The sequence below is a fragment of the Oncorhynchus mykiss genome, chromosome 15, assembly GCF_013265735.2.
Source record: "Oncorhynchus mykiss isolate Arlee chromosome 15, USDA_OmykA_1.1, whole genome shotgun sequence".
In the NCBI taxonomy this organism is placed as follows: Eukaryota; Metazoa; Chordata; class Actinopteri; order Salmoniformes; family Salmonidae; genus Oncorhynchus; species Oncorhynchus mykiss.
The window spans coordinates 40,565,308-40,709,486 of NC_048579.1; the positions used below are offsets into that span (position 1 = coordinate 40,565,308).

The 144,179-nt window shown below is 41.7% G+C and overlaps 1 protein-coding gene across 2 annotated transcripts; it reads right to left on the minus strand.

The window, feature by feature from the left end:
- Positions 1-56,334: 56,334 nt before the first annotated feature.
- Positions 56,335-112,270, minus strand: irs1 (insulin receptor substrate 1). Of its 2 annotated transcripts, XM_036944355.1 has the most exons (3): positions 108,347-112,270; positions 59,206-59,267; positions 56,335-59,008 (listed from the first exon to the last, which is right to left on the minus strand). In XM_036944355.1, the coding sequence occupies exons 1-3, from the start codon at positions 111,537-111,539 to the stop codon at positions 58,949-58,951; spliced, it is 3,315 nt and encodes a 1,104-aa protein (XP_036800250.1). In that variant the 5' UTR covers positions 111,540-112,270; the 3' UTR covers positions 56,335-58,948. The 2 variants fall into 2 exon arrangements, with proteins under 2 accessions (XP_036800250.1, XP_021418863.2); XM_021563188.2 differs by lacking the exon at positions 59,206-59,267 and having other exon boundaries at positions 108,347-112,269.
- Positions 112,271-144,179: the final 31,909 nt, after the last annotated feature.

Below are 144,179 nucleotides of genomic sequence, written 5' to 3' on the forward strand. Positions count from 1 at the left end.
TTGACAGCTGCCTCTGATTGAGAACCATACCAGGCCAAACACAGAAATAGAAAATCATAGACAAACTAACATAGACAACCCAACCAACTCACGCCCTGACCATACTAAAACAAAAGACAAAACAAAGGAACTAAGGTCAGAACATGACAAGGACTGTCAATCCGGGAAATTGCTTGCATGAGTTACTTGATGTGGAATAGAGTAGTACTGTGTACCTCCCATAGTCTGTTCTGGACTTGGGACTGTGAAGAGAAATCGGTGGTATGTCTGGTGGGATACACATGTGTGTCTGAGCTGTGTGCCTTTAGTTCAAACAGACAGCTCAGTGCATTCAAGATGTCGATACCTCTCACAAATACAAGTAGCAATGACATTCATCTCTCCTCTTTGACATGCATATTATTAATGTGAGCTCGATGTGTACTAAGGGTCAGCCGTGCTGCCCTGTTCTGAGCCAATTGCAATTTTCCTAAGTCTCCTCTTTGTGGCACCTGACCACACGACTGAACAGTAGTTCAAGTGCGACAAAACTAGGGCCTGCCTTGTTGATAGCGCTGTTGAGAAGGCAAAACAGCGCTTTATTATAGACAGACTTCTCCCCATCTTAGCTACTGTTGTATCAATATGTTTTGATCATGACAGTTTACAATCCAAGCAGTTTAGTCACCTCAACTTGCTAAATTTCCACATTATTCATTATAGGATTTAGTTAAGGTTTAGGGTTTAGTGAATTATTTGTCACAAAAATAAAATAATTGTTGGAATTTTTAGGACTAACTTATTCCTTGCCACCCATTCTGAAACTAACTTCAGTTCTTTGTTAAATATTGCAGTAATTTATGTCACTGTAGTAGCTGACGTGTATAGTGTTGAGTGATCCGCATACATAGACACACTGGCCTTACTCAAAGCCAGTGGCATGTTGTCAGTAAAATTTGAAAAAATTAAGGGTCCTAGCTCTGGGGAATTCCTGATTCTACCTGGATTATGTTGGAAAGGCACTTCAATTATGAGAGACAAAATGAGAAAAAAAAATCCAGAAAATCACATTGTAGGATTTTTTATGAATTTATTTGCAAATTATGGTGGAAAATAAGTATTTGGTCACCTACAAACAAGCAAGATTTCTGGCTCTCACAGACCTGTAACTTCTTTAAGAGGCTCCTCTGTCCTCCACTCGTTACCTGTATTAATGGCACCTGTTTGAACTTGTTATCAGTATAAAAGACACCTGTCCACAACCTCAAACAGTCACACTCCAAACTCCACTATGGCCAAGACCAAAGAGCTATCAAAGGACACCAGAAACAAAATTGTAGACCTGCACCAGGGTGGGAAGACTGAATCTGCAATAGGTAAGCAGCTTGGTTTGAAGAAATCAACTGTGGGAGCAATTATTAGGAAATGGAAAACATACAAGACCACTGATAATCTCCCTCGATCTGGGGCTCCACGCAAGATCTCACCCCGGGGGGTCAAAATGACCACAAGAATGGTGAGCAAAAATCCCAGAACCACACAGGGGGACCTAGTGAATGACCTGCAGAGAGCTGGGACCAAAGTAACAAAGCCATCAGTAACACACTACGCCGCCAGGGACTCAAATCCTGCAGTGCCAGACGTGTCCCCCTGCTTAAGCCAGTACATGTCAAGGCCCGTCTGAAGTTTGCTAGAGAGCATTTGGATGATCCAGAAGAAGATTGGGAGAATGTCATATGGTCAGATGAAACCAAAATATATATTTTGGGTAAAAACTCAACTCGTCGTGTTTGGAGGACAAAGAATGCTGAGTTGCATGCAAATAACACCATGCCTACTGTAAACCATGGGGGTGGAAACATCATGCTTTGGGGCTGTTTTTCTGCAAAGGGACCAGGACAACTTATCCGTGTAAAGGAAAGCGTGAATGGGGCCATGTATCGTGAGATTTTGAGTGAAAACCTCCTTCCATCAGCAAGGGCATTGAAGATGAAACGTGGCTGGGTCTTTCAGCATGACAATGATCCCAAACACACCGCCCGGGCAACGAAGGAGTGGCTTCGTAAGAAGCATTTCAAGGTCCTGGAGTGGCCTAGCCAGTCTCCAGATCTCAACCCCATAGAAAATCTTTGGAGAGAGTTGAAAGTCCGTGTTGCCCAGCAACAGTCCCAAAACATCACTGCTCTAGAGGAGATCTGCATGGACAAATGGGCCAAAATACCAGCAACGGTGTGTGAAAACCTTGTGAAGACTTACAGAAAACGTTTGACCTCTGTCATTGCCAACAAAGGGTATATAACAATGTATTGAGAAACTTTTGGTTATTGACCAAATACTTATTTTCCACCATAATTTGCAAATAAATTCATTAAAACTCCTACAATGTGATTTTCTCAATTTTTTTTTTCATTTTGTCTGTCATACTTGAAGTGTACCTATGATGAAAATTACAGACCTCTCTCATCTTTTTAAGTGGGATAACTTGCACAATTGGTGGCTGACTAGATACAAATTCATGATAATGCCACAGCAGTACTACTTTAACTAACAATGTAGTGTTACAGTGATTGCTAACTAACTGTATACCATTTCAGCTCCCGCTAATCAATGTAGCTAACTGTGGCGCAAAACAACGTATTTGTCGTTATTTAGCCATCACAAATCTCTTTACTAGCAAGTGCGATGCTGGCTCCATAAGTGCAAGGTGTTTCCAGCAATGTTTACTTTTTGATGTTCTATGATGTCTCCTGTTTCCAAGCGTACAGTTTAGAGACATATCAAGCTTCAAATTATGGGCAATGCAGTACTTTTCCTAGTCTCTTTCTATCCCCACCCACGCTTCAAACACACACACACACATAATTTAGGCATGTAAATCTCTCATGGCTCAAAGTGGAGGAGAGATTGACTTCATCACTACTTGTTTTTGTAAGTAGTGTTGACATGCTGAATGCACCAAGGTGTCTGTTTAAACTACTTGCACACAGCTGGACACCTATGATCGAACACCCTTTGAAGAGACACACACACAGATACACATAAGACACGCACTCTACACACACGTACACATGGACTTTGTATTGTAGATATGTGATGGTAGAGCAGTGGCCTGAGGGAACACACTTAATATGTTGTGAAAAGTGTTCTGAAATATGTAATGCAATATTTAAAACTGTATATAACTGCCTTAATGTTGCTGGACTCCAGGAAGAGTAGCTGCTGCCTTGCGGGATATTCAAGGCTCTATTCAATCACATTCGCTTTAGCCTACATCCGCATAGTGGTTGTTTTGGGGTATCGGAGGTGGAAGTGCATTGGAGTTGTCAAATCCACAAGCAACTCCTGGCATTATACCTAAAGCGGACATTGGCTGCACGCTGTCACATTAAGATAAATCCCATGCAGCCTTGTTTACAAGTTCAAGCACTGGAATGTGAGATGTTATTTACACCTCTATTAGACTGAAACAAATTCTCATTATTTAGTTAAGTATCTTTCAATTTGAGCTTCATTATTTCTATATAGCCTACACTTTCTCGTTCTGAATTTCTAACACTGTAACGATTGTCGTTGGTGGAAGAAGGTGAGGACCAAGGTGCAGCGTGGTACGCGTTCGGCATTTATTTATATATAACTGAACAAAATACAAAGTAACAAAAGGCACAACCAAAACAGCTCCGTCAGGTGCAAAACACACTAAACAGAAAATAACTACCCACAACCCATAGTGGGAAAACAGGCTGCCTAAGTATGGTTCTCAATCAGAGACAACGACAGACAGCTGTCCCTGATTGAGAACCATACCGGCCAAAAACAAAGAAATACAAAAACATAGAAAAAAATAACAGAACGCCTACCTTAGTCACACCCTGGCCTAATCAAAATAGAGAATAAAAGCCTCTATGGCCAGGCCGTGACAAACACGAATAGGAAGGTGTGGCTTCCTGACAATGATGAAGAGCATCTGCACACCGATTTGCTAGATCCAACACAGTTACACCTTCAGTTAGTGCTTGATCTGATTGAATCTAGCCCTCAATATAGCAGAGCACATGGTGAGGTCCAGCTAAGCAGGCTGTCTCTCTCTCTGCTGCCCTGTCTTTGTTGTCCTTCAGATTAATGATATGTATTCAATTTGAGATTATCCTCAAGGGTGTGGATTGTCTGTTTATTTAAGTTTGTATGTGTGGGTCTGTTTTTGTGTGTTGTTATTTGAGTGAAAAGAGGGGAGAGAGAAAAAAATCGAAGTATATATGAGTAAATCCAGCTGTCTCTGTGTGTATATGTATTTGTATTTATTAAGGATCCCCATTAGCTGCTGCCAAGGTAACATCCAAATGTTATACAATTAAATATACTACATGACATTACATTTCATAACACTTTCACAACACATTAAGTGTGTACCCTCAGGCCACTACTCTACTACCACATATCTACAATACAAAATCCATGTTTAAGTGTGTGTATAGTTCATGTGTTATCAGGTGTATGCGTGTGTCTGTGCCTGTGCCTGTGTGTGTCTCTTCACAGTCCCCGCTGTTCCATAAGGTGTATTTGTTTCTATTTTTAAAAATCTGATTCTACTACTTGCATCAGTTGCCTGATGTGGCATAGAGTTCCATGTAGCCATGACTCTATGTAGTACTGTGCGCCTCCCATAGTCTGTTCTGCACTTTAGGATTGTGAAAAGACTTCTGGTATGTGTGTGCGCATGTGTGTGTGTGTGGGTTGGTTGGTTCTTCTATTCTTGTGGGAACTTAAAATCCCTAAAAGTCCCCACAAGGATAGCAAAGTCGTAAAACAAGGAAAATTCACCCCTGTGGGGATATTTACTACGTCGCCATTAGGGTAACGGCTATTTTAAGTTTAAGGATTAGGTTTAGGGTTAGGGTTACAATTAGGCTTAGGGTTACAATTAGTTTTAGGGTAAGGGTAAAGGGTTAGTTGTTAGGTTTAGGGTTAGGAGTTAGGTTTTGGGTTAGGGTTTTGAATGGACATTTATTTTAGGTCCCCACGAGAATAGAAGAACATAATGTGAATATGGACGTGTTTAACTATTCTTGTGGGGACCAGAAATACTTGGGGACATTTTGTTAGTCCCCACGAGGTCAAATGCTATTTCTAGGGGGTTTAGGGTTAAGGTTAGAATTAGTATTAGGGTTAGAATTCCTTTATGGGTTAGGGTTAGTAGCTAGGGTTAGTTTTAGGGTCAGGGTTAGGTGCTAGGGTTAGGCTTAGATTTTTGTGTTAAGGTTAGGGTAAGAGTATGGGTTAGGGTTAGGTTTTGGGGTAAGGGAAATAAGATTTTGAATGGGACTGAATTGTGTGTCACCACAAGGTTAGCTGTACAAGACTGTGTGTGTGTGTCTGTGTGTGTGTCTGTCTGTCTGTCTGTTTGTCTGTGTGTGTGTGAGAGGAAGTGGCTCCACTTGGAGGTCAGGGAAGGTAGGCTGGCTGTGCTGTTGGTATGGGGGTTGCCCTGGAAACGGGAGTGGAATGTTGAGACCTGTTGTTCCTGGTGGGTACAACACAGAGAGCGGGGCTTGTGGGAAATCTGCAGTACAGAGGGGCTCAGGATGGGGGCCAGGAACGACACGTCTGGCGGTCGTCTTGGTAACAAGGCCCACTACCCTGACCGGCCAGTTGGTCGGAGTGTATGGCGTGACATACACACACACACATACACACACACACACACACACACACAGTCAAAATCAGACTCTCAACTACACCAACAAGTTAAACACACGAGAACTCCCTTAGACATTGACTGATATTCACACAACCAAACAGTTTACTATATATTAAAAAGAGAAAACACATTTATACTCCAATTGCTATCACACCCCCATACATGCTCAAATTTAATCCATACAATGAGTTTCACTTAAACTTTGCACAATTTCATTGCTTATAAATTCATGTCACATACTGTCCTATATATTTTCCCCTTTGGTGTTCAAGCCCTTTTTGTGTGCAATTTGTAGTTAAAATTTGGTTTTCAGTGAAGCATTTTGTGTGTCTTAACTAAGGGGAAGATCAGAGGCGACAATCGGGTAAAAAAAAAGGGATCAGATACAAAGAGAGCGAGATTAATGAGAATCCTCGCTGAGGAAAACTTTGGGCTTTTAAATTAGGGCTATTTTCTGTTGTCCCGATGCCGGAGTTACGAATACAGACAATTGTAAAATTGGTCTATTTGCGGAGATTCTCAGTCAGTTCCATAGTGTTGTTGGTATAGTGGTGAGTGTAGCAGTCTTACAAACTGCAGTCCAGGGTTTGGTTCCCAGCCGAGGCGTTAACTAAAAAAATCTTATTTTTTGGTTGTAATTAAACTAATTGTATTGCAGAGAAAGTTATAGTCACTAGTACTGGTATAAGATATAAACTGAACGTTTTACAATAGTTTGTTTGGTTCAAATTGAAAGACTAATTCATTCAACTTAAAATAAGGACGGAGCGAATTTTGAGGTAAGACGATGTCATTTCACTAAATGATCTGTTTGAATAATGTATTGGGAATAGAGTCGTAATTAAAATGCTAAATCAAAGACGAGACAGTTACTTAAATCAAATTAATTCTAAATAATAACGAAGAGACAATTACGATAGATTTGTGCCCATCGAAATGTTCTTATAAATGTAGCGAATTGAGAGATGAGAGATGTTGATTGATGTTGTAAATTCTAATTCAAGATTCAACAGATGTGATTAGGTTTGGTTTATCTGTCTGTTGCTGCAGACAGCCAACAATTATTTACAATTCATTGAAAGTCGTTGCGGCTCGGCTCTAGGTTGAGCGCTTGTTGCTGACATCACTCGCAAGGCACTTTTGTCGCCACGGAAATGACTGGGGGTAAAAGAGAAAATTGTTTGTGTTATTTAGAAGGAAAATGTGTGCATTATTGTTTCGAGTCACTTTTCAGAAGTTGATAAAAAAAAATCCAAATACACTTTTAAAAAGTAGTTGTAAGTCGTCAGGGTAGTCAGGAAAGATGCTAAAAACTAGCAGCAGATTTGCTAGGTGGGCATCATTGATTTGTGGCATTTATTTGGACTGTTTATTTGGCTATGAGAAAGGGAGATCTGAATGTCTGAATTGTAAAACATAGTGATAATGGATTCTGATGGTTATTGATTCCTGGTTTGATTGTTTGAGTAACACCAGTGAATTTGAGCACTGTTTCCATTATGTGGAACAATGTTAGGGTATTAATGTTGAAAAGCAACCTCTATAGTAAAAAACAATTGCATATGTTTTGGGAAATTAGCTAGGTTGAATTTGGTTATTTGAGCTTTTCCCCTGATACAGTGTACATCTGTAACAGGGGCAAGTTGTTTATTGAGGAACATGCAGACTGTGTTTTGTTTTATTGAGATGTAAACATGAGTCTCATGGTAATATTGTCATCTGAAAGCATTATGATAGGGAGTTTTTGTATAGTTTGTTTTTTGCAATTAAAAGTGTTTTGTTTATTTGGTTACTGTTTGTTTATTTTAGGAGTTGATTTAACTTAATTAAACATTGTATTCTGGTGTGTTTAAGTAGGATTCATTCTTCCGGGATGGATGGAAGTTATCAAAAATATGTAAATTGAAGGAGCCATGGGAGAATACGTTTACATTTTTATTAAATATCTGGGATTAAATTACTGATTTCTTACACTGAGAAATGTAAGACATTTGCGACAGAGGGAAAAAGTAATACATTAGATAATAATGTTATCAGGTTAATTGTATCTAAGGGTAGCATGATCATTTAAGTATACATATACATATACATATGATTAATGATTTAAGTATACATATACATATGATTAATAATTTTTTTATTTTAAGGATAAAGGGTTCTTTAGTATGTCTAATGTGGTATGGAACATGACTATAAAAGGGTGGTATGACCTTTGACCTTATCATATCTCTTGGAGTCTTATCAGCCTCAGGGGAGAGCCATTTGTATAATGAATTTGTGGTCATTTGGGTTACTAGTTTTAAGGTAAATTAATTATAATGGAGTTTTAGTTTGGGGTTAGAATTATTGTTTGAACCACTGATGAGAAAGTGGTTCAGGATTAGCATTAGCTGTGAATTTTTTGAATTGGCTATTATTGATTTGATATTACAACATAAAAAAAATCCTATTTATCATTGAGAATAAATAGGGAAAAATAAGATACATTGAGGTTTGGATAGGAGATATATTAAGCCAATAGGGCAGGAAATTACATAGAAAAATACGTTTCAGTTCTTAGGGGTGACAAATTACTGTAGATAAGGTATTCCACACTATGCAACATATATTAAATTATTGATGAAACTGATTTTAAGGTTAATTAACCTTTCTGATCTCCCCATCCCGGATCCGGGATCGTGAATACAGACTCAAGCTCATTACCATAACGCAACGTTAACTATTCATGAAAATCGCAAATGAAATGAAATAAATATGCTAGCTCTCAAGCTTAGCCTTTTGTTAACAACACTGTCATCTCAGATTTTCAAAATATGCTTCTCAACCATTGCAAAACAAGCATTTGTGTAACAGTATTGATGGCTAACGTAGCATCTAGCATTAGCATTCAGCTGTCAACATTTACACAAAAAAACAGAAAAGCATTCAAATCAAATAATTTACCTTTGAAGAACTTCAGATGTTTTCAATGAGGAGACTCTCAGATAGCAAATGTTCAGTTTTTCCTGAAAGATTATTTGTTTAGGACAAATCGCTCCGTTTTCTGCGTCACGTTTAGCTATGAAAAAACTCCTGTATCCAGGATTGTGTAAATCTATCAGCAAGCTCATTAGCATAACACAACGTTAACTATTTATGAAAATCGCAAATGAAATGAAATAAATATGCCATCTCTCAAGCTTAGCCTTTTGTAAACAACACTGTCATCTCAGATTTTCAAAATATGCTTCTCAACCATAGGAAAACAATAATTTGTGTAAAAGTAGCTAGCTAGCGTTGGCATTTCGCGTTAGCATTTAGCGTTAGCATTAGCGTTAGCATCCAGCACGCAACATTAACAAAAACATAAAAGCCTTCAAATAAAATCATTTACCTTTGAAGAACTTCTGATGTTTTCAATGAGGATACTCTCAGTTAGATAGCAGATGCTCAGTTTTTCCAAAAAGAATCCTTGTGTATTAGAAATAGCTCCGTTTTATACATCACATTTGGCTACCAAAAAAAATCCGAAAATTCAGTCCTCAAAACGCAAACTTTTTTCCAAATTAACTCCATAATATCGACTGAAAACATGGCAAACGTTGTTTAGAATCAATCATCAAGGTGTTTTTCACATATCTCTTCATTGATACATCGTTCTTGGACACATGCTTTCTCCCCTGAATCAAATGGTAAAGTAGAAGCAGCTGGCAATTGCGCACCGAATTCGACGCAGGACACCAGGCGGACACTTGGAAAATGTAGTCTCTTATGGTCAATCTTCCAATGATATGCCTACAAATACGTCACAATGCTGCTAAGACCTTGGGCGAACGACAGAAAGTGTAGGCTCATTCGTTGCGCAATCACAGCCATATAAGGAGAGAATGGAAAACAGAGCTTCAGAAATTCTGCTAATTCCTGGGTGATGCATCATCTTGGTTTCGCCTGTAGAATGAGTTCTGGGGCACTTACAGACAAAATCTTTGCAGATTCTGAAACTTCAGTGTTTTCTTTCCAAAACTGTCAAGAATATGCATAGTCGAGCATCTTTTCGTGACAAAATATCGCGCTTAAAACGGGAACGTTTTTTATCCAAAAATGAAATAGCGCCCCTAGAGCTCTAACAGGTTAATGTTATTGTCAGATAAGATACTGTGGATCCCTGAAGGAAAGAGCTTATTCGTGTAGGAAGGATTTGATATGGTTAGCATTTGTTTTGGCTTTGTTTGATTATTAAGAGTTTTTTTTATTAAAATAGTGTTACATTTAACAGGAATATATGACATCTGTGATGATTTAGGATTATTGTTAGGATCAAGATAGATTGATAAAGGAAATGTAAGGACTAAAGAGATTGATAAAATCAATGATTTTAGATAAAGTCAAACAGTGAGACGTTTAGTGGTATTTAAGAGATAGGAGGGAAAAGGGTTACTGTTTAAATCGATAAATATACATTTAAGAAAATATATAAGTAGCACAGATACTTCTTAAAGTAGATAAGACACTTGACAGAGAATTGGTACAGGATTGACATGAATGGACCCAAGGACATGTGGAAAATGAAAGGGGCGCTCCTACACGATGATGTCAGACATAAGGATAATTTACTAATCTTACCTGAGTCATTGTTTAGAGTAGGCAAGGTTGTTACCTGGGCAGAGCCAGGTATCAAAGGGCGGATGGATAAATTGTGTTCTAGTATAGGATGTGACCTACTGGATAATAAACTAATACAAAAAATTGCTAACAAGTAGTTAAAGATATAATCAGATAGAACAAATGAGAAACTGTTAACCAAACCTGTATGTCCAAGATTTTATGCACTACAGGTGAATTACAGGTGAAGTCACTCAATCCAGCCTGTTGGGGGGACCATACCAAGGACTCCTGGTGACAGCTAGCTGAAAGAGCTACCCGGAGTCATATCACACTGTGGGAGGGTAAGACACCCTGACACTGTCGAACAATAACAGTGTTTGAAAGGAAAACTGGAATTAACATAATTCTGGGGGCCATCTCTCGAATGAAGATTTCCTGTGAAAGTGTGTCTGGCTCTTGCTGATGATGTGTTCTCTAGGAGAGGATGGGGCTTTATAGGTGGGCTGTCCATCCTGAGCTGTCTGGTTGTGGGACCTTATTCCTGATACACCATGAACACAGAGAGTTAAACAATGAGGATTTAGTATTAACCAAGCATAAGAGATCACTTGATCTGGATAAACAGGAAGTGAGAGTGGGATTGGGAAGGATGTCTCAGTGGAGTTCTATGTAGACCAAATGGGGCCTCTGACTCCTTGGCAGTGCAGGATTAAGAGCAGCTATTATGGAAGACATCTATGCAAATCCCTGTGTAATTCATGGAAACAGGTTATAGCTCACATCATGTGAGAGGGCTACATAAATCTACATACCCAGTATGGAAGAAGATGGAATGTAGTGAAAGTAAGGGTTTCAGTTGATAATCTAGTGCATTCTGGGTAGAAAAAGTTAGAGCAGATAATTGCTCTATAGTCAGCAGAATACAAGCAGAGTCCCCCTGACAAAGCAGATACTGACTGTGGAGTTGTCCAGAGCCAAGAGCCGGTGTGGATAGTTCAGATGAAAGATTTTAAGGAAAGGGAAACTGGTTATGAGGATTCTAACCTCTGGTTAGAGTGGATTCAATATACGGCCAGATCAATAGCTAAAGAAGAATGCTATGTTTGTGCCGCAGCAAACCTCAGTTGACAACCATCCCTTTTCCATTAAATGGAATTATTCACCTAAGGGAATGGCCTGTATGGCAAAGCTATTCATGGAAGCAGGAAAGCCAGATAATAACAGTTGTATGGATTTGCACTACTTATATCCACATGTTCCTCTGAAATCTAAGTTTCCTCCTTTCACAGAGGCAAGGGGAGACTGTTTACTGTTTGATTCAGTATAGTACTTCTGGGAAATATGTGGGGGAAATCAGTACCTGCAATAGGACAGATAATGTTACTTCTGATGCGGCAAATGAGTGATTTGGCAGGCTGGTTCAGATCTGGGGATTTCAGTAAGATAAGGAGGCCCAGGGCTCGCATCTGGTGGTGGTTGTGGGGGGGAATGACGTTATGGCCTAGTATTACCGGCTAATTGGACAGGGGTATGTGTACTGGTACTTTTGAGAATGCCTTTTATACTCATTCAACACCATGACATGATGTTGACTAAACGGGAGAAAATAAGTACTCCGTCTGGGTCTTTTGATGATAGGGTTTGTATTAATAACATTGTGGTTCCACGGGGGCAGATGAGATCAAAGCTATAAATTATATCCTGGCAGGATTAGAGTCAAGTATTTTTTGGTGGTCCACTCTCAATGAGAATGTGGATTGGATCAATTATATCTATTAAAAATCCACAGCGCTTCACCAATTATATCAGAGATGTAATGAATGGCTTGGCAGAATAGAATAGTCTTGGATATGTTTGCTGGCTGAAAAGGGTGGGAGTGTATGGAGGTAGTTTGGACCCCGATAAAACAGCTCCGGATGGATCAGTGACCAAGGCCTTGGCTGGTTTACACACCCTAGCTCACGAGTTGGCAGTGAACTCAGGGGTGGATACTTCTCTGACTAATTGGGTTGACAGTGTGTTTGGAAGATGTTATGATTACTGTGTTATGGGCTACCTTCACCTGTGTGACTGTGTTAGTTTTGTGCGGATGTGTTTTGATTGCGTGTATGAAAGTTATCATTTCCAGGACTCTGGAGAAATTAATGACACTTCAGATGGTGATATATGGACCAATCCTAAGCTCTGACCAGTGGAATGCAAAATACATGGCTCCGGACGTAATAGAAGAATCCGGATCTTTTCACTCGCGAGGAGACCATAATTGATGTTTAGGGAATTTAGATGTTTTCTTGTTTCAATGTATAGACTGTTTTTTTCATGAAGATTGTAACGGAAAATCCTGATAAGTAGAGTTAAGATTCTGATGTAGGTTAGAACAGTCATTGAAGTTGATTGTGTGTACATGTACATGTATGGGGTTGTCTTCTTCTAGTATATCATTGATATTTACATGTGGTGTATGATGGTATGAGTTGTTAAGTCATTTTTAGGGTGGATTGTTGGGAAAATTATGATTAAATGACTGAACAAATCATTTTAAATGGAACTGTAACTAAGTAAACTTATACTCTGTTTTATTATATCTGATTAGCAATATGAGTTCACAAGAAGGGATTGGGAGACACGGACAAGGAGTAATTAAAGTTAATGAACACCATTCCAACTAGGAAGAAACAAATGGGTTGTGGATTAAGTAAACAGATAAGGTAGTTAACCTATGGTTGAACCGACGAAACTGAGCTCTGGGGTGTTTTAGATAAGGAAGTGAGTGCATTCGTAGGTTTTCTGTTAATTAGAACTGTCAGCTAAGTGGTGATCGATAATGTTGAGGGGTCAAAAAGTTAATTCAGTTGTGTTGTGTGTCCTGTGTATGTGCCGGGGGGGTCAGAATGAACTCAGAATGAATCTTTAAAGTTCCCTTTGACCCGGTCTGGAGGAGGAGATTCATTTTAGGAGCAATGAAATGACGTCATGTTATTGTATATAAACTGTTGCTCGTGGGAACGTGGCAGCGTGATCCAAGAATAAATGATGTTACCTATTATTGAAATGGCTGGTCTCCGTCTATTTTATGCAAACAAGAATCTTACAAATTCTCATAAAATAGATTAAGGGTTTTCAATGAATGAAAACACATTGGCAAAATTAAATTACAGTAACAGTGTCTTAGTACTTTGGCATGATTTTCTATGGTTTGCTGTGCAACTCCCTCCTTTTGTGTTTTCTTTTTTTGAATTTTACCCCTTTTTCTCCCCAATTTCGTGGTATCCAATTGTTTTTAGTAGCTACTATCTTGTCTCATCGCTACAACTCCCGTACGGGCTCGGGAGAGACGAAGGTTGAAAGTCATGTGTCCTCCGATACACAATCCAACCAAGCCGCACTGCTTTTTAACACAGCGCCATCCAACCCGGAATCCAGCCGCACCAATGTGTCGGAGGAAACACCGTGCACCTGGCCCCCTTGGTTAGCGCGCACTGCACCCGGCCCGCCACAGGAGTCGCTGGTGCGCGATGAGACAACAATAACCCTACCGGCCAAGCCCTCCCTAACCCGGACGACGCTAGGCAAATTGTGCGTCGCCCCACAGATCTCCCAGTCTGCACCACCCGGGAGGCTCCTTTAATGTTTTCTAATTGATTGATTATAGACTCCACCCTTTTGGCTGGTCTCCATGGGGTATAAGAATTGCTCAGGGCTGCTACACCTGGGCCTAATTGAGTAATGAGCTACATGCACCGCATAGAAAGGAGTTTACAGCTCACTTCAGGGCCTGAAAAGCGCTTTGCCTGGAACCGTATGCCCAGCAGGAAAGCAACGGGGGTTGAGCTGAGTACCGCCACGACAAGAGTAGGACAGTTGATTTGGGGGTTAATTTTTCTGTGTGTGGCCACTGCTCATGCTCTCAAAATGTTGGAGCCTGGAGAAGACACGTTTTTGAGGTGAGCAGGATGATTATGAGATGGGGTTAGGTCTGGATGCCACCGGGCCGAAAGAAAAGTTGGAAGAAGAGGAGTATTGGGACAGGGACACAGAAAGGTGGATTTCTGAGGAGGAATGGAGGGGGGAAAAACAGTAAGAAGAGAATGCGGAAAGCAGAGGCTGGATTTGAATTTGAGGAAGATGGAGATTGATGTCAAGTGCAAACAGAGTGAGCCGTGCGCCAGACCAAGTTCTGGAATTGAAATGGAAGTGAATTAGGGCGGGTTAAGTGAGTTGGAAGGTGTGGTGAAGACCTCGGAACCTCAGCCTGGCACCAATGGACATGATAAAGAAAAATCTGGTCTAGTATGAGTGACATTTTTGGATGACGTGGATCCTTGCCTTTTGGTGGTTCCTTTTGTGGTTTCAGGGTGGGTGAGAAAGGAGTTGGGCGCAGTTGAATCGGTAAAGGTAAGCTGTATTGGACTTGTGACATTTGTTTTGTGTTTCTTCTGACAAGAGAGAGTGGGCACTCCACGTCACGCAACTTGGGAAGTGGAGGTGGAGCAATTGAAGTTGAAGATTCCTGGTGTTTGTGATGCACAATGACCGTTTGGTGTGCGACGCAGACCTAGTGGTGAGCGTGGTGAAACGGGAGTCAGTCTTTTTGAGTCAGTGTCTACCCGGCTAAATCATGTTAGGATATACTGTATCAGTTATCCTGTCAGAGCTTTTATGCCAAATTCACTGCTCTGTTTCCGGTGCAGCGTCTATGGTCATGTCGCAGCAGTTTGTAGGAGGGAGATTCCAAGATTTGGGAATTGTATAGGGGAGGCATGGGATAGAATATGTTATTTCGGTAGATAAAGTTGTGTCAACTGTAGGGGATTGGAGGTGTCCGGTGGGGATTGGAGGTGTCCAGTGAAAGACAGAGGTTGAGGTGGCTAGAGTCAGAGTAGTGCAGAAGGTGGTGTCGTGTGCTTTGGCAGTGAGGATAGTAGAGGATGGGTCAACGGTGAAGGATCTTGAAAAGATACCTGTGAGTAGTAGATCTGTGCCAGCACAGGGGGATAGAACAGCGAGAGATATACAGCACCAGTCAAAAGTTTGGACACACCTGCTCATTCCAGGATGTTTCTTTATTTTTACTATTTTCTACATCATAGAATAGTAGCGAAGACATCAAAACTATGAAGTAACACATATGGAATCATGTAGTAACCAAAGAATGCCAATCATGTAGTAACCAATCAAAATATAGTTTTGAATCTTCAAAGTCACCCTTTGCCTTGATGACAGCTTAGCATACTCTTGGCATTCTCTCAACCAGCTTCATGAGGTAGTCACCTGGAATGTATTTCAATTAACAGGTGTGCCTTGTTAAAAGTTAATTTGCAGAATTTCTTTCCTTCTTAATTTCTCTAGGGTAGGGGGCAGCATTTGGAATTTTGGATGAAAAGCGTGCCCAAATTAAACTGCCTTCTACTCAGGCCCAGAATATAGGATATGCATATAATTAGTAGATTTGGATAGAAAACACTAAAGTTTCTAAAACTGTTAAAATAATGTCTGAGTATAACAGAAAGGATTTGGCCGGCGAACACCTGAGAAAATTCCATTCAGGAAGTAGGATTTTTTTGTTGTTGTAGTTTTCTATTCAATGCCATTCATTGACTTAGAAAAATGAGGGAGTAAGAGCAGTCTGAATGAGTGGACCCTGCCGTGTCACAGAGCTTTTTCATGTGCGTGACCGAGAGAGTGCCTTTCTTGCTTACCTTTTTATATTGACGACGTTATTGTCCGGTTGAAATATTATCGATTATTTAGGCTAAAAACAACCTGAGGGTTGAATATAAACATTGTTTGACATGTTTCTATGAACTTTATAGATACAATTATTTTTTTTGTCTGCCTGTTGTGACTGCGTTTGAGCCTGTGGATTACTGAAAACCTGCGTTTTGTTTGCGTTTTCGGATATAAAGAGACTTTATCGAACAAAAGGAACATTTATTGAATAAATGCATGTCTTCTGAGTGCAACCATATGAAGATCATCAAAGGTAAGTGATTCCTTTTATCTCTATTTCTGACTTGTGTAACTCTTCTACTTGGCTGGTTACTGTTTGTAATGATTTGTCTGCTGGGCTATGTTATCAAATAATTGTAAGGTATGCTTTCGCCGTAAAGCTTTTTTAAAATCTGACACCGTGGTTGGATTCACAAGAAGTTATTCTTTAAACCCATGTAAAATAGTATCTTTTCTGAATTTTTATAGTGAGTATTTCTGTATTTGAATTTGGCGCTCTGCAATCTCACTGGATGTTGGCCAGGTGGGACGCTAGCTTCCCACATACCCTAGAGAGGTTAATGCATTTGAGCCAATCAGTTGTGTTGTGACAAGGTAGGGGTGGTATACAGGAGATAGCCCTATTTGGTAAAATACCAAGTCCATATTATTGCAAGAACAGCTCAAATAAGCAAAGAGAAATTCACAATCATTACTTTAAGACATGAAGGTCTTTGAAAGTTCTTCATGTGCAGTCGCAAAAATCATCAAGCGCTATGATGAAACTGGGGACCTGTCGCGCCCTGACCAGAGAGCCTTTTATTCTCTATGTTGGTTAGGTCAGGGTGTGACTAGGGTGGGTTATCTAGGTTGTTTTATGTCTATGTTGGCCTGGTATGGTTCCCAATTAGAGGCGGCTGTTTATCGTTGTCTCTGATTGGGGATCATATTTAGGCAGCAATTTCCCCACTGGGTTTTTGTGGGATCTTGTTTTTGAGTTGGTGCACCTCTTATGTTACGGTTCATTGTTTGTTCCCTTTTGTTTTTTTGTAAGTTTCACAAATAAAGATGTGGAACTCAGAGGACGCTGCGCCTTGGTCCATCTGTACACACAACCGTTACAGGATCACCACAGGAAAGGAAGACCCAGAGTTACCTCTGCTGCAGAGAATAAGTTAATCAGAGTTAACTGCTACTCAGATTGAAGCTCACATAAATGCTTCATAGTGTTCAAGTAGAAGAGGAGACTGCGTGAATCAGGCCTTCATGTTCGAATTTTTGCAATGAATAATGAATAGTAAGAGACTTGCTTGTACCAATAAAAATTAACAATGGACATTAGATCGGTGGAAATCTGTCCTGTCTGATGAGTCCAAATTTGTGATTTTTGGCTCCAACCGCCGTGTCTTTGTGAGACGCGGAGTAGGTGAACGGATGATCTCCGCATGTGGTGTTCCCACTGTGAAGCATGGAGGAGGAGGTGTGGGGGTGCTTTGTTGGTGACACTGTCTATGATTTATTTAGAATTCAAAGCACGCTTAACCAGCATGGCTACCACAGCATTCTGCAGTGAAACGTCATGTCATTTGGTTTGTGTTTAGTGGGACTATAATTAGTTTTTCAACACGACAATCACCCAACACACCTCCAGGCTGTGTAAAGGCTGTTTGGCCAAAAAGGAGAGTGATGGAGTGCTGCATCAGATGATCTGACCTCCACAATCACACAACCTCAACCCAATTGGGAAAGAGTGAAAGAAAAGCAGTTAACAAGTGCTCCGCATATGTGGGATCTCTTTCAAGACTGTTGGAAAAGCAGTCCAGGTGAACCTGGTTGAGAGAATGCCAACAGGTTGCAAAGCCATCATCAAGGCAAAGAGTGGATATTTTGAAGATTCTAAAATATATTTTGATTAGTTTAACACTTTTTGGTTACTACATGATTCCATATGTGTTATTTCATAGTTTTGATGTATTCACTAGTATTCTACAATGTAGAAAAGAGTAAAAATAAAGAAAAACCCTTGGTATGTCCACACTACTGTATACTTCAATAAGGTTGGCTTCATAGCAATGGTTATCAACTGTACTACAGAAATGGAATGTAAATAACAACAAATAGGTTCTGCAGAGAAGTATTTGGGTATAAGAGATTTAACTTCAGAAGAGTTACAGGATGTTCTGAGTGGCGGTGTCACGTGTTTCTGAGAAAGTGATACAGGCATTGGCACACTGCATTTCGATGCATGCCTCAGTTCCGGTATCAAACCTAACATCACAAGGAACCAACCTGAAGCCAAAGAAGGCGCTATGTCAACAGTGTTCTCTAATCGCCAGATAAGGGACGGTTGACTCCTTAGCATTGAATGAGTGTGGTTGATTCATAATTTCAGTACGCTCCCTCCTTCCCTGTGCTTTCTTCTCACCTCTGTGTAGCCAGCCAAAAAGATCATCAAGGACAACAACCACCCGAGCCACTGCGTGTCTACCCCACTATCATCCAGAAGGCAAGGTCAGTAGAGCTGCATCAAAGCTGGGACTGAGAAACTGAAAAACAGCTTCTATCTCAAGGGCATCAGAATGTTAAACAACCATCACTAACATAGAGGCTGCTGCCAACATACAGACTCAAATCACTGGCCACTTTAATAAATGGATTTAATAAAAATATCACTAGTCACTTTAAATAATGCCACTTTAATAATGTTTACATATCCTACATTACTCATCTCATATGGTATAAAATACAGTATATAAACATCTATTGCATCTTGCCTATGCCGCACGGCCATTGAAAATCCATATATTTATATATTCTTATTCCATCCCCTTACATTATGTGTATAAGGTAGTCATTGTGAATTTGTTAGATTACTTGTCGGAACTAGAAGCACAAACAGATCGCTACTTCCGCGTGAACTTGCTTACCAAGTGTATGTGACAATACGATTTGATTTGGATTTGAATGTGAATGGTGTAAACCCTGAGAGTGATCATGCATTCTTTTCTATGTTACATGTTTGCATTTAGATTTTCCACTCTGCGTATTTACCTAGATTTAATCATGTGATGAATGTTATCAATCTATACATGAGCCTATGTCCTTGCCCTTGATGGCACTAATGGTTTAATCAACCCACACGTTTGTCAATTTTATTTATGCACTTCATTGCATATATTTTCAAATGTGTTGTTATCTAGCCGTTTTATAACCCTGAGATTTAGACATTTAAAAACATTAAACTTTCAATCTTGTCTGTGTGATGGCCTGGGATGTAGAAGCCTGTTCGCGACATACACTCACGGCACATTGTACCCCCTTCATGGTCCCTCTGTCTCTCTATGATAACCTACGTTCACTGTTTCCACATCACTTCAGTCCCGCAAAATGGCTCTTCCCACGCTGCCACTTTCGCCCTCTTCCTCTCCACACACGTTCTCTCTCTGAATTAATTAGCACAGTCCAGGACAGAGCACCCAGCTCAGCAGGTCATGCAGAAAAGAGCAGGCCAAACATTGCTAACCAGGCTGACAGTTGTACTAACTTCAATGAACGTTTATTCCTTATTTTACCAGGTGAGTTGGCTGAGAATACATTCTCATTTACAACAATGATCTAGGGAAAGGTACAAAACATATTAAAATACATAGTTAACATACAAAGTATATAAGCAAACAAACACAAAAAAATGTAAAAATTAAAACAAGATCAAGCATAGAATCATTAAAAAACACATTCTTGCTTAAGGTCCTCACACAGCCATCTGAACTGCCTCAGAGGCACCAATTGAGACAAATGTGAAACCAGTCACATGGCAGTAGGTTATAAATGCCATTTTTCAGAATTATTATTGTATGCTCTCATTTGTCTGGATGAAATTTGGAGATCCAAGCTATAGGCTTCCATAGGGACGAACCTGCCGAGTTGATGTATGTGCTTTAGAATATTTTAATTATATGCCCAGGCTTTACCTAGTTTTATTTGGCAATTAGTATCATATGAAATATTAGCCACTATCAGGAGCCACCATAAGTAATACCCACAAACATTTATAACTGTCACTTTAGTATTAGTTTCATTCAATTTGTAGCCAAGATTTTGTATCATTACATTCTGTTTAACTTTCTTTCCTTTGTCACGTACGTACGTGTAGTTGTTCCTGAGGGTTACTAGCATTAGTGGATCATATTAGGCTTTCATTCTGCAATAATTTGGGACACGTAGCCTATTTGAATCATTATGGAACTGAGACCACAAGTAGCAGTTTAAACCAAGAGACGATTGTTCAATCCATATTGTACACTTTTTTCCACCTTCCGAAATGTAATGAAATTAACTTGAATATGGCAACTTTCAGGATGACTTTGCAGTGGTGGTTAGGTGAAAGGGCCTGAAGAAGCTGCGACCTGGGCATTACTTTCCTGCCTTTGACGATCTGCTCCGCCTGGCAAATAGCTTAGCCCCACTGGAAGTGGACTGTCCGCCCCCAGGAGCCGGCTCTGGTCCTTGAAACCCCGATGCCAGGCAAGTGATCGCCAACGTCAAACAGCAGGTCGACAACAACAGTCCCTCTACCCATGTCCACCTATCTATTCTGCCTTCAGCTGGCAGCCAGACAGTGCCCCCTGTCCCCAACAGAGGACTACCTCATCACCGGACTTTCCCAACTTTGGACCACCAAGTTAGGATCGAGGGAATGATGAAGGAAGCAAAGTACCAAGATGAAAACCTGCTCAGGACCTCAGACTGGAGTGTAGTTTCACCTTCCAACAAGACAATGACTCTAAGCACACAACCAAGACAATGCTGGCGTGGCTTTGGGACAAATCTCTGAACGTCCTTGAGTGCAACAAGAGCCTGGACTTAATCCTGATCGTACATCTGTGGAGAGACCTGAAAATAGCTGTGCAGCTACGTACCCCATCCAACTTGTTAGAACTTGAGAGGATCGGTAGAGAGGAATGGGAGAAACTCTCCAAAAACAGGTTTACCAAGCTTGTAGCGTCATACCCAAGAAGACTCAAGGCAGTTTTCACTGCCATAAGTGCTTCAACAATGTACTGAGTAAAAGGTCTGAATACTTATGTAAAATATTTTTATTTCGGTTAAATGTTTTTATAAATTTCCTAAAATTCAAAATTAAAACAGTTTTTGCTTTGTCATTATGGGGTATTGTGTGTAGATTGATGAGGAGAAAAAACTATTCAAACCATTTTAGAATAAGGCTGTGACGTAACAAATGTGTTAAAAGTCAAGGGTTCTGAATACTTTCCGAATGATTCTCTACACTATTTGCTTGTTTTGTCACAATCTGAAATTAGGCAAATCATTAGCATTTTTCCAACCAGGAAATGGTTGAGCGAAATCTGCATAGTGCATCTTTTAAGTCAACATTGAATGACTGTAATTGAAACTGTACATCCTACGGACTTTGTTTGACGTCAGTCTTCATTGAGATTACCTGTGCTGGGGGACATCTGCAAGATGGTGCTGGCAGGCTTTAATAATAAATTAATGTCAAATCAATTGCACTAAGTTGTTGTCCTTTTTGTTTGCTGTCACAGTTTCCCATAAGGTGTACAAAATTACCAAACTAAATTTGTAACTAGTACTTAAGTAGTTTTCTGACCGGATACTTTTTTACTCTTACTTGAGTAGTTAACTAAATTACAATCTTAATCTTATTTAAATACATATTTTCAGGACTCTACCCACCTCTGCAAGTTGTACATAGCCTTACTATAAAATGTGGGTGAGCATCCTCACTGGAGCATCCTCACTACATCATTCTACAGTAGGCCTACATCTTTCAATCAACTGATAGCCCAAGTCAGTTCATCAATTTAGCCAGGGAAACACAAACAGTAGATTATTGGTTTTCACACCTTCATTATGTGACTATTGACAGGCTAACATGTACAGAATGTAGCCTATTGGAATATAATTAAATAACAAGGGGCCTATTGCAACCATCGATGGCACTAGATCATCGCAAACTGATGTCTCGTTAAACCATCAAGATGAACTAAAATCACCAGCACAGCTGATCTCAATTGCAACCATTCTTGATCACATCATTACCAATTCCCTAAAAAATGACGTTGATGTTACTTTAGTCAGAGATCTGTAATTAATGACGAGATGCTCATGTCTCCGCCCGAACAATGGCAGGCGACAAGCTTTGGTCTGCATATTAAGCCCATAGAAACGCATTGGGTAAATTCTGCATTTATTTGGGCGCTCTTGCTACGTCACTTCCTCTCTGACTTAATCCTGCTTGCAACCAAATTCTTTCAAGATATGTTCGTCTTCTGGTTGGTATTGTCATGGGAACAACTTATTCCTTTTTGACCAGAGTAAGGTCAATTTATCTATTTCACACGCATTCTGTACAACAGAAATAGAGTATTTCCTTGTTTTACCACGGCCAATCTACCGTGGCAATTTGTATGAATGGAAACTAATGTAGGCATTCTGTTATTTTATTTGTTTACTATACAGTGGGGAGAACAAGTATTTGATACACTGCCGATTTTTCTACAAAGCATGTAGGAGGTCTGTAAATGTTTTATCATAGGTACACTTCAACTGTGAGAGCCGAAATCTAAAACGAAAATCCAGAAAATCACCTTGTATGATTTTCAAGTAATTAATTTGCATTTTATTGCATGACATAAGTATTTGATACATCAGAAAAGCAGAATTTAAAATTTGGTACAGAAACCTTTGTTTGCAATTACAGAGATCATATGTTTCCTGTAGTTCTTGACCAGGTTTGCACACACTGCAGCAGGGATTTTGGCCCACTCCTCCATACAGACCTTCTCCAGATCCTTCAGGTTTCGGGGCTGTCGCTGGGCAATACGGACTTTCAGCTCCCTCCCAATATGTTCTGTTGGGTTCAGGTCTGGAGACTGACTTCTTACGGAGCCACTTCTTAGTTGTGGAGGTGCAGAAAGAAAAATGTTGCCCGCTCGACAGAGTATCGACCAGTATATCGGTCCACTAATATTAGTAAAGGCCCAGTGCACTATTTTTGTGAGAGAAAAAATAAATAAATCTAAACACACGCATATGTGTGTTTGTGTGTGTACCAGTCAAACGTTTGGACACACCTACTCATTCGAGGGTTTTTCTTTATTTTTACTATTTTCAATTTCTGCGTCTGGTAACTCTAATGAACTGATCCTCTGCAGCAGCAGAGGTGACTCTGGGTCTGCCTTTCCTGTGGCAGTTCTCATGAGTGCCAGTTTCATCATAGAGCTTGAAGGTTTTTGCGACTGCACTTGAATAAACTTTCAAAGTTCATGAAATGTTCTGGATTGTCTGACCTTCATGTCTTAAAGTAATGATGGACTGTCATTTCTCTTTTGCTTATTTGAGCTGTTCAGATAATTTTGTTTCATAATGGTCCAAGAGTTGACAAGAGTGTGCAAAGCTGTCATTGAGACAAAGGGTGTCTACTTTAAAGAATCTCAAATATAAAATATATTTGGATTTGTTTAACCTGTTTGGGGTAAGGGGCAGCATTTTCACTTTTGGATAAATAGCGTGCCCAAACTGAACTGCCTCCTACTCTGTCCCAGATCTTAATACATGCATATTATTATTAGTATTGGAAAGAAAACACTGAAGTTTCTAAAACTGTTTGAATCATGTCTGTGAGTATAACATAACTTATTTACCAGGCGAAACCCAGAGGAGTCACTGTCTTTTCAATATATTTTCATGGGGAATCTAGAATGCTAATTGACTTTCCTAGCAGTTCCTAGTAAGTGCAAAACAGGGTGAATGCAGGTGGTCCGGGTAGCCATTTCATTAGTTATTTACCAGCCTTGTTTAACAGTCTTATGGTTTTGGGGTAGAAGCTGTTCAGGGTCCTGTTGGTTCCAGACTTGGTGCACTGGTACCTCTTGCCATGCCGTAGAAGAGAGAACAGTCTTGCCATGCCGTAGAAGAGAGAACAGGCAAGAAGGCTTGCTGTGTCTGTCAGCGTAGTGTCCAGAGCATGGAGGCGCTACCAGGAGACAGGCCAGTACATCAGGAGATGTGGAGGAGGCCGTAGGAGGGCAACAAACCAGCAGCAGGACCGCTACCTCCGCCTTTGTGCAATGAGGAGCAGGAGGAGCACTGCCAGAGCCCTGCAAAATGACCTCCAGCAGGCCACAAATGTGCATGTGTCTGCTCAAACGGTCAGAAACAGACTCCATGAGGGTGATATGAGGGCCCGACGTCCACAGGTGGGGGTTGTGCTTACAGCCCAACACCGTGCAGGACGTTTGGCATTTGCCAGACAACACCAAGCTTGGCAAATTCGCCACTGGCGCCCTGTGCTCTTCACAGATGAAAGCAGGCTCACACTGAGCACATGTGACAGATGTGACAGAGTCTGGAGACGCCGTGGAGAATGTTCTGCTGCCTGCAACATCCTCCAGCATGACCGGTTTGACGGTGGGTCAGTCATGGTGTGGGGTGGCATTTTTTGGGGGGGCCGCACAGCCCTCCATGTGCTCGCCAGAGGTAACTTGACTGCCATTAGGTACCGAGATGAGATCCTCAGACCCCTTTGTGAGACCATATGCTGGTGCAGTTGGCCCTGGGTTCCTCCTAATGCAAGACAATGCTAGACCTCATGTGGCTGGAGTGTGTCAGCAGTTCCTGCAAGAGGAAGGCATTGATGCTATGGACTGGCCCGCCCGTTCCCCAGACCTGAATCCAATTGAGCACATCTGGGACATCATATCTCGCTCCATCCACCAACGCCACGTTGCACCACAGACTGTCCGGGAGTTGGAGGATGCTTTAGTCCAGGTCCGGGAGGAGATCCCTCAGGAGACCATCCGCCACCTCATCAGGAGCATGCCCAGGCGTTGTAGGAAGGTCATGCAGGCACGTGGAGGCCAGACACACTACTGAGCCTCATTTTGACTTGTTTTAAGGACATTACATCAAAGTTGGATCAGCCTGTAGTGTGGTTTTCCACTTTAATTTTGAGTGTGACTCCAAATCCAGACCTCCATGGGTTGATACATTTGATTTCCATAGATAATTTTTGTGTGATTTTGTTGTCAGCACATTCAACTATCTAAAGAAAAAAGTATTTAATAAGAATATTTCATTCATTCAGATCTAGGATGTGTTATTTTAGTGTTCCCTTTATTTTTTTGAGCAGTGTATATATTGTGTATATTTATATTGTATTATACATGGCACATTTGGGAAAAAGAGACCTAGGTCTCAATATGTCTTCCCTGTTAAAATAAAGGTTAAATAAAACAAATTTAAACTCCATGTCTTAAACACCACATACCAGGAATAGTGAGGGAATGTCACTTGAACCGTGTGGTGGATGGAAGGAAGAAGGGAAGCTTATCTGTGTTATTGCTATTTGATGGAGTTTATCCCGACACATGTAAAGCTGGGTAATATGAGATACGCGGTGAGAGCTTTTGTGAACAGGCTGTTGCAATGTCTTAATTGTTTGGCCACGTGGCAAGTGTGTGCAGACTGAATAAATATGACGTTGAAGAGTCAGTAGATACACAGTGCTGCAATTGTTCATGAGTTCCAAGAGTGCAGTGAAGGAGGTCAAAGCAGCAAGAATCAGGGCTGTCCCTGATGGAGAAAGGAGAAGATGGAGGGAAGTCAGAGAAGAGAAAATAGAGAAAAAGAGGGCGGACAAGATAAAGATTTCAGAAGGAAAGTGCCTCAAATGTCCAAAGCTTTGAAACTTGCCACTCGCCTCTCTGCATAAAGCAGAAGCCAGAAGTGTTATTTAGCTGAGATGAGCCAGATAAAACACCACACTCTTATAAAATAGTGTTCCAAAGGGGTTCTTTAGAAGTTCCCATAGGAGAACACTTTTTGGTTCCAGGTATAAACCTTTTGGGTTCCAGGTAGAACCCTCTGTGGAATGGTTCTATACTGAACAAAAATATAAACACAACATGTCTTTACAGGTCCCATGTTTCATGAGCTGAAATAAAATATCCTAGAAATGTTCCATATGCACAAAAGCTTATTTCTTTAAAATTCTGTGCACAAATTTGTTTACATCCCCGTTAGTGAGCATTTATCTTTTGCCAAGATAACCCATCCACCTGACAGGTGTGGCATATCAAGATGCTGTGTAAACGGCATGATCATTACACAGGTGCACCTTGTGCAGTTGTGACGTACAACACAATGCCACAGATGTCTCATGTTTTGTGTGCAATTGACATACTGACTGCAGGAATGTCCACCAGAGCTTTGGCCACAGAATGTAATGTTAATTTATTTTCCTCCAGCTTTTGGAGGCAGCCTCACAACCGCAGACCACATGTAACCACGCCACCCTAGGACCTCCACATCCAGCTTCCTCCCCTGGAGGCCAAAATAGTTTTAGAGAATTTGGTAGGCGGTCGAACCGGCCTCACAACCACAGACCAAGTGTAACCACACCAGCCCAGGACCTTCACATCCGGCTTCCTCACCTGCGGGATCGTCTGAGACCAGCCAACCAGACAGCTGATGAAACTGAGGGATATTTTTGTCTGTAATAAAGCCCCTTTGTCATGTGAAATCCATAGATTAGGGCCTAATACATTTAAAAAAATAATAATGATTGCCTTATGTGAACTGTAACTCAGTTAAATCTTAGAAATTGTTGCATGTTATGTTGTATTTTTGTTCAGTATACATTTTACCTGGAACCCATTAAGGTCCTTCAAAGGGCTCTCCTTGGGGACAGCTGAAGAACCGTTTTAGGTTCTAGATAGCATGTTTTTTTCTAACAGTGTACAACACAGCATTATCTGAGGCAACTATGAATTGACTGATAAGAAAATTACCACAGAAAGCTAAACTCACTATATTGTAGTCTGCTAGAAGTGATATCATACAGTCTTGAATGACAGACTGTTAGCTAGCTAGCTAGTGAATAGCTGGATCTAGGTTCCAAGATTGTATTTGGTATTTGAGCTCAAACCTGTACAATTTCTGGGTTTATGTGCAAATATTTAGCATATTAATTATTTAGTAATATCTAGCCTCATATACTCTAGTACAGTGGTTCCCAAACTAAGTCGGGACCCACTTGTGGGTCACGGCAGGGGTCCAGGTCGGTTGCGGGATACATTTTTTGGTGTATATTTCTAATTTTTTTCCATATGGAAAAAATGCTTTCAGTGTAAACTTAAATGACTAAAACTAAATAGAAAGTATGTAGAAAAGATAATGGACCAATACATTTTTTAATAGTGGCCTATAATCTTTGAGAATTTACAATCACCAAAATAAAAGCCATGGAAATCAGGCTCCATTGATTTTGATATAATGTTTAAGCATAAGAACACTGAATTAGCCATGTCAAAATGTGTGCATTTGCTGGAAATTTGCTTAAAAACTGCAAAATTGTCTCTCAGCTTTATGACAACAATGTATTGAATTTCAGAAATATTCCTTTAAAACTGCAACATTTTCTTTCAGCTCCTTGGCAAAATGTGTACAATTGCAAGAAATGTGCCTGGACAGAATATCTTGCCCAGGGCCTTTTGATCCAGAAAAAAGCCTTGCATTGTCACAAATATATTCATAATTATACAGTACATTCCTTGTAAGAAGCCATACACAAATCTACATCCAGTTAAGTTTTTTGAAGAAGAGGTTATTATTAATAAAACATTTACCGCTCAACCCTTTTGGTTTGCAACTCAAAAGACACCTCAATTGGTGGGTCACGGAGCAAAAACGCTTGGGAACCCCTGCTCTAGTTTGAACAAGAAAAGTGAGGTGGATTTGAGAGCGCTGTGATTATTTATAAATGTGTGTGTGTGAAATATGGGGGTAAGCAGGAAGGGGCTTGTTGGGCTTCATGGATTTCCTGAATGCTGTACAGATGGACGGGAGTGGTGGCAGGATGTATCCTGCGCTGGCTGGTGTGGGGACCTCCTCAATCTTCTGGCCATGCTGCTGCCAAAGCAAAAACGACCCGCAGGCTTCCCTCTCAGGCACAGGACTCATCCACCGCACTGTGGCATAATGCTACTGTTGGATGTGTGGGGGTTGGAGGAGACTCTCCTGTGACACGAGTCTGTTTGTGGAGAGTGCCTTGACACTATTGCTGCTGCTCACTGTAAGATTGCTTGCTACATTTAAAATGGTGTCTACTTATTTGTGTGTTTGTTTGTTTACTTGTTTATTCATTTGTTCATTCATTCATCATTCATCCTATCCCAATGCTGTGTTCACTGTTAGCCTTTCATGTCTGGTCTGTTTGTGCTTTAGCCAACTGCATTTGCTCATGGTCATGCCAGTTATGACAATGTATGGCATTACAACAGTTGAAATAGTGCCTTGAGTGGCTACATTACTAACAGTATTGGGCCAGGCTAGTAGTCAATGTACACCGTTCATTGTACTGTTCTTTCAAGGTTTGCCATGTGGACGGCTGAGGTTTAGCTGAAACAGTTTAGGCTAGTAGTCTATCGGTATGGACCCTGGTGACCTCTGACCTGACTTCCACTGTGCTTTTCGGTACAGTGATTTAATTGGTATAGCCCAGTGGTAACAGACCCAATTAAAGACTTCTCTGTTGAGTGTCAACGAACATCATCGGATAGCTAACGAGTTTAGCAAAGAAGTTTAACATGCTCATTGGTCAAATGCTATAGTTGCTATGTTGCAATGTTTCAACAGGTCTCATCTGCAACCTATGGAACTAGCTTCTCTGTTTGTGGAATAGTGTTCTTTACAATCGCCCCAGTCATGCTTTCGAAAGCAGAACCTATACCATGTGCATCAAGGATGTACGCGATAACTCAATGTCTTACATGCTAACTCAATCACCACAACCAATAGGGCCAGAAGTTTTTCCTGGCCAGGTCATGTGTGCAGGAAACATTTCTGGCCCTAACCACAACTGACCTTTTCACTCCAACTCAATGTCCCATGCACTCATGGGAATCTTAGTGATTGTCTGTTTCCTTGTCTGACTAACTCTAACTGCAGATCATTGGGTTCAGTCAGTCTGTCTGTGGCTCATAGCACTCTCTCTCTCTCTCCATTTTCATATTTTAAGAGGGAGTAAAATCCATCAGGCACAGCTGTGGGGATGACCTCATGTGACCAACAAACACAACTCAGACAGACATTGGAGCGCAGGCCTTCCCAATCAGATTGAGAAAAAACGAAGAAATAATACATGTCCTTAGGCTGATGGACCATTCTTGATACACACGGATGAACTGTTGAGCGAGAAAAACCCAGCGACGTTGCAGTTCTTGAGACACTCAAACCTTCTGCGCCTGGCACCTACTACCATACCTTGTTTAAAGGCACTTCAATATTTTGTCTTGTCCATTCACCCTCTGAATGGCACACATACACATCTCAATTGTTTCAAGGCTTAAAAATCTAAACTGTCTACTAGTATTTCCTCCCAGGTGCTCAAATTCACAGAAGGTCAGAGGTCATATGAAGAAAGAAAGGAACCAAAAGTTGTCATTCAGTTTAAATTAGGACCCATGTTACTATACTCCCTATTCTTTTGTCATCTTCACCTTCCTTCTCCCCTGTCCAGTCACCTTTTAATATCTCTGTGTGTGTGTTTACCTCAGTCCCCAGTCAAGCGCACACTAATCTACTGTATACTGAATCACCTGAATGCTTCCAAGCTCAAGAACATCCCTAGCTAATCTGAATCACTCTCACCCAAAGTGAATTAGCTCCAATAGTCCTCCGCACTGCTCCACTTTCTGATGGATGCCCCATGACTGGCTGGCTGCTGATATTTTTGGATTGTTTGTACCAGAACAACCTTTATCAAAAACTGTCTCTGTTCTGTCACAGCTAAATATAGGTATTGGAGCCTCTTCAGAGATCAGGTCAGAACAGCACACCAGAGGAACTTCAGGACTTCAGAGACCCCTTAAAACCACGTGGAAAACTCATCAGGGGTGGAAGAAGCCTGCATCAAACTACACTGAACAAACAAATAAATGCAACATGCAGCAATTTCAAAGAATTTACTGAGTTACAGTTCATAAAAGGAAATCATTCAATTAAATCAATTCATTAGGCCCTAATCTATGGATTTCACATGACTGGGAACACAGATATACATCTGCTGGTCACAGACACCTTAAAAAAAGGTAGGGGCGTCGACCAGAAATCCAGTCAGTATCTGGTGTGACCACCATTTGCTTCATGCAGCGCGACAGATCTCCTTCACGTAAAGTTGATCAGGCTGTTGATTGTGTCCTGTGGAATGTTGTCCCAATCCTCTTCAATGGCTGGGCTAAGTTGCTGCATTTTGGCGGGAACTGGAACACGCTGTCGTACACGTCAATCCAGAGCATCCCAAACATGCTCAATGGGTGACATGTCTGGTGAGTATGCAGGCCATGGAAGAACGGGTACATTTTCAGCTTCCAGGAATTGTTTACAGATCATTATGAAATGGGCCTACGCATTATCATGCTGAAACATGATGTGATGGCGGCAGATAAATGGCACGACAATGGGCCTAAGGATTACAACGTGGCATCTCTGTGCATTTAAATTGCCATCGATGAAATGCAATTGTGTTTGTTGTCCATAGCTTATGCATGCCTATGCCATAACCCTACCGCCACCATGGGTAACTTTGTTCATAACGTTGACATCAGCAAACAGTTGAAACCGGGATTCATCTGCGAAGAGCACACTTCTCCAGCTTGCATTTGCCCACTGAAATTTGTTACGATGCCGAACTGCAGTCAGTCATGATAAGGATGGTAAGGATGACGAGCACGCAGATGAGCTTCCATGAGATGGTTTCTGACATATTGTCACGCCCTCATCTGTTTTACCTGTCCTTGTGCTTGTCTTCACCCCCTCCAGGTGTCGCTTATTATCCCTGGTGTATTTATTCCTGCGTTTCATGTCTCTCTGGGCCAGTTCGTCTTGTTTGGCAAATCAACCAGAGGTTTGGTGTCTCAGCTCCTGCTTTTCCCAGTCTCTTTTCTCGCCCTCCTGGTTTTGACCCTTGCCTGTCCTGACCACACTGCCTGCACCTGACCTCGAGCCTGCCTATCGCCTGGTACTCTTTGGAATCTTACCTGGTTTATGAACTCTCGCTGACCTGACCTGCCTTTTGCCTATCCCTTTTGTTATAATAAATATCGGAGCTCAACCATCTGCCTCCTGTGTCTGCATTTGGGTCTCGCCTTGTGCCCTTATACATATAGTGCAGAAATTCTTCGGTTGTGCAAACCCACAGTTTCATTAGCTGTCCAGGTGGCTGGTCTCAGACGATGCCGCAGGTGAAGAAGCCGGATTTTGATGTCCTGGGCTGGCGTGACTACACGTTGTGCAGTTGTGAGGCCGGTTGGGCATACTGCCAAATTCTCTAAAACAACATTATGGTAGAGAAAACAACAAGAGGCTGGGTTTCTGTACAGCACTTTGATATATCAGCTGATGTTAGAAGGGCTATATAAATACATTTGATTTGATTACATTCTCTGGCAATAGCTCTGGTGGACATTCCTGCAGTCAGCATGCCAATTGCATGCTCCCTCAAAACTTCAGACATCTGTGGCATTGTGTTGTGTTACAAAACTGAACATTTTAGAGTGGCCTTTTATTGTCTCCAGCACAAGGTGGACCTGTGTAATGATTATGCTGTTTAATCAGCTTTACGATATGCCACACCTGTCAGGTGGATGTATTATCCTAGCAAAAGAGAAATGCATTAACATAACATTTTAGATTACTCCCTGCACCACACACACAGCTCTCAGCCCCAAGTCAGATAAGGAAACATCTGCTCTGCATTACCCACCAGACTACAGAGGGCCCCTTGACTCCCGCAAAACCCTTCTCCTCTCTCTCTTTGTCCTTACTCTCCTCCTCCTTTCCATCCTCTCCTATTTTCTTCTTTCACTCTCATTCATGTCGCTCTCCATCTTCTCCTGCCATACCAATGGCTCCACTGTGTACTGTCAGGTGCGTGAATGAGGACCCAAAAGCGAATTAACAAACAGAGTTTCTTTAATGACGAAACACATGTAGGCTCAGATGGACAGGCAGATTCCGACAGGACAGGACAAGGCCAGATGAACTGGCAGATTCCGACAGGACAGGACAAGGTAGCAGCAAACACGACGATAGTCTGGTTCAGGCATGAGAAACACAAACGAGAATCCGACAAAGACAGGAGCAGGAACAGAGAGAGATATAGAGACCTAATCAGAGGGAAAAAGGGAACAGGTGGGAAAAGGGGTGAACGAGGTAGTTAGAGGAGACAAGGAACAGCTGGGGGAAGGAGGGTAAGAAAAGGTAACCTAATACAACCAGCAGAGGGAGACAGGGTGAAGAGAATGGACAGAAACAAGACACAACATGACAATACATGACAGTACCCCCCCACTCACCGAGCGCCTCCTGGCGCACTCGAGGAGGAAACCTGGTGGCAACGGAGGAAATCATCGATCAGCGAACGGTCCAGCACGTCCCGAGAGGGAACCCAACTCCTCTCCTCAGGACCGTACCCCTCCCAATCCACTAGGTACTGATGACCACGGCCCCGAGGACGCATGTCCAAAATCTTACGGACCCTGTAGATAGGTGCGCCCTCGACAAGGATGGGGGGGGGGGGGAAGACGAGCGGGGGCGCGAAGAACGGGCTTAACACAGGAGACATGGAAGACCGGGTGGACGCGACGAAGATATCGCGGAAGAAGAAGTCGCACTGCGACAGGATTAATGATCTGAGAAATACGGAACGGACCAATGAACCGCGGGGTCAACTTGCGAGAAGCTGTCTTAAGGGGAAGGTTCTGAGTGGAGAGCCAAACTCTCTGACCGCGACAATATCTAGGACTCTTAGTTCTACGCTTATTAGCGGCTCTCACAGTCTGCCCCCTATAACGGCAAAGTGCAGACCTGACCCTCTTCCAGGTGCGCTCGCAACATTGGACAAAAGCCTGAGCGGAGGGGACGCTGGACTCGGCGAACTGAGACGAGAACAGCGGAGGCTGGTACCCGAGGCTACTCTGAAAAGGAGATAGCCCGGTCGCAGACGAAGGAAGCGAGTTGTGGGCGTATTCTGCCCAGGGGAGCTGTTCTGACCAAGACGCAGGGTTACGAAAAGAAAGACTGCGTAAGATGCGACCAATAGTCTGATTGGCCCGTTCTGCTTGACCGTTAGACTGGGGGTGAAAGCCGGAAGAGAGACTGACGGAAGCCCCAATCAAACGGCAAAACTCCCTCCAAAATTGAGACGTGAATTGCGGACCCCTGTCCGAAACGACGTCTGACGGAAGGCCATGAATTCTGAAAACATTCTCGATGATGATTTGTGCCGTCTCTTTAGCAGAAGGAAGCTTAGCAAGGGGAATAAAATGAGCCGCCTTAGAGAACCTATCGACAACCGTAAGAATAACAGTCTTCCCCGCTGACGAAGGCAGTCCGGTGATAAAATCTAAGGCGATGTGAGACCACGGTCGAGAGGGAATGGGATGCGGCCTGAGACGGCCGGCAGGAGGGGAGTTACCGGACTTGGTCTGCGCGCAGACCGAACAAGCAGCCACGAAACGACGCGTGTCATGCTCCCGGGTGGGCCACCAAAAACGCTGGCGAATGGAAGCAAGCGTACCCCGAACGCCAGGGTGGCCGGCTAACTTGGCAGAGTGAGCCCACTGAAGAACGGCCAGACGAGTAGGAACGGGAACGAAAAGAAGGTTCCTAGGACAAGCGCGCGGCGACGGAGTGTGAGTGAGTGCTTGCTTTACCTGCCTCTCAATTCCCCAGACAGTCAACCCGACAACACGCCCCTCAGGGAGAATCCCCTCGGGGTCAGTGGAGGCTACTGAAGAACTGAAGAGACGAGATAAAGCATCAGGCTTGGTGTTCTTAGAGCCCGGACGATAAGAAATCACGAACTCGAAACGAGCGAAAAACAGCGCCCAACGAGCCTGACGCGCATTAAGTCGTTTGGCAGAACGGATGTACTCAAGGTTCCTATGGTCAGTCCAAACGACAAAAGGAACGGTCGCCCCCTCCAACCACTGTCGCCATTCGCCTAGGGCTAAGCGGATGGCGTGCAGTTCGCGGTTTCCCACATCATAGTTACGTTCCGACGGCGACAGGCGATGAGAAAAATACGCGCAAGGGTGGACCTTGTCGTCAGAGAGGGAGCGCTGAGAAAGAATAGCTCCCACGCCCACATCTGACGCGTCAACCTCGACAACGAACTGTCTAGAGACGTCAGGTGTAACAAGGATAGGTGCGGAAGTAAAACGATTCTTGAGGAGATCGAAAGCTCCCTGGGCGGAAACGGACCACTTAAAGCACGTCTTGACAGAAGTAAGGGCTTTGAGAGGAGCTGCCACCTGACCGAAATTACGGATGAAACGACGATAGAAGTTCGCGAAGCCGAGAAAGCGCTGCAGCTCGACGCGTGACTTAGGGACGGGCCAATCAATGACAGCTTGGACCTTAGCGGGATCCATCTTAATGCCTTCAGCGGAAATAACAGAACCGAGAAATGTGACGGAGGAGGCATGAAAAGTGCACTTCTCAGCCTTCACAAAAAGACAATTCTCTAAAAGGCGCTGGAGGACACGTCGAACGTGCTGAACATGAATCTGGAGTGACGGTGAAAAAATCAGGATATCGTCAAGGTAAACGAAAACAAAGATGTTCAGCATGTCTCTCAGGACGTCATTGACTAATGCCTGAAAGACAGCTGGAGCGTTAGCGAGGCCGAAAGGAAGAACCCGGTATTCAAAGTGCCCTAACGGAGTGTTAAATGCCGTCTTCCACTCGTCCCCCTCCCTGATGCGCACGAGATGGTAAGCGTTACGAAGGTCCAACTTAGTGAAAAACCTGGCTCCCTGCAGGATCTCGAAGGCTGAAGACATAAGAGGAAGCGGATAACGATTCTTCACTGTTATGTCATTCAGCCCTCGATAATCTATGCAGGGACGCAGAGACCCGTCCTTCTTCTTGACAAAAAAAAACCCCGCTCCGGCGGGAGAGGAGGAGGGGACTATGGTACCGGCGTCAAGAGCTACAGACAAATAATCTTCGAGAGCCTTACGTTCGGGAGCCGACAGAGAGTATAGTCTACCCCGGGGGGGAGTGGTTCCCGGAAGGAGATCAATACTACAATCATACGACCGGTGTGGAGGAAGAGAGGTGGCCCTGGACCGACTGAACACCGTGCGCAGATTGTGATATTCCTCCGGCACCCCTGTCAAATCACCAGGCTCCTCCTGTGAAGAAGAGACAGAGGAAACAGGAGGGATAGCAGACATTAAACATTTCACATGACAAGAGACGTTCCAGGAGAGGATAGAATTACTAGACCAATTAATAGAAGGATTATGACAAACTAGCCAGGGATGGCCCAAAACAACAGGTGTAAAAGGTGAACGAAAAATCAAAAAAGAAATGGTTTCGCTATGATTACCAGAGACAGTGAGGGTTAAAGGTAGCGTCTCACGCTGAATCCTGGGGAGAGGACTACCATCCAAAGCGAACAAGGCCGTGGGCTCCCTTAACTGTCTGAGAGGAATGTCATGTTCCCGAGCCCAGGTCTCGTCCATAAAACAGCCCTCCGCCCCAGAGTCTATCAAGGCACTGCAGGAAGCTGACGAACCGGTCCAGCGTAGATGGACCGACAAGGTAGTGCAGGATCTTGAAGGAGAGACAGGAGTAGTAGCGCTCACCAGTAGCCCTCCGCTTACTGATGAGCTCTGGCTTTTACTGGACATGAAGTGACAAAATGACCAGCGGAACCGCAATAGAGACAGAGGCGGTTGGTGATTCTCCGTTCCCTCTCTTTAGTCGAGATGCGGATACCTCCCAGCTGCATAACCTCAGCACCCGAGCCGGCAGAGGAAGATGGTAGTGATGCGGAGAGGGGGGCAACGGAGAACGCAAGCTCCTTTCCACGAGCTCGGTGACGAAGATCAACCCGTCGCTCTATGCGAATAGCGAGTTCAATCAAGGAATCCACGCTGGAAGGAACCTCCCGGGAGAGAATCTCATCCTTTACCTCCGCGCGGAGACCCTCCAGAAAACGAGCGAGCAAAGCCGGCTCGTTCCAGTCACTGGAGGCAGCAAGAGTGCGAAACTCAATAGAGTAGTCTGTTATGGATCGATTACCTTGACATAGGGAAGACAGGACCCTGGAAGCTTCCTCCCCAAAAACAGATCGATCAAAAACCCGTATCATCTCCTCCTTAAAGTCCTGATACTGGTTAGTACACTCAGCCCTTGCCTCCCAGATTGCCGTGCCCCACTCACGAGCCCGTCCAGTAAGGAGAGATATGACGTAGGCGATACGAGCAGTGCTCCTGGAGTAAGTGTTGGGCTGGAGAGAAAACACAATATCACACTGGGTGAGGAACGAGCAGCATTCAGTGGGCTCCCCAGAGTAACACGGCGGGTTATTGATTCTGGGCTCCGGAGATTCGAAAGCCCTGGAAGTGGCCGGTGGATTAAGGCGGAGATGGTGAACCTGTTCTGTGAGGTTGGAGACTTGGGCGGCCAGGGTCTCAACGGCATGTCGAGCAGCAGACAATTCCTGCTCGTGTCTGCCTAGCATCGCTCCCTGGATCTCGACGGCTGAGTGGAGAGGATCCGAAGTCGCTGGGTCCATTCTTGGTCGGATTCTTCTGTCAGGTGCGTGAATGAGGACCCAAAAGCGAATTAACAAACAGAGTTTCTTTAATGACGAAACACATGTAGGCTCAGATGGACAGGCAGATTCCGACAGGACAGGACAAGGCCAGATGAACTGGCAGATTCCGACAGGACAGGACAAGGTAGCAGCAAACACGACGATAGTCTGGTTCAGGCATGAGAAACACAAACGAGAATCCGACAAAGACAGGAGCAGGAACAGAGAGAGATATAGAGACCTAATCAGAGGGAAAAAGGGAACAGGTGGGAAAAGGGGTGAACGAGGTAGTTAGAGGAGACAAGGAACAGCTGGGGGAAGGAGGGTAAGAAAAGGTAACCTAATACAACCAGCAGAGGGAGACAGGGTGAAGAGAAAGGACAGAAACAAGACACAACATGACAATACATGACAGTGTACGATCCCAACCTGGTCTCAGAGCATTTTAGATGGTTATGTGTATAAATCTGAGACACATTTAGTATATATAACATTTCGTATAGTATGTATTAATTTGTGGATGTCCATCACCCATTTCTTATGATATGTTCCGACTTAGAATTTGTATTATATGTTATGAATTTGCAAAACATACTACATGTTAAGAATTTACAAACGTATGATATGTTATGAATCTAGCTAGGTGGCTACTGTTAGCTAGCTGGCTAATGTTATCTAGGCAAGGGGTTAGGGTTAAGTTTATGTTTAAGTTTAGGAGTTAGGTTAAAGGGTGAAGGTTAGGGTTAGCTAAAAGGGTTAAGATTAGGGTTAAGGGAAGGGTTAGCTGGAAGAGTTATGTTAAGTTAAGTATACTGAACAAAAAAATAAAAACAACATGCAACAATTTCAACGATCTTACTGAGTTAAAGTTTGTATAAGGAAATCAGTCATTTGAAATAAATTGAAATTCATGAATTAAAAACTGGGCAGGAGCGCAGCTCTGGTAGGGCTTAGAACCAACCACTTGGGAGCATGGTCCACCCACTGGGGAGCAAGGCCCAGCCAATCAGAATGTTCCAAAAGCTGGAGGCAGCCTCACAACGTTGGAGACAGCTTATGGTAGAGAAATGAACATTAATTTCTCTGGCAACAGCTCTGGTGAACATTCCTGCAGTCAGCATGCCAATTGCACACTCCCTCAAAACTTGAGACATCTGTGGCATTGTGTTGTGTGACACAACTCAACATTTTAGAGTGGCCTTTTATTGTCCCCAGCAAAAGGTGCACCCATGTAATGATCATGCTGTTTAATCAGCTTCTTGATATGACCTGTCAGGTGTATGGATTATCTTGGCAAATGAGAATGGGGGATGCAAATACATTTGTACACAACTTTTGAGATAAATAAGCTTTTTGGGTGTATGGGAACTTTATGGAATCTTTTATTTCACCTCATGAAACATGGGACCAAAACTTTACATGTTGCGTTTATATTTGTTATCAGTATAGTTGCAAAGTAGTTAAAAAGTAGTAAGTATTTCAAATGAGCTAATTTGCTAATGTTGTCCGTGATGAGATTCAAACTCACAACCTTTGGGTTGCTAGACGTTCGTGTTATACATCAACCCAACCACCTGACTTTCACTTTTGCCTTAAGTAACAATCTGTTTTATGTAACCATACCAAATTTAACATATCATACTTATTTGAGTGTCCCAGATTTACATTTACTATGTTACGTTTAGTCTATGAGACCCTCCATCAAGGTTAATTAGTGTAGGAGTGGAGCTTCGTACCTGGCCCGACCCCTCCTGCCCAACCCTGTGGTGCTGATGGTAGTTGTGTGGCCCAGTCTCGCTACCCCTGCCCACGCCAGAGTTCTTCCCACTCCTCACCATCTGCGGAGCTCTGCTCTCTGTTACACGCCTGGAAAAGTCATTCTCAATGTCTGGCACAGCCTGTTGATTTCTCCAAATGCAGATATTATAGCATACATGCAAGGCTTGTACCTCACCTAGGTACTTGTAGATACCTAAATACTTTGTGTGGAAGAGTGATCACTAAGGGATACCTGTTACTAGTCTAGATATTCTGCAGGCACCTTTCAGTATGTTGATGACAATGGAACAGACATGATTCACAAATCGAGACTATTCTAACGGAAACCACCAAGACGGCATGACCCTAATGCAAAAGATCACCATGTTTACGACGGTCATGTTCATTAGGGCATGCAAAGGAATGTTTTGTTAAAGGTCTTTCTGACACCTCATGGGCCAGTGAGAATGTCCTTATTACTCCAATTGGATAGAAAGAAACATTGTTTGCCTACATGTACACATGTACAGTATTTCCATTGTAGGCCTACGCATTCATTTCTATTCATTACACTCAACATTGTAGCTGTATCTGCAAATATTTGTCTTACTTTTTACCTCTGCGCTGTTGGGAATGGGCTCGTAAGTAAGCATTTCACTGTAAAGTCTAAACCTGTTGTATTTGGCGCATGTGTCCAATAAAATTTGATCTGCTAAATCTTATCCTGCGCTCCGTGGCAGGTAGCCTAGCGGTTAAGAGAGTAACCGAAAAGTCGATGGTTGGAATCGCAGAGCCAGCAATGTGGGAAAATCTGCTGTTCTGCCCTTGAACAAGGAAGTTAACTGCTCCCCGATGATGTCGATTAAGACAGCCCCCACACCTCTCTGAATCAGAGGAAAACACGTGTGACCCGATTTAGGAAATGAGGCGTATGTCGCAAGTCACGACTTCACAGGAAAGCCGTTTGAACGTAATTCTTATTTTTTTTAAGCAAAATGTGTTTTTTTTGGGGCTGAAATGCCTTCTTGAACTTGTAAACTTTCATGTGCCTTAATAACAAACTTTTATGCCATCTGTAAATATGAATAAAGTTATAAATTACGAGCCTATTTGGTTTAGCCAAAGAAAAAGTCAGGAATCTTCCAACAAGCCGTGATTGGCAGAGATAATGAGTGGGTTGGACATGCCGAGAGATGAGTTTCAGATTGGTCTGAGGTGTAGCATCTTGTGTCGATAAATGAGCTGCTCGTTAGGTATAGATAATAATTTCTGCTGCAGTTTTTTCGGAAGATATAATGATAGCCATGTAGAACAGGAAATTTAACCTGATTCAGGAAACTAGGTGTATGTCGCAAGTCACAACTTCACAGAAGAGCCGTTTGAACGTAAAAAATATTTTATCAAAATGCGTTTTTTGGCAGAAATGCCTTTTCGAACATGTGAACTTTCATGTGCCTTAATAACAAATTTGTATGCAGTCTGTAAATACTAATAACATTTATAATAATTACGATCCTTGTTGGTTAAGCCACAGAAAAAGCCAGCAACCTTCCCACTAGCCATGATTGGCTGAGATAATGAGTGGGCTGGACATGCCGAGAGACGAATTCGAATTGGTCTGCCATATTGAAGGCTGCTGTCTATTTGAGCTCGTCAGTCTGATGTTGGTAATCCTGTCGAACACAGCTTTAAAAAAAAAAAACATTATGTAGTGGAGCTGCAAAAGTGCTGTTCTCCACTTTCTAGAGGATCAAATTTTGAAATCAGTGGAATTTGAGTATGATAGCTAAAGAGATGGAGATTACCTCCGGATTACATCTTCAAACTAAGGGCAACTGTAGTATGGCACTCCTGACAGTGAGATGCGTCCATCATGCATGATGATGATGTATAAAGGTAAGATAGTTAGCTAGCTACATTTTCAGATATTACACGTTTCTAATTTTGACAAAGTGGTTTCATTTCAAGCTAAAGTGTACTGTTAGCTAGCTAGCTAACGTTAGCTGGCAGGCTCCCTAGCTGACGTTATTATTTGTTTCCCAGAGCCGTTAGCTTTTCTAGTTAGAGCCTAATGTTAGCTAGCTAACATTGGACCTGGTTGGTTAGCTCCATAGAACTGGCATTGCTGGCACTTTGTTAATTGTTGTTTAACTAGCTAATGTTAGCTGTCTGGCTTGTTAGCTAACATATTTTTTTACGTAGCTAGGTTCATTGTTTAGCTAACTACACTACCGTTCAAAAGTTTGGGGTCAGAATCCTGGAGTCGCCTCTTCACTGTTGACATTGAGACTGGTGTTTTGCGGGTACTATTTAATAAAGCTGCCAGTTGAGGACTTGTGAGGCGTCTGTTTCTCAAACTAGACACTCTAATGTACTTGTCCTCTAACTCAGTTGTGCACCGCTGCTTCCCACTCCTCTTTCTATTCTGGTTAGAGACAGTTTGCGCTGTTCTGTGAAGGGAGTAGTACACAGCGTTGTGCGAGATCTTCAGTTTCTTGCAAATTTCTCACATGGAAAAGCCTTCATTTCTCATAACAAGAATAGACTGACGGGTTTCAGAGGAAAGTTATTTTGTTTCTTGCCATTTTGAGCCAATAATCGAACCCACAAATGCTGATGCTCCAGATACTCAACTAGTTTAAAGAAGGCCAGTTGTATTGCTTTCTTTAAAATGATCAACTTGGATTAGCTGACACAACGTGCCATTGGAACACAAGGGTGATGGTTGCTGATAATGGGCTTCTGTACGCCTATGTAGATATTACATAAAAAGTCTGCCGTTTCCAGGTACAAGAGTCATTTACAATGTCTACACTGTATTTCTGATCAATTTTGTGTTATTTTAATGGACAAAATGTGCTTTTCTTTCAAAAACAAGGACATTTCTAAGTGACCCCAAACTTTGGAACAGAAGTGTATATCTCTTAAGCTAAAGTGTACTGTTAGCTAGCTAGCTAACGTTAGCTGGCTGGCTCCCTAGTGGACATCATTATTTGTTTTCCCAGAGCTGTTTGCTTTCTAGTTAGAGCCTAATGTTGGCATTGTTGGCACTTTGTTAAATGTTGTTTAACTAGCTAGCGTCAGCTGGCAGGCTTGTTAGCTAACGTTACGTGATGTGTGTACAATACCCGTTGAATATGGCCGGTCTCAGTAAACGTCTGCAAAAAAGCGTAATGAAATTGTTGCCAGCCGAGCTGGATAGGCTGTTTTCATGTCATCCAGACGTAAACAAATCATCGGTCAGAGCGTCAAGTGTGCGCTCCGAGAGTGAAACGAATGGGTGTTGACAAAGAAGAGCTCTCACTAGATACCAAAACGTTCAAAGGCGATTTTCTCAAAAGTGAGTTTACAAGTTGATCAGCTTTCAAACCAGAATTACTTTCTCATTGTTCATCAAATGCAGTGTATGATATACCATTTTGTAGCTCTGAGTCTCTACTTTTATCCAATGTAAAAAACACCATTTCACATTATGCTATATGAGACCGAATCCAGGTGGTGAGTCACAAATATGTTACTCCCAATAACATTGTTGCCCTGAATTTAAAAGGGGCTTTCGACAAAGGTCAGTGGAATAAGTTGTGATGGACTACTTTCTGGAGGACAATCGTGCCATGCTGACTCTCTCTGACTCTGAAAATGATTCAGACGATGAGGAAATCCCTGATTTAGGTAAAAACATTTTCATTGAAGACGACATTGTAGATCAACCTATGTTTATGAAGTGTGTGTAATGTTGGTGATGTTTTCTCAGTATGCCATTTCAAATTGCTAGTTATAGCCTAATGTTAGCTAGCTAACTAGCTAACATTTCATCTATTTGGTTAATTTTAGCTAGCAATGACAATCGGTTTGTGTTGCTAGTAACGTAACTATGGATTGGGATTTTAGTTTTTTTAGCAAGCTAACTAACATTAACATGACAAACTAAACTAAACAAAAGACCCCAAGTTAAAGCTTGCTGTTAGCTAGCTAACATTAGCTGAGGTTAGATGGCTGGCTTGCTAGTGTCATATATACATATATTCATACACATAGCTCATGTATTATACAGCGCCAAACTAATCCGCTTGACTCAAGTCATTGCACACACCCCTGTCCAAACAGGAAGCACCCTACCCCCAGCCATAAACTGACAGTTTCAGTTCCCCTTATCTCACGACTCCTGGACACACACACTCTACCCCCCTCTACTGGTCGTGTGCCAAGAGCAGAGGACTCTGCTGTGCACCATTGGGGCTCCTGCTCTGGCTGGAGCAGGCCCGCCTCCAACTCTTCGGGACCAGTCAGAAGACCACCACGACAAGACTCCACCTACATTATTCTATGTATATAATCTGCTACAACCTTTGTTTAGGTCCCTTTTTCAGCCAACTCCTTTTGAGCTATATGAAGCAGGTCCGTGCACGTTAAACTGCTAGGACAAGATATCTTTGACCTGAATAAACTGCCTTTTTGCTATACTTGATTCCACTCTGTCCAGCGTCCATGATTTGGTCTCACTCTCCTGTAAGTTAATCATCAACAAAACTTGGTAGCAGAGGATGGTTATTCCTGAATTCGATCTATGATAAGTTGGTGTGAGAGGCGAGACAAATCAGCGGCTCAAAATCAGACGGAAGAGTGATCGGTAGTACAGGAAACCATCAACCATTCGTCTTGCCTCAGGAAACCTGATCAGAGCGCTCTACTCAAAAGGTAAGCAGAGCCTGTTAAATCGAAATCTGCATATTGTATTATAGTCTAAACCAAATTTTGATCAGAAAGTACTGAGCGTGAGTATGAATCGTTGCCAAATTATTTTTACATAAGAACCTAAGGCATTGATCAAAGAGATCTTGTTTTGCTTGTTTTTATTTTTTATTAATTGGCCTATACTGAGTTATTTTAATAGGAATGTGTGAATTTTGATTGACCAATGTGTTAAATTCCTTCGGGACCCCATTTGTTCTGAAATCTGCATAGAAAACTGTCCTAATTATATATATATTGGGTTGTGTATAGAGGTGACGTTAAATAGTGGCTGTGTTTTAACATGTAAAGGACACAATTATGGAGGTTGGAAATTCAATGTGAATTTCGTACGAATGAATGTAGTATTGAGAAAATATATGAACCAGGTTTGACGTTCCACGATCTTGAGACCGGGGAAATTAAATTGAAAGAAACGTTTGTTGCGGAGTAACCGCCGTGGCTGTGTTACGTAACTGGGTTTTTATGTACTCGCACTACTAGTCTAGCCAACTAGTAGTCGAAACACTGTGCCGCTTTGATTGACAGCCACCGGGCTATACACTGATTTTCAGTTTCCCAATTCTGCTGGTATTGCCTAAAGTGTTAAAATTGTTCTGACAATTGTTATAGAATCGCCTGAATTTTCTGATATATTGTTCCAGAAGGTGATTGCTGAATTATTTGGAGAAAGTATTTAAATAATTTGCTGAACAATTTTTTAGTTTTCTATTTTTAATTGATATTTCCTAAAGTATTAGAATTATTCTGACAATTGTTATAGAACCGCTTGAATTTGCTAACATATTGTTCCAAGAGGTGATTGCTGAATTATTTTTAGAAAGTATTTAAATAAATCGCTGAACGATTTTTGGTTTTTCTAAATTCTATCGGTATTTCCTAAAGAGATAGAATTACTCTGACATTTGTGCTAGAACCGCCTAAATTCACTAATATACTAATCCAAAAGGAAATCGCCGAATCATTTCTAGAGAATACCTACAGTGCCTTGCGAAAGTATTCGGCCCCCTTGAACTTTGCGACCTTTTGCCACATTTCAGGCTTCAAACATAAAGATATAAAACTGTATTTTTTTGTGAACAGCAGTTTTCAGTTCTTTCCACAGATTCTCGATTGGATTCAGGTCTGGACTTTGACTTGGCCATTCTAACACCTGGATATGTTTATTTTTGAACCATTCCATTGTAGATTTTGCTTTATGTTTTGGATCATTGTCTTGTTGGAAGACAAATCTCCATCCCAGTCTCAGGTCTTTTGCAGACTCCATCAGGTTTTCTTCCAGAATGGTCCTGTATTTGGCTCCATCCATCTTCCCATCAATTTTAACCATCTTCCCTGTCCCTGCAGAAGAAAAGCAGGCCCAAACCATGATGCTGCCACCACCATGTTTGACAGTGAGCATGGTGTGTTCAGCTGTGTTGCTTTTACGCCAAACATAACGTTTTGCATTGTTGCCAAAAAGTTCAATTTTGGTTTCATCTGACCAGAGCACCTTCTTCCACATGTTTGGTGTGTCTCCCAGGTGGCTTGTGGCAAACTTTAAACAACACTTTTTATGGATATCTTTAAGAAATTGATTTCTTGCCACTCTTCCATAAAGGCCAGATTTGTGCAATATACGACTGATTGTCCTATGGACAGAGTCTCCCACCTCAGCTGTAGATCTCTGCAGTTCATCCAGAGTGATCATGGGCCTCTTGGCTGCATCTCTGATCAGTCTTCTCCTTGTATGAGCTGAAAGTTTAGAGGGACGGCCAGGTCTTGGTAGATTTGCAGTGGTCTGATACTCCTTCCATTTCAATATTATCGCTTGCACAGTGCTCCTTGGGATGTTTAAAGCTTGGGAAATCTTTTTGTATCCAAATCCGGCTTTAAACTTCTTCACAACAGTATCTCGGACCTGCCTGGTGTGTTCCTTGTTCTTCATGATGCTCTCTGCGCTTTTAACGGACCTCTGAGAATATCACAGTGCAGGTGCATTTATACGGAGACTTGATTACAACAGGTGGATTGTATTTATCATCATTAGTCATTTAGGTCAACATTGGATCATTCAGAGATCCTCACTGAACTTCTGGAGAGAGTTTGCTGCACTGAAAGTAAAGGGGCTGAATAATTTTGCACGCCCAATTTTTTCAGTTTTTGATTTGTTAAAAAAGTTTGAAATATCCAATAAATGTCGTTCCACTTCATGATTGTGTCCCACTTGTTGTTGATTCTTCACAAAAAAAGACAGTTTTCTATCTTTATGTTTGAAGCCTGAAATGTGGCAAAAGGTCGCAAAGTTCAAGGGGGCCGAATACTTTCGCAAGGCACTGTAAATAAATCGCTGAACAAATTCAAATAAAATACCGGAGAAACACACACGTAACTGCCACCACATTACTGATAAAATCTTTGTGTGCGAGGGTGTGGGCGCATGAGATAAGTCTGAGCCAGCACCTCAGTACATCCCTGGTCTCGATCAAGGACGGGCTACGTGTACAAAGATAGAAATAAACACCACATAGTAAGGCCTGAATATACCTAGATAACGCATTATACACATTATCAGACGAATTAGATAAAATATCTGCAGCCACCACCCCAATACCCTCCCCCACAGCAGTTTATTCTGCAACAGCAACAGCCACAATGGGCTCAACGGGGCACCTATACCGGTCCACCCAGAGGGGTGTGCTACAACTGTGGAACTCCTGGCCATTATTCACGGGATTGTCAACAGCCACTCTCCACTCAGCAATGCCTATGGAGAGGTAGGGGACGTGGAAGAGAAAGTGGGGGACACCCATCCCTGCAACACCCTCAACCAGGACCCAGTCACCTGCAGCAGTCAGCACCTGCATACAAACACACCTACTCACATGCAACAGCAGCAGGGAGGATACAGCCAACCGCAGTTCCAGGGAATGGCTGGGGACACCATGCCCTGGCCATGAAGATGCCCACCACCTGCGGCAGGAGGGGGAGCCGACATTTTCAACTACACACTGAACCAACTATGATATGTGAAGTTGAGGGTGTTCCCCATCAGTTCCTGGTAGACACAGGATGCACCTATTCTACTATCAAGTTCCCTCAAATGCTGTCATCTGATTCCATATCGGTGGTAGGGGTCACGGGATCACCTGAGGCTCAAAGCCGCACTATCCCTTTAACATTCTCCTGGGAGAAATCTCAGTTGAAACACCAGATCCTGTACTGTCCAAAATGCCCGATCAACCTACTAGGACGGGACCTCTTATGCAAAATGGGGTGCACCATATATCTTACTGAAAGTGGAGTGGAAGTATCCACCAACCCTCCCTCTTCAACACCTGAAGTAAGAATTATGATGATGCCACTCCTGCCGACGCCCACGCTGTCTGAAACCCAAGAAGTGTATTGGCTAAAATACCTACCCACAGGGCCTGCCACCCCTCATATCCAGTTTAAGTTCAACCAACTGAAAGCTCAAATCTACACTCTGCACCCGTATAAGACTCCCCAAGCTGAGACACTGATGACTGCCCCTACACTGAAGACTGGGACGAAAACATGATGCACCTGACCCCACCTATCAGGTGTTGTACCATTGTTTGTGGCCCAGAGGGGGTGGCAGCACCGATCATCCTACAACCAAGGAACCTCCATGCACCCCTGGCCTGGACGGCTGAAACCTCAACAGCTTTTGCACTCCTGAAAACAGATCTATCAGCGGCAGCAGTGCTGATTGCACCTGACTACAACATTAAGTTCCATTTGGATGTTTCTGAAAAGGAAGGATTCACCTCGTCTGTCCTATTCCAGAAACAAGAGGGGGAGAGAAGGGTCTTGATGTACCACTCCTCTAAACTTGACCACATTGAGGTAGGACAGACATGTTCCAGATACGTACCTGCATTCTCCACCACGTGTGGCAAACCTTTCTTGACCCTTTATCTGTGTGTCGGCTCCACCTTCTGAGGGTTCCCCTTGCTTCTGGGACTTGTAGTTTTGGTGGTCTGCCATTTTGTGATCTGTAGTTCTCACAGGCGTGGCCATTTTAGTGATCGGGCAGAGCCCGTTTATTAGTTCTGCTCTCACATATCTGCCATTTATCACTCGACCCCCTTCTTTGCCACAATACATATATTCATACACATAGCTCATGTATTATACAGCGCCAAACTAATCCGCTTGACTCAAGTCATTGCACGCACCCCTGTCCAAACAGGAAGCACCCTACCCCCAGCCATAAACTGCCAGTTTCAGTTCCCCTTATCTCACGACTCCTGGACACACACACTCTACCCCCCTCTACTGGTCGTGTGCCAAGAGCAGAGGACTCTGCTGTGCACCATTGGGGCTCCTGCTCTGGCTGGAGCAGGCCCGCCTCCAATTCTTCGGGACCAGTCAGAAGACCACCACGACAAGACTCCACCTACATTATTCTATGTATATAATCTGCTACAACCTTTGTTTAGGTCCCTTTTTCAGCTAACTCCTTTTGAACTATATGAATCAGGTCCGTGCACGTTAAACTGCTAGGGCAAGATATCTTTGACCTGAATAAACTGCCTTTTTGCTATACTTGATTCCACTCTGTCCAGCGTCCATGATTTGGTCTCACTCTCCTGTAAGTTAATCATCAACACTAGCTAACATTAACTTACATGTATGAAGTGTGTGTAATGTTAGTGATGTTTTCTCAGAATGCCATTTCACATTGCTAGTTATAGCCTAATGTTAGCTAGCTAACGTGGAACCTATTTGGTTAATTTTAGCTAGCTAAGTCACAATTGGTTTGTATTGCTAGTTAACGCTTGCTGTTAGCTAGCCAGCTGACGTTAGAACTGTGTGTAGTGATGATCTATTATATAATAATGCTAAAATATTGGAGTCTGGAAAGTGTCTTTCAGCATCAGTAGAACATGTCTGATTCTCCTCCACCAGTCATACAAGGAGAATGGTCTAATGCCTCCCATCAAAATGAGAGCTGGCCCAACACAGGTTACACCTGAAGCATGAGGACTTCAGCAAGTGGTGAACTTCATCAACAACTAGGCAGAGGATAATGCAATAGTATTACCAGGACGCCACCCAAAACACAAACACTTTGGTGGAAAGCTGCTGCCATCCCATGTGACAAAAACAGCAGTGTGACATCTCTACAAGGAATCGATGACAACAGTTGGTATGTAAAGCAGAAACACATTTAGATTATTTGACCTCCAACATGATTGGCACTACTTTTATTGATCACACATCCCATAGCTGGTTGGACTGGAGGATGGTACGTTGCTGGTGGAAAGCTATAGCTGGCAACAACACCTGACTCCGTACTTCAGGCCGCTGCCACAGATCAAGCAGTAGCAGCACTTCAAGTGAATATCATTTTCATTGCATTGTATGAGGTTATTCTTCTTTTCTAAACTTAGGAGGTGAATTGATGAGGTGCAAGGTTGAAATGTTTTTTTTTTTTTGTTATTTCCTGTTTTACAGCTTCAATGCTATGGAGCCTGGTGTTGTTATCACCAAGTAGCATTCGGACTCAGTCGGGACCAGGTTTCAGCTGCTGCGCAGCGCTGACATCCTTCCTTCCATAGATGGTCTGCCTGTACAAGCACCACCTGGACTGGACAAAGCTAGACAAACGTATCTTTTTGAGATGATCAGGGAGTTTTGCGACGAAGTGACTATGGACATCACATGCCCTGCACCAAAAACAAGGGCAGGACAGAAACAGGCTCTCAGAATATAGATTACCTTGTTCATGCGTGGTTCGGCAGGAACAGTCATCAGCACTATCTACAGTGCCTCTATTAAAATGAATCTCTCCTAACACACACTCCATTCCTTGCTGCTACTATTTTTTTCTATCCTGCTGCTCAGCCACTTACCCCCTTACCCCTGATTGTATGCATATAAAACTACCTTGTCTATCACTACTGTCTGTGTACATACTGTATATTATTTTATTTATATTGATTTGCTGTCGTAACATGATTTTGTGACGTACCATAAAAATATCATGTGACCGTATCAAGTGTCCACCGCATGCATCTGTTTATGTACTGTACATGTGCACCTCACTCAGGATTAAACTCAGGTTGCATGGCCTTAACTTATGAATACTATGTGATAAGTGCGTGTGTAATAGTATATAAAGTATGCTAATGTACTGGTGTGAAGGCATTTGGGCTGTGTAAAGTACTTTAGTAAAATTACTTTAGAGTACTAATTAAGTATTTTTGGGGGGGTATCTGTACATTACTTTACTATTTATAGTTTTGGCTACTTTTACTTCAATACATTTCAAAAGAAAATAATGTACTTTTTACTCCATACATTTTCCCTGACACCCAAAAGTACTCATTACAATTGGGCTGTCTGGTTCAATATAAGCAATTTGAAATGATTTATACTTTTACTTTGATAGTTAAGTACATTTTAGCAATTCCATTTACTTTTGATACTTAAGTATTTTTAAAACCAAATACTTTTAGACTTTCACTCAAGTATTTTACTGGGTGACATTTACTTGAGTCATATTCTATTAAGGTATCTTTACATTTAACTCAAGTATGACAATTTAGTATTTTTTCCACCACTAGATGTGGCTGGTGATAATAGCATTTATTTCACATGACCCATCAATTTAGACAAGTGTGGCTGGTTAAGTGTCATCTAATATTTCTAAAATATTTTTTATCCGGACACTTTCTGTTTACCTGGGACTTTTCCTTATTGTAGGCTACTACCACTTTTAGTCTTATTCTTTACTACACTACTCACTGTTTAGCACATGACATCACATGTGATTCCTTAAAGAGATGGGTGGGGCTGGCTTAAGAGGGTGTGAACAATGCTGTGTGGGTGTAGACAAAGTAGAGCTCTCCAGTAGGTACCAAAACATTCAAAGGCCCTTTTCTCAAAAATGAGTATACCAGTTTAGCATTTTTCAAAGCAGAATCACTTTCCCATTGTTCCTCAAAAATGCAGTGTATGATTTACCATTTTGTAGTTCTGAGTCTCTACTTTTTACCAATGTAAAAAACCCCATTTCAAATTTTGCTACATAAGACCGATTTGAGCCGGTCAGTCACTTTTCAGTTGAATGCATTCAGTTGTGCAACTGACAAGGTACCCACTTTCTCATATTAGCGGGGTACCATGAGGTGAAGACATGGCCATTGCCTATAGAATTAGAATATCCATTCTAGTAATTCAAATTCTACGGTCTAATTCTTAACCCCTGCCTACTACACTAGCACCTTGTGACACCTCTCTGGGGCACCGTGAGGATGAATGGCGCATGGCCTGTGGACTCCAGCTGGTTAAGTGAATTAGAAAGGGGGGATGCCAGGTCAGGACACTGTCCCCAGATAGCTACCTCAGGACAGGAGGCAGGCCAGGACTGCTCCACAAGACTGCTCCTAGACACTGATCTCTGGTCAGTTTAGTGTTTTCCTCCTAAACGGAAAACTGATCCTAGATTTGTATTGGGAGGCCACTACCATTCCATTGTAAAACTGTCAACGATTTAGAATTCTATTTCTACGAATGCCACGGCCAAACCATTTGGACTACAACCTGTCAGACTTTTATTTTCCGTAAATAGTTCCATGAATAATAACATAAAACCAGAAAGACTGTCCTGTTAATTACCTGGCTTGTTCATGTATTTAATTGAAACATTATTAATCCAGGTTAATCTCCTTGAGATAAAAGCCAGAGAGAACAAAATAAAATAACTCAAAAGGCAAACCATGACAAAGCAAATCAGTGTTTTGTGTTTCACAGTCTGGGTGTTTCTATGTTTTCTTGTTGCATACTTCATTAACCTTCCTTAAAAAACCATAAGCCTACAATTTCCGTGCCGCCACAGAAATCTAATTAGCACAATAACACAATTCCCATCAAAACCCCATCTATTTAAACTAGAGATATATATTTTCTTATATGGGCAATCCACCACATCCTCCGAAATCGCCCTTCCGCATCAGCGGTGAAAGGTGGCAGAGCTAGAGAGGTGTTTGTCAGATCATGAGACATCCCGAAAACTGGTCTTCTCATAAAAATGTCTAGTGTCCAAACAGTTTAGCCTAAAAATGATTATGATCACTCTATTGCAAGATGAGACTCTCTTGAACACAATGGCACCCACAAGCCTCACAATACTCATCTGAAGTCAGTACAGCCTATTTGGCCAACTTCTGTCTGTAGCGTCCGGACGGTTTGGGCGACACACTAATATGACCCCTCTGTGGACAGCTGAGAAGCTCACAAACACAAGGTACCAGTTAACCATTTTTAATTGGTACAGTGCATTTGAAAACCCTTGATTTTTTTCACATTTTGTTAGGTTACTGCCTTATTTCCCTCATCAATCTACACACAATACCCCATAATGACAAAGCAAAAACAGGGTTTTAGAAATATTGCAAATGTATACAAATAAAAAACGGAAATATCACTGGCTGGGCCACTCAAAGAAATTCAGAGACGTGTCCCTAAGTCACTCCTGCGTTGTCTTGTCTGTGAGCTTAAGGTCGTTGTCCTGATGAAAGGTGAACCGTCGCACCAGTCTGAGCGCTCTGGAGCAGGTTTTCATCAAGGATCTCTCTGTACTCTGCTCCATTCATCTTTCCCTCGATCCTGACAAGTCTCCCAGTCCCTGCCTCTGAAAAACATCCCCACAGCATGATGCTGCCACCACCATGCTTCATCGTATGGATGGTAACAGGTTTCCTCCAGACGTGACGCTTGGCATTCAGGCCAAAGAGTTCAGTCTTGGTTTTATCAGACCAGAGAATCTTGTTTCTCATGGTTAGAGAGTCCTTTAGGTGCCTTTTGGCAAACTCTAAGTGGGCTGTCATGTGCCTTCAAACCAGGTACTGCAGTGATGCCTCTCGCACTGAGATGCAGTGTCTTAGACTACTAGGGATCCCCACTTGTGTTCTTGGTCACCTCCCTGACCAATACCCTTTCCCCCCGATTGCTCAGTTTGGCAGGGCGGCTCGCTCTAGGAAGAGTATTGGTGGCACCAAACTTCTTCCATTTAAGAATGATAGAATCCACTGTGTTCTTGGGGACATTGATTGCTGCAGACATTTTTTAGTACCCTTCCCCAGATCTATGCCTCGACACAATCCTGTCTCGGAACTCTACGGACAATTCCTTTGACCTCATGGCTTTGGTTTTTGCTCTGACATGCACTTCCAACTGTGGAACCTTATATAGACAGGTGTGTCCCTTCCCAAATCATGTCCAATCAATTGAATTTACCACACGTGGACTCCAATCAAGTTGTAGAAACATCTCAAGGATGATGAATGGAAACAGTATGCACCTATGCTCAATTTTCAAGTCTCAGAGGAAAGCGTTTGAATACTTACGTAAATAAGGTATTCGTTTTTTTATTTGTTATACATTTGCAAACATTCCTAAAAACTAGTTTTCACTTCGTCATTATGGGGTATTGTGTGTAGATTGTTGAGGGGAAAAAATTATTTTGTCCATTTTAGAATAAGGCTGTAACGTAACAAATTGTGGAAGGGGTCTGAATACTTTACGAATGCACTGTATGGAGATAGTTTAGTGCCTAAAATAAGAGGATAAATACATATGCTTTCTTATCTTCCTTATATCTCTCAGATACACTTCAGAACATTTTTATTTTAGTTGGACCATCTATATTGTTCCATATCGTGAATCTGTTAAGCAATGCATTTCTATTGACTTATAGCAGTAATGCCAAATTCAATGTTTCATCCAATAATTGCTTCATATATTTTTTTGATACCTTAATGGATCTTAAATTGCAAAATCAAAAAGCTAAATGATCCTTGGTATGACCATCTTAAAACAATTATGTATGTTAGCTTAGAATTCAATTCAATTAGCAGGTGCCTTGTTAAATTTTGTGGAATTTCTTTCCTTCTTAATGCGTTTGAGCCAATCAGTTGTGTTATGACATGGTAGGGGTGGTATACAGAAGATAGCCCAATTTGGTAAAAGTCAAAGTCCATATTAAGGCAAGAACTGCTCAAAAAAGCAAAGAGAAATTACAGTCCATCATTACTTTAAGACATGAAGGTCAGTCAATCCGGAAAATTTCTAGAACTTTGAAAGTTTCTTCAAGTGCAGTCGCAAAAACCATCAAGCGCTATGATGATACTGGCTCTCATGAGGACCACCACGGTGTGTTTGTGATATGCAGAGTAGGTGAACATATTATCTCCGCAAGGACTGGGCGATATGTTGATATATATCGTGTGACGATAGAAAAACATATATCGTTTCATATTATGCTCTATCATTTATTTAGTTGTGTCGCAAATCACACTGTTTACGGCAATATGTTTTTGTCAATTGGACGACGCTTTGCATTCTGTGTGGAAGGAAATCTGCAACAGAAACAAACATGGATGAGAGTGAACGTGACACAGAGCATGGAGACACGGAGCTCGTACCTTAAAGAGGGGCTACTTCAGTCGCATGGCCGTGGTTTGGGTATGAAAAAAGTCTGACAAGGACCAGAAAACCGTCCCCTGCAAAATATGCTGCAGGCCAGTCCCGACAACAGGCTCAAACACCACTAACCTCTTTTACCACCTATGCAAGAATCATGTGAAACAGTACGGAGAGTCTATGCATGAGATCCAAAAAAGTACAGTCGAGTGCTCAAAACAAAGTTGTAAGAGGCTTTTGCCCACGGCACACCATATGGCAAAGAATCACGAAGATGGAAGGAGATAACAACTGCCGTTAGAACTTACATCTGCAAATACATTGCCCATTGACACGGTCGAGAAACGGGGGTTTCGTGAGTTGGTGCTAACACTCAATCCAAGGTACAAAATGCAAATTGATATGTGACACGTATTAATGCCAAAATAACATGCAAAACAGGCAAGCCACTAAAAATATATATAGATATATTTTAGGCCTATATTTATCTTGTTTGCAATTATAGTTGAAGTGTTTTCTATTTACCTTTTTAGATTTCATACATTCATATTTTATTACATGCCTAATTGAACATTTCCACAAAAGTTCTAAATAAAAGGAAAAATAATCAAATATGAGTAAGTACCTTTTATTTGTTGAGAATAATTCAAAATCGAATAAGAAATAGGCCTTTACATGTCGTCATTTTATATAAACTATTTATTCATTGAATTTACAGAAAATGTGCTATATTTTGATATGTCTCATTTTCGGGATATGAGATTTTGGCCATATCGCCCAGCCCTAATCTCTGCATGTGTGGTTCCCACCGTGAAGCATGGAGGAAGAGGTGTGATGGTGCTTTGCTAGTGACACTGTCAGTGATTTATTTAGAATTCAAGGCACACTTAACCAGCATGGCTACCACAGCATTCTGCAGCAATAAGCCATCCCATCTGGTTTGTGCTTAGTGGGACTATCATTTGTTTTCAAAAGAACAATGACCCAAAACACACCTCCAGGCTGTGTAAGGGCTATTTGCCTAAGGAGAGTGATGGAGTGCTGCATCAGATGACAAGGCCTCCACAATCACCCAACCTTAACCCAATTGAGATGAGTTGGACCGCAGAGTGAAGGAAAAGCAGAAAACAAGTGCTCAGCACATGTGGAAACTTCTTCAAGACTGTTGGAAAAGCATTCCTCATGACGCTGGATGACAGAATCTCAAATATAAAATATAATTTGATTTGTTGAACACTTATTTGGTTACTACATGATTCCATGTGTTATCCGTGTGTTATTTCATAGTTGTGATGTCTTCACTATTATTCTACAATGTAGAAAATAGTAATAAATAAGGAGTGTGTCCTTTTGGTACTACAGTTGAAGACGGAAGTTTACATACACCTTAGTCAAATACATTTAAACTCAGTTTTTCCACAATTCCTGACATTTAAACCAAGTAAACACTCCCTGTCTTAGGTCAGTTAGGATCACCAATTTATTTAAAGAATGCGAAATGTCAGAATAATAGTAGAGAGAATGATTGATTTCAGCTTTTATTTCTTTCATCACATTCCCAGTGAGTCAGAAGTTTACATACACTCAATTAGTATTTAGTAGCACTGCCTTTATTAAATTGTTTAACTTGTGTCAAACGTTTTGGCTAGCCTTCCACAATCTTCCCACAATAAGTTGGATGAATTTTGTCCCATTCCTCCTGACAGAGCTGGTGTAACTGAGTCATGTTTGTAGGCCTCCTTGTTCGCACATGCTTTTTCAGTTCTGCTCACAAATTGTCTATAGGATTAAGGTCAGGGCTTTGTGATGGCCACTCCAATACCTTGACTTTGTTGTCCTTAAGCCATTTTGTCACAATTTTGGAAGTATGCTTGGGGCCAATGTCCATTTGGAATGTCCTTTTTTCTGGCGGTATTGGAGCAGTGGCTTCTTCCTTGCTGAGCGGCCTTTCAGGTTATGTCGATATAGGACTCATTTGACTGTGGATATAGATACTTTTGTACCTGTTTCCTCCAGCATATTCACAAGGTCCTTTGCTGCTGTTCTGGGATTGATTTGCACTTTTTGCACCAAAGTACGTTCATGTCTAGGAGACAGAACGTGTCTCCTTCCTGAGCGGTATGACGTTTGCGTGGTCCCATGGTGTTTATACTTGCGTACTATTGTTTGTACAGATGAACTAGGTACCTTCAGGCGTTTGGAAATTGCTCCCAAGGATGATCCAGACTTCTGGTCTACAATTTCTTTTGATTTTCCCATGATGTCAAGCAGAGGTAGTGAGTTTAAAGGTAGGCCTTGAAATACATCCACAAGTACACCTCCAATTGACTCAAATGATGTCAATTCGCCTATCAGAAGCTTCTAAAGCCATGACATAATTTTCTGGACATTTCCAAGCTGTTTAAAGGTAATCAACTTAGTGTATGTAAACTTCTGAGCCACTGGAATTGTGATACAGTGAATTTTAAGTGAAATAATCTGTCTGTAAAGAATTGTTGGAAAAATGGCCTGTGTCATGCACAAAGTTGATGTCCTAACCGACTTGCCAAAACTATTGTTTGTTAACAAGAGATTTGTGGAGTGGTTGAAAAACGAGTTATAATGACTCCAACCTACACTCCAAGTGTATGTAAACTTCCGACTTCAACTGTATATGTGGTTATTATACTTACTTTAGTTAAATGCCCTGATTGTAAGGTAATAAAGGTAATAAAGTCTGCTAAATGACTTAATGCCATCAAATGAATAAAGACACCGTTGTACAAGAAAATATAAAAATATCTACTTTATTACGGAGGTTCCAGAAAGTTTCTTACCCTACTATACTACTACTACTTTACATGTATAACGTTATTGTTACAATACAATTTTATAAATATTTTGGTACCCTTCCCCATATCTTTGCCTCAACACAATCCTGTCTTGGTGCTCAACGAGCTCAACTGTGGAACCTTATATAGAGAGGTGTGTGCCTTTCCAAATCATGTCCAATCAATTGAATTTACCAAAAGTGGACTCCAATCAAGTTGTAGAAACATCTTAGACCATGTCATCATACAATACTAGAACTACTTTACATAGTATATGCTATTGTTAAATCTCATTAAGGGTAACTGTCTATTTTCAGTCATTGATAAGGTTGGATAGCCTTGCATTAGGGAGGACTGAGGAATGAGGGCTGAGGTAATAGAACTGACAAGGATTTTTTTTTTAACACACACCACCTAAGTTCCTACCTAGCAACAGAGATGTATTGGCTGTCTAGATCTGCAAAGAGGAGACTCCGCCTAATAGGAGGATATAAATACTTGTGCTGGTAGAAACATGTCTTTTCAGCTGTTTGACCCAGTGGGTGAATAAACTTGGCTTGAGCTTTGAGTAGTTTTTTGTTTTTTTCACTCTGTCAGAACCTAGCAAAGGGCACGGGGTATATGAGAATATGAGAATGCAAAGCCCCAAGCTATAGTATATTGGTGCTCTTGCTATCCTTGTCATTCTTTAATGCATTTATTTACTCATCTGCTAATTTGTACATCCCATTCATGCGTTTATTAATTCATTAATTCTTCAATTGTTCAGTTGATAGTTCTTATAACATTCACTCATGTTGTTCACCACATTGACGTTATATTCAGTCGTTCCAACCCATACATTTATTATTTCTATTATCTGTTGTCTTACAATACATTATTTACAGTGGAAGACAGGGTTGGTGGAGAGGTTTGAGGTTCATCTTGTCTTGCTGTTTCTCATTATGTGCAATAGAGCACAATTTGTTTTCTACAGTGTGTTTCGGAATTACACCGTACTGAATATGCCCATAAGTAGCATTCAGGTGAAGTTCGGTGGCCGCAGGAAACGCAACCTATTAGATTACAGATAGAACCAACTGCAGCAAATCCAGTTAGAAAAATACACAATTGCAGCCTACAGGATTACAGAGCAACACAGCTGTAGCCTATAGTGTTAGAGAAACAGAGGAGTATAACACTCTCAGGAACAGGCCCATTGGGATGGTGCTGGTGTGTTTGGAGGAGTGGGGTTCTTGTTTAACATGGGTAGTACCTAGAATCCACTTAACAACATTCAAAATGTTCAACAAAAGAACAAAAACCCATGAGGTGGACAGGAATATATAGTATCATATGTAAGAAGCAGATTTCCCATTAATAAGGGATACAAAAATATTGGACATGTTTCAGTTTAAATTCAAAATGCAACGATATAAACCTTGTTAAATAATCTTGACTTTTAAAACAATTGACATTATATATTCAATAATTTACAGAGATGGTTTGTCAAAGTCGTCAGCAGCAAGAATGACAGAAAATATGCCCTTTTTTTGTGTGAACCTATTACAGTCCATGTTTTTCTGCAAAAATAAAATGCTAAATAAAATGAAAACGTCGCAAACAACTTTACTGGCTTCCAAGCCTTTACAGAGGTGCCTCTATGGAAGAGACTGTTACAATGTAGCCCTAAGAGTGGATATGATTTGCTCCAACCACATATACTTGGTGACAATGCTGTACCAGTGACAACTTTCAGTTGTCACAAATTAGAAATGTTAGAAATCCACAGCAACATAGCGTTTCTCTGCCATTAGATCTGTGAAAGCCATTACGGGTTTCAGCTAGACAGTGTCAGTATTAGTACCAACAGCTCAGATATGGGACTATTCCTGCCTGACTGGATGTTTAGATGATACAACACTATTGACATTGTGTCTATATATCATGTACCACATTATTTAAGAGGATCCTCTAGAGAACCTATTTACAAACTACTAGAATGAAGCACAATTTGTTGCTGACAGGGACATGGAAGGACCCAGTAGCATGTAACAGAAGACAAAGTTCAAGTAACACTAGTGACTACTGTAGCCATTTGGAGGCTTGGTATGATGCTGTGGGAGCATCTGAGTTGTGTGGTGGGGACACTGGCCTGGAAGCCAAACTGGCCAAAATGTAAATGACCGTAACAAGAAACAAAAGCAACAAAAAGCAAAAAAGTGAAGAAAATTTAAATATGACGTGGGGGACTGGGCAGGTTTGAGACTAGGCAGTCCTCGCCGCTTTGTTGCCTGAGGAAGTGGTGCGGTGAGGCTGAGTACCGTTGAGTAGTACCATACCGGTGCTAAGAGGAGGACCTGGGTTACAGCATCAACACTGCAGGTCCGGGTTGTGAGGTCCAGATTATGGATTGTGAGGTTTGGTTTACAATGTCCAAGCTGTGAAGTCTGGATTGCAAAATCCAGACGAAGAAGTAAGGATTGTGAAATCCAGATTATGAGGTCTGGATTGTAAAGTCCAGTAATAGTTTTGTCCAGTCAGGTTTGCGGGGCCTGACTGGTGAGGTCTGGTTGTGAATCTGCGAGGTCCATTCTATGATGTCTGTTCTATGACAAGGAAGTCTAAATTCACTGGAGAGCACCCATCTTCATTCTGTTAGAGAAAAAAAAGAGACATTTTAGAAAAGAGATAACAGATTCCACCTGAAAGACAACAATACAAAGCCATGTTTATTGTGTGTGAGTGAGTGAGTGAGAGAGAGGGGGGGGGGGGGGGGGGGGGGGAATCAGCTCATCTTGCACACCCGAGCCCATGAGGAGGGTGATCGGAGTTAGGGTTCATGGACTTACCAGGAACAGTGTGCACCCAGACAGTCTCTCTCCCTCCCTCAACTTTCCTGGGCTGTCTGGGTCTAAGAGGAAAGGGTTGACAAATCAGCTTCACCGTTTCCCTGGCAACTAGCAGTAGCACACAGGAGGGTATGGGGTGGGGGTGCTAGATTTGGGTGACCAAACCAATTTGGCGTATAGGGGTAGGCATCTCCCTGCAACCTTCTCATATGCATCTCGCACTCAACCCCCCCACACAAAGCACCCCTAAACTGTGTGTTTGTGTGTGACAGGGCTGTAGGAATGTCCTGTTCCTAGTCCTTCCCTCTAGTCTATCTGATCCAGTTTATATATATATATATATATATATATATATATATATATATATATATATATATATATATATATATATATATATATATATATATATATATATATATGAATGAATGAGGGAGCGAGAGAGAAAGGAAGATGGCTGCAGGCAATGACGTCCTTGTCTGTCTAGAGATGTGATTACACCATCAGACTGACTGGGGACATCCAGCATCAGCAGCCCCATCTCTCTCTCTCACACACACACACACACACACACACACACACACCTGCCAGCTATACCAAATCACTTCCACTAATGTCCACCTATCATGGCCATTATCAGAAATTACAACTTGCACACACACCTCTGGCCTGGGTTCTAGAGCTATGGGCTGCTACAGTAGGTTGGTTCGCTACTTCCCCTTGCCATGCTGCTGCCCCCTCTCTTCATCCTCTCCCTCTACTCGGTGCTGAGGGGCTCATCTCATCTTTCAATGCATATTTTTCTGACAGCTGATAGCTTTCCTAGAATCCAGGTCAGGTGCATGCAGGGAGAACGAGAGGGTATGAGATTGACACACTGAGTGTCTGTCACACAGCTAGCTACAGGTTCCCAGTCACAACCAATGGACTGTGGACGTTAGTGTTGTACACTGATTAAGATCACCTGCTCTTTCCATGACAGACTGACCAGGTGAATCCAGGGGAAAGCTATAATCCATTATTGATGTCACCTGTTAAATCTACTTCAAATCAGTGTAGACGAAGAGGAGCCGACAGGTTAAAGGATTTTTAAGTCTTGAGACACGGATTGTGTGTGTGCCATTCAGAGGGTTAATTAAGTATCTTTGAACGGGGTATGGTAGTACTGTAGGTGCCAAGCGCACCAGTTTGTGTCAAAATGCAACGGTGCTGGGTTTTTCACACAACAGTTTCCTGTGTGTATCAAGAATGGTCCACCACCCAAGGGACATCCAGCCAACTTGACACAACCGTGGCAAGCATTGGAGTCAACATGGGCCAGCATCCCTATAGAACGCTTTCGGCACCTTGAAGGCCCGGGGGGGGGGGGGGGTGCGCAACTCAATATTAGGAAGGTGTTCTTAAGGTTTTGTACACTCAGTGTATGTTTGGACCTCCAGGGGTAGTACACCCCAATCTATTACAGAATGTAATATAATAGCCTGTAATGTGTCTACACTTGGTCTAGGTCGGGAATCATCACCTATAGGGCCAGAAATTTGTAAACTGCAAATTTACCACAATAAATCCAAATGGATATAATATTTTACCAAAACAGAATCATTTCAAACCTTGCTAACATTTGTATACGATATACATACATATGTATATATACATACATACTGTATATTTCTCTCTTATAAGTGTGAATACTTTGGAACAGATTTCCAAAAATAAAATCACTTGGAGCTGATTTGCTGGTGTTTTTACAGTCTTAAGTCATTCCCCTTTTGTGTCGAATTGCCGCCAGTTGGGGAACCCTGGTCTAGGTGCTCTGGGATATAGGCTAGTTTGTCATCTGACTGTGAAATCTGATTGCAGATATCGGTGTCAATTGACAAGTGTGCGAGGATATAGGCCAAATGTTTATAAATATTGTGGCTGAAACATGCTGTGGAAAGGGATGTGGACTCAGCAGGAGCTGGAGAGAGGTGGGTTTGGGCCTCTGTGCAAAGCTGTAGGAAAAGAGGGCTTCGGTCCTCACCTCAGAGCTAGAGGAGTGATGTGGGTCCCATCTTGGAGGAGAATGAAAACATCCTCACTTAGGGTACAGCCACATTTTTACTCTATGCAAGTACACAAGAACGCAATTAGGTACGCAAAATGATGATCCTGCGTACTTGCATCAAGCTACAAATTGCTGGGCTGCACACATTCGTATGTTTTTGCTTTAGAACGGCTAATTTGCATAGCTTGTGTCGCTCTCAGAGCACAGCTCAACACTCACGTTTTTACAGATCCAAAATGTTTCGGTCTTACTCCTCTTTACTTATAAAACCAAAATGTTATAGTAAATTGCAGAGAATAAAATAAGCCACAAGTCTATGTAAGCACATACAGTTGAAGTCGGAAGTTTACATACACCTTGCCAAATAAACTGAGTTTAAATGTTTCACAATTCCTGACATTTAATCCTAGTAAAACTTCCCTGTCTTAGGTCAGTTAGGATCACATTATTTTAAGAATGTGAAATGTCAGAATAATAGTAGAGAGAATTATTTATTTCAGCTTTTATTTCTTCCATCACATTCCCCAGTGGGTCAGAAATGTACATATACTCAATTAGTATTCGTTAGCATTGCCTTTAAATTGTTTAACATGTGTCAAACGTTTTGTGTAGCCTTCCACAAGCTTCCCACAATAAATTGGGTGAATTTTGGCCCATTCCTCCTGACAGGGCTGGTGTAACCGAGTCAGGTTTGTAGGCCTCCTTGTTCGCACATGCTTTTCCAGTTCTGCCCACAAATTGTCTATAGGATTGAGGTCAGGGCTTTGTGATGGCACACAAAAACCTTGCCACAACTTTGGAATTATGCTTGGGGTCATTGTCCATTTGGAAGACCCATTTGCGACCAAGCATTAACTTCCTGACTGATGTCTTGAGATGTTGCTTCAATATATCCACATACTTTTCCTGTCTCATGATGCCATCTATTTTGTGAAGTGCACCAGTCCCTCCAGAAGCAAAGCACCCCCACAACATGCTGCTACCCCCATGCTTCACGTTTGGGATGGTGTTCTTCGGCTTGCAAGCTTCCCCCTTTTTCCTCCAAACATAACGATGGTCATTATGGCCAAACAGTTCTATTTTTGTTTCATCAGACATTTCTCCAAAAAGTACAATCTTTGTCCCCATGTGCAGTTGCAAACGGTAGTCTGGCTTTTTTACGGCGGTTTTGGAGCAGTCGCTTCTTCCTTGCTTAGCGGCCTGTCAGGTTATGACAATATATGACTCGTTTTACTGTGGATATAGATACTTTTGTACCGGTTTCCTCCAGCATCTTCACAAGGTTGTTTGCTGTTGTTCTGAGATTGATTTAAACTTTTCACACCAAAGTGTATTCATCTCTAGGACAGAACGCGTCTCCTTCCTGTGCGGTATGACAGCTTTGTGGTCCCAAGGTGTTTATACTTGCGTACTATTGTTTCTACAGATGAACATGGTACCTTCAGGCATTTGGAAATTGCTCCCAAGGATGAAACAGACTTGTAGAGGTCTAAATTTTTTTGCTGAGGTCTTGGCTGATTTCTTTTGATTTTCCCATGATGTAAAGCAAAGAGGCACTGAGTTTAAAGGTAGGCCTTGAAATATATATCCACAGGTACACCTCCAATTGACTCAAATTATGTCAATTAGCCTATCAGAAGCTTCTAAAGCCATGACATTTTCTGGAATTTCCCAAGCTGTTTAAAGGCACAGTCAACTTAGTGTATGTAAACTTATGACTGGAAGTTTACTGGAATTGTGATACAGTGAAATATAAGTGAAATAATCTGTTGCAAAAAATTATTTATGTCATGCACAAAGCATATGTTCTAACCGACTTGCCAAAACTATAGTTTGTTAACAAGACATTTTTGGAGTGGTTGAAAAATAAATTTGAATGACTCCAACCTAAGTGTATGTAAGCTTCCAACTTCAACCGAAGACGGCATTCAATTGCTCGCCAGGCGCTTTCGTCAGTGTGAGGAAGAGATGGTATATAGCTGCTTCTATCACTGCTGTAGTTTTCCAGATGGGAGTGTGTGGTCCCCTATGGGCCCCTTTATCCACTAACAAGCATTCCACTGCTGCTTCCTCTATCACCTATACAGTCGTGGCCAAAAGTTATGAGAATGACACAAATATTAATTTTCACCAAGTCTGCTGCCTCAGTTTGTGTGATGGTAATTTGCATACACTCCAGAATGTTATGAAGAGTGATCAGATGAATTGCAATTAATTGAAAATGATCTGAATCCCCAAAAAACATTTCCACTGCATTTCAGCCCTGCCACAAAAGGACCAGCTGACATCATGACATTGATTCTCTCGTTAACACAGGTGTGAGTGTTAACGAGGACAAGGCTGGAGATCACTCTGTCATGCTGACTGAGTTCAAATAACAGACTGGAAGCTTCAAAAGGAGGGAGGTGCTTGGAATCAATGTTCTTCCTCTGTCAACCATGGTTACCTGCAAGGAAACACATGCCGTCATCATTGCTTTGCACAAAAGACTTCACAGGCAAGGATATTGCTGACAGTAAGATTGCACCTAAATCAACCATTTATCGGATCATCAAGAACTTCAAGGGGGGCGCTTCAATTGTTGTGAAGAAGATTTCAGGGCGCCCAAGAAGGTCCAGCAAGCTCCAGGACCGTCTCCTAAAGTTGATTCAGCTGCGGGATAGGGGCACCACCGGTACAGAACTTGCTCAGGAATGGCAGCAGGCAAGTGTGAGTGCATTTGCACACACAGTGAGGTGAAGACTTTGGAGGATGGCCTGGTGTCAAGAAGGGCAGCAAGGAAGCCACTTCTCTCCAGTAAAAACATCAGGGAAAGACTGATATTCTGCAAAAAGTACAGGGATTGGACTGCTGAGGACTGGGGTAACGTCATTTTCTCTGATGAATCCGCTTTCCGATTGTTTGGGGCATCCGGGAAAAAAGCTTGTCCGGAGAAGACAAGGCGAGGGCTACCATCAGTCCTGTGTCATGCCAACAGTAAAGCATCCTGAGACCATTCATGTGTGGGGTTGGTTCTCAGTCAAGGGAGTGGGCTCACTCACAAACATAGCCATGAATAAAGAATGGTACCAACACATCCTCAGAGAGCAACTTCTCCCAACCATACAGGAACAGTTTGGTGACAAACAATGCCTTTACCAGCATGATGAGCATGATGGAGCACCTTGCCATAAGGCAAAAGTGATAACTAAGTGGCTCGGGAAACAAAACATCAATATTTTGGGTCCATGGCCAGGAAACTCCCCAGACATTAATCCCATTGAGAACTTGTGGTCAATATTCAGGAAGCAGGTGGACAAACAAAGCCCCACAACTTCTGACAAACTCCAAGCATTGATTATGCAAGAATGGGCTGCCATCAGTCAGGTGGCCCAGAATTTAATTGACAGCATGCCAGGGCGGATTGCAGAGGTCTTGAAAAAGAAGGGTAAACACTGCAAATATTAACTCTTTGCATCAACTTCATGTAATTGTCAATAAAAACCTTTGACACTTATGAAATACTTGTAATTATACTTCAGTATTCCACAGTAACATCTCACAAAAATATCTAAAGACACTGAAACAGCAAACTTTGTGGAAATTAATATTTGTGTCGTTCTCAAAACTTTTGTCTAGTTTAACATTGATGTGTAAGACCGATGTCAAAGCTGATGTGCATACCTATATAGCGTAGGTAGATGACGTAACGACGCCACGATAAATACTGTGCTACACGTGCAACACAGCATTCCTAACCTAGCCCACAATGTCTGCTGTGTGGATTTTGAAGTTTAAAAAAAGGCCATATGCAACGTTTGTGCTACCTATTATTTCCCGAGGGGAGAAAGTGAAATCTTTCAATATCACAAACCTAATTACTAATTTGAAAGTGCATCACCCCCAGACGTTCAGCGACTACTGAGAACAAAAGCAGAAAAAAATTAAGCACACACTTTCAACAACTAAACAATTTCAAGTCGAGCAGTCATTTGAAAGTCAACTCAAAAGGTGAAATCCATTAACACCAAGATAATGGAAATCATTGCCCTTGACAATCAACTGTTCTCTATTGTGGACGATGTTGGCTTTCGCCGACTGGTCGGGCACCTCGAGCCCCAGTACACACTACCAAGTAGGCTCTATTTTTCAGATGTTGGCCTACCAGAGTTACACAGTATTGTTGAAAACGCACATCCATGAGCTACTTGCTATGGGCGTCACTGCTATTAGCTTCACGACTGACATTTGGACCAGCGATGTCAGCCCCATGAGCATGCCGAGTCTGACAGCACAGTGGGTCGATGCGGATTTCGTACTGAGGAAAGACGTATTGAAAGCTCAAGAATGTGCTGGTTCTCATACCGCTACTGCCATTTAAAATGGCATTTGAAAATATGTTTGTCAACAAACTCCTAGCTCCATTTTAACAATGGAATCGAGAAATAAGCTCATCAACTGAGTCTGCAGCAGACGTGATACCCTCTGTCATGGCATTGAAACACCTGCTCAACAAAACTGCCGACAGACTGTGGGGTTAAAACTTGCAAAAGTACTCTACTAGGGGCCATGAACAAGCGATTCGGAGGCATTCTCTGAGCCAATTAACTGTGTCGCCACCACGCTCGATGTTAGGTACAAGGACCGCTACTTCAATGCAGACAAGAAACCGTGTTTACTTGAAATGTTAGACACAGCTGGACAAGATGGAAACGGACACAGTAACAGTGTGCACCGACGAAGAGGACCCACGAAAGAAGAGGCCACGAACAGACAGAGCTGAAACGTCACTGCTTGACATGTATGATGAAATCCTGGTTGAGAATTAAATGACTGAACAAATGAACAACGAAACAGCACAGCAAGCAAGTGAAATAAATATGTTTTGATGATGTTTTACTGGTAATGGGGACATGCCAACAAAATAACGTTTTGGTCAGTGTGTACTAGAATGTTTAAAAGGCAGCAATTTTTAATATTGTTTTTTTGGCAAGAAAAATATTGGATATTGCTATCGGCCAAAAATGTCATATCGGTGCATCCCTAGTTGCTATATTTGTTTTTTGAAACCATGTTTGCTGTTCACTTGCGCTATATGAGATGGAAGGTAGTTCCATGCAATCATGGCTCTGTATAATACTGTACATTTCCTTGAATTTCTTCTAGACCTGGGGACTGTGAAAAGACCCTGGTGCCATGTCTGGTAGGGTAAGTGTGTGTGTCAGTTCTGTGCGTAAGTTGACAATGCAACAAATTTGGAATTTCAAGAACAAGAACAAGAACAAGAAGTGATGCAGTCTGTCTTTCATGAGAGACTGGCATGCATAGTATTGATATTAGCCCTCAGATTACAATGAAGACCAAAAACAGGCCACTATGTTCTGGGCCAGTTGCAGTTTAACTAGGTCCTTTTTTGCAGCACATAAGCATATGACTGGACAATAATCATTATTGGAAAAAAACTAGAGCCTGCAGGACTTGCTTTGTGGAGTGTGGTGTCAAAAACCCAGAGCATCTCTTTATCACAGACAGACCTCTCATCTTTACAACCATTGAATCTATATGTTTTGACCACAACAGTTAACAATCTAAAGTAACACCAAGTCATTTAGTTTCCTCAACATGTTCAACAGTCACACCACTAATTACCAGATTCAGCTGAGGTCTATAGAACTTAGGGAATAATTTACCAAATACAATGCGCTTAGTTTTAGAAATGTTCAGGACTAGTTTATTACTGGCCACCCATTCTAAAACTAACTGCAACTCTTTGTTAACGGTTTCAGTGACTTCACACTTATATTGGTTGCTGAAGCGCGTAGCTTTGAATCAGCAGCATACATGGACACACAGGTTTGTTTAATGACAGATCATTGGGGCGGCAGGTAGCCTAGTGGTTAGAGCATTGGATTTGTAACCGAATGTTCGATAAAGTCTCTGGTTATATCCAAAAACCTCAGTTTTCTTTGTGCGTTTTCTTCGGTAATCCACAGGCTCAAACGCAGTCACAACAGGCAGACAAAAAATCCAAATTGTATCCGTAAAGTTTACAGAAACATGTCAAACTATGTTTACATTCCATCCTCAGGTTGTTTTTAGCCTAAATAATCGATAATATTTCAACTGGACGATAACGTAGTCAACATAAAAGGTAAACAAGAAAGGCACTCTCGGTCGCGCGCATGAAAAAGCTCTGTGACACGGCAGGGTCCACTCATTCAGACTGCTCTTACTCCCTAATTTTTCAGAATACAAGCCTGAAACAATTTATAAAGACTGTTGACATCTAATGGAAGGCATAGGAACTGCAATTTGAGTCCTAAGTCAATGGATACTGTATGGATTTCTCTCAGGTTTTCTCAGTTCTGTTATACTCACAGACATTATTTTAACAGTTGTGGAAACTTTAGAGTGTTTTCTATCCAAATCTACTAATTATATGCATATCCTATCTTCTGGGCCTGAGTAGAAGGCAGTTTAATTTGGGCATGCTTTTTATCCAAAATTCCAAATGCTGCCCCCTACCCTAGAGAAGTTCCATTTATGCGTGCATAACTCAGGTCTAAATCGACCCCTATCACTAGCTATGTTACCAATAACGTATCCTGTGATTTTATGTTGACATTTAGAAAGATTGCATAGAAACTATACAGTGGCAAGAAAAAGTATGCGAACCCTTAGGAAATACCTGGATTTCTGCATAAATTGGTCATAAAATTTGATCTGATCTTCATCTAGGTCACAACAATAGACAAACACAGTCTGCTTAAACTAATAACACACACAATTATATGTTTTCATGTCTTTATTGAACACACCATGCAAATATTCACAGTGCAGGGTGGAAAAGTATGTTAACACTTGGATTTAATAACTGGTTGACCCTCCAATAACCTCAACCAAACCTTTTCTGCACAACAGTCAGGAGGAATTTGGACCATTCCTCTTTACAAAACTGTTTCAGTTCAGAAATATTCTTGGGATGTCTGGTGTGAACTGCTCTCTTGAGGTCATGCCACAGCATCTCAAATCGGGTTGAGGTCAGGACTATTTTCTTCTGTTGAATCCATTCTGTTGATTTACTTCTGTGTTTTGGGTCATTGTCCTGTAGCGTCACCCAACTTCTGTTGAGCATCAATTGGCAGACAGATAGCCTAACATTCTCTTGCAAAATGTCTTGATGAACTTGGGAATTAATTTTTCCATCGATGATAGCAAGCTGTCCAGTTCCTGAGGCAGCAAAGCAGCTCTAAACCATGATGCTCCCTCCACCATACTTCACAGTTGGGATGAGGTGTTGATGTTGGTGTGATGTGCCTTTTTTTCTCCACACATAGTTTTGTGTGTTCCTTCCAAACAACTCAAATGTAGTTTCATCTGTCCACAGAATATTTTGCCAGTAGCGCTGTGGAACATCCAGGTGCACTTTTGCAAACAGCAGTGGCTTCTTCAGGGGTGTCCTCCCATGAACACCAGTCTCCCCCTTTTTCCTTTTTTAAAATGTATTGAATATTCGATACATACAATATACTTGCAGTGAAGCCGCTCAACAACTACATCATACCAGTCATCCAACACATTCCCATTCAGAGGGACACACAGAAGCATCCAGGGTCAATGCCCTGCTCAAGGGCACGTTGACCGATACATCACCAGGCCAAAAAACATGAACCCGAACCCTTCAAGACCCCCCCCCCCCCCCCCCAGTTCCCCAATAGCTGTCTCTCAACCGTTCGAGACCCTTCCCACAGTCCCCCCCAGGAAGAAAAATAAAAAATACAATTAATTCCATTCCCCATCCCCAAGCATCTCCTTATACACCAACAACAAAGAGATAGGACAAAGCAATTAAAACAATTATAATAATACATTGAAAAAAAAAGGACGTCAAGGACAACTACAATCATAACAGCAATTCCAACTGTATGTTTGTGTGCATGTCTGGCACTATTACATGTATGTGTGTTTTCTTGTATGTGCTTATTTTAATGAGTGTGCATCTCAACTGCAATCCAGGAAATTTGGTTGTGCTATTAGATGAAGCCGTGGTAACACATTAAGTTGTTGTATAAATAAACAAAATGTGCGTGCAGTGTGCAGAATGACACGCACACAGACTACAGTCAGGAGCTCCTTTTAAGGGACCAACGCCACACGAGAGCAGGAGGCAGAATTGCCAGGGCTTAGGCGTGCATGGGGGGGGGCTTACACTTTTAGCCTATGCGCATCCCCAGTGAGGAGATAGCATTACCATCGCACACAGATGAGCGACCACAAAATGAGTTGACATTCTCTCCAACCTACGTCAGAACACAGGTCATGTTCAGAAACCGGACATCTAGCACTCAATCACTTACTCAGCCACACAGGACCAAATATCTGCCCCCTCTCAAGTGTGCACACACATAAGAGTGCACCACCACACACACACGCTAAAACATATGCACACATTAGGTAGGCTAGGCCTAGCCTCGATATCAATTCATATGTGTTGCTCTGTATAAAATCCTGGAACTACATACAAACACAGCACTTTGTGTGTCTCTGTCGGTGTGTCTGTCACACCAGCAATACAACGCCATCCACTCACTTCAACTGTTACTTACCACATTCAGCCCAATGACCAACTATTGAAATATCTCAACTAAATAAATAGTAAAATGCTTGACTGAGAGTCTGAGACATCAGCTAACCTATAGGCTACCTCTCATAGGTTGAGTCTAAACCATCTCCAAGATGTACTCTAGCCTAGCAGCACTATGATAACATAAATTACTTTAAACACTTTAGAACCCAGAGGGGCCGTTGACGGCCATTCTTTAAATGAGTTGAGAGGCCGCAAACAGCCTTTTCTGACAATGATTGTGTGTCAATATCGCAAAATGAACTGGCTAACAACCTATTGTTGTATTTGCGTGGCTGTTATCATCAACCAGCAACCGGAAACGGGGTATGCTGTCAGAATGACAGCGCCAAAGCAGTCACGGCTCTTCACTTTGGAAGAGGCTGCATCTATGTTGGTTGGTGATATGGATTTGGACACGTCTTTGCACTTTGAAAGCGCTGATGGTTTTGAAATGAGTGAAATACAGTGGAAGTCGTAAGTTTAGCGAAATACAATTAAACTCAGTTTTTCACAATTCCTGACATTTTATCCTAGTAAAAATGTCCTGTCTTATGTCAGTTAGGATCACCATTTTATTTTAAGAATGTGAAATGTCAGAAAAGAAGTAGAGAGAATGAATTATTTCAGCATTTATTTCATCACATTCCCAGTGGGTCAAAAGTTTACATACACTCAATTGGGTCAAACATTTCAGGTAGCCTTCCACAACCTTCCCACAATAAGTTGGGTGAATTTTGGCCCATTTCTCCTGACAGAGCTGGTGTACCTGAGTCAGGTTTGTAGGCCTCCTTGCTCGCACCCGCTTTTTCAGTTCTGCCCACAAATGTTCTACAGGATTGAGGTCAGGGCTTTGTGATGGCCACTCCAATACCTTGACTTTGTTGTCCTAAACCTCTTGAAACTAGGGGGCACTATTTTAATTTTTGGAAAAATAACGTTCCCAAAGTAAACGGCCTATTTCTCAGGACCAGATGCTAGAATATGCATATAATTGACAACTTAGGATAGAAAACACTCTAGTATAACGGAACTGATATTGCAGGCGAAACCCTGAGGAAAATCCAATCAGGAATTGCCTCTTATTTTGAAACCGTTGTGTTCCTATGCATCCCTGTTGGCCATTGAAAGGGATATCAACCAGATTCCTTTTCTACGTATTCCCTAAGGTGTCTACAGCCTTTAGACGTAGTTTCACTCCTTTATGTTGAAGAATGAGCGTAAACGACTACATTGCGTAAGTGGCCAGCTGAGGGCTCTCAGAGTGATTCTTGCGTAGAAGACAGAGAGAGGTAGTCATTTTTCATCTCGCTCATACTGAAAAGCCAATTGTCCCGGTTGATATTTTATCGAATAGATATTGGAAAAACACCTAGAGGATTGATTATAAAAAACATTTTCCATGTTTCTGTCGATATTATTGTCGTGACCGCTATTTCAGGTGGATTTCTCATCATAACGTGACCAACAAACGGAGGTATTTTGGGTATAAAAATAATCTTTATGGAACAAAAGGAACATTTGCTGTCTAACTGGGAGTCTCGTCAGTGAAAACATCCGAAGAGCAAAGGTTCATTTGATTGCTTTTCTGATTTTCGTGACCAAGCTTCCTGCTGCTAGCTGGACATAATGCTATGCTAGGCTATCGATGAATTTACACAAACGCTTGTCTTGCTTTGGCTGTAAAGCATAATTTCAAAATCTGAGATGACAGGGTGATTAACACAAGGCTAAGCTATGTTTCGCTATATTTCAGTTGTGATTTCATGAATATGAATATTTTCTAGTAATATTTTTTGACCGTTGCGCTATGCTAATTAGTGTAGTTGATGACAATTCTCCCAGATCCGGGATGGGTAGTTCCAAGAGGATAGCCATTTTGCCACAACTTTGGAAGTATGCTTGGGGTCATTGTCCATTTGGAAGCCCCTTTTGCGACCAAGCCATAACTTCCTGACTGATGTCTTGAGATGTTGCTTCAATATATCCACGTAATTTCTCTCTCATGACGCCATCTATTTTGTGAAGAGCACCAGTCCCTCCTGCAGCAAAGCACCTCACAATTGTTCTTTCTCCTCTTTGTTTCATAGTATAGTTTTTTTTTTTATTTAGTTTAGTCACTCGATTTCCTTCTGCAGTACGTTTGCCAATCAGTTGGGTTGCCAGACTTATTTGCCATACCTTTCAACCATACAATTTTTCAATTCTTCATTTTTAGTCATTTTCTTAATAGGTGTGTGCTTATTAGTAACTGGAATAAGCAATTTCATAAATGTGTCAGGTGCAGCTTCTGGTTGCTCCTCATTGCACACCACAGATCAGCAAATATTCTTTACATCATCAACATATGAATCACTACAAAACGTATTGTATTACCTCTTATACACTATATTAAGCCCAGCCTTCGGAAATGTGGGTTTACTAGACATGGCAAATAAATTGTGATCACCACATCCTATGGATTTGGATACTGCTTTAAAGCAAATTTCTGCAGCATTAGTAAAGATGTGAGCAATACATGTTAATGATTTAATTCCTGTGCTGTTTGGAACTTCCCTGGTAGGTTGACTGACAGCCTGAGCCAGGTTGCAGGCACTGCTTAGTTTGACTTTTTTTCTTGAGTGGGCAGCTTGATGATAGCCAATCAATATTTAAAAATGACCCAGAAAATATGCTTCTGTTGATAACACAAACTCAGCAAAAAAAAGAAATGTCCCCTTTTCAAGACCCTGTCTTTCAAAGATAACTCATAAAAATCCAAATAACTTCACAGATCTTCATTGTAAAGGGCTTAAACACTGTGTCACAGCATCATCGGACTGAACTTTGTCATTGCAGGCAATCTCAACGCTGTGCGTTACAGGGAAGACCTCCTCCTCCATCATGTGGTTCCCTTCCTGCAAGCTCATCCCGACATGACCATGCAGCGTGACAATGCCACCAGCCATACTGCTCGTTCAGTGAGTGATTTCCTGCAAGACAGGAATGTCAGTATTCTGCCATGGCCAGCGTAGACCCCGGATCTCAATCCCATTGAGCACGTCTGGGACCTGTTGGATCGGAGGGTGGGGGATAGGGCCATTCCCCCCAGAAATGTCCGGGAACTTGCAAAAACAAGTTGGTGGAGGAGTTGTGTAACATCTTACAGCAAGAACTGGCAAATCTGGTGCAGTTCATGAAAAGGAGATGCACTGCAGTACTTAGCTTCTTATGGCTGCAGGGGCAGTATTGAATAGCTTGGATGAAAGATGCCCAGAGTAAATGGCCTGCTCCTCAGTCCCAGTTGCTAATATATGCATATTATTATTATTCGATAGAAAACACTCTGAAGTTTATAAAACTGTTTGAATGATGTCTGTGAGTATAACAGAACTCATATAGCAGGCAGAACCTGAGAAGAAATCCAAACAGCAAGTGAGAAATCTGAGGTTGGTCGATTTTCAACCCAGCCCCTATTGAATTCACAATAGGATATGGATGAAGCTGCACTTCCTAGGGCTTCCACTGGATGTCAACCGTCTTTAGAAACTTGAATGAGGCTTCTACTGTGTTGTGGGGCTGAATGGGAGCTGAATGAGCCAGGTGTCTGGCAGAAAGCCAAGGGCTGGTCGTGCGCAATTCACATGATAGCGACCTGCGTTCCATGGCTTCTCTACAGTTCGTCCGACGTTAGGATGGACCTGCACGAGCGTTTGGATTTGTGTACTAAACGCGCAACAAAAGTAGCTACTTGGACATAAATAATGGACATTATTGAACAAATCAAGCATTTATTGTGGAACTAGGATTCCTGGTAGTGCATTCTGATGAAGATCATCAAAGGTAAGGAAATATTTACAACGTGATTTCTGATTTCTGTTGACTCCAACATGACGGATAATTGTATTTATTTTCTGAGCGCCGTCTCAGATTATGGCAAGGTTTGCGTTTTCCGTAAAGTTTAATAAAAAATCTGACACAGCGTTTGCATTAACTTCTTGGTGACAGTATTTTCACATCCGGATGAAATGCATGCCCAAATTCAACTGCCTGATACTCATCCCCAGAAGATAAGATATGCATATTATTAGTAGATTTGGACAGAAAACACTCTGAAGGTTCTAAAACTGTTTGAATCATGTCTGTGAGAATAACATAACTTATTTAGCAGGCGAAACCCTGAGGGCAAACCATTCAGATTTGAGTTTGAGGTCACTCTTTTCAATGGGTTTTCATTGGGAATCCAGATTTCTAAGGGACCTTCTTGCAGTTCGTATCGCTTCCCCTGGATGCAGTCTTTAGAAATTGGTTGAGGTTATTCCTTTGTGTAATGAAGAAGTACGGCCATCTTGAACGAGGGCCACTTGAAGTGTACTGTTAGAGAGAGGCGCATGACCAGAAAGCATGCTTCAGTTTGTTTTCTTCCTGTATTGAACACAGATCATCCAGTCTTCAATTGTATCGATTATTTACGTAAAAAGATACCTAAAGTTGTATTACAAAAGTAGTTTAAAATGTTTTGGCAAAGCTTACAGGTAACTTTTGAGATATTTTGTAGTCACGTTGAGCAAGTTGGAACCGGTGTTTTTCTAGATCAAACACGCCAAATAAATGGACATTTTGAATATATAGACGGAATTAATCGAACTAAAGGACCATTTGTTATGTTTATGGTACATATTGGAGTGCCAACAAAATAAGCTCGTTTAAGGTAAGGCATGAATTATATTTTTATTTCTGCGTTTTTTCTCGCGCCTGCAGGGTTGAAGTTGGCTGGATTCACAATGAGTGTAGCTTTAATTTGCTATCGTGCATGTGTGATTTAATGAAAGTTAGATTTTTATTGTAAGTTATTTGAATTTGGCGCTCTGCATTGTCCCTGGCTTTTGGCCAGGTGGGACGCTAGCGTCCCACATATCCCAGAGAGGTTATTAAGGAGAGGTATATCTATAATTCCATGTGTATTTTCATCTACATTTAGGATGATGATGTGGCTATGCCAAATTGATGTGGCTATGCAAAATCACTAGATGTTTTTGGAACTAGTGAACGTAACGCGCCAATGTAAACTCAGATTTTTTTATAGAAATATGAACTTTATCAAACAAAACATACATGTATTGTGTAACATGAAGTCCTATGAGTGTCATCTGCGGAAGATCAAAGGTTAGTGATTCATTTAGTCTCTATTTGTGCTTTTTGTGACTCCTCTTTGGCTGGAAAAATGGCTGGGTTTTTCTGTGAGTTGGTCATCACCTAACAATCGTTTGTGGTGCTTTCGCTGTAAAGCCTATTTGAAATCGGACACTGTTGTGGGATTAACAACAAGATTACCTTTAAAACGGTATAAAATACATGTATGTTTGAGGAATTGTAATTATGAGATTTCTGTTATTTTGAATTTCACGCCCTGCACTTTCACTGGCTCTTGTCATATCCCGTTAACAGGATTGCAGCCTTAAGGAGTTAATACAGCTGGTGGCCACACCAGATACTGACTGTTACTTTTGATTTTGACCCTCCCTTTGTTCAGGGACACATTATTCAATTTCTGTTAGTCACATGTTTGTGGAACTTGTTCAGTTTATGACTCAGTTGTTGAATATTGTTATGTTCATACAAATATTTACACATGTTAAGTTTGCTAAAAATAAACAGTTGGCAGTGAGAGGATGTTTATTTTTTTGCTGAGTGTACATTACCAAGATTTCATACAATTATCCAGATACTGACTGTTAGCACTTGGTGGTCTATAGCAGCTTTCCACAAGAATGGGCTTTAGGTGAGGCAGATGAACCTGTAGCCATATTACTTCAACATAATTTTAACATTAGATCGTCTCTAAGCTTTACAGGAATGTGGTTCGGAATATAGACCGCAACAACGCCCCGTTGGCATTTCTGTCTTTTAGGTAATTGTTATAACCATGTATTGCTACCAAGGTGTCAAAGGTATTATCTAAGTGAGTTTCAGTTATAGTCGGAAGCTAATCTGTTACAAGCAAGTTATTGACTTCATGGACCTTGTTTCTTAGGCTACATTCAGTTGAAGTTGAAAGTTTACATACACTTAGCTTGGAGACATTAAAACTAGTTTTCAACAACTCCACAAATTTCTTGTTAACAAACTATAGTTTTGGCAAGTCGGTTAGGACATCTACTTTGTGCATGATAACAAGTAATTTTCCAGCAATTGTTTACAGACAGATTATTTCACTATCACAATCCCAGTGTGTCAGAAGTTTACATACACTAAGTTGACTGCCTTTAAACAGATTGGAAAATTCATGGCTTTAGAAGCTTCTGATTGGCTCAATGTATGTCAATTAGCCTACTGGAGGTGTACCAGTGGATGTATTTCAAGGCCTACCTTCAAACTCAGTGCCTCTTTGTATGACATCATGGGAAAATCAAAAGAAATCAGTCCACAATTGTAGACCTCCACAAGTCTGGTTCATCCTTGGGAGCAATTTCCAAATGCCTGAAGGTACCACACTCATCTGTACAAATAATAGTATGCAAGTATAAACACCATGGGACCACGCAGCCATCACACCGCTCAGGAACGAGACGCGTTCTGTCTCCTAGATAATCACTTATTTTGGTATGAAAAGTGCAAATCACAACAGCAATGGACATTGTGAAGATGCTGGAGTAAGCAGGTACAAAAGTATCTAAAAAGTAAAATGTTTTAAAGGCAATGCTACCAAATACTAATTGAGTGTATGTAAACTTCTGACTCACTGGGAATGTGATGAAAGAAATAACTTTTTACTAGGATTAAATGTCAGTGTATGTAAACTTCGACTTCAACTGTATGTGTAAAACGTATTTTGCAACGCGATGCGTCCGGTCTGGTCAGCAGTTATGACCTTGTATTGCTACCACTGTATCAATGGTATTATCTAAGTGAGTTTCAGAGATTGTCAGAATATGAATGTTAATCTGTTACTAGCAAATTATTGATTTCATAAACCTTGTTTCTTAAGCTACATAATGTTAACGCAGACTATTTTGAGCACTTTTCTTCTGGAATGCATAGTTATTTTTATTGCTTACCTGGGAAGCTTAGCAGAAGTAGATATGCTCATGTTATTTATGTTATTGCTGGGTGAGCTGCACACTGAACTTCCTCTTAGGGCACACCGGCTCAGTGCTGACATGTGTTGAATCTATAAAACGGTTGTGCCACATACTGACTTTTTACCATCTATGAAAAGTAATCTGACCATGGGTCTTGAAGTGTGTTTAACCTATATAGCCTTTACAGTTATTTTTTTTTATTTTTTTTATTTTTTATTTTACCTTTATTTAACCAGGCAAGTCAGTTAAGAACAAATTCTTATTTTCAATGACGGCCTGGGAACAGTGGGTTAACTGCCTGTTCAGGGGCAGAACGACAGATTTGTACCTTGTCAGCTCGGGGGTTTGAACTCACAACCTTCCGGTTACTAGTCCAACGCTCTAACCACTAGGCTACCCTACCGCCCCTACCGTTATAATATGATCCTGTTGATCATGCATGAACGTCTGTGTGCTTTATCCTGTCTGATTATCCATCAGTCTGACTTAAATATGCACACCACTAACTGAGAAACAATCTGTCCACTAAAGACTTTGATTGATTGGTTGATTGAAAGTGCTGTATAGCAACCTGATAATAGGAGGAAGAAGAGAGTGGAGGGAGAGGAAGAGTGGAGGGAGAGGAAGAGGGAGGTGTGGAAGGAGGGGAGTGTGGATGAAGAGTAACATGGAGAGAAAGAGAAATGAAAGGAAGAACGGTATCTACGAGGGCAACAGCCCGGCCTACTTTTCAGTTGTTTGCGTCTGCCCCAAGTCACACCATTCACCCTTGCACCGCACAGCCTGGCCCTAAAGTGACATTGGCAGGGGTTTTGGAGTTTTGAAAGTGGTAGGAGTCTTATCTGGTGTTTTTTTTTCAGATGTGGTGTTCAACACCAACCTGTATGCCACCACATTCAACGCCTCCCCATCATGGTTTGGCACGTTTGAAGATGAGATTAAACGCGTCATTGGAATCAACATTCTCATCGGCATCCACCGCTTATCCTCTCTCCGACTACTGGTCCACTGACACCGCACTCAGGGTGCTATACATCGCAAGTAAAATGCCACTCAACCGCTTTGACCAGCTATGTAAACACCTGCACTTCTTCGATCCAAATTCAGCCAATGTGAAAGACAAATTACATGAAGTCAGGCCTTTTATCAAAATACTGCAAGAGAACTTAGCCAAACTACTACACCCATGGCAAGCCCTCTCAGTGGATGAGGCAATGATAACATTTTATGGTAGACTACTGTAAAAGCAGTATATGGCCCAAAAAAGTAAGTAAAGTGGGGAATAAAATATGGTGTCTCTGACTCCTTGACAAGCTACTGCTTTGTTTTCAGTGTGTACAAAGGTTGGGGGGGCTCTCTCTTGTCAAATGACCATGTCGACTTATTTTAATCCATACCTCTGGTGAGCGATCTTGATGCATACTATTGTGGCATAGTAAGGCCCAATAGGAAGAATTGCCCCAAGACCATTATGGAGGGCAGGCTACACAGAGGTTAGTGTGTAAAACGGAGTGCGGAAAATGTAATGGCGTGCCGCTGGAGGGAAAATAAAAATGTGTACTTTCTATGTTCTAACAGCTCAGGTAATGACACCCTAAAACCAGTTTCAAATTACAGGTAGAACGAACACTATTTTTACATTTTGTGCAAGATGGCGCTGACAGATAGGCCAGCCGTGCTTCTAGCTCCTAAGCAACTTTGCAGTATTTTGTTTCTTTATGTGCTCATTCTTACATTAGCCCAGACATTTTGGGGCGTTATTACATACAAAAAAATATCAGATCAGCGGTAACTCACCAGCATTACCACTTTCCTTAGTTCGGACCCCCCCAACGACAATTCAACTGATTCCAGAGGCTGATCCAAAACACCGCCGGCGGAGAAGACGTATTCGGAGTGGAGTCCTAGTCTGACTCAAGAGGCGCGCACACCACCCACAGCTTCAGAGTATATTACTCACTAATGTTCAGTCTCTGGATAATAAAGTTGACGAGCTCAGGGCGAGGATCTTCTTCCAGAGAGACGGAATTGTAACCTACTCTCGGGATATACTGTGTGTCCGTACAGCCAGTTGGTTGGGTTCTCAGTTCATCACGCAGACAGGAAATAAAGACCTCTCTGGGAAGAAGGGCTCATGGTGTGATAACATACAGAAACTCAAGTCCTTTTGTTCACCTCAGAATCAAATGCTGACCATTTTACCACCCAAGAGAATTATCTTTGGTTATAGTCACAGCCGTGTATATTCCCCCTCAAGCCGATACCATGACGGCCCTCAAAGAACTACACTGGACTCTATGCAAACTGGAAACCACATATCCTGAGGCAGTATTTATTGTAGACAGGGATTTTAACAAAGATAATCTGAGAAAAACGCTACTGAAGTTCTATCAACACGTTGACTAGCACTCGCTCTGAGAAAACATTTCCCAGCGTACACATCACTGACAAACTGAAATGGCCCACCCTCACACAGTGTGGCAAAAAAGGCGCAACAGCACCCCTTCAACCTCAGGAGGCTGAAGAAATGTGTCTTGGCACCTAAAACTTTTACAGATGCACAATTGGGAGCATCCCGTCGGGCTGTGTCACTGCCTGGTTAGGCAACTGCACCGCCCGCAACTGCAGGGCAATCCAACACATCACCGGGGGCAAAATACCTGCCCCCCAGGAAACCTACAACACCCGATGTCACAGGAAGGCCAAAAATATCATGAAGGACAACAACCACCCAAGCTGCCTGTAACCCCGTTATCATCCATAACGCGAGGTCAGTACAGGTGCATCAAAGCTGGGACCGAGAGACTGAAAAACAACTTCTCTCTCAACCTTATTACACTTAAATAGCCACCACTAGCACCTTGTCTGTATTGTTGAATGTTTGTGAAGTCTTGATTTGTGGTTGTTTATAAATGTCTTGTTAATTGGTGTTGGACCCCAGGAAGATTAGCTAGTGTTACGGCATTAGCTAATGGGGATCCTAATAAACAAACGTACCTTAGAGGCTGCTGCCCTATATACATAGACTTGAAATCACTGGCCACTTTAATAATGGAACACTAGTCACAATAATGTTTATATTTTGCATTACCCATCTCATTTGTATATACTGTATATTCAAATGTATTTTAGTCTATGGCGCTCCGACATGGCACATCCAAATATTTATATATTCTTAATTTCATTCCTTTAATTTAAATGTGTGTATTGTTGTGAAATTGTTAGATATTACTTGTTAGACATTATTTAAACTGTTGGAGCTAGAAACAAGCATTTCGCTACACCCGCAATAACATCTGCATGTGACCAAAAACATTTGATTTGATTTGTAGGATGGGGCCATGCATGCTTCAACACGTTCCATGACATGTCGTAGGCTAAATGAAACACTAGCGTGACAGTGTGCCATTAATTTTTACTACAAATCTTATATACAAATTGAGTATGTTTAAAATGGTCTCTGAACAGTTGTGCATCTCTGAATCTTTCTCAGTTTAATACTTACTGCATTCACTAAATTGTTGTCAAAGTACTATTTCTACATTTTCTGTCAGCCTGGTCTCTATTAAATTGTATTGAGAGAGGTTATCTACATTTAGACATTTTGTGTGGGTTCTGAAATAATATTGGAATATTGTCCTCGCTTACAATTTTGAATATATGTATAATATCTATAAGTATAAAAATTATAGTTTGTACATTTTGAGTGAGTCATTTGGTCAAATTTACTAGAATTTAAATATTCTAGTTTTTTGTTTTGTTGAGTGTTAATCTTTTTTATAGTGAGTGTCTTTATACAATGGGAGACAAAATGTGTGTTATTTGTACTGAAATGAATGTGGTATCATATTAAAGAGCTTGTGCTCTTTAAAACTGAGTTAATTTGTAATTGTCGTTTGTTCTTTGTTTTAGCACTATGTCTATTTGTTTGAAATTTGTGACAAAATTTGCTTTAGCTTGAAAATGATCAGTAATCTAGAGCATCATTCAAGAATTCTATTGGGGTCTGAAGTGTTACAGGGTCATCGCAACTAATATATCCCTATGGTAGATAAATCATCAAAAAGCACTAGAAAAATCACTGATCTGGTGGGGGTGGGGGGGGGGGGGGGGCTGACTGGAATTGAAGAGTGATATTTGGAGATCAAAACAATAGGGCACCTTTTTCTGGGACTAGAGAAAACGAAACGCTTGTATCACAGTCTGTCTGATGTGGGGGAGAGCTGTGTGCCAAATACCATTCCTTTCAGCAAATTTTCCGCTCCCACACAATCCAGATGCTATGCCTACTTCAGCAAGTTGAGACACAGACACAAATACACTTTTTTTCCCTCCCCACTCGGCCCCTCACACCGATGCAGTAAACTCAAGTGCTGCTACTCAAAGCAGATTTTTCCAACTCAAGAGATATACATCTAAGAATCCGGGGTCCACACAACTCTAAACCAAAATGCCACTTACATTTTAGGAGTTATACAAATTTGGTTGGTCTTGACCACAAGTAGGACTGCTAGTTTACACAAGATATCATCAATGAATCCTTGAGGGAATTTGTTTTTGCCAGCTCGGCCTATGCATGTTGATGTTGTACAGGGTCATTTTTCATTATTAGGCACCAAACAAAGGGAAAACAGACAAACAATAAGGGACTACCTGCACTTTGACAAGTTTCACATTGCATGCCCTAATGAACAATACCCAGGTGCAGGAGCTGTGTCACTGAACAAACAAACAAACAAACAAACAAACAAACAATCTCCACACAAGAAAGTGACTACAAAGCCAAGTCAGCCCTCTTTCAAACACACAAGTAACAAAACAGATCCCCGTAAAAGACGTTGAAAGATTTAGAAATTAAGTTGCAAAAAGTGGCTTGTGTTTTACCACAATGCAATATAAAGACCTGTGCACAACAACTGACACACAGTACCCTTTAGGGAAAGAGAATATAATTATTTTTTATTTTTTTTTACTTGTGAGGCAGAGGCATACCACCGCCATAGCGGATACACTTACAAAAAAAAAAACTTTTCACTTTGGACCCCGTGACCGCAAATATATATATATATATATATACAGTCCCTTCAGAAAGTATTCATACCCCTGGACTTATTCTACATTTTGTTGTGTTGCAGCCTGCATTCAAAACATTTATTAAAATGTTTTTATTCACAATACCCCATAATGACAAAGTGAAAACATGTTATTAAACATTTTTGTAAATAGAAATACCTAATTTACATACATTTTACACCCCCCGAATCAGCTTTGGCAGTGATTACCATGGTGAGTCTTTATGGGTAAGTCTCTAAGAGCTTTGCACATGTGGATTGTTCAATATTTGACCGTTATTCTTTAAATTCTTCAAGCTCTGTCAAATTGGTTGTTGATCATTGGCATAGATTTTCAAGAAGATTTAAGGCAAAACTGTAACACCCTGGAACATTCACTGTCTTCTTGGTAAGCAACTAGTGTGGATTTGGCCTTGTGTTTTAGGTTATTGTCCAGCTGAAGGGTGAATTAATCTCCCAGTGTCTGGTAAAAAGCAGACTGGACCAAGTTTTCCTCAATGATTTTGCCTGTGTTTAGCTCCATTCCGTTTATTTTTTATGCTGAAAAACTCCAGTTCTTAACGACTACAAGAATACCCATAACATGATGCAGCCACCATGCTTAAAAATATTCAGAGTGGTACTCAGTAATGTGTTTTATTGGATTTTCCCCAAACATAACTTTGTATTCAAGACAAAGTTAATTGCTTTATCAAATTTTTGCAGTATTACTTAGGTGCATTGTTGCAAACAGGATACATGTTATGGAACATTTTAATTATGTACAGGCTTCCTTTTCACTCTGTAAATTGTTTAGTATTGTGGAGAGAGAATGTTGTTGATCCTTCAGTTTTCTCCTATCACAGCCATTAAACTATTTTAAAGTCACCATTGGCATCAAGGTGAAATCAATGAGCGGGTTCCTTGCTCTCTGGCTAATAGAGTTAGGAAGGACACCTTAATCTTTGTAGTGACTATAGGTGTATTGATACACCATCCAAAGTGTTATTAATGAATTCAACATTCTCAAAAGGGATATTCAAATCAGCTTTTCATTTTTTATTAATTTGTAAAAAAATATATATAATTCACTTTGACATTATGGGATATTGTATGTAGGCCAGTGACAAAATAAATCTGTCTTACAAAATGTGGAACAAGTCAAGGGGAGTGAATACCTTCTGAAGGCACTGTAAATAAGGACATAAGCACTTCTGGAAATATTGTTGTGTGCCTGGCTGGCGCAGGGCCACGGCAGCTACAGCAGGGAGAAGGACATATGCCATCCAGCGGGGCTGGAAATCCAAACAGAGAGAGGTTTTAATAACTTTGCTGTAGTTTATTGTGGCTTCTTCTGGATGCCTTCCAGATACAAACATCTCTCTTATTCCCTTATTGTTGTTATAAAGAGTGTGAGAGGATTCTCCCCTTATCTTTCCTTGGTGTGCCTCAGTCAGACAGTACCGTTCGGAGTAGCGGGAGGGATGTAACATCATAGATCTGTGTCTGATCAGAGGGTCTTCAGTGTAGTGTTTCCCCCATAATCATTTCCAGAAGGCGGGGTGCAAAGAGCAACATTCATCTAGCTTACACAATGCTGTACAGTGTCTCGCTTCGGAGAATTTAGCCTTGTTTGGATACATGAACTCAACAACACTTTTAAGGTGTGAATCTTTTTTTTTTAAACCCTAATTTCAGACATACTAGCTGTCTGCAGGCCTGGGGGAATGCTGTTCTGATATTTTCTTTGGCCCGAAGTGAAACACTTCCCTCAGTTTTACATGTGCATCAGCGCAGTGCAAGAACATAGACACTGCACAGAAGCTAGGTAGGCTCAATTCAAACAAGTTGGGTAGGGAGGCACTCTTAATGGTTCTATAATCAAACGATTCATCGGATGGTTCTATAAAACGAACGAGTCCCTGCATACAAATGTCTTGGTATTTGGATTGAAAATGATTTATCGTTTAAAAAAAGAGAGCTTGCTAAGAAACTAAGACTTAATGTTTTTTTTTTACAGAAACAGTTAGTCTCTCTCTAGTCAGCAGGAAGCATATTGTGCAGTCAACCTTTCTGTTTTTGATTATGGTGATACTAATTATCAAAACCCTGGATGCCGTTTTCATAGCGTTCTTTGTTTTACCACAGGAGAGTTTTATCACTCACCACTGTATTCTTTACCAAAAGGTTGGCGGAACCTGTTTGAAGTCATATAGATCACATCATTATGCTATTTTTGTTTACAAAGCCCTGCTCCACAAACTACTAAGATTTAAAATGAAAGTTCTCAAACCCGTTCACAGGGTTGGTTAACTCTCTAGATTCCTTTGGTGTCTAGAGAGTTAGGTAGATCAGCCTTTGGTTTCCTTGTGCCTTGAGTGTGGAATGTTCTATAATACACTTTAAAATTGGTGCCGCTAGTGCATTTCAGACGGTTGTTAGGGGACCTTAATACTGAATGTGTCTGCTTCTATAATTGTGTTTTACTTTTCATATATTGATGTGAATAATAAAGTATATTTGAATGTGGATATGAATCTGTAGTTGAATGTGTTTATTGTATTTTGATGTGTATTGTGGGACTATACAGGGCTCATCTGGAAAAAAGAGACCTTGGTCTCAGCATCGACTCCCTGTCAAAACAGGTCAAATAAAAAATGAAGAAATCCCCCCTGGCAGACAGCATGACTGACAGACACCCAACCTACTAAGGCAGGGGGCCACAACTATCAGAACAAGCCCCAGAGGCTCTCTGGGTTCCCTACAACTGAGCTGTCCCACAGTCCCGGCTCCTCCAGCTTTAGGTCCCACAGCTCGCAGCTTTACTACAGAACCCCAGACCAGACGCCGCCCGCCAAGTGCCGCTGGGAGAAGAGGTGAAGTGAGGACAATGCACTCAATGCTGCTCCAAGTCGGCCAGCCGGGCAGATCTCGTGGAGGCAGGCGGGCTGAGTTGGTGGGGAAGGAGGGCGGGCTGAGCTTGCAGGGAGGGTGGGGAGCAAAACAGAAGACGAAGCCTCACTTTCCTCCAAGTCCACACGCTTCGGTCTCAGCTCATTGGCTCGGCAGCTAACCCAACTGTCTAACCACACTGTCAGAGCATCAGGTTCACCGAGCTGCGAGTCAAGAGAGGCAGGCTCAAAGACCCAGAGAGACAGTCCAGCCCCATAACTTGGAATCCGTCCATCTTTGGAAAAAGTGATGGCGACATCAACGTAGTCACTACATTAAAGTTCTGTGGCTATATAAAACTAGAACAACAGTTGAGGGGAATCAATGTGTGAACCCTTGGTCAAGCAATCTAATTGAACAGTCAGTATACAGTAGCAAGAAAAAGTATGTGAACCCTTTGGAATTACCTGGACTTCTGCATAAAATGGTCATACAATTTGATATGATCTTCATCTAAGTCACAAACAATAGACAAACAGTCTGCTTAAACTAATAAACCATTATATATGTTTTCACATCTTTATTGAACACACCGTGTAAACATTCGGGTTGAGGTCAGGACACTGACTATGCTTCTCCAGAAGGTATATTTTCTTCTGTTGATTTAATTCTGTGTTTTGGGTCGTTGTCCTGTTGCATCACTCAAATTGTGTTGAGCTTCAATTGGTGGAGAAACTGTCTTGATAAACTTGGTTTGCTGCCCTGGGGCAGCAAAGAAGCTCCAGACCACGATGCTACCTTCACCATACTTTACAGTTGGGATGAGGTTTTGATGTTGGTGTGATGTGCCATTTTTTCTCTACACAGTGTTGTGTGTTCCTTCCAAACAACTCAACTGTAGCTTCATCTGATCACAGAATATTTTACCAGTAGCGCTGTGGAACATCCAGATGCTCTTTTGTGAACTTTAGACGAGCAGCAATGCATTTTTTTTGGACAGCAGTGACTTCTTCTGTGGTGTCCTCCCATGAACACCATTACTGTTTAGTGTTTTATGCATCACAGACTCGTCAGAGATGTTAGCATGTTGCAGAGCTTTCTGTAAGTCTTTAGCTGACACTCCAGGATTCTTCTCAACCTCATTAAGCATCCTGCGCTGTAATCTTGCAGTCATCTTCGCAGGACAGCCACTCCTAGGGAGAGTAGCAACAGTGCTGAACTGACTCCATTTATAGACAATTTGTCTTACCGTGGACTGATGAACATCAAGACTTTTAGAAATACTTTTGGAACCCTTTCCAGCTTTATGCTGGTCAACAAAACTTAAATATTGGGTCATCTGAGATCTCTTTTGTTTGAGGCATGGTTCACATCAGGCAATGATTCTTCTGAATAGCAAGAAGTGTTTTTTATAGGGCAGGGCAGCACTAACCAACATCTCCAATCTCGTCTCATTGATTGGACTCCAGGTTAGCTGACTACTGACTCCAATTAGCTTTTGGAGAAGTATTAGCCTAGGGGTTCACAAATTTCCAACCTACACTGAATGTTTATATGATGTATTCGATATAGAGAAGAAAAATAAACTAATAACACACATTATTGTAAGTAGACTGTTTGTCCGTTGTTGTGACTTAGATGAAGATCAGATCTAATTTCATGATAAATTTATGCAGAAATCCAGGTAATTCCAAAAGGTAAACATACTTTTTCATGCCACTGTAGACAGTCAATAGCCATGTAACTCACAAGACCAGAATGGTAACATTTGCAGTTTATCACAATACTTTTTATGGCAAAATCAGTGATATAGTCTACAATCGGATCGAAACACATGGAACTTCCATTTTCTTATTTGTTGAATGAGAAGTTAAGCGCCTGTTTATTCAGCTTGTGACATTACTCACAGCTTTTTATTCACTAGACAGTTTAATTGAAAAACACATCTGCCAGAATTGTGTACAAATCTGTTTGAGCACATTTATTCATATTTTTTCACTTTAAAGAAAGTGTGGAAATCTAGCTAATATAATCAAAATTATGCAAGTAGCCTAAATCAGTAGTAAAAATATAATGTTCAAGTCAAATTAACACTGGTAGGAGTGTTACAGCCTACTTCACGTTACGGATATCCTCTGGCAGCTATGGTGAACAGGGATAAGCAAAAGCTCAGGCCAAACCTAATATCAATTCATCACATGCTATTGTGTTAAATGCCATTGAACGAAGAAGGCATTCTATGTCTGAGGTGGTCTTGAGATTGAGTTACAGTAGGGCAAAAAATATTTAGTCAGCCACCAATTGTGCAAGTTCTCCCACTTAAAAAGATGAGAGGCCTGTAATTTTCATCATAGGCACACTTCAACTATGACAGACAAAAAGGGAAAAAGAAATCCAGAAAATCACATTGTAGGATTTTTTATGAATTTATTAGCAAATTATGGTGGAAAATAAGTATTTGGTCACCTACAAACAAGCAAGATTTCTGTCTCTCACAGACCTGTAACTTCTTTAAGAGGCTCCTCTGTCCTCCACTCATTACCTGTATTAATGGCACCTGTTAATGGCACAACCTCAAACAGTCACACTCCAAACTCCACTATGGCCAAGACCAAAGAGCTGTCAAAGGACACCAGAAACAAAATTGTAGACCTGCACCAGGCTGGGAAGACTGAATCTGCAATAGGTAAGCAACTTGGCTTGAAGAAATCAACAGTGGGAGCAATTATTAGGAAATGGAAGACATATAAGACCACTGATAATCTCCCTCAATCTGGGGCTCCACACAAGATCTCACCCCGGGGGGTGAAAATGATCACATGAACAGTGAGCAAAAATCGCAGAACAACACAGGGGACCTAGTGAATGACCTGCAGAGAGCTGGGACCAAAGTAACAAAGCCTACCATCAGTAACACACTACGCCGCCAGGGACTCAAATCCTGCAGTGCCAGACGTGTCCCCCTGCTTAAGCCAATACATGTCCAGGCCCGTCTGAAGTTAGCTAGAGAGCATTTGGATGATCCAGAAGAAGATTGGGAGAATGTCATATGGTCAGATGAAACCAAAATATAATTTTTTGGTAAAAACTCGTCGTGTTTGGAGGACAAAGAATGCTGGTTGCATCCAAAGAACACCATACCAACTGTGAAGCATGGGGGTGGAAACATCATGCTTTGGGGCTGTTTTTCTGCAAAGGGACCAGGACAACTGATCCGTGTAAAGGAAAGAATGAATGGGGCCATGTATCGTGAGATTTTGAGTGAAAACCTTCCATCAACAAGGGCATTGAAGATGAAACGTGGCTGGGTCTTTCAGCATAACAATGATCCCAAACACACCGCCCAGGCAACGAAGGAGTGGCTTCGTAAGAAGCATTTCAAGGTCCTGGAGTGGCCTAGCCAGTCTTCAGATCTCAACCCCATAGAAAATCTTGAGGGAGTTGAAAGTCCGTGTTGCCCAGAAACAGCCCCAAAACATCACTGCTCTAGAGGAGACCTGCAATGGACAAATGGGCCAAAATACCAGCAACAGTGTGGAAAAACCTTGTGAAGACTTACAGAAAACATTTGACCTCTGTTATATACCCTTTGTTGGCAATGACAAAGTATTGAGATAAACATTTGTTATTGACCAAATACTTATTTTCCACCATATTTTGCAAATACATTCATAAAAAATACTACAATGTGATTTTCTGGAATTTTTTTTCTCATTTTGTCTGTTGAAGTGTACCTAGACAATCATTGCAATAATTTTTCTTTTTTTTCTTTGGCTAAACCAACACGGCTCTTAAATTTAACAACTTTATTTGTATTTACAGATGGCATACACGTTTAATATTAAAGCACGTGAACGTTAACGTGCGAGAAGGTATTTGTCAAAAAAAGCATTTAGATTTGTTTTTAAAGTTTACTTTCAAACGGCTCTCCTGTGAAGTAGTGACCTGCGACATACGCTTAGTTTCCTGAAACAGGTCACATTTTGTGTAGGCTTACCCATGGATCTCTCTCTGGCTTATCATCTAGAAACTGTAGATCCATGTTAAGACACAAAGTGCATACTGTATATATCAAACATTTACATGTTACTATCATGACTACAACTGGATTCATAACAATACAGTGTTCATGTAAATGTAGGCTACCTTCCAAAATGTTTGAGCAGGGACTGAAGAGACTAGATTATAACCGTAAAGGCTAAATAGGTTTAACACACTTCAAAACCTACAGTCAGATTACTTTTCATAGAGTGTAAAAAGTCAAAGTATGTGGCACAACTATTTATAGATTCAACATGTTAGCACTGAGCCCTGCACAAACATAAATAACATGAGCATATGTACTTCTGCTAAGCTACCCAGTAAAGCAATAAAAATAAACACGCAGCCTAGAAGTGCTCAAAATAGCCCACGTTAACATATGATGCATAAGGAACAAGGTTTATGAAATCAATAATGTGCTAGTAACAGATGACATTCATATTCTGACAATCTTTGAAACTCACTTAGAAAATACAGAGGTAGCAATACACGGTTAACATTTACATGCTGACCAGACAGCGTTGTAGCAGATCTTCCGTTTCTTGGTAATTTCTCACATTTCTTGCATAATTTCTTCCTTTCTCAGAACAAGAATAGACTGATGAGTTTCAGAAGAAAGGTCTTTGTTTCTAGCCATTTTGAGTCTGTAATCAAAACCACAAATGCTGATGCTCCAGATACTGAACTAAAGAAGGCCAGTTTTATTGCTTCGTGAAATCAGGACAACAGTTTTCAGCTGTGCTAACATAATTCCAAAAGGGTTTTCTAATGATCAATTAGCCTTTTAAAATGATAAACTTGGATTAGCTAACACAACATGCCAATGGAACACAGGTGAGATGGTTGCTGATAATCAATTTCATGTTATTGTAATAGATAAAAAAAGTGTTTTCCTTTCAAAAACATTTCTAAGTGACAAACTTTTGAACAGTAGTATATATATATATATATATATATATATATATATATATATATATATATATATACTTAAATATATTCCTTACCTAGATTTATGTGTATTTTGGGAGTATGTCGTGAAACTATTAGATATTATGTTAGATATTGCTGCACGGTCGGAGCAAGAAGCACAACCATTTCGCTACACCCGCAATAACATCTGTTAAACACGTGTATGTGACCAATAAGAGGTATATTTTCTGGGTGATTTAAATGATGACTGGCTTTTATCAAGCTGCCCACTCAAGAAAAAGCTTCAAACTGTAACTAGCGCCTGCAACCTGGTTCAGGTTATCATTCAACAAACAGCACAGGAATGAAAACAATATGTATTGAGCACACCTTTACTAATGCTGCAGAAATTAGCTTGAAAGCAGTTTCCAGATCCATCGGATGTAGTGATCATAACATAGTAGCCATATCTTGGAAAAACAAAGTTCCAAAGGCTGGGCCTAATCAATCAAATGTATTTATAAAGTCCTTTTTACATCAGCCGATGTCACAAAGTACGATACAGAAATCCAGCCTAAAACCCCAAACAGCACAGCAATGAAGATGTAGAAGCACGGTGGCGTGGACAAACTCCCTAGAAAGGCAGGAACCTAGTAAGAGACCTAGAGAGGAACCAGGCTGAGGGGTGGCCAGTCCTCTTCTGGCTGTGCCGGGTTGAAATTATAACGGTACATGGCCAAGATGTTCAAACATTCACCAGCAGGGTCAAATAATAATCACAGTGGTTCTAAAGGGCAGCAGCTAATAGTGTAAAAGAGGTCATACAATAAGTTTTGTAGTGATTCCTATGTTGTTGATGTAAAGAATGTGTGTTGGTCTGTGGTGTGTAATGAGGAGCAAACAGACGCTGTACTTGACACACTTATGAAATGTCTTACTACAGTTACTAATAAGCATGCCCCCATTAAGAAAATGACAGTAAAAAAATGTTAAATCCCCATGGATTGATAAGGAATTTTTAAAAAATGGTACGGTTGAGAGGTATGAGGCAAAAGGAATGGCAAATAAGTCTAGCTGCACAACCGATTGGCAAACGTATTGCAAATTAAGAAATCATGTGACTAAATTGAAAAAAATTAAACTACACTATGAAACATAGACAAATGGCAAAGAATGATAGTAAAAAGCTTTGGAGCAACTTAAACTACAAAATAAAAAAAGCCAACTCTGCTCCATCATTCATTGAATCAGATGGCTCGTTAATCACAAAACCAACTGATATTGCAAACTACTTTAATGATTTTTTTCCATTGGCAAGATTAGCAAATTTTGTAAGGGATCTCATCCTCCTCATCTGATGAGGAGTAGCGAGAATCGGACAAAATGCAGCGTGGTAAGTGTCCATATTGATTTATTCAAAAAACACAACTGAACACTGGAACAAAATAATAAACGTGAAAAAACGAAACAGTCCCGTGTGGCGACAAACAGTGACACAGAAGACAAACACTCACAACTGAAACACAGACTACCTAAGTATGATTCTCAATCAGAGACAACTAACAACACCTGCCTCTGATTGAGAACCATACTAGGCCGAACACAGAAACAAAACATAGAAAAAACAAACAGACTGCCCACCCCAACTCACGCCCTGACCATATAAACAAACACAAAACAAAGGAACTAAGGTCTGAACGTGACAAATTTAGGCATGACTTGCCAGCAACAAACGCTGACACTACACATTTAAGTATATATCACCAAATTATGAAAAGAGAAGCATTGTAATTTTTGAATTCCATAAAGTGAGTGTGGAAGAGGTGAAAAAGATAGTGTTGTCTATCAACAATGACAAGCTACCGGGGTCTGACAACTTGGATGGTAAATTACTGAGGATAATAGTGGACGACATTGTCACTATTTGCCATTTTTTTAAATTTAAGCCTACTACAAAGTGTGTGCCCCCAGGCTTGGAGGGAAGCAAAAGTCATTCCGCTACCAAAGAATAGTAAAGACCCCTTTACTGGCTCAAATAGCTGACCATCAGCCTGTTACCAACCCTTACTGAAAAAATTGTGTTTGGCCAGATCCAATTACAGTAAACAAATTGACAACAGACTTTCAGCATGCTTAGAGGGAAGGACATTCGACAAGCACAGCACTTACACAAATGACTGATGATTGGCTGAGAGAAATTGATAAAATATTGTGGGGGTTGTTTTCTTAGACTTCAGTGCGGCTTTTGACATTATCAATCATAGTCTGCTGCTGGAAGAACTTGCTGTAAAGCCATAACACCTCTGCTATAATGTGGAAAAGATTTACCTGTCTAACAGAACACAGAGGGTGTTCTTTAATAGAAGCCTCTCCAACATAATCCAAGTAGAATCAGGAATTCCCCAGGGCAGCTGTCCAGGCCCATAACTTTTTCCCCCATCTTTACTAATGACATGCCACTGGCTTTGAGTAAAGCCAGTGTGTATGTATTTTTTGAAGCTTTTTTATTATTACCCCTTTTTTGTGGTATCCAATTGATAGTTACAGTCTTGTCTCATTGCTGCAACTCCAATACGGACTAGGGAGAAGCAAAGGTCGAGAGCCATGTGTTCTCCGAAACACAACCCACTTAACCCGGGAGACAGCCGCACCAATGTGCCGGAGGAAACATTGTGCACCTGGCAACCGTGTCGGCGTGCACTGCGCCCGGCCCACCACGGGAGTCGCTAGTGTGCGATGGGGCAAGGACAGCCCTGCCGGCCAAACCCTCCCCTAACCCGGACGACACTTGGCCAATTGTGCGCCGCCCCATGGGTCTCCGGGTCGCGACTGGCTGCGACAGGCCAGCGTGTATGTATGTGGATGACTCAACACTATACATGTCAGCTCCTACAGCGACTGAAATGACTGCAACACTTAGAGTTATTATTTCTTGCAATCACAGTGGATTGCAAGGAATAAGTTAGTCCTAAATATTTTGAAAACTAAAAGCATTGCATTTGGGACAAATCATTCAGTAAACCCTAAACCTCAACTAAATCTTGTATTAAATAAATGTGAAAATTGAGCAAGTTGAGGTGACTAAACTGCGTGGAGTAACCCTGGATTGTAAACTGTCATGGTCAAAAAAATACTGATACTTCTCCCCATCTTAGCTACTGTTGTATGTCCATAATAAAGCGCTGCTCTACCTTCTTAACAGCACTATCAACAGGGCAGGTCCTACAGGCCCTAGTTTTGTCGCACCTGGACTAGTCGTGTGGGCAGGTGCCACAAAAAGGGACTTGGGAAAATTGCAAATGGCTTAGAACAGGGCAGCACGGCTGGCCCTTGGACGTACACAAAGAGCTAATATTAATAGTATGCATGTCGGTCTCTCATGGCTCAAAGTGGAAGAGAGATTGACTTCATCACTACTGGTTTTTGTAAGAAGTGTTGATATGCTGTATGCACCAAGATGTCAGTTTAAAATATTAGCACACAGCTCACATGACATGCCAGAGGTCTCTTCACAATCCCCAAGTCAAGAACAGACTATGGGAGGCACACAGTACTACGTAAAGCCATGGCTACATGGAACTTTACTCCACATCAGGTAACTGATGCAAGCAGTTGAATCAGATGGCTGGAGGAAGCAGAAAGGCTGGGGCCGCCCTATGTAAAACAATAGATCAGGATTTGTTCAATTTGAAACAAGGATATCCAACCAGCGGAAGGTGCGGTCTTGAAGTCTTCGGGAAAAGCCCTTTATTATCAATGCTTTGTGCCAGCACATCAAAGAAGCCTTTCTACACTCAAGTTAGTAGGACTTCGAGAGCTGGTGTCAGCCAGACTAACCCGGCGCAGTGGCAAGCTTCTCATTTAGACACGATTACACACATTCCAGCATCCCCTTCAAAGTGCCCCATCCCCCTCCAATGTTCTCCCTCCACTCTACCATTACACAACTACACCCTCTTCCTCATGTTTACACAATCCCTCCCTCCCTCCTATAGCTAAACAATCCTCCTTTTCCTCCATGTTGGGAAACACAAAAAGCCCCTTGCCCAAACCTACAGATATTCAGCAGCAGGCAAAGCTATACTCCTGGCTAGCATTGGGGGGCTGGTGGGAGGTAGAACAGTGGGATAACCCCCCAAAACATGACCCAAATATGAGAGGGGTACAATTATGAGGCAGTTAACCCACTGTACCTAGGCCATCATAGAAAATAATAATTTGTAAACTGACTTGCTTAGTTAAATAAAGGTAAAAATAAAATTGTAAAAATACGTGGTCTGTGGGGGGGGCTAGGAGAAGACACACTAGGGTTAGTTGATACTATAGACGATATTGTGATATGACAGACGATACCTAACCTATTTCAACTGACTGGCCTCGCGCAGTAAAGCGGAGAAATTAGTCAGGCAGTGCATGGGTGACATCCCGAAGAAATTGCCTATATTCTTATAGCCTACTTCAATTTGTTAAATTGAAAGAGTCTCAGAAGGCCTAAGGTAATAATGAGATTGAACAAACAATAGCAAGATAGAAAGATTTTATTCTAAATTTGAACAAACCTTACAGTTGAGCAAAGCATTATGACAGAAATTACTTGAATGCCTGTCTTGTGGCCTGAAATATAATTTGTCATTCAAAATAAAGTTGGGATTGAGAATTGCATAGACTACGATTTACATAAAGAAACAACATTAAACACTTCATAAAAATGTTTGGGAGATTCTGTTAATTTGTCTTAATGCATTTATGATTTTCATTTAGAAGGATTAGGCTTTTAACCTTTTGGTTAATAACTTTTTTTCCCACCTATGAACAGTTATGAACCAAAATGCTAAAATCCTAATCCTACTAATCCTTAGTAAACCTACTAAATGAAATATTATAAAAGCATTAAGACAAATTAACAGTATACTACCCCCCCCCCCAAAAAAAAAAACGATAGTGTTTAATGTCCTAATGTTGCTGCTTTTAAAATGGGCCAATTAAGTAAATCTTAACCTATGCTATTCTCAATCACAACTTTGTTTTGAATGAAAAATTTTAATTTCAGGCCACAAGACATGCAATCGAGTGAACACTACCAAGATGGAAAAGTCGACTGAGAAGTCTAAAGAAAAATTGGGTTACAGCTGAGGAAACCTTATGAAAGAAAACAGTAAGTAGCCCAGTTGGCCTAGGCCTTTTTCAATATTATTCTAGCAATGTGCAACCTACCTTCAACGCACAGTATCTTAGGCCTAATAAGAGAGGATAAGCAAAAATGTGAATAAGTTTATAATTATCAAATTCTGAGGACAGCAAAGTTGCTAGATCCTACAGCCTATGATGATTCACCCATCACACAGCCAATGAGGCTCGTTGACTGTGCCTATCACTCCACGTCTTTTTCTACTTTTGCATATAAAAAATATAAATGTACATAAACATAACCAATAGGGGTACATAAACATGATGGGACAAAGGTGGACATCGCTTAACCCTAACACACATTAAACTAAAGCCTTTTCCCCTGCTCCAGCTCTGCCAATCTTGGCTCGGCGCCTTGTGATCCCTTGTACCCAAGCCCATGGCCTGCTAATCCCATATGACACACTAAAAGGGCGGCACGTGACAAACAGGTACGTCACAGCGACCAGCATCGTTATCTGTCACGCAGGCAGGAAAGGAGAAGAGCACTGTGGGGGTGGATGGGATTTTCCCCAGTTCCACCAATAGGGTCGGTACTATGCTATACCAGACTTCAGGCTACCACCGTTGAGTCAGACACACGCGTTGTTTTTCTCTCAATGTAGGGACGCATGGATGTATGTGTTGTAGTGTCTAGTACAGACATGTTTTGTGCATGCACAACCCCCAAAAAGTGCGTGATGGTTTTATTCCAAAATCTATCCTAGTAATAAAGCATTTAAGGGGCTTTTGCTTAAATAAAAGTGTGAAATAATGAATTGAAGTGTGAGAAAGTAAACAAGACTAGCCAAAGAACACATACACACAATATGCAGCTTGTTCCTGCATGCTCCCTAACACACAGGACCTCTATTTCATGAGTATATCCACTAGAGGTCGGCCGATTAATCGGCATGGCCGATTAATTAGGGCCGATTTCGAGTTTTCATAACAACTTGGTGTTCGGCCTTTTTGGATGCCGATCATGGCCGATTACATTGCAATCCACGAGGAAACTGCGCGGCAGGCTTACAACCTGTCACGCAAGTGCAGCGTCAAAAGGACCTTGTGGCTGCAAGGAGCCAAGGTAAGTTGCTAGCTAGCGTTAAACTCCTTATAAAAACAACCAATCTTCACATAACCACTAGCTAACTACACATGGTTGATGATATTACTGTGTTAACTAGCTTGTCCTGCGTTGCATATAATCAATGCAGTGCCGGTTAATTTATCATCGAATCACAACCTACTTCCCCAAACGGTGTTGATTTAACAAAAGCACAGTCGCAAAAAAAGCATAACCATTTCACAAATGTACCTAACCATTAACATCAATGCCTTTCTTAAAATCAATACACAAGTATATATTTTTTAAACCTGCACATTTAGTTAAAATAAAATGTTAGCAGGCAATATTAACTAGGGAAATTGTGTCACTTCTCTTGCGTTCAGTGCAAACAGTCAGGGTATATGCAAAAGTTTGAGCCGCCTGGCTCCTTGCGAACTGTGTGAAGACCGTAATTAATTTGCCAGAATTTTACATAATTATGACATAACATTGAAGGTTGTGCAATGCAGAAGCAATATTTAGACTTAGGGTTGCCACCCGTTAGATAAAATACAGAACGGTTCTGTATTTCATTGAAAGAATAAAGGTTTTGTTTTCAAAATGATAGTTTCCGGATTTGACCATATTAATGACCAAAGGCTCGTATTTCTGTGTTAATTATATTATAATTAAGTCTATCATTTGATACAGCAGTCTGAGCGGTGGTCGGCAGCAGCAGGTTCGTAAGCATTCATTCAAACAGCACTTTACTGCGTTTTGCCAGCAGCTCTTAGCAATGCTTTAATGCAAAGCGCTGTTTATGACTTCAAGCCTATCAATTCCCGAGATTAGCATGGCAATACTAAAGTGCCTATAAGAACATTCAATAGGCAAATGTATATGAAATACAAATGGTATAGAGAGAAATAGTCGATGCGTCATAATGCCTATAATAACTACAACCTGACATTTCTTAACTGGGAATATTGAACCACCAGCCTCAATGTTCTCATGTTCTGAACAAGAAACTTAAACGTTAGCTTTTTTTACATGGCACATATTGCACTTTAACTTTCTTCTCCAACACTGTGTTCTCTCATTATTTAAACCGAATTGAACCTGTTTAATAATTTACTTGAGACTAAATAGATTTTATGTATAATATTTAGTTAAAATAAAAGTTAATTCAGTATTGTTGTAATTGTCATTATAGCAAATATACATACATTTAAATAAAATCGGTATTGGCTTTTTTGGCCATCCAATGTTTTATTTTTTTATTTCGCCTTTATTTAACCAGGAAGGCCAGTTGAGAACAAGTTCTCATTTACAACTGCGACCAAGATAAAGCAAAGCAGTGCGAGAAACAAGAGTTACAAATGGAAAACATACGTACAGTCAAAAACACAATAGAAAAAGTCTATATACAGTGTGTGCAAATGGCATGAGGAGGTAAGGCAATAAATAGGCCATAGTAGCGAAGTAATTACAATTTAGCACTGGAGTGATAGATGTGCAAGTAGAAATACTGGTGTGCAAAAAGAGCAAACAAGTATTACGAGGATTTTCATGAAATCACAAGTGCAATATAGCAAAACACAGCTTAGATTGTTGTTAACTTCTTGGTCACCGGGGGCAGCATTTTCACATCCGGATGAAATGCATGCCCAAATTCAACTGCCTGCTACTCATCCCCAGAAGATAAGATATGAATATTATTAGTATTTGGATAGACAACACTGACGTTTCTAAAACTGTTTGAATCATGGTCTGTGAGTATAACATAACTTATTTAGCAGGCAAAACCATTCAGATTTTTTTTTGTTTGTTTTGAGGTCACTCTTTTCAATGGGAATCTAGATTTCTAAAGGGAACTTCTTGCAGTTCCTATCGCTTCCACTGGATGTCAACAGTCTAGAAATTGGTTGAGGTTATTCCTTTGTGTAATGAAGAAGTACAGCCATCTTGAACGAGGGTCACTTGAAGTGTACTGTTAGATAGAGGCGCATGAGCAGAAAGCATGCTTCAGATTGTTTTCTTCCTGTATTGAACACAGATCATCCAGTCTTCAAATTGTATCGATTATTTACCTAAAAAAATACCTAAAGTTGTATTACAAAAGTAGTTTGAAATGTTTTGGCAAAGTTTACAGGTAACTTTTAAGATATTTTGTAGTCATTTTGGATATATATCGACGGAATTAATCGAACTAAAGGACCATTTGTTATGTTTACGGGACATATTGGAGTGCCAACAAAAGAAGCTCGTCAAAGGCATGAATTATATTTTTATTTCAGCGTTTTGTGTCGCGCCTGCAGGTTTGAAATATGCTTTCTCTCTTTGATTCCTATGGTGCTATCCTCAGATAATAGCACTGTTTGCTTTCGCCAAAAATATATATATATATTTTTTTTTCTTTTTGAAATCTGACATGTTGGCTGGATTCACAACGAGTGTAGCTTTAATTAATCTTTAATTAATCTTGTATCTTGCATGTGTGATTTAATGAAAGTTAGATTTTTATAGTAATTTATTTGAATTTGGCGCTCTGCATTTTACCTGGGCGTCCCACACATCCCAGAGAGGTTAAATGGTGAGGAAATTACTTTTAAAGAACGACCAGGCATCCTCTACTGACAGAATGAGGTCAATATCCTTCCAGGATACCTGGGCCAGGCATGCTCGCAGAAGTGTTTTAGGGAGTGTTTGACAGTGATGAGGGGTGGTCGTTTGACCGCAGACCCATAGCGGACACAGGCAATGATCGCTGAGATTCTGATTGAAAACAGCAGAGGTGTATTTGGAGGGCAAGTTGGTCAGGATTATATCTATTTAAGGTAACCATGTTTACGGATTTAGGGTTGCACCTGGTGTGTTTCTTGATCATTTGTGTGAGATTGAGGGCATCTAGCTTAGATTGTAGGACTGCCCGGGTGTAAACCTCTCTGGGGGAGGCGGGACGCATGGCCAATAGCCAGGGAAAATGCAAAGCACCAAATTCAAATACATTTCTATAAAAATTACACTTTCATTAAATTACACATGCAAGATAGGAAATTAAAGCTACACTCGTTGTGAATCCAGCCAACATGTCAGATTTCAAAAAGGCTTTTCGGCAAAAGCATAAGATGCTATTATCTGATGATAGCACAACAGTAAACAATGAGAGTAGCATATTTCAACTCTGCAGGCGCGACACAAAACGCAGAAATAAAATATAAATCATGCCTTACCTTTGATGAGCTTCTTTTGTTGGCACTCCTATATGTCCCATAAACATCACAAATTGTCATTTTGTTTGATTAATTCCGTCGATATATATCTCCAAAAATGTCCATTTATTTGGAGCGTTTGATCCAGAAAAACACTGCTTCCACCTCAACAAAATATCTCAAAAGTTACCTGTAAACTTTGCCAAAACATTTCAAACTACTTTTGTAATACAACTTTAGGTATTTCTAAACATATACAATCTATCAAATTGAATACGGGATGATCTGTGTTCAATACAGGAGCAAAACAAACTGATGCATCTTTTCTACAAACTGGGGATATCCAGTGGAAGCGGTAGGAACTGCAGGAAAGTCGATAAGGATTCTGGATTCCCCATGAAAACCCCATTGAAAAGAGAGTGACCTCAAAGAAATATATCTGAATGGTTTGTCCTCTGGGTTTCGCCTGCTAAATAAGTTCTGTTATACTCACAGACATGATTCAAACAGTTTTAGAAACTTCAGAGTGTTTTCTATCCAATACTAATAATAATATGCACATATTAGGATCTGGGACAGAGTAGGAGGCAGTTCAGTTTGGGCACGCTATTTATCCAAAAGTGAAAATGCTGCCCCCTACCCCAAACAGGTTAAGCAAATCTCAGTTTAGGTCACCTAACAAAATGAACTCTGAAGATAGATGGGGGGCAATCAATTCACAAATGGGGTCCAGGGCACAGCTGGGAGCTGAGGGGGGTCTATAACAGACGGCAACAGTGAGAGATGTATTTCTGGAGAGATACATTTTTAAAATTAGAAACTGTTTTGGCATAGACCTGGAAAGTATGAGAACGTTGCAGGCTCTCTCTGTAGTAGATTGCAACTCCTTCCCCTTTGGAAGTTCTAACTTGATGGAAAATTTTGTAGTTGGGGATGGAAATCTCAGAATTTTTGGTGGCCTTCCTAAGCCAGGATTCAGAAACCGCAAGGACATCAGGGTTGGCGGAGTGTGCTAAAGCAGTGACTAAAACAAACTTCGGGAAGAGGCTTCTGATGTTAACATGCAATGAAACCAAGGCTTTTACGGTTACACAAGTCAACAAATGAGAGTGCCTGGGGACAGGCAGGGCCTGGGTTAACCTCCACATCTCCCGAAGAACAGAGGAGGAGTAGGATGAGGGTATGGCTAAAGGCCAGAAAAACTGGTTGCCTAGTGCATTGGAGCAGATTTCTGGGCGTGGTAGAATAGATTCAGAGATTCAGGGGTATGGTAGGGTGTGGGTACAATGGAGGTAAACCTAGGCATTGAGTGTCAATAAGAGAGGTTGCATCTCTGGACGCACTAGTAGTGCTGGGTGAGGTCACAGCATGTGTGGGAGGTGGGACAAAAGATGTATCTGAGGCATGATGATATGGACTAGGGGCTCTGCAGTGAACTAAAACAATGATACCTATTCTAAACAACAGTATACAAGGCATATTGACAGAGAGAGACATAAAGCGAGGCATAAAACAATCACAGGTGATGATTGGGACAGTTAGCAAAGACAACAACAGGTAAGCCAACAGCTAATCAGCTAAGAGAACAACAGGTAAAATGACAGGGCCTGAGTTCGAGGCTGCGACCGACAGATGAACAAAATAAACTAAATGGAGGACCGTGATTAATGAATAGTCCAGCAGGCATCAGCTATGTAGCCAAGTGATTATAGGGTCCAGTGTAAAGGTCGACGATTAATCGGAATGGCCGATTAATTAGCTATTAATTAATTAGCATAACAATCGGAAACCTGTATTTTTGGACACCGATTTGGCCGATTTTTTTTCTTTGACACTTTTATTTAACTAGGCAAGTCAGTTAAGAACACATTCTTATTTTCAATGACGGCCTAGGAATGGTGGGATAACTGCCTTGTTCAGGGGCAGAATGACAGATTTTTACCTTGTCAGCTCGGGGATTCAATCTTGCAACCTTACAGTTAACTAGTTCAACGCTCTAACCACCTGATTACATTGCACTCCACGAGGAGACTGCCTGTTACGCGAATGCAGTCAGAAGCCGAGGTAAGTTGCTAGCTAGCATTAAACTTATCTTAGAAAAACAAGCAATCAATCATAATCACTAGTTAAACTAGTAATATCATCAACCATGTGTAGTTATCTAGCGTGTCCTGCGTTGCATATAAACGATGCGGTGCGTATTCGCGAAAAAGGACTGTCGTTGCTCCAATGTGTACCTAATCATAAACATGAATGCCTTTCTTAAAATCAATACACAAGTATATATTTTTAAACCTGCATATTTAGTTAATATTGCCTGCTAACATGACTCGTTGCGAACTGTGAAGACTATTTCTTCCTAACAAAGACAGCAAACTTCGCCAAACGAGAGATGATTTAACAAAAGCGCATTTGCGAAAAAAGCACAATCGTTGCACGACTGTACCTAACCATAAACATCAATGCATCTCTTAAAATCAATACACAGAAGTATATATTTTTAAAAAATGCATATTTAGATAAAAGAAATCCAGGTTAGAAGGCAATATTAACCAGGTGAAATTGTGTCACTACTCTTGCGTTCATTGCCAGCAGAGTCAGTGTATATGCAACAGTTTGGGCCGCCTAATTTGCCAGAATTTTACATAATTATGACATAACATTGAAGGTTGTGCAATGTAACAGGAATATTTAGACTTAGGGATGCCGTTAGAGAAAATACGGAACGGATTGTATTTCACTGAAATAATAAATGTCTTGTTTTCGAGATGATAGTTTCCGGATTCAAACATATTATTGACCTAAGGCTCGTATTTCTGTGTGTTATTATGTTATAATTAAGTCTGATTTGATAGATCAGTCTGACTGAGCGGTGGTAGGCACCAGCAGGCTCGTAGGCATTCATTCAAACAGCACTTTCGTGCGTTTTGCCATCAGCTCTTCGCTGTGCTTCAAGCATTGAAATGTTTATGACTTCATGCCTATCAACTCCCGAGATTAGGCTGGTGTAACCGATGTGAAATGGCTAGCTAGTTAGTGGGGTGTGCGCTAATAGCGTTTCAAACGTCACTCGCTCTGAGACTTGGAGTTGTTGTTCCCCTTGCTCTGCATGGTTAACGCTGCTTCGAGGGTGGCTGTTGTCGATGTGTTCCTGGTTCGAGCCCAGGTAGGGGTGAGGAGAGGGACAGAAGCTATACTGTTACACTGGCAATACTAAAGTGCCTATAAGAACATCCAATAGTTAAAGGTATATGAAATACAAATCGTATAGAGAGAAATAGTCCTATAATTCCAACAACAAATACAACCTAAAACTTCTTACCTGGGAATATTGAAGACTCATGTTAAAAGGAACCACCAGCTTTCATATGTTCTCATGTTCTGAGCAAGGAACTTAAACGTTAGCTTTTTTTACATGGCACATATTGCACTTTTACTTTCTTCTTCAACACTTTGTTTTTGCATTATTTAAACCAAATTGAACAGGTTTCATTATTTATTTGGGGCTAAATTGATTTTATTGATGTATTATATTAAGTTAAAATAAGTGTTCATTCAGTATTGTTGTAATTGTCATTATTACAAATACATATATTTTTTTAATTGTCCGATTAAATCGGTATCGGTTTCTTTTGGTCCTCCAATAAATCGGTATTGGCGTTAAAAAAATCATAATCGGTCGACCTCTAGTCCAGTGAACAGCAATAGATGAAACAGGGAATCCGCAAGCTAGTCGTTACTACGCTAACAAGTGGGAGACATAGGGTCCACTGAGCAGGCCGGGAGATGGGCCTGGCTCAAGGCTACCTTCGGGGCTGGGCCACTTGGTGGCAGCTAGCTAGCTGCGATGATCTGGAGTTATGGTCCAGGGCTTACGGCAGGAATCTGGTGTTGTAGTGGAGAAAAACAGTCTGATATGCAGACTGGCAAGTATTATCCAGGCTAAAAGTGGCTGGTGTCTATGCTAAAGCTAAAGGCCGCTAGCAGTGGCTAACAATGACTAAATAGTTAGTAGCTAATTAGCTGGTTAGCTTCTGATGGAGGTTCTGGCTACAAGGTCAAAATTAGCAGATCCGTATCACATTGGGTGAAGCGGGTTGCCGGAAGGTATATTTAATTTTTTTTCATAGAAAAAGAGAAATCTATACAAAAAATACAAAAATTACACGGGAGAACGACAAACAACGTCTGCACTGCTACGCCATCTTTGAATTGATCAATAAATCGGTCGACCTCTAGAATATACCCAAGACATCGTTTTAATCTTTGACATGTTATCTCTTTATCCAGCACTGTGAATGGCTGGTATTTCACAGCATTTAAAATTATAAAATGTTCCTCCGCGGTCTAGAAAAAAATTATTCTCCTCTCATTCCATCTTCTCTGCAATACTGGACACCCCCCCTATTTGGAAATTATTCAGACCTCTTGACTTTTTGCACATTGTTACGTATTAGCCTTATTCTAAAATGGATACAATTGGTACTCTTTTTTCTTGTTTCCATTGGTTCTCTCGTTGACAGTGCATGTCAGTAAAAACCAAGCCATGAGGTCAAAGGAATTGTCTGTAGAGCTCTGAGACAAAATTGTGTCGAGGCACAGATCAAAAAAATGTCTGCAGCATTGAAGGTCCCCAAGAACACAGTGGCCTCCATCATTCTTAAATAAAATAAGTTTGGAACCACCAAGACTCTTCCCAGAGCTGGCCGCCCGTCCAAAATGAGCAATCGAGGAAGAAGGACTTGGTCCAGAACCTGTTGGTCACGCTGACAGAGCACTAGCGGTCCTCTGTAGAGACGGTTTTCCTTCTGGAAGGTTCTCCCATCTCTGCAGCACTCCACCAATCAGCCCTTTATGGTAGAGGGGCCAGACGGAAGCCACTCCTCAGTTAAAAAGGTACATGAGAGGCCGCTTGGAGTTTGCCAAAAGGCACCTAAAGGACTCGGACCATGAGAAACAAAATGATCTGGTCTAATAAAACCAAGATTAAACTCTTTGGTCTGAATGCCAAGCGTCACGTCTGGAGGAAACCAGGCACCTCATCACCTGGCCAATACCATCCCTATGGTGAAGCATAGCAGTGGCAGTATCATGCTGTCGGGATTTTCGCAGCGACAGGGACTGGGAGACCAGTCAGGATTGTGGCAAAGATGAATGGAGCAAAGTGCAGAGAGATCATTGATGAAAACCTGCTCCAGAGCACCCAGAACCTCAGACTGGGGCCAAGGTTCACTTTCCACCAGGACAACAACCCTAAGCACACAGCCAAGACAACGCAAGAGTGGCTTCAGGACAAGTCTCAATGTCCTTGAGTGGCCCAGCTAGAATCCGGACTGGAACCCGATCGAGCACCTCTGGAAGGACCTGAAAATAGCTGTGCAGCGACACTCCCATCCAACCTGACAGAGCTTGAGAGGATCTGCAGAGAAGAATAGAAGGAACTCCCCAAATACAGGTGTGCCAAGCTTGTAGCTACATACACAAGAAAACTCAAGGCTGTAATCGCTGCCAGAGGTGATTCAACACTGTACTGAATAAAGGGTCTGAATACTTATGTAAAATGTCACATTTCCATGTATTTAATTTTTTTAATGTGTAAAACATTTCTGAAAACCAGTTTTTGCTTTGTCATTATGGGATAGTGTGTGAATATTTATATCCATTTTAGAATAGAATGTAAAACAATTGGAAAAACTAAAAGGGGTCTGAATACTTTGAATGCTCTGTAAGTACTGGTACACACAAAAAAGAAAATAGGGCAACTCCATGGTAACAGAATGACTCAAACTCAAGATTTTTCACCTTAAAATGCCAAACTAAAACCATTGATTGCACAGGGTCTACTTTCAACAATTTCCACAGAACATTTGACAAAAACACACTTACATTGAACAAAAATAAAACACAATGTAAAGTGTTGGTCCCATGTTTCATGAGCTGAAATAAAAAGATGCCAGAAATTTCTCTCAAATTCTGTGCACACATTTGTTTACATCTGTTAGTGAGCATTTCTCCTTTGCCAAGATAATACATTCAGCTGACAGGAGTGGCATATAAAGAAGCTGATTAAACAGCATGATCCCTTACACAGGTGCACCTTGTGCTGGGGACAATACAAGGTCACTCGACAATGTGCAATTTTGTCACAACACAATGCTGCAGATGTCTCAAGTTGAGGGAGCATGCAATTGGCATGCTGGCTGCAGGAATGTCCACCTGAGCTGTTTCCATACAATTTAAATGTTAATTTCTCTACCATAAGCCACCTCCGTCATTTTAGAAAATTTGACCGTAGGTCCAAACGTCCTCACAACCGCAGATGTGTGGGCGGGCAGTTTGCCGACGTGTACGACAGGGTGTTTCAGTTCCAGCCAATATCCAGCAACGTCGCACAGCCATTGAAGAGGAGTGGGACAACATTCCACAAGCCACAATCAACAGCCTGATCAACTCCATGCAAAGGAGAGGTGTCGTGTTGCCTGAGGAAAATACTGGTCACGCCAGATACTGAATGTTTTTCTCATATCTGACCACAGATGCATGACTGTATTGCCAGTCATGTGAAATCCATAGATTACTGCCTAATGAATGTATTTCAATTGACTGATTTACTTATATGAACTGTAGCTTAGTAGTATAATATTTGAAATTGTTGCATGTTGCGAGTATTTTTATTCCATATACTTGAACAGTGCAGATTACGTAACAATTACGGTAAAAAAAATATATTTTAAAATCTTAAACATATAGCCTAAATTAAGATTAAAAGATGTATGCTGAAATAATGGGGCGTCAGCTATGATGTGACACCTTGAGTTTGAAAAATATATATTTTAATTATTGAACTACAGTAAGTGAAATGGATTAACACCTGACAATAACTGAATGACATCATGGGCCACTGTTCTGTACTATACAGAAATGCATAATTATGGATATGTCATGTATTCATTGTGATGTATCCTGAACAGTTACACAAAAAGGTAGAAAAATGCAATATCCACGTTTGTGTGTTTGGGTATTATTCTACACATCGGCTTTTATTATAATGAGGTTCCCCCCAAACAAGACCAAATTTGGTTGGTACGGACAGACCAAATCTGAATTAATAATAGGTGTCTATGTTTCACAAGTTTGGACTCAGTAGAGCACAGCACAGTACCGGGGCAGCAGGTAGCCTGGCGGCTAGGATCGATGGGCCAGTAACTGAAATGTTGCTGGATCGAATCCCAGAGACAAAAATGTATTAATCTGTCGTTCTGCCTTTGAGCAAGGCAATTAACCCCAATTGCTCCAGGGTAGCCGTCAATAATGGATGATCCCCTGGCTGTGACCTCACTCTCCAAGGGTGTCTCAGTTTGCTGTCCAAACTTGTAAAACAAACTTCTAAATTTCAGCTACTTTTCAATGTCCATGGACGTACGGTGTCGGTTGAGGACGCTGGTTACAGTAAATGGAAACAGAGGGGGCTCATGGATAGGTGTCAGTAAAAGGTGACATTACTGGAGAGGAAAGCGAAAGAGAGAGTGACAGGGAGAAAGACAGGAGGGGTTGTCCAGAGTTATCACAATTATCAGCTGAACTCAACAGTATGCCAGTGGAAGGGAGGACAGTAGCAGGTGACCCAACTGTGGTTTATGAATTTTAGCCAATTCAATTGCAGTTATTCTGTTACCAACTTTGTAATGAATGACACATTTGAATCACTTAATAAATCATAAACAAAATCATCATAATTGGAAAAAAAATGATTAATTTGTAGGTTTACCTTTACTTACTTCTGTGAACTTTCATCATCCTCCCTCATGAGGGAGAGAAATGTGAAACTATCTTAAAGATGTGGGGGTTTTGTAAAAGAACGGCAATATTTCCTAAACTTACAGAAGGAAAATCAATTCTCAAAAGTGTTGATATTAGTTGGCATGGGTCTTAACTGCAACAATATTGTGTGTTTATGTATTTCTAATACCTTTTAAGACTTATTCTGGTAGATGTTTTCTAAGAGCCGTTTTCCAAGAGCCGTTTTCCATGTTTGACCAGAAATCAAAGCCTTCACTTATTCCTAATTTAAGGATGAAAAATGGTTGGGAAAAATTTTTACATGCCTGAATTACAAACCCCCCCAAAAAAACTCATTTTTTTGACACCAAATTTGAGGTGCTTCTATGAACTTCACATGTTGGTGCTCATGGGTACTTTTAATGGAAATGGCCATCAACAACCCATGTCGGCATACAAGGTAGGCCCACCACCAGAAAAAAGGCTAATGTAATTCACAAAAGACATTTATAGTTGGACGATCTGTAAAAGAGCAGCTTTTTTCTGGAAAAAGATAAATATTTACTGGTGCCCTGAGAATACACTCCAGTCAGAGAGAACAAAGAGGCCTCTCATCCATCTCCTATTCCATTTGTGTCATCCTGAGAGAATTATGTTGGAGTGAGACCGAGTGTGGAGTGCTCGAACATTAAGATCTTTGATCCAGCCAATTGCATGTTACTTAATGAAACATCAAAACTTAGCTACTCCTTAATGGCATTAGGTAAAAATCTAAACCACCAGCTTCAAAATGTAGCCTATAGCATTAACAACAAAAAAAGTGGAAAGACTTTGAGCTATATGGAAAGAGGAAGGAGCATTCAGACTTTAGGCTACTTAACCAAGACAAAAAAAAATGTAAATGGATGAATACTTAGTTTACCTATATGAAACTGTGCTAAACTGATTGGAGCTCAGTAGAGTAGCTCAGTAGAAAGTCAAGCTCATGTAGTAATGTATTACATCGCAAAATAAACTAATTCTGGCTCCACTCTCATGAGTGGGCTAGCTTAAGGGAATCACCCAGGTCTGGGACTGACTGAGTACAGTATGTTCTCTGCTTTCAATGTGCATGCTTATAAACTTGGAACTTCATGTTTCATCCATACAGTAATCTGAATGGTGGTATGCACAATGACGAAACACAAATACCACAAGTATTTTCATGCAAAAATAGAATCAACATTTCTGAGGGCTAACACACAAACTCTGACTCCACCCACAGACATGCAACGCACACACACACACAAAAATAGAATTGTTAGGAAAAGATGCTATGGGGAGCGGACAGTCTTACCTTCTCTGTGAGCGGGGTTCATCCTCGACTCGTCTGCTTTCTGAAAACTAATGCTGGCATAGGCACGCAGGTCCTCTGGGGCACTCCCACCTTGCGTGTCCCTGGCTCTGGCCGGGAGGGAACTCCACTCTGGGAGGTTCTGGTCCTGAGCCAGGTCCAGGTCGATGTAGTTCAGCCTGTTCTGGTTCTGTCCGTTAGAGCTGGGCCCCAATGGGCTTTCTCTCCTCCCGTTGGCAAATAATGGGGATTCTCCCGGCTTCAGCCACACATTCTCGAAAGAGGTGGAGCTGTGACGTTTCACTTCCTCCACGGAGGGCGAGGCGGCGCTGACCGGGACTCCTGTGGAGGAGAAGGTCTCGGAGCTGTGCCGGCGCCGGCCCTGCTGGTCGGCACGGATCAATTTAGCTTCCTGGTTCCAGATGAAACTGGAGTTAACCCTGGTGAAAGCACTCAGCCCAGAGAGAGGGCCCATTAGTCCTAAGGGCACGGCACTGGGACCCGCACCCAGCACAGACAGGTCCTGGCTTGGAGGGGACACAGAGAAGGGGGTGACATCAATGGTCGACATCGGAGCGTTTAGAATCATCTGTGTGTCAGAGTAGTCCGTCTGTGTGCTGCTGTAGTCCCGTCTACAGAGGTTCTCACAGGGGATTACAGAGGAGGAGGGAGCCACAGGTGCCACTATAGCATAGCCATCTGTGCAGGAGGCTAGGGGTTTGGCTTCCCAGTTGGGAATGCCCCTGCCCTGAGCACCCAGGTGCATGTTCATGTAGTCTGAGGAAATCTCTGCTGGCCTCTCTGGGCCACTACCTGGGAACACAGGGGAGAAGTGAGTGGCCAAGCCGGCTGAGAAGGCCTTGTCGTTGAACTCTATGTTGACATACTCCCCGGGGCTCTTGGGATCTGTAGGGAAGGGGCACTCATGGGTGCGAGGCAGGGTGCTGGCTTTGTTGCCCTCCAGAGAGAGGTGCGTGGGCCTGGCCAGCCTGCTGTCCACGTCAGCTCTCTTGGGCTTGACCACGGGCTGAATACTGTAGCCCTGCCCTGTCCTGGTAGAGTCCCCGAAGGCCAGGTGTCCAGAGCTGAGTGAAAGGTGCAGGGGGTTCTGGTCCAGCTTCCTGTGGCTGTGTTCAAAAGAGTGAGGCAAGGAAAAGTAGGCGTATATGGACTTGGGTGGACCCTCTACCAGGTTGCTGTAGCAGTCTGGCGGCGTGCTAGTCATGGAGCAGCTCGCCGGTGACATGTTCATGTAATCCCCACGCGACAACAATTTCTCCTCTGTGCTCAGGACAGACAGCTTAGCGTTGACCCCATTGGTCCAGATTTGACCGTAGTTTATGGTGTCTGGTGAGCAGCTCCCGCTGGGTGACATCATCATGTACCCATTGGAGTCCATTTTGGGGTGCTGGTGGGAGTTAATCTGCTGTGGCACCGACACACTTTTGGGGCTCATGGGCATGTAGTCGGCACTTTTACCTGTGGCAGGTGTCACACCTGGGGTCATGGGCATGTAGCCATCATCTTTTTGGCTCACCCTGTTGCCCTCTAAGGGGATGTCTATGCCCTCCTCTGGGAATGAGTGTGTGGGCATGAAGGCAGAGTGCCTGTAGCTGGATGCTCGGCTGCATGACGAGTATGCAGGCTGCATTACTGTGTACTCCTCCAGCGATACTGTGGAGGACTGAGAGGGGGTCTTCTGGTGGCACACTGTCAGGGGAGATGTGCTCGAGGAGTGTGTCCGTTTCCTGAAGCACTTCTCCAGTTCAGGCTCGTCCAGGTGGGATGGCGTACCATGGGGGTGGGGGCTGCAGCCACAGTGGCCCCTCAGAAGAGTTGCAGGCTTTGCCATGCAGATGTAGTTGTTGAATTCTTCCTCCCTGGCAGGTGGTGTGTGACCCAAGGAGTCAGGTGTGACACTGCGGAAGGAGCTCCTGAAGTCACAGGGGCTGGATCCATACTCATCAGAGGAAATGAATCCCCCGTCAATAGGAGAGCCAGATATGGAGGCACTGGAGCGGCAGGGGTAGAGACAGTCTGAAGTGGAGCCGTGCCCGCTCGTACTGCTGGAGGACAGGCTAACTGGGCTGATTGCTGAGGGGGAGCAGCACGAAGAGGGCATGGGGATAGACCTGCTGTGGTTGAGGGGAGGGTGGAGGCGGGAGGCCCCTTTGTGTCTGTGAGATTGTGTCCTGGCAGCACAGGGGCTCCCATCCACTGAGGCAGGTCTGGACATGGTTCCTTCCCCATCACTAGAGGCCCTCACTCTGAATGAATGACTGTGCTTTCCCGGGCCAGCAGGCGAGGTGGCCGTCACACTCTCAGTCCGGGACCTCCTTCCCAGTCCCACTTGGCTAGGTGGCAGGTTGTTGTGGTGATGCCTTCTCAAAGGCACAGAGATTGGGTTGGAGCAGTTTGACAAGGAATGGCTTTTGCTCCGGGGACGAAATTCCTCACTCATCGCTTTCATCGCCTCCAGGATGGTTTCATGCATATTTTGAGCAACAACAGAGTCGTCCACTTGCATCCAAAATTCCCCCGGTCCTGTGACTGCGGATCTTCCCACTTCAATGAAAAAGAAATTCTCTGAATGACCGCATCTCCGTATATTCACTAATTGCAGCACGACCGCCGCTGCGTCCGAGTTCAATTTCACAAAGCTGATGGTTTTATTTGTTAGGCACAATCTGTAAATCCCAATAAAATTTTTGGTGTGTCCCAAGCCCTTTGGTTTCAAAATAACTTGCCAGACTTCTTTAAAGGCAGGTCCTGGCATGGTTTCTTCTCCATAATTCTCCTCTGCCATCCCACTGCCACCAACAGCAGCATCATCATGAACTTTACCTTTGTTGTGTAGGTCCACTAGCGCTTGGTGCCACCTGTCTTGTTCCTGCTCGCTGTCCGCTGCAATAGAGAAATACTCATCCTTGGTGTAAAGAGCCACCAGGTATTTGTTTTTGGAATCTGTCATTTTATTTATGTTGAAGCAGCTCTCCAGCAGGATTGACCTTTTAGGCACCCCGGACTTGTGTCTCCATTTTTTTTCATTTTCGTAGTACTCCAACCTGGAGGGTCCTGCAGCACTAGCAGCCCGCAAGACAAAAAACCTCTTGTGCATGCTTTTAGGTTTCCTTAAATAACCCACCTTTCTTACATCTGAAAAACAACCCTGCTGCTCTGTAGTTGGGCTAGCCATTTTGGGATTTTAAATAGTACTTGTATTTAAAAATACAACTGTTCTTACTGAAATAAAAAAGCAAAAAAGATTAGGGTATTTAGATCCTAATATAGCCATTGAAAACGTGTTAGTGTGGATCTTAACTATGAATATGCTATGGGCATACGTCTCAATTAGCTAAACTAACGGCGCTAAACCAATAAGTGCTGTCAAACTGTTGGTGCTGCAGTGGAATTTCTAAGCAGTATGCTACATTTTCTCCCTAAGAACGTAAAATAATATACTCTTTACGAATTTGTCCTTTCATTATGATGACAAAAAGTTGCCTACCAAAATATGGGAAAACTCACTTCAGTCCGGAGTTCAAATCAAGCCCCGTCAGCATATGACCCCATTTCGCATGCTCGGTAACCACCAAGGCAGGCTTGTCCCGTCGATAGCCCTGCTTGCAAAAGTGCAACCCATAAAAATAAAACATGCATCAGTGCATTCTATTATCTTTTCAAAATATGTTAGTCCAATGTGATACGAAGCCGATGAATGTAAAGTGGATGCAAAGTTCTCTTCTCCACTTTGTTAATAAATCCAGTAGCTGTAAACCAAAACAAGGCTCAGTGTTTGTGTGAGTACGCTACAATCCCTATCGATTACAGTTTGCGCTCAAGGAGATGCCCACGTGACGATTCGATGCGTGGACAGTTTAAACAAGGGATACGGCCTACCTTGGCACAATAAACCGCGTCAGACTATCATTTGCCATAATAGGCTCGTTGTAATAATCTGATTGGCCAGAGTTTATATCAATCCGTTAGCGTGACGAAATTGCGCTTAAAAAAAGCCACAAAATAAAAATGGCCTATATCGTAGAAGTTCATGATTAAAAAGACAACGTATTTATTCAAGGTTAACAGTTTGGTTACGGTTAGGTTTAAAAATGACATTTTAAGAAGATACATTGTAGAAATAGGCGGGGTTTATGACTTTGTGGCTGTTGTAACTAGTGACGACCCTTTGAATGGGAGTCACAGTAGAAATACGCGTTCTTGTACTAGGAAGTTAATGGTCTTGGGCTCTAGAACCGTGCTTTCAATATTTTTCGATATTTTACTGATTTATATAATGAAGCATGGCTCAGTTGTTGTAGTTTGTTTTTTTTGGTCTTGTATGTCCACCAGCATAGGCCTACACCTGAATGTTTTGTTTAACAACTACTTGGGGAAAACAATGTGCCTCGTTCCCGGGAGGGAATGGATTTTTTGAATGGAATAAGGGACAATAATTTGGCAGCATCTTCAAGGACACCCGCTCCCGTCCCGAGACAATCACAATACTTTGTTGTGTGTGCATTATGCCAATCACAATGCTATTTAATATCTGAGCGTGTGTTTATTGCTCAGAAAGTTAATTTGGGATAAACCTAGTAAAATTGTTATATCATAAAGTAGCCCTAGGCATTTTTCACTGTTAGCTGGTTCATAGCTGAGAGTGCCACCTACTGGTTTTGCGTCTAACGAAACCTGTCTGATTTTGGGTAATTTAATTCGGTCGCTAAAGTGAATTCCAATTCAAAGGTTGAAACATGACATATAGCCAAACACTTTATGTACAGGTATATTTAAATGGTTTATTATTAATTCATAGATAGTTTAAGCAAAAAATGTACCCACTCAGCACCAAATGTGGCTATGTTTCCAAGACAGCACACACATCGGTGGAAATCCCAGGGGACACAGGGGGGACACGAACCCCACATCCTGGGAAAAATATGATTTGTCCCCCCCAATATATCACTGTAAACATAATTTTTTCATGTCAATAATATTAATAATACGCTATGAAAACACTTGTGCTGATTATAGACACTTAATAGCGCGTTTTTAAGTTTCAAAAGATTGCGACTCCCCGCCCTTTGCCTCACAATGGTTTGATCCACTGCCAGTTCCTTATCTGGCAGGTAACAGAGGGTTGTATCTACTATCTGAAAGGCACTCAATGCACGTAACGTGAGTTTTTTTTTCTCACCTTTATTGAACCAGGTAGGCTAGTTGAGAACAAGTTCTCATTTACAGCTGCGACCTGGCCAAGATAAAGCATAGCAGTGTGAACAGACTACAACACAGTTACACATGGAGTAAACAAGTCAATAACACAATAGGAAAATAAATAGTCAATATACATTGTGTGCAAAAGGCATGAGGAGGTAGGCGAATAATTACAATTTAGCAGATTAACACTGGAGTGATAAATGATCAGATGGTCATGTGCAGGTAGAGATACTGGTGTGCAAAAGAGCAGAAAAGTAAATAAATAAAAACAGTATGGGGATGAGGTAGGTAAATTGGGTGGGTTATTTACCGATGGACTATGTACAGCTGCGGCGATCGGTTAGATGCTCAGATAGCAGATGTTTAAAGTTGGTGAGGGAGATAAAAGTCTCCAACTTCAACGATTTGTGCAATTCGTTCCAGTCACAGGCAGCAGAGAACTGGAAGGAAAGGCAGCTTTAGGGATGATCAGAGAGATACACCTGCTGGAGCGCGTGCTACGGGTGAGTGTTGCCATTGTGACCAGTGAACTGAGATAAGGCGGAGCTTTACCTAGCATGGACTTGTAGATGACCTGGAGCCAGTGGGTCTGGCGACGAATATGTAGCGAGGGCCAGCCGACTAGAGCATACAGGTCGCAGTGGTGGGTGGTATAAGGTGCTTTAGTAACAAAACGGATGGCACTGTGATAAACTGCATCGAGTTTGTTGAGTAGAGTATTGGAAGATATTTTGTAGATGACATCGCCGAAGTCGAGGATCGGTAGGATAGTCAGTTTTACTAGGGTAAGTTTGGCGGCATGAGGGAAGGAGGCTTTGTTCTGAAATAGAAAGCCAATTCTAGATTTTATTTTGGATTGGAGATGTTTGATATGAGTCTGGAAGGAGAGTTTACAGTCTAGCCAGACACCTAGGTACTTATAGATGTCCACATATTCTAGGTCGGAACCATCCAGGGTGGTGATGCTAGTCGGGCGTGCGGGTGCAGGCAGCGAACGGTTGAAAAGCATGCATTTGGTTTTACTAGCGTTTAAGAGCAGTTGGAGGCCACGGAAGGAGTGTTGTATTGCATTGAAGCTCGTTTGGAGGTTAGATAGCACAGTGTCCAAGGAAGGGCGAGAAGTATACAGAATGGTGTCGTCTGCGTAGAGGTGGATCAGGGAATCGCCCGCAGCAAGAGCAACATCACTGATATATAGAGAGAAAAGAGTCGGCCCGAGAATTTAACCCTGTGGTACCCCCATAGAGACTGCCAGAGGACTGGACAACATGCCCTCCGATTTGACACACTGTCTGCAAAGTAGTTGGTGAACCAGACAAGGCAGTCATTAGAAAAACCGAGGCTACTGAGTCTGCCGATAAGAATATGGTGATTGACAGAGTTGAAAGCCTTGGCCAGGTCGATGAAGATGGCTGCACAGTACTGTCTTTTATCGGTGGCGGTTATGATATCGTTTAGTACCTTGAGCGTGGCTGAGGTGCACCCGTGACCGGCTCGGAAACCAGATTGCACAGCGGAGAAGCTACGGTGGGATTCGAGATGGTCAGTGGTCTGTTTGTTGGCTTGGCTTTCGAAGACCTTAGATAGGCAGGGCAGGATGGATATAGGTCTGTAACAGTTTGGGTCCAGGGCGTCTCCCCCTTTGAAGAGGGAGATGACCGCTGCAGCTTTCCAGTCCTTGGGCATCTCAGACGATATGAAAGAGAGGTTGAACAGGCTGGTAATAGGGGTTGCGACAATGGCGGCGGATAGTTTCAGAAATAGAGGGTCCAGATTGTCAAGCCCAGCTGATTTGTACGGGTCCAGGTTTTGCAGCTCTTTCAGAACATCTGCTATCTGGATTTGGGTAAAGGAGAAGCTGGGAAGGCTTGGGCAAGTAGCTGCGGGGGGGGCGGAGCTTTTGCCCGAGGTTGGAGTAGCCAGGAGGAAGGCATGGCCAGCCGTTGAGAAATGCTTGTTGAAATTTTCGATTATCATGGATTTATCGGTGGTGACCGTGTTACTAGCCTCAATGCAGTGGGCAGCTGGGAGGAGGTGCTCTTGTTCTCCATGGACTTTACAGTTTCCCAGAACTTTTTGGAGTTAGAGCTACAGGATGCAAATTTCTGCTTGAAAAACCTGGCCTTTGCTTTGTGTGTATTGGTTCCTGACTTCCCTGAAGAGTTGCATATCGCGGGGACTATTCGATGCTATTGCAGTCCACCACAGAATGTTTTTGTGCTGGTCGAGGGCAGTCAGGTCTGGAGTGAACCAGGGGCTATATCTGTTCTTAGTTCTGCATTTTTTGAAAGGAGCATTCTTATCTAAGATGGTGAGGAGGTTTCTTTTAAAGAATGACCAGGCATCCTCAACTGACGGGATGAGGTCAATATCCTTCCAGGATACCCGGGCCAGGTCGATTAGAAAGGCCTGCTCGCAGAAGTGTTTTTGGGAGCGTTTGACAGTGATTAGGGGTGGTTGTTTGACTGCGGACCCGTAGCGGATACAGGCAATGAGGCAGTGATCACTGAGATCCTGATTGAAGACACCGGAAGTGTATTTGGAGGGCCAGTTGGTCAGGATAACGTCTATGAGGGTGCCCTTGTTTACAGATTTAGGGTTGTACCTGGTGGGCTCCTTGATGATTTGTGTGAGATTGAGGGTATCTAGCTTAGATTGTAGGACTGCCGGGGTGTTAAGCATATCCCAGTTTAGGTCACCTAACAGAACAAACTCTGAAGCTAGATGGGGGGCGATCAATTCACAAATGGTGTCCAGGGCACAGCTGGGAGCTGAGGGGGGTCGGTAGCAGGCGGCAACAGTGAGAGACTTATTTCTGGAGAGATTCATTTTTAAAATTAGAAGTTCGAACTGTTTGGGTATGGACCTGGAAAGTATGACATTACTTTGCAGGTTATCTCTGCAGTAGACTGCAACTCCTCCCCCTTTGGCAGATTTATCTTGACGGAAAATGTTATGGTTGGGTATGGAAATCTCCGAATTTTTGGTGGCCTTCCTAAGCCAGGATTCAGACACAGCAAGGACATCAGGGTTGGCAGAGTGTGCTAAAGCAGTGAGTAAAACAAACTTAGGGAGGAGGCTTCTGATGTTGACATGCATGAAATCAAGGCTTTTTCGATCACAGAAGTCAACAAATGAGGGTGCCTGGGACAGGCAGGGCCTGTGTTTACCTCCATATCACCCGCGGAACAGAGGAGGAGTAGGATGAGGGTGCGGCTAAAGGCCATCAAAACTGGTCGCCTCGAGCGTTGGGGACAAAGAATAAAAGGAGCAGATTTCTGGTCGTGGTAGAATATATTCAGGGCATAATGCGCAGACAGGGGTATGGTGGGGTGTGGGTACAGCGGAGGTAAGCCCAGGCACTGGTTGATGATAAGAGAGGTTGTATCTCTAGACATGCTGGTTGTAATGGGTGAGGTCACCGCATGTGTGGGAGGTGGGACAAAGGAGGTATCAGAGGTATGAAGAGTGGAACTAGGGGCTCCATTGTAAATTAAAACAATGATAACTAACCTGATCAACAGTATACAAGGCATTTTGACATTTGAGAGAGACATACAGCGAGGCATAAAGTAATCGCAGGTGTTGATTGGGAGACCTAGCTAAAACAACAGGTGAGACAACAACAGCTAATCAGCTAACACAACAACAGCAGGTAAAATGGCGATAACTAGGCAGAGAGGGTCAGATTAACTACATACAGAGCCCGAGTTCGCGGCTGGGGCTGACAGATAAAAAATAAATAAACAGAATGGAGTACCGTGATTAATGGACAGTCCAGCAGGCATCAGCTATGTAGCCAAGTGATCACAGTGTCCAGGGGGCAACAGTAGATGGAACAGGGAAGCTGCCACTACGCTAGACACACAGCGTTTAAAGTTAGTAGCCCTGGGCTAGTAGGAGCGTCTGCTCCGACGGAGGCCGGATGAAGGCACAGAGGATGGAGTATTCGTCGGCAGACCAGTCATGGTGGTGCGGCGGGGCGCCACGCCAACAGAGAATCCAAGCCAGATGGCGAAAGAGGTATTGTGGAATTTAATTTGCTAGCCGGGAGATGTGCCTGGCTCACGGCTAACTGGTGCTAGCTTCGTGGCAGTGGCGTTAGCCACTATATCCAATTGGTAGCAGCGGTTATCCGGTGCCAAGGTCCAGAGTTTACAGCAAGGTTCCGGTGGAGTATTGGGCTCTAGCCATGTATGAGTGGGGTTCGGGTGAACAGCTGACTAGGCTGGGAGCTGGGCCTCAGGGATAGCTTCGGTACTGGGTACCACGGTGAGTGCAAGCTAGCTGTGAGCTAGCTAGCTGTGAAGATCAGAAGTAGTGGTCCAGGGATTACGGCAGGAATCCGGCGTTGTTGTGAAGAGACAGTCCGATACTGGTAGACTGGTATTATCCAGGCTAAAAACAGGGCTGGTATCTGTGCAGAAGGTAAAAGCCGCTAGCAGTGGCTAACAATGACTAAATAGCTTGTATCTAATTAGCTGGTTTGCTTCTGGAGGTTCTTGAATGTTTTCTAAAATGTAAAATAATAGCGATTCCGTACCACATTGGGTGAGGCAGGTTACCGGAAGGTATAATCAAATTAAAAATCGAAAACAGATTGAAAATAAATGGAAATATATATACAGAAAAATACAAAAGTACACGAGAGGACAAACAAACAAACACGTCTTCACTGCTACGCCATCTTGGTACTGGTTAATCCAGTCAATCGCGCCATAGCAATGTTTTTTTTTATGTTGGCAGGGTTTACACACACACTAGCTGAATTTGCAGAGCTAGCGGGCAAACATTAACTATTAAGCTAGCTAGTACCTATTCCATTTATGTGGCGTCGTCAAAGATGGAATCTTTACTATTGTCAGTTTATTCCAAGATCAGCATGCAGCTGTAGTGCTTCAAAGTCCCTGTGATAAGGTTAGCGATAAACTGAACTCCCAACTAAACAGAACTACACTCTCTTCTACCATTGTCTTAAATATCTTTAATGGTCTCGTTACAAAAGCTAAATTGTCGCTATGGGACTTTGAAGCACATGTGTGCCGATCTGGGAGTAAACTGACGATAGCAAAGATTATTGCAAACACCACAGAAACGGAATGCTCGCTAGCTTTGCAAATTCAGCTATTGTTGGGAGCCAGCCAATATGAAACGAACTATATTAAAATTACAAAAGGTTGCAGCATATGTTGTGTAAATGGTGAACCCATACAGCTGTCAACTCTTGTCACTGCAATCCATTTCACATTTGCTAGCTACCTTTCAGATCGAAGCCCATATAGAATGATAGAAGATAAGATGATAGAAGCCCATCTCCTACTGTAAATAACCTACACACTGTGTGTGTGTGTGTGTGTGTGTGTGTGTGTGTGTGTGTGTGTGTGTGTGTGTGTGTGTGTGTAGCTAGCCAGCCTGCCAGGTAGAAACATTTCAGAAAAAAATAAAAAGACAGACATCAGAGTATTTTTCAGTACAGCAAAACGCAAAGCAAGAACCCTAGTAGCCAAAGACTAGTTGATAAAATGTTCATTAGTAAAAAGAAGTGAAATGCTAATGGAAATGTTTCACAATGATGTCATTAGGCAGATCAGGCAACAGAGGGCACACAGACAGTAGAGCTGGGGACAGATGGGCAGGGACAGACTGGCAGAGACAGGGAGTCTCAGGTAAGTTTGTTGAGTCTTTGTTTGGCAACATTATGAAATGTTCTCAATTTTTTTTACTTGTAAAATAGGGACATAATTGGAAAATGCCATGGATGCCCCCACTCAACTTAAACTGGTGACTGAACTAAGATTTGTTTAAGGCAATGGTATTGCTGTTGTGATTAATTGTGTAGTTTTGGGTACCGGTAGTTAGGAGTACGGCAAACACCTTATTTCTCTTCTAGGAGACAGACTGTGAGGCAGTGAGGGTGGGGAAAGGGAAAGAGCCAAGGAGAGAGTTTTCAGCGGACTGTGGCACAGCCACGGCAGGACCAGGTGTCAACCTTGTTGCCAGCTGCACCAGTATAGAGGACAGTGGCACAGCCACGGCAGGACCAGGTGTCAACCTTGTTGCCAGCTGCACCAGTATAGGGGACAGTGGCACAGTCACGGCAGGACCAGGTGTCAACCTTGTTGCCAGCAGCACCAGTATAGGGGACAGTGGCACAGCCACGGTAGGACCAGGTGTCAACCTTGTTGCCAGCTGCACCAGTATAGGGGACAGTGGCACAGCCACGGCAGGACCAGGTGTCAACCTTGTTGCCAGCTGCACCAGTATAGGGGACAGTGGCACAGCCACGGCAGGACCAGGTGTCAACCTTGTTGCCAGCAGCACCAGTATAGGGGACAGTGGCACAGCCACGGCAGGACCAGGTGTCAACCTTGTTGCCAGCTGCACCAGTGTAGGGGACAGTGGCACAGCATTGTCCAGTTCCTCAGTAATGGCACAAAACCATATCAGCCACACCCACAATGTATAGAACCGCAAATTCTTGCCAACAGAGTGTTGACGTTTCAAGAGAGATGGTTTCGCGATTTCCCCTGGCTACATTATAATCCATCAATAAAATGAGTGTTGTGTGTTCACTGTAGCCAAGGGTTTTCAAGCCAGCCATCTTTTGGCCAGAGAGTGGATGCTGCCTTCATTAGTGCAGGATTTAGGAACTGGAGAAAAGCCATTGTTAAATTCACAGCACATCAAAACTGCCAAACCCACCGCCACTGTGTAACTGTAACAGCACACCAGCTAAATCCAATCAGTTTCCAGCTTTCCAGCACGTGGGGTAAACAGCAGAAATTATGAAAGCTACCTTGCACTATTTGAGGAAGCAACAACATTGATTGAATCCATTGAGACACACTCAAGACGATTTGCTGGCAAAGCTGTGGATCACCATAGGGCAGAATTTGGATGGTGTGGAGCTTCAGGTTGGCGACCATTTTGACCAGGACAGTCTAAACATTCCGCAAAAGTTGGAAAGAGTGCTTCTCACGGGGGAGTTGGATGAGTCTCTAGATCAGTACCCTGAGCTGAATATAGATTCTCTTTCAGTGCAGTTGCCAAACAAATATCCATGTAGCAGCAGTTGAGAGGCAGCAGAGGTCCTCGGGAGGCTTCCAGTGGAGGTGCGGGGGTTGGTTGACCAAGTTGAGATGCTGATCAGAATTTTGTCTGTAATGTACATAAAGACAGGCTGGACAGTCTTGAGGGAAAATATCTGCCAGCAATTTGTTGGATCCATTGAAACCCTCAAACATATGTTCGGTTCTTTTGTTCAGTAGTGTGTATAGCAGTGGTTCTCAACCTTTTTTGAGTACTGAAACCCCTGCATATTTTGAGGAAAGGCAGGCAAGGTTTTGAGTGGTCCTCAGGGACCTCCACCCCCTCTATATTATATGTAAAGTTAGTGGAATCCTTGTGCTGCTGAATACGTTCATTACCCTTTTTTATTTCAGGGACCCCTAGGGGTCCACCTACCCTGTTTGAGAACCCCTGGTGTATAGTATGATATTTGTTATTTTGTTTAGTAGTTTTTAGTACATGACAATACACTTACTAATTATTTATTTTATTTTATTTAAAATGGCATACTTTGTGTGACATACTTGTCCATAGCTGTTGTTTGAAGAGTTGAGACACTGACTGAACAATAACTATGTATTTCTGAAGGATATTTTGGTTGATTTGTTTGGGTTTTTCATTGAAGTAGTTATTTTGCTTTTAGAAATGTACTTATTCTGAGCGTTTTGTTCTTGTTTTGTTCTTGTAAAAATGTTGTAATAGACTCAAACCAGTGGCACATATTTAATGACTATATAAATGAATCAGAAAAAGTTAAATAAAAAGGTCAGTTCAGTGCGGAGACTAACTTTGTGATGGTTCTCAATGGAGATTCTTTGAGATGAGATCGCACCATGTTCATTGCATTTATGAAACCTGGACCCATACAGTGTACAGTACCATTACCAACTACTGGCCTTGCTTGGTATTGCTGGTTGTAAATACAAATACCTGCATACATACTGGACTGATAAGGAACACTGCTATAACTATTATTAGTAGTAGTATTATAATTTATCTTTTTATTTCACCTTTATTTAACCAGGTAGGCTAGTTGAGAACAAGTTCTCATTTGCAACTGCAACCTGGCCAAGATAAAGCGTATCAATTCGACACATACAACAACACAGAGTTACACATGGAATAAACAAAACATAAAGTCAATAATATAGTAGAACAAAGGAAAACAAAAAGTCTTTATACAGTGAGTGCAAATGAGGTAAGTTGAGGAAATAAATAGGCCATGGTGGCGAAGTAATTACAATATAGCAATTAAACACTGGAATGGTAGATCGGCAGACGATTAATGTGCAGAGATACTGGGGTGCAAAGGAGCAAAAATAAATACCAGTATGGGGATGAGGAAGGTAGATAGATGGGCTGTTTACAGATAGGCTAAGTACAGGTGCAGTGATCTGTAAACTGCTCTGACAGCTGGTGCTTAAAGCTAGTGAGGGAGATGTGAGTCTCCAGCTTCAGAGATTTTTGCAATTCGTTCCAGTCATGGGCAGCAGAGAACTGGAAGGAAAGACGACCAAAGTAGGAATTGCCTTTGGGGGTGACCAGTAGCGAGTGCTACGAGTGGGTGCTGCTATGGTGACCAGTGAGCTGAGATAAGGCGGGGCTTTACCTAGCAGAGACTTGTAGATAACCTGTAGCCAGTGGGTTTGGCGACGAGTATGAAGCGAGGGCCAACCAACGAGAGCGTACAGGTCGCAATGGTGGGTAGTGTATGGGGCTTTGGTGACAAAACGGATGGCACTGTGATAGACTGCATCCAGTTTGTTGAGTAGAGTGTTGGAGGCTATTTTATAGATGACATCACCGAAGTCGAGGATCGGTAGGATGGTCAATTTTATGAGGGTATGTTTGGCAGCATGAGTGAAGGATGCTTTGTTGCGATAATGGAAACCAATTCTAGATTACATTTTGGATTGGAGATGCTTAATGTGAGTCTGGAAGGAGAGTTTACAGTCTAACCAGACACCCAGGTATTTGTAGTTGTCCACGTATTCTAAGTCAGAGCCGTCCAGAGTAGTGATGCTGGACGGGCGAGAAGGTGCGGGCAGAGATCGATTGAGAAGCCTGCATTTAGTTTTACTTGCGTTTAAGAGCAGTTGGAGGCCACGGAAGGAGAGTTGTATGGCATTGAAGCTCGTCTGGAGGTTAGTTAACACAGTGTCCAAGGAGGGGCCAGAAGTATACAGAATGGTGTCGTCTGCGTAGAGGTGGAACAGAGAATCACCAGCAGCAAGAGCAACATCATTGATGTATACAGAAAATAGAGTCGGCCCGAGAATTTAACCCTGTGGCACACCCATAGAGACTGTCAGAGGTCCAGACAACAGGCCCTCCGATTTGACACACTGAACTCTATCAGAGAAGTAGTTGGTAAACCAGGCGAGGCAATCATTTAAGAAACCAAGGCTGTCGAGTCTGCCAATAAGAATGTTGTGATTGACAGAGTCGAAAGCCTTGGCCAGGTCGATGAATACAGCTGCACAGTAATGTCTCTTATCGATGGCGGTTATGATGTCGTATAGAACCTTGAGCGTGGCTGAGTTGCACCCATGACCAGCTCTGAAACCAGATTGCACAGCGGAGAAGGTATGGTGGGATTCGAAATGGTCAGTAATCTGTTTGTTAACTTGGCTTTCGAAGACCTTAGAAAGACAGGGTAGGATAGATATAGGTCTGTAGCAGAGTGTCTCCCATTTTTAAGAGGGGATGACCGCGGCAGACGATACGAAAGAGAGGTTGAACAGGCTAGTAGGGGTTGCAACAATTTCGGCAGATAATTTTAGAAAGAGGCTGATTTGTAGGGGTCCAGATTTTGCAGCTCTTTCAGAACATTGGCTATCTGGATTTGGGTAAAGGAGAAATGGTGGGGGCTTTGGCGGGTTGCTGTGGAGGGTGCCGGGCAGTTGACCGGGGTAGGGGTAGCCAGCCGTAGAGAAATACTTATTGAAATTCTCAATTATAGTGGATTTATCGGTGGTGACAATGTTTCCTAGCCTCCATGGACTTTACAGTATCCCAGAACTTTTTTGAGTAATGATGATAATGATTTAAACATTTTAACAAGTTGGGAAAACCATTCAGTTAACTACTGTACCTATCAATTATCCAGTTGTAGAAATTATGGTTCCTCAATTTACATTTAACATATTACAACGTGTGTTACAGCACTACTTTTAGTGTCCCCCTCAGGAATTGCTTGAGAAAATTTCATGTAATTGTCCACTCCAAAGTTGAGATCAGATTTTGGCCCCTGAGCACACATACAGTACCACTCAAAAGTTTGGACACACTACTCAGTCAAGGTATTTTCTTTATTTTACTATTTATTCATTTTTTTTACAAAGAAAGTTCAAGTCTGAGTTCAAGAACGCAGATCACAATAAACAAATGATCAAATCAACACAGGTGTAGACCTTACCGTGAAGTGCTTACTTACAAGCCCTTAACAAGCCATGCAGTTCAAGAAATAGAGTTGAGCAAATATTTACAAAATAAAACTAAAGAGGGGAAAAAAAGTAACACAAGAAAATGACATAACAATAACAGGGCTATGTAGGGGGGTATCACTACAGAGTCAATGTGCGTGGGTACAGGTTTATCGAGGTCATTTGTGAAGAGACTATGCATAGATAATAAACAGCGAGTAGCAGCAGTGTAAAAACAAGGGGGGGTCAATATAAATAGTCCGGGTGGCCATTTGATTAATTGTTCAGCAGTCTTATGGCTTGGGGTGGAAGCTGATAAGAACCCTTTTGGTCCTAGACTTGGCGCTCCGGTACCGCTTGCCATGCGTGTAACAGTATAACTTTCCGTCCCCTCGCCCATACTCTGCACACGTCAACAGTCACCCTCGAAGCATCGTTACCCATCGCTCCACAAAAGCCGCAGCCCTTGCTGCAAGGTCTCAGAGCAAGTGACGTCACCGATTGAAACGCTATCTAGCGCGCCCACCGCCTACTAGCTAGCCGTTTCACATCCGTTACACCCACCCCCTTTTGACCTCCTCCTTTTCCGCAGCAACCAGTGATCTGGGTCAACAGCATCAATTTAACAGTAGTATAACTTTACGCCTGTCCCCTCGCCCCGACCTGGGCGCGAACCAGGGACGCTCTGCACACGTCAACAGTCACCCACGAAGCATCGTTACCCATCGCTCCACAAAAGCAGCAGCCCTTGCAGAGCAAGGGGAACCACTACTTCAAGGTCTCAGAGCAAGTGACATCACCGATTGAAACGCTATCTAGCGCGCACCACCGCTAACTAGCTAGCCGTTTCACATCCGTTACATGCGGTAACAGAGAGAATAATCAGTAAAGGCGCTGGAGGGGATGGCTGCAATTTTATGGACTCTTAACCAACTGTGCTATTTTGTTTGTTTTTTTGCATTGTTTGTAACTTATTTTCTGCATAATGTTGCTGCTACCGTCTCTTATGACCAAAAAGAGCTTCTGGACATCAGAACAGCGATTACTCACCTAGCTGTATGTTACTCACCAAATAATTGTAATATCTGTTTCACCGTGTCGTGGCTGAACGACGACATGAATAACATACTGCTGGCGGGTTACACATTGTATCGGCAGGATAAAAGTGCAGCCTCTGGTAAGACAAGGGGTGGAGGTCTATGTATATTTGTAAACAGCATCTGGTGCACGATATCTAAGGAAGTCTCAAGGTTTTGCTCGCCTGAGGTGCTAAGATGTAGACCACACTATCTATATTATTTGTAGCTGTCTATTTACCATCGCAAACAGATGCTGGCACTAGGACTGCACTCAATGAGCTGTATACGGCCATAAGAAAACAGGAAAACGCTCATTCGGAGGCGGCGCTCCTAGTGGCTGGGGACTTTAATGCATGGAAACTTAAAAGCCGTTTTACCAAATTTCTACAAGAATGTTAAATGTGCAACCAACGGGGAAAAATAAACTCTAGAACACCTTTACTCCACACACAGAGATGCATACAAAGCTCTCCCTCGCCCACCATTTGGCAAATCTGACCATACCTCTATCCTGATTCCTGCTAACAAGCAAAAACTAAAGCAGGAAGCACCAGTGACTCGGTCAATAAAAAAGTAGTTAGATGAAGCAGATTCTAGGCAACAGACTGGAATATGTTCCGGGATTCTTCCGATGCCATTGAGGAGTACACCACATCAGTCACTGGCTTCATCAATATGTGCATTGATGACGTCGTCCCCACAGTGACTGTACATACATACCCCAACCAGAAGCCATGGATTACAGGCAACATCTGCACTGAACTAAAGGCTAGAGCTGCTGCTTTCAAAGAGCGAGAATCTAACCCGAAAGCTTATAAGGAATCTCGCTATGCCCTACGACGAACCATCAAACAGGAAAAGCGTCAATACAGGACTAAGATCGAATCACACTACACCAGCTCCGACACTCGTCGGATGTGGCAGGGCTTGAAAACTATTACAGACTACAAAGGGAAGCACAGCCGCAAGCTATCCGGTAACACGAGCCTACCAGATGGGCTAAATTACTTCCATGCTAGCTTCGAGCCAGTTATTTCGGACAACTGTGTGATCACGCTCTCTGTAGCCGATGTGAGTAAGACCTTTATACAGGTCAACATTCGGATTACCAGGACTTGTACTCCAAGCATGTGCTGACCAACTGGCAAGTGTCTTCAGTGACATTTTCAAGCACTCCCTGTCTGAGGCTATAATACCAACATGTACATGTGCCCAAGAACACTAAAGTAACCTGCCTAAATGACTACCGACCTGTAGCACTCACGTCTGTAGCCATGAAGTGCTTTGAAAGGCTGGTCATGGCTCACATCAACACCATTATCCCAGAAACCCTAGACCCACTCCAATTTGCACACCGCCCTAACAGATGATGCAATCTCTATTGCCTCCTTTTCTATATGTCAAATAAAATAGTCGGGTGGAAAGATTTTCTGAATATTGAGGAACCATCCTTTGTAATGGATGTTACAAAAACAGACTTGTGTGAGGCGAAGACAAATGTGGTGTACGTGGTGAGTTAAGACAATCAAAAATAAGACATTGCCAAATGGGCATGTCATGACGTGCCCTGGGGGAGGATCATAGCCGCCACCGCCCCTCTCTCCCTCTCTCTTTCTTTCTCCACAATTTATGACAGTCGTAAATACTCTGCTTCTGGGTCTGTAGTATTGAGATTGAAATGTGTGAGAGAGACTTTGCCAAACTCCTAATCCCCAAAATAGTAGAATTAAACAATATTTATACATTTGAGAATGTTGGAATGGTCCGTGGACACTTAAGGGACAGTCACGACGAGTGTGTTTAATTTGGTGATCTCATGAAGGACAGGAAACACACAACTGTATCTCTTAAAGTGTACATTTCCCAGCTGTCAGGTTTACATCTAAATATTGTGAAGCATATGGGATGAACCTGTCTGTGAAAAGATGTAATGTGATATTAACCTTCTAAATGAGAGTATGGATTTTCATATAAAGACTAACCAAATCAGTGGACACACCCCCGTGAGCCCAGACATCACATTAGGCGTCATAGAACCTGCTTCTTTTTCCAGAGTATAAAACCCACTTCCTACAAAATCTACATTCAAATCAGAGAATGCCGGGACAGAGTCCCCACGTTGGAATGGCTACAATTATATAGGCCACAGAGACCATACAGCTGTAGCATTGGCTAAAAATATAGGTCAGTGGTTCTGCAATAAATTGATAAGAGAGCTGTGGTAATAAGCGATCAAGTGAATCAGCGCCTATGTTTTTTTAACATCAATCTTCAGCAAAGCACTTTAGTACATCATAGACATCAAAGGGTTGAAATTAAAATAAAGTATGTGAGTCTGTTAGTGCATTATTCTCTACAATCTGTTCTGAGGTGACTAAAGGACTCCCTCTAGTGGGATGAGATTAATTTTCTTTTCAAAACGGGTGGCCAGCTGAAAAAGAAAATTGCTTGTCTCCACCCCCCTACAGGTGTCGTCCATCGTCCCCATTATATTTATACCTGTGTTCTCGGTTTGTCTGTTGCCAGTTCGTCTTGTCAAGCATACCAGCGTGTTTTTCCGTGCTCCTGTTTTTCCTAGTCTTTGTTTTCTAGCCCTCCCGGTTCCGAACTTTTCTGCCTGCCCTGACATCGAGCCTGCCTGCCCCCATGTACCTTTCGGACTCTGACCTGGTCAATTAACTTCTGCCTGTCCCTTGTATTCTAATAAATATCAGAGACTCTAACCATCTGCCTCCTGTGTCTGCATCTGGGTCTCATCCTTTGTCGTTAGAGATTGATTTAACTTTTTAAACCAGGGATAGACATCTATTTCTCAAATGCAATTTCTCAGACAATTCAAGCATAAACCAAGGATTACGTCGGTTTTCTACCCTTAGTTTATATGTGCCATGTTAATCGGCAGAGTTAAACAGGGAAATAAAACAATGAAGGGCCTAATCCAAGTCAGTGATAGTTGACAATCCCCCAGTCACTCAACCCCAGCTCAGACCAAAAATAAATGTGCTCATTAAAATTCCTAAAATGTATCTTTAATAATGCATGAGCGAGATTTAGTTTATAGGCAACGGGACAGCACAGCCATTGAAGACGAGTGGGACAACAATCCAAAGGCCACAATCAACAGCCTGATCAACTCTACGCGAAGGAGACATGTTGCGCTGCATGAGGCAAATGGTAGTTACACCAGATACAGACTGGTTTTCTGATCCACTCCCCTACTTTTTTTTAAGGTATCTGTGACCAGATGCATATCTGTATTCCCAGTCGTGAAATGCATAGATTAGGGTCTAATGATTTTTTTTTAAATTGACTGATTTCCTTATATGAACTGTAACTCAGTAAAATCTTTGAAATTGTTGCATGCTGCGTTTCACTTTTTGTTCAGTGTAGATCTCGTTTCCATCTTCAAATTCATTGGCACACACCGTTTGTGTCAATATTTTGAAAAACTCCTGTTTGTTGGTAAGATTTGAGAAAGTCAGAGAAATTACATGGAAGCTTTTAACAAGGCACACCTGTTCATTGAAATGCATTCCAGGTGACTACCTCATGAAGCTGGTTGAGAGAATGACAAGAGTGTTCAAGGGTGGCTACTTTGAAGAATCTCAACTATATTTTGATTTGTTTAACACTTTTTTTGGTTACTACATGATTCCATATGTGTTATGTCATAGTTTTGAAATCATCACTATTGTACAAAAACATTGAATGGGAAACTTTCTAAACCTTTGACTGGCACTGTATATTTTAAGAATATCACTGAATATTTTTGTTTAATTTATAATAAAAACCTTAAAAAGTTTTAGTAATACTCTACAAGATCGAATCCCTGAGCTGACAAAATAAAAATGTTGTTCTCCCCCTGAACAAGGCAGTTAACCCACTGTTCCTAGGCCGCCATTGAAAATAAGAATTTGTTCTTAACTGACTTGCTTAGTTAAAGGTAAAACTCATTCAGTTAATTCAAATGAAGTTGTACACAATTATCAGTTTCTATGTTGTTCATGTCACCCATTCATTTACAGCATTCATTCAGGTAGAGACATTAGTGCCTTGGGACCCAAAAGCATCATCATCCCTCTAACTCCCCCTTGCGGTGGTCTGGATCAATGAAGCAGTGACTCGGGGTAAAGTACTAAACCACAAATTACGACGGCATAATCTCAAAACGCTTGTGGAGAATATTCAGATCCCTTGACTTTTTCCATATTTTGATACGTTACAGCCTTATTCCAAAATTGATTACATTTCCCCCCATCTACACACAATACCCCATAATGACAAAGCAAAAACAAGTTTTTAGAAATGTCTGCAAGAACAAAACTTTCATCACATTTACATACGAATTTAGAGCCTTTATTCAGTGCTTTGTTGAAGTACCTTCGGCAGCGATTACAGCCTCGAGTCTTCTTGGGTATGACGCTACAAGCTTGGCACTCCTGTATTTGGGGAGTTTCTTCCATTCTTCTCTGCAGATCCTCTCAAGCACTGTAAGGTTGGATGGGGAAAAGTATGGCAATGCTATTCTCAGGACTCTCCAGAGATGTTCGATCGGGTTCAAGTCCGGGCTCTGCCGGGGCCACTCAAAGACATTCAGAGACTTGTCCTGAAGCCACTCCTGCTTTGTCTTGGCTGTGTGCTTAGGGTCATTGTCCTTCAATGCTGCAGAAATGTTTTGGTACCCTTCCCAAGATCTTTGCCCCAACACAAGCCTGTCTCTGAGCTCTATGGACAATTCCTTTTACCTCATGGCTTGGTTTTTTGCTCTGACATGCACTGTCAACTGTGAGACCTTATATAGACAGGTGTGTGCCTTTCCAAATCATGTCCAATCAATTGAATTTACCACAGGTTGACTCCAATCAAGTTGTAGAAAAATCTCAGAGATGGTCAATGCAAACAGGATGCACCTGAGCTCAATATCAAGTCTCATAGCAAATGGTCTGAATACTTAAAATCCTAAATCAAATCAAACTTTATTTGTCACACACTCCAAATTCAACAGGTGTGTCACTTGCAGTGAAATGCTTACTTACAAGCGCTTAACCAACAGTGCAGTTCAAGAAGAGTAAAGCAAATATTTACCAAATAAACTAAAGTAAAAAATAATAAAAGTAGCACAATAAAATAACAATAATGAGGCTATATACAGGGGGTACCGGTACCGGGCCAGTGCGAAGGGGTACAGGTTAGTTGAGGTAATATGTACATGTAGGCAGAGGTGACTATGCATAGATAATAAACAGCGAGTAGCAGCAGTGTACAAAACAAGTGGAGGGATGTGAAACAGTACAGTGGCCATTTGATTAATTGTTCAGTTGTCTTATGGCTTGGTATTCACTTATGCAAAGTATTCACATTTCCATGAGCATAGTTATCAGTTGTATGTAAGTGGAATTCCTTTGTCTTTCCCTCTCTTTTGAATCTGCCATTTAGTGTAACAAGCCTTCATATCGGTTTAGTCCACTAGGGACTTTTCATTGCATCATGTTAGTAACCAATGTATAATCTATCCTGTGTGTGTGTTTATGTAATTCTGTGTGATTATTTAGTTAGTTAGTCAATAAATAATTAAGCCAATTTGTGTATAGCTGATTCATCATAGAGACTAGGGTTCGTGCAGATTTATAGGATATTATGACGTTCAGAATGAGACTGAGGAGGTAAATAAGAATTAATTACTTGATTGTGACAGATGTAAGAGATATTTACATCTTTAGAGTTTAGTCGGGAGATAGTAACTCGTTAAATAACTTTTCCCATTTAATTGCGTAACAATTGAACGTGGTATGTAATTATTTTATAAAATAACAGTCAAACACATTAATGATAGTCAAGGCACGACATATTGATGCCCCGTGCGAGGAATCTAACTAAGATAGAATGAGGCCTTCATCTTGAATTCAGGTAAAAACATTGAAAAAATATCTCCAAAAGTGTTTGAATGTAAGACGTTATTAGTAAAACCAGTCCCTTGTTGAAATGGGTTCTCTGTTGTGCTTGAAAGTGTACAAAGTAGGATTAGCGTGCACGATATGCTAAAGCAAAACATTTTCTCTCCCATTGTTCACACGGCAACACCGAGTGCCTTTGAAAATGGAAGTTCCACATTTTTTGGACTCCCATTTGATTTCAGCTTTCTGCGATCAGTGACGCCTGGGGGAGAATAATCGGCAGTAATTTTTTGTTTTAAGAATCATTTCTGTGACACCCAACATTGTCTCACATTTGTAACAAGTGGTTACACTTCTGATATCCTACCAATCTCAACTGATTGGATGTTGTTGTCACATTCAATTAAACTAGGTTGTTCAATTGCCTTCCAACCCTTTTCAGGTTAATCTTTCGAATAATATGCTAAATTGATTGGTTTCTACAAATGAGACAATTTTTCGATATTAACCTAAATACAGCTTTCAGGTTAATTAAAGTTTAATTCCCAAATAGCCTATACAAGTTTGATTTATCATTAAAGTGATTAATCAATTAAATGTGCTTTTGCAAGCTCCTTGAGGCCATTTCCCACAGCACTAATCCAGTATTGATGGAAGTCCCACCTTCGGGGGAATCACATGTGGTTTCAGCCCTCAGGGATAAGTGACCCCTGGTGGAAAAGAATCACATTTCTTTTAAATAAAAATTCCATGCTTGTCCACCGTTGTCTCACATTGGTAACAAGTGATTAATCTTCCGATATCCAGCCAATCTCCTCTGATTGTATATCGTTGTATCATTCAATCAATCAATTAAATGTATTTATGTTGCCCTTCTTACATGAGCTGATGTCACAAAGTGCTGTACAGAAACACAGCCTAAAACCCCAAACAGCAAGCAATGCAGGTGTAGAGGCACAGTGGCTAGGGAAAACTCCTTAGAAAGGCCAGAACCTAGGAAGAAACCTAGAGAGGAACCAGGCTATGAGGGGTGGCCAGTCCTCTTCTGGCTGTGTCGGGTGGAGATTATAAAAAGAACATGGCCAAGATGTACAAATGTTAATAGATGACCAGCAGGGTCAAATAATAATAATCACAGTGGTTGTAGAGCGTGCAACAGGTCAGCACCTCAGGAGTAAATGTTAGTTAGCTTTTCATAGCCGATCATTCAGAGTATATCTACCGCTCCTGCTGTCTCTAGAGAGTTGAGAACAGCAGATCTGAGACAGGTAGCACGTCCTGTGAACAGGTCAGGGTTCCATAGCCACAGGCAGAACAGTTGAAACTGGAGCAGCGGCACGGCCAGGTGGACTGGGGGCAGCAAGGAGTCATCAGGCCAGGTAGTCCTGAGGCATGGTCCTAGGGCTCAGGTCCTCCGAGAGAGAGAGAAAGAAAGAAATAGAGAGAGAGAGAATTAGAGAGACCATACTTAAATTCACACAGGACACTGGAGAAACAGGAGATATACTCCAGATATACAGACTGACCCTAGCCCCCCGACACATAAACTGTTGCAGCATAAATACTGGAGGCTGAGACAGAAGGGGTCGGGAGACACTGTGGCCCCGTCCGACGATACCCCTGGACAGGGCTAAACAGGCAGGATATAATCCCACCCACTTTGCCAAAGCACAGCCCCCACACCACTAGAGGGATATTATTCAATTTAACTAAGAAGTTAATTGCCAAACAAATCTTTTCAGGTGATCAGTTGGATAATATCCAAATGGATTTCTTTCTGCCTATGTGACAATTGAAACTTGCCTACATTAACCTAGATCCCACAGCATTGCTTTCAGGTTAATTAAAGTTTAATTCCCAAATAGCCTATACAGGTTTCATTTATCATTAACATTGATTCAGAATTTAAATTTTATTTTGTAAATTCATTCACGTTCAACTCCCACATTACTGATCCAGTATTGATGGTCCATTAACGTCTTTAAATAGATTAAAATCTTCTTTGCAGATTCTACTCACTCAAAACCCAATTCCTCCTTTAAAAGGTTTGTCCTACTGCAGCACACCCTGCATGCTGCTGCAGCAATCTGTGGCACGTCATGTAAAACTTCTTATGGCTTGGGGGCACTATTTTTTTACCAGATGAAAAGTGTGCCCAAGGTAAACTGCCTGCTACTCAGGCCCAGAAGCTTGGATATGCATATGCTTGGTAGATTTGGATAGAAAACACTCTAATGTTTCTACAACTGTTTGAATAAAGTCTGTGAGTATATCAGAACTGATTTGTCAGGCGAAACCCCAAGCACAATCCACCCAGGGAATAATTTTTTTGAGGTCAATCTGTTTTCCATTGGATTTTTATGGCAAGGCCGTTTTAATAGAAATATCCTTGCAGTTCCTATAGCTTCCACTAGATGTCAACCGTCTTTAGAAGTTGGTTGATGTTTTTCTTTAGAGAAATGAAGAAGTAGCCCTGTTCTTTTCCTGTGTTGCTCCAGGTGCACTCTAATGATTTGGTACGCGTGACCTAGAACATGCTTTCTTTGTTTTCGTCCGAAATTGAACGCTGTTTATCCCGTCTTAAATAGATTATTTACGTAAAAAAATACCTAAAGTAGTATTACGAAAGTTGTTTGAAATGTTTGGACAAAGATTACAGGTAACTTATGAGGGATTTTGTAGTCATGTAGCGTGAGTTGGAACCGGTGTTTTTATGGATCAAACGCACCAAATAAATTGACATTTTGGATATATAACGACGGAATTAATCGAACAAAAGGACCATTTGTGATGTTTATGGGACATATTGGAGTGCCAACAGAAGAAGCTCGTCAAAGGTAAGGCATGATTTATATCTTTATTTCTGAGTTTTGTGTCGCGGCTGGCAGGTTGAATTATGATTGTCTGTCTTTGTTTGATGGGGTGCTGTCCTCAGATAATAGCCCGGTTTGCTTTCGCCGCAAAGCATTTTTGAAATCTGACACTGAGGCTGGATTCACAACAAGTGTAGCTTTAATTTGGTATATTGAATGTGTGATTTAATGAAAGTTATATTTTTATAATAATTTAATTTGAATTTGGCGCTCTGCCATTTCACTGGATGTTGTCAAATCGATCCCGCTAAAGGGATTTGATCCATAAGAATTTAATTCTCAGCCATTTCTTCTGTTTCTTCAAGTTATTGCTAGTTTGACCACCAGAGGGCATCTTTGAGAAGCATTTGATAGTATTTCGTATTGGTATCACCAGAGAATTTTTGCAAGTTGCATTGCAATACGGAAATAATATTACACTTTTCCATTAACATAGTATATGGGATTGGTTTTGATTTGGCTGAATTCATTTGATTAATATTATGTTGTTTCCATTCAGAGAAAAATTGTCAGTTTGAAACTTCAGACCGTTTTGCTCTCAGAACGCAAGGGTTGAGTTGATTTGGCCTTACAACGGCAGTCAAGCACTCAAGCTAACATTGGCTAGCTACCTCCAGACACAAATGAGACGACTCTGACCATTTTACTCGCCCTAACAGAGCTGGTAAGGCAGTTTTTGTGTTAACCAGAGTGTTGGTGACTGTAAATGTGCTGCTGGAAACAATTTAATTACTTTTTTCCCCTAACGTTTACTGACACCGGTCATATTCAACAGGTGTTGAGCGATCGTAAATAAATGTTTCTGCGCTCTGGTACACTCAGACGAAAGTGCTCAGAAATCAGTGTAGATAGTAGGCTGGACACATGAAATTTTTAGCAACGTTCTTTTCTGATAAAAACTAGTTCATTGCATCCGCCGTGAAGCCCAGTTTCATAATATGACCATGTTTCCCAGCTGCTTGTTGTCGTTTTGAAGTAATCATGAAAAAACAAGCCTTATTTTAGTGCACTTTTCACCATGTCAGCTCCTATTAGTTCTATTGAGCACCGTGGCACCAACTCGCCTTCCGAACGTTCTATTCCCTGCTTATTGTTCAACGTCACAATGTCGCTTCACTATTGTTGGCAATGAGACCTGCTCACGTTTTTTTATATTTAAAATGTAAACAACAAATTGTAAACAACAAAAATAATATTGGAACTCTGCGGTCTTCCCATTGTTTCCTATGGGGGAATAATAGGCATGTCTGTCTGTCTGTCTATTTCACCAAATATCTCGCAATGTGTACAGTATATTTAGATTTTTTTCAAGTCAGGTGTAATCGGTGTGAAATGGCTAGCTAGTTAGGGAGAGAAGCAAAACTGTTAAACAGGCACCATTTTAATCAGGAGAATCTCCTCTTTGTAATTATGTAAGTCTGGGCAGCGAGGTCATTTGTCATCGATCGCTAGACCAGAAATAGAAGTTTTTATTTTTTCCCTACTTTTCATTCCGCAGACATAAGCACAGTTGACACCATTGAGGTGCGGATGTTTACTCTCTACACAATATTTTTTTTCTCCAGTTTCACCCAATGAACAGATTGTAGTGGTAAAATTAAAAGGGATACATTTTTTATGGAATTCTAAGCATCACTCCAGTCAAAACCGGCTCTGCAAACTTTTTATCAATTTGCTATGGGCTCGCGCTAGTGTTCCAGTTTAGGCAATGTTCTCAAGCCATTTTTCAGCTTTAGGTGAAATTTGACTCATTCTATTGTCCAGCCTATAGATAGCCAGAGCGAATTTACGAAAGCACCCGAATGTCCTTTGAGAAAGCACAACGACTATACCATTTAGCTAAGCTAAGAATGACGAGAATAATCAAGTCAATAAACGTTGGGTAGTTAGATAGCCTATAGTTAATATACTGGAAAGTTTGATGTATAACTACTAACTAGCTAACATACCGGTACATACTGCTGTAAGGATATGCTATATGGTTCATAAGGACAGCATAGCTAACAAATTGTCAGCCAACATAACGTGTAAGGTAACTTATTTGAAAAGTCATTACTTTATTACATTGAGTAGCAAGCTACCCCTTGGTCATTAGGGCAAATCTGGTCTGTGATAGGAGGCAGGGTTTTCACACCTAGCATGGCTATTAGACTATTCTTCAATAAATGTTGAATAGTCTATTGTTCAGCTATTAGCCCTCCTCATCATTCTGCTCCTGAGTGGCTCGCTTGTGGGCGTGCTGGAAGGGTGTGGCAGCATCTTCCGTTGTGCGTCAAGAATTCTGCATTACAGTAGCACGTTTGTGTGAAGGTGTGGTTATTCACAGGCAAATAGCAATACGATATGGGGGTACATTTGTGTCTTTTTGTCGAGAGGAAAACCTTTTAATTGTCAATAAAAAATAATTGTTCTGATAGCAACTTTTTTCCGACACAAAGGAAGTCAAACCGGACACCTACGAAGATGGCATCTCAGGTAAGCAGCACTGGGCTCTATTTACGTATCCTAAAAATGACATCTGCTGCTTTAGATTGAACGGTCATATCTCAGTTATTGTTTTCTTTACTTTCAGAAAGCGAGCTGACCAAGGGGTCGAAAATGTAGATATTGCCAGTTGTTCACTGTCCGAGGAACAGGCCATGGAAGCTTTATTCCATAACCAGTGTTCTGTGTTATTTTTCTCCATCTATGCCTGTCTTGTTTTACATGGAACCTGTCTCACATGCATTCATTAAAAACCCTTAAGATGTCAGCTGCTAATTTTCAGATTTACACCACATAAACACAGCCATTTTCACTGAACTATCTGTTGCTGCCAAGTCATGATTTCCCTGGGGGTTAGCCTTGCAATAACCAAGTGGTGAGACACATAGCCCTCTATATTTAAGTGTTTCAGGTACACTCCGATAGGTGTCTGCATCACATACAGTATCTTCTGTTGACATTATCTTCTATTGTTTGTCCTCATGTGTCTGTTTTTCAGCATAAAGTACTCTGTAGCCACTTATTGTGGACACCAGGTGAGACCACACTCACAAAATAACAGTCTCTCTTCTCCACTTCATCCCTCTCCCCCTTCTCCCTAAATCCTCTAGGTTATATCAGCTGTTTTGGTGAACCACTCCCGCATCTGAACTGGCTGACACAGAGGGCACAGCATGATCATAGGTGAGATGTCACTTGGTCGGGTCAACAGGAAGTATTATTAAAGAGATGCTTTACATTGAAATACAGACAGAGATGTAGTAGTCCCAGAGTTAATGATCCAAGGTCAGTTTTGCATCCTGATTTAAGACGACTGACTGTGTTAGAATAAAAAACCAAGGCTTAATCATGCTCTCTCATCTGCAGGTATGTTTTGATGTGAAAGAGGAAGCCAGACCCGTCATCACCACTTCACCCGCTCTTAAGATAACCTTCGGGCCAACTGGGGGCCCAAGGCTGGTTAGGAGACACCGCAATTGTGATTAACTGAGAGAATATTAGGGTAGCACTGTAATTCATGAATTAAATGCTCTCTATCCCTGTTATTACCTCTTTCCCTTTCTGTCTTCTACACCTCTCTCCCCACCTCGTCTTTCTTCCTCGTTTTATAAATCTTTTTAGGACTAGGCCCCTTTTTTCTCCATTTCCGCCTGAGTGACGTGCCCAAAGTAAACTGCCTGTTGCTGAGGCCCTGAAGCCAGGATTTGCATATAATTGGTACCATTGGAAAGAAAACACTTTGAAGTGTGTAGAAATGTTAAAATAATGTAGGAGAATATAACACAATAGATATGGTAGGAGTAAATCCAAAGAAAAACCAACCAGCATTTTTTTTGAGAAATGCAAGAGAAAGGTCATATTGTAAATTAGCTCCCTGTATGCAATTCCTATGGCTTCCACAGTGTGTCCACAGGCTATGTTCAAGGTTTCAGGTTTGTAACTTGAATAAGAAATATCAGTTTTAGTAGAAGGACACAGTCTTGAAAATCTGTGTTTGTGCGCGCAATGAAGAAATTACACACCTGCTAAAATCGGTTTCCTGTTGAACATACTTCTTTTTGAAATAGATATTATCATTTGATTACATTTTAGGGTATCTGGGGAGTATATAGAAATGTATTTCGACTTGTTGAAACAAAGTTTAGGGGTAGATTTTCAGATTCCTTTCTCTGCAAATTGAACAAGTGGATTACTCAAATCAATGGCGCCAACTAAGACATTTTGGGATATAAAGAAGGATTTTCTCTAACAAAACAACACTACATGTTATAGCTGGGATGACAAATCAGAGGAAGATTTTCAAAAAGTAAGTGAATATTTAATCATTATATGTGAATGTATGAAACCTGTGCCGGTGGAAAAATATTTTGATGTGGGGCGCCGTCCTTAAACAATCGCATGGCATGTTTTTGCTGTAATAACTTCTGTAAATTGGAAAGTTAGATTAACAAGAGTTCAAGCTTTCAGCCGATGTAAGACACTTATATGTACCTAAATATTTAAAATCCATAATATTTATTAGAATTTATTTGAATGGCGCACCTTCCAGTTTCACCAGAATTTGTAATGCATACCATATGTGCATTGAAGTACAAATTCAACATGTATTATTAATATTACAATTATCATATATTACAATTATTATGTATTTATAACACCTGGATAATTAACTTATTTCAATAAAGCGTTTCACATTCTCCACTGTTTGAAATTAAGTATCTCATTGAAATACTATCCTGTATTTCAAATTCATTCTCTTAACACTAACTAGCTGGCTAATGTTAGCTAGTCAGATAACTTGCTAAATAGCGATTTTCGTAAATTAACTTAATGACAAAAAAATATGCACAAACGTTTGCCTGTACATTAACATATTCCTCTCAATTGTACCTTTTTTGCTTGACTCATTATGACGTTATAACAACTTACATCTGGTTCCACCATGTTTTGTCAGCCATATTTGTTGAAGAATGCCACAAAGGCAAGGGTGGCTCACTTCAAATTCATCATTGGAACCACTCGATATGATTTGTCACATAAAAACCTTGGGACCCAAATGCATAATGAGTGCTCTAACTCCACCTTGCAGTGGTCTGGAGCAATGGAGCCGTGACGCTGGTTACCTCTAAGTCCCGCAGTGTAAGCTCGCAATTTTTAAAAGGAGGAACCACTTTAATAAGTAACCCAAAAAATTCCCAGGACATAAAAATGTCTGATATGGGCAGAAAGTTTAAATTCTTGTTAATATAACTGCACTGTCCAATTTACAGTAGCTATTGCATTGAAATAATACCATGCTATTGTTTGAGGAGAGTTTACAATTATGAACTGCACAATTAGGTACATTTGGGCAGTCTTGATACAACATTTTGAACAGATACAGTGCCTTGCGAAAGTATTCGGCCCCCTTGAATTTTGCGACCTTTTGCCACATTTCAGGCTTCAAACATAAAGATATAAACTGTCTTTTTTGTGTGAAGAATCAACAACAAGTGGGACACAATCATGAAGTGGAACGACATTTATTGGATATTTCAAACTTTTTTAACAAATCAAAAACTGAAAAATTGGGCGTGCAAAATTATTCAGCCACTTTACTTTCAGTGCAGCAAACTCTCTCCAGAAGTTCAGTGAGGATCACTGAATGATCTAATGTTGACCTAAATGACTAATGATGATAAATACAATCCACCTGTGTGTAATCAAGTCTCCGTATAAATGCACCTGCACTGTGATAGTCTCAGAGGTCCGTTAAAAGCGCAGAGAGCATCATGAAGAACAAGGAACACACCAGGCAGGTCCGAGATACTGTTGTGAAGAAGTTTAAAGCCGGATTTGGATACAAAAAGATTTCCCAAGCTTTAAACATCCCAAGGAGCACTGTGCAAGCGATAATATTGAAATGGAAGGAGTATCAGACTACTGCAAATCTACCAAGACCTGGCCGTCCCTCTAAACTTTCAGCTCATACAAGGAGAAGACTGATCAGAGATGCAGCCAAGAGGCCCATGATCACTCTGAATGAACTGCAGAGATCTACAGCTGAGGTGGGAGACTCTGTCCATAGGACAACAATCTGTCGTATATTGCACAAATCTGGCCTTTATGGAAGAGTGGCAAGAAGAAAGCCATTTCTTAAAGATATCCATAAAAAGTGTTGTTTAAAGCCACCTGGGAGACACACCAAACATGTGGAAGAAGGTGCTCTGGTCAGATGAAACCAAAATTGAACTTTTTGGCAACAATGCAAAACGTTATGTTTGGCGTAAAAGCAACACAGCTGAACACACCATCCCCACTGTCAAACATGGTGGTGGCAGCATCATGGTTTGGGCCTGCTTTTCTTCAGCAGGGACAGGGAAGATGGTTAAAATTGATGGGAAGATGGATGGAGCCAAATACAGGACCATTCTGGAAGAAAACCTGATGGAGTCTGCAAAAGACCTGAGACTGGGACAGAGATTTGTCTTCCAACAAGACAATGATCCAAAACATAAAGCAATATCTACAATGGAATGGTTCAAAAATAAACATATCCAGGTGTTAGAATGGCCAAGTCAAAGTCCAGACCTGAATCCAATCGAGAATCTGTGGAAAGAACTGAAAACTGCTGTTCACAAATGCTCTCCATCCAACCTCAATGAGCTCGAGCTGTTTTGCAAGGAGGAATGGGAAAAAATATCAGTCTCTCGATGTGCAAAACTGATAGAGACATACCCCAAGCGACTTACAGCTGTAATCGCAGCAAAAGGTGGCGCTACAAAGTATTAACTTAAGGGGGCTGAATAATTTTGCACGCCCAATTTTTCAGTTTTTAATTTGTTAAAAAAGTTTGAAATATCCAATAAATGTTGTTCCACTTCATGATTGTGTCCCACTTGTTGTTGATTCTTCACAAAAAAATACAGTTTTATATCTTTATGTTTGAAGCCTGAAATGTGGCAAAAGGTCGCAAAGTTTAAGGGGGCCGAATACTTTCGCAAGGCACTGTATGCAATAGTTCATTGGATCCATCTAAAACTCTGCACATACACTGCTGCCATCTAGTGGCCAACATCTAAATTGCGCATGGGCTGTAATAATACATTATGGCCTTTCTCTTGCATTTCAAAGATCATGGTACAAAAGAAGACTGTTTTTTTCTTTGTATTATCGTTTACCAGATCTAATTTGTTATATTCTCCTACATTCATTTCATATTTCGAGAAACTTCAAAGTGTTTCCTTTCAAATAGTATCAAGAATAAGCATATCCTTGCTTCAGGTCCTGAGCTAAGGACAGTTAGATTAAGGTATGTACTTTTAGGTGAAAATTGAAAAAAGGTTTGGATCCTTAAGAGGTGCCTTTGAACAGGGTATGGTAGTAGGCAAGGTTGGGGAGTAACGGATTACAAAAAAAACGGTAACTGCAATCCGTTACATTACCTGCAAAAATATTGTAATCAGATTACCGATACTTTTGAAATGATTTTGAAATGATATTAGATGATTACTTCGAGGATTACTTTTAAATTCAGAAAGGATGTTTGCGGAAAAAAATCTTTCACACTTCTCTGTTCTCTCAATGACATTCAAATCAGCATTGAAAAAAGGCGCAAGTTTAAGTTCCACCTGAGCGAGTCTGACCACAAGTCAGAGACCACTATGATGACACACCAAATGTGTTTGATGGATCACAGAAAAAGTGTAGGAATAGGCTTTTGTAGACTACAGTCCAAGCTAAGTCTTCCAATGGTGCGACTGCTATCGGCATCCAAAGATTATCCAACTTGAATAGTCTACGGCGACACGGATATCAGTTATTATTGATATCTAAAAAACGTTAGCGCATTGATGTGAATCAAATCAAATGTTATTAGTCACATGCGCCAAATACCACAGGTATTACACCTTACAGTGAAATGTTTACTTACAAGCCCCTAACCAACAATGCAGTTTAAAAACATATGGATTAGAATAAGAAATAAAAGTCACAAGCAATTAAAGAGGAGCAGTAAAATAACAATAGCGAGACTATATACAGGGGGGGGGTACCGGTACAGGGTCATTCTGCGGGGGCACCAGTTAGTTGAGGTAATATGTACATGTAGGTAGTGTTTAAAGTGACTATGCTTAGATGATAACAACAGAGAGTAGCAGCGGTGTAAAGGGGGGGTCAATGCAAATAGTCTGGGTAGCCATTTGATTAGGTGTTCTGGAGTCTTATGGCTTGGGGGTAGAAGCTGTTTGGAAGCCTCTTGGACCTAGACTTGGCACTCCGGTATAGCTTGCTGTGCGGTAGCAGAGAGAACAGTCTATGGCTAGGGTGGTTGGAGTCTTTGACAATTTTTAGGGCCTTCCTCTGACACCGCCTGGTGTAGAAGTCCTGAATGGCAGGAAGCTTGTACTGGGCCGGTCACACTACCCTTTGTAGTGCCTTGTGGTCGGAGGCCGAGCAGTTGCCATACCAGTCGGGATGCTCTCGATGGTGCAGCTGTAGAACCTTTTGAGGATCTGAGGACCCATGTCAAATCTTTTCAGTCTCCTGAGGGGGAATAGGTTTTGTCGTGCCCTCTTCGTGCCCTGCTTGGACCATGTTAGTTTGTTGGTGATGTGGACACTAAGGAACTTGAAGCTCTCAAACTGCCCCACTGCAGCCCTGTCGATGAGAATGGGGGCATGCTCAATCCTCTTTTTGCTATAGTCCACAATCATCTTCTTTGTCTTGATCATGTTGATGGAGAGGTTATTATCCTGGCACCACACGGCCAGTTCTTTGACATCCTCCCTATAGGCTGTTTCGTCGTTGTCGGTGATCAGGCCTACCAAAAAACGTAATGATTGTGTTGGAGTCGTGCCTGGCCGTGCAGTCATGAGTGAACAGGGAGTACAGGAGGGGACTGAGCACGCACCCCTGTGGGGCCCCTGTGTTAAGGATCAGCGTTGCTGGTGTGTTGTTACCTACCCTTCCTGGCCCGTCAGGAAGTCCAGGATCCAATTGCAGAGGGAGGTGTTTAGTCCCATGGTCCTTAGCTTATTGATGAGCTTTGAAGGCACTATGGTGTTGAACACTGAGCTGTAGTCAATGAATAACATTCTCACATAGGTGTTCCTTTTGTCCAGGTGGGAAAGGGCAGTGTGGAGTGCAATAGAGATTGCATCATCTGTGGATCTGTTGGACGGTATGCAAATTGGAGTGTGTCTAGGGTTTCTGGGATAGTGGTGTTGATGTGAGCCATGACCAGCCTTTCAAAGCACTTCATGGCTACAGACGTGAGTGCTACGGGTCGGTAGGGATTTAGGCAGGTTACCTTAGTGTTCTTGGGCACAGGCACTAGGCACAGGTCTACTTAAAACATGTTGGTATTACAGACTCGGACAGGGAGAGGTTGAAAATGTCAGTGAAGACACTTGCCAGTTGATCAACTCATGCTCGCACTACAGGTCCTGGTAAATCATCTGACCCTTCTGACTTGTGAATGTTGACCTGTTTAAAGGTCTTACTCACATTAGCTGCGGAGATCATGATCATACAGTGTTCCGGAGCAGCTGGTACTCTCATGCATGTTTCAGCGTTATTAGTAGGCTCGTGTCACTGGGCAGCTCTTAGCTGTGCTTCCCTTTGTAGTCTGTAATGGTTTGCGAGTTAGAGTTAGGGGTTAGAGTCCCACTCCTTGAAAGCGGCAGCTATAGCCTTTATCTCAGTGTGGATGTTGCCTGTAATCGATGGCTTCTGGTTAGGGTATGTACTTACAGTCACTGTGGGGACAACGCCATCGATGCACTTATTGATGAAGCCAATGACTGATGTGGTGTACTCCTCAATGCCATCGTGGGAATCCCGGAATATATTCCAGTCTGTGCTAGCAATACAGTCATGTATAGCATCTGCTTCATCTGTCCACTTTTTTTTATCACGCTGCTGCTCTCTCATTTAGGTATTTGCGCCTCACGGAGTGTGGTTGTTGTGGATGGCTGTTCACAAATCTAAATGTGTATTTGAACCCAATAATGGTTGAATTCAAGAAGTTTAATTTGCCTATCAATCATTGTTTTTGAAACCTTTTGGTCAGCCAGTGAAAAAATGTGCCCTTCAACAGCTGCATAGTGTGGATCAAGCCTTTGAGCTATAAAAGTCCCACTTTTATTCCAATCTAATTCATGCTGATGAAAAGAAAACATCCATAGGCTTAATGGACACATGCTCAAACTTGCACACTTGTTGATAGACTTATTTGTTTTTATCTGTAGCTGTAGTTTATCTATAGTTGCTACATCTATTTTTGGACTTATAATGATATATACAGTACC

What these genes read in the sequence shown, in the direction of transcription:
- irs1 (XM_036944355.1), bottom strand. Translation starts at nt 111,539, where the DNA reads ATGGCTAGCCCAACTACAGAGCAGCAGGGTTGTTTTTCAGATGTAAGA. An exon ending in GAACCCCGCTCACAGAGAAG is followed by an intron (nt 59,268 to 108,346) that starts GTAAGACTGTCC and finishes CTTTCCTCTTAG; the next exon opens with ACCCAGACAGCCCAGGAAAG. An exon ending in CTGGGTGCACACTGTTCCTG is followed by an intron (nt 59,009 to 59,205) that starts GTAAGTCCATGA and finishes TTTCTCTAACAG; the next exon opens with AATGAAGATGGGTGCTCTCC.